This window comes from Heteronotia binoei, chromosome 7 (assembly GCF_032191835.1).
Source record: "Heteronotia binoei isolate CCM8104 ecotype False Entrance Well chromosome 7, APGP_CSIRO_Hbin_v1, whole genome shotgun sequence".
Classification (NCBI taxonomy): domain Eukaryota; kingdom Metazoa; phylum Chordata; class Lepidosauria; order Squamata; family Gekkonidae; genus Heteronotia; species Heteronotia binoei.
The window spans coordinates 102860916-103005094 of NC_083229.1; the positions used below are offsets into that span (position 1 = coordinate 102860916).

The 144179-nt window shown below is 43.2% G+C and overlaps 2 protein-coding genes across 3 annotated transcripts; both read right to left on the minus strand.

Moving 5' to 3' along the window:
• Window positions 1–1846: 1846 nt before the first annotated feature.
• Window positions 1847–15321, minus strand: BLOC1S4 (biogenesis of lysosomal organelles complex 1 subunit 4). Of its 2 annotated transcripts, XM_060244123.1 has the most exons (5): window positions 14927–15321; window positions 13515–13586; window positions 12791–12892; window positions 4078–4212; window positions 1847–2984 (listed from the first exon to the last, which is right to left on the minus strand). In XM_060244123.1, the coding sequence occupies exons 1-5, from the start codon at window positions 15173–15175 to the stop codon at window positions 2886–2888; spliced, it is 657 nt and encodes a 218-aa protein (XP_060100106.1). In that variant the 5' UTR covers window positions 15176–15321; the 3' UTR covers window positions 1847–2885. The 2 variants fall into 2 exon arrangements, with proteins under 2 accessions (XP_060100106.1, XP_060100107.1); XM_060244124.1 differs by lacking the exon at window positions 12791–12892 and having other exon boundaries at window positions 14927–15306.
• Window positions 15322–18614: 3293 nt separating this feature from the next.
• PARD6G (par-6 family cell polarity regulator gamma) lies at window positions 18615–120326 on the minus strand. Its single transcript, XM_060244122.1, has 3 exons — window positions 119916–120326; window positions 89759–89981; window positions 18615–20856 (listed from the first exon to the last, which is right to left on the minus strand). The coding sequence occupies exons 1-3, from the start codon at window positions 119985–119987 to the stop codon at window positions 19997–19999; spliced, it is 1155 nt and encodes a 384-aa protein (XP_060100105.1). The 5' UTR covers window positions 119988–120326; the 3' UTR covers window positions 18615–19996.
• Between the last annotated feature and the right edge of the window lie 23853 nt (window positions 120327–144179).

Below are 144179 nucleotides of genomic sequence, written 5' to 3' on the forward strand. Positions count from 1 at the left end.
CAGTTGGGTGAATCTTTGATTTCTCCAATTTTCTTGAATAGATCTCTTGTCCTTCCCATTCTATTATTTTCTTCTATTGCTTTGCATTGTCCCTTCAGGAAGGCCTCCTTATCTCTCCTTGCTGTTCTTTGGAAACCTGCATTCAGTTGGGTGAATCTTTCCTTTTCACTTTCCTTCTTTCCTCAGCTATTTGTAAAGCCTCATCAGACAGCCACTTTGCTTTCTTGCATTTCTTTTTCTTTGGGATGGTGCTGATTGCTGCCTTCTATACAATGTCACGAACCTCCATCCATAGTTCTTCAGGCACTCTATCAACTCTAGTTCCTTAAACCTATTCTTCACCTCCACTGTATATTCATAAGGGATGTGATCAAGGTCAAACCTGAATGGCCTAATGGCTTCCCCAATTTTCTTCAGTTTAAGCCTGAATTTTGCGATGAGTAGCTCATGATCTGAGCCGCAGTTAGCTCCAGGTCTTGTTTTTGCTGACTCTAAGGAGCTTCTCCAGCTTTAACTGCAGAGTATGTACTCAATCTGATTTCTGTGTTGCCCATCAAGTGATGTTCACGTGTAGAGTCACCTTTTAGGTTGCTGGAAGAGGGTGTTCGCTATGATCAGCTTGTTCTCTTGACAAAACTCTATTAGCCTTTGCCCGGCTTCATTTTGTTCTCCAAGGCCAAACTTGTCAGTTGTTCCGGTCACCTTTTGACTTCCTACTTTGGCATTCCAGTCCCCTATGATGAGGAGGACATCTTTTTTTGGTGTTAATTCTAGAAGGTGTTGTAAATCTTCATAGAACTGGTCCTCTTCAGCCTCTTCTGCATCAGTGTTTGGGGCATAGACTTGGATTACTGTGATATTGAATGGTTTGCCTTGGATATGGACCGAGATCATTCTGTCATTTTTGAGATTGTATCTCATTACTGCCTTCCTCACTCTCTTGTTAACTATAAAGGCCACACCATTTGTTCTACGGGACTCTTGGCCACAATAATAGATGTAGTGATCCTCTGAGTTAAATTCACCCATTCCTGTCCATTTTAGTTCACTGATTCCCAAGATGTCGATGTTCAGTCTTGCCATCTCTTGTTTGACCACATCTAGCTTACCTTGATTCATAGATCTTACATTCCATGTTCCAATGCAGTATTGTTCTTTGCAGCATCGGACTGTTCTTTCACCATCAGACACATCCACAGCCGAGTGTCCTTTTGGCTTTGGCTCAGCCGCTTCACACTTTCTGTGGTTACTTGAACGCTCTTCCCCAGTAGCATATTGGGCACCTTCTGACCTGAGGGGCTCATCTTCCAGTGCCATATCTTTTAGCCTTTTGTTTCTGTTCATGGGGTTTTCTTGGCAAGGATACTGGAGTGGTTTGCCATTTTCTTCTCCAGTGGATCACATTTAGTCTGGGTTCTTAGCTGTGGCCTGTCCATCTTGGGTGGTCCTGCAAGGCATAGCCCACAGCCTAATTGAACCACGCAAGCCCTCTGGCCACGACAAGGCAGCAATCCATGAGAGGGCTTGAGTCATCCTCTAATAGAGATAATGATGGCTGTCGCATAGAGTGAATTACAGGGGGCAGACCCATCTTGATTCAAGAGACCAGATGGCTTGGAGTCAGCAACACCCTCCAGCAAATAAAACCAAGAAAAATTTAAAAGAACAGGAACTCATAAAACCTGAGAGAAAAAGAAAATAGAACTCTTGTTACAAACTTTGAAAGAACAGTGAGGAAAAGGAGTGGAACATATAATGCACAGCAGATCAGGACCCAAGAAAAAGCATCGAGTCGTCAACAGTGCCAAATTCTGAAGAAAAATTATTTTACCCCCACTTCCCAATGTCAGCAGCTTTTGAGACATATTTTATAGTTTCAAGGTTGGAAATAAAGGTATACAAATACAAGGAATCTGACATATAAAGTCTTCATTCAATTTTACATTACAAGACCTTTGGTCATTTTTGCATTATATAAAGAAGTTTTAGGGTATTCATCAAAGGGGACCTGAGACCAGTCACAGCAGTTAGCATATAATGCTGTTTTCTTTTGCAGCAGTTGAAGGATACTTTCATTCTTCCCTGTTCAAATACAGTGTATTTCTCCTCAAGATGTTGAACAGATTCCAGACCTATTCATTAAGGACATGAATACATAGTTTTGGTCCTATTGCACTTAAATAACCACAAAACATTTTATTTTTAAGAAATCCTGTCATATGTGGATTCATAATAGCAGCAAAATCCAAAACAAAATCCAGAATTTACATTTGATCTTACCTTTGTTCTTTCTACTAAAATTATTTCAAACTGCAGATGGATCTGTACTTTTCATGACTCGTAATTCCCAAGTTAAAAAGTATATTGTTTGTTCGACAATTTGTTGCCTATAGGCCAATCCAACCCCTACCTTCAGATTGCAAGGGAGAACAGTATGTAAAAAAAGATTCTGTTGCTTACACGTCTCCTTGCTCTCCCTTCCTTGCAAGGATCCACTTTTCTCCCCCTTAAAATGATACAAGGGAGTAGGTGTCTGGCAGCAGTAGGATATTCAAGGAAAATGATAACTCAAACTTTTCCTTCCTTGCCTTAGTATTACATGCACAGGGGTTCAAAGGTTAGTTTTCCCAGCAGGACACAGGTGGGCTTAACTCCTTTGTCTTTCCTCAAAAGTGACTTACTGGTTAAGCTAGTTGCTCATCAGGAGTATATAGGTTAGATTTTGGGTAACAATGGAAAAACCATGTATTTCATACAAAACAAAGCGGAAATACTTCTGTGGCACACAGAATGCTAGCAGGCCATCACTGTCAAAGACACACACCCTAGTAGCATGTGGTTTGTCATTGATAACACTTATTTTTAGAGCATGACTGTCCGTTAAATCACATATACTGTGTTTCAGGCATGGAGGGAAAGTAGTCTTCAGTCTTGAAGAGATCAGGAGGTTCATAAAGGCTTTGCTTCGGCCTTAAAGATGATTTCTGCAATCAGAAATCCGTATATTAAAATACTTTCTCACAACCAAACAAGGTAGCAAGTATAGATTTTAACACCTATAATTGTTCACCAACTCTAAAAGGAAACAATGTTTTTTAAAACTTATATGCCTTCATCCTATCTACAGCTTGAGAACACCTATTTTGTTACACGAGAAAACCAGACAATTGGAAGACTGCATAAAATATTGGAGGCAGGAGCGTTTCAATGTTTATCAGTGCTTAATCAAGTATATAAAACCTCACCCTTGAAACACAAGTTATCTAGATGGGACATGACAATGAGTTGATAAGCATCGAACTGAAGCCCTGCATTTCTAAAGCAGCAATTTTCTCATTCTTTCTCTATAGATGCATGGCAAAGGTGCTATGACTTTCTGCTGCAGGAAGGGACAAAATGCCATGCAAGCAGGTACATAAGGCAGGACCTTCAAAGGAGGGATACTTCGGCAAAACACCTCTTGAACAGCATGCAATGCAGGAACTGCATGTTAAAAGCAGTCAATATGACTTCTGGTACTGGCCTACAGTTATAGGGATTTTGCAATGTACATTTCTACATGATACAAGATTACACAGGAAAGTTAAGTCCTAATCAGCTTATTAAGAATTCCCCTGGACTAGGTCTGTCCTTTCTGAGATTATTTTTTAGCAATTCACAAAGTTTTGTTCTCTCTAATAAAAATGGAAACAGTACTTAGTTATGTTCCACAGAGTGTTCATGGGAATTAAACAATAATTTCCAACATAAATTTTCCTTCCTATGAGTGCAAGGGAAAGGAGCTACCCCTGAGCAGTCAGAATCCAAGAAGGCCATATGCATTGAATGTTTCAGACTCATCTCTTTTTAATAAAAGTACAGGGTTGTGTACTACTGGGCCCATCCAGGCATATCAACACAAAATGAGAGATTTTACTTTCCACACTTGCTATTTTAAACAGTATTTGCATGGAATTGATGACCTTTAACTGGTTCCAAAAGACTGACCGCTAAGCTTACAAAAGCTCCAGGTTTAATTGTGTTTCTACGCACATTCTAATGAACCAAGTATTTTCATACCTGATAAAGAAGACTTACATTAAGAAAGGATGGCACATTGATTGTGTGTAAAAGTTTTTTGAAAGTATTTGGAAAAGTTCCAAGGTCTGCTTCTGCCTTTGTGATGTGTTCCTCTATTCCAGCCACATTGTTTCCAACCATTTTTACAAAAGCCTGGTTAAAAAAATGAAACCAAACAAGTTGACAATACCAGTGAACATGTCTAAGCACAAAAGAGCCCTGAAAACTTTTTCTAGCCGGAATTGCTATGTGCTGTTTATATAGCAAGTGCATATTAATTGTTTTTGGAAAGACTTAAGTGTGCATTTGCATTAAATACAAGGGACACAATCCAGTTTAGGCTCAATTCAGATATCCCAAATAAGTCTGTTTGATAGTGATAGGGCAGAATCTAGATTCTTGCATACCGAAATCAACCAACTCCAATTAGTTATGACATCTAAATATGGACACTTTTATCAACTGTTAAGTTTCTTTGCTAGAATTTTTTTTTTTTTTTTTTGTGAATACTTATTTTTATTAATCCCTCCTTACCATACAGATCTATTACAAGTAATATAAACAAGTACATAAACAAGTAACAGATAAATTTATACACACAAATTCTGGACTAGACAAACTACCCACGAGGTATCTTACCTCTACCATCTAAAAAGTTCGAAAGGGGTGAAGCAGTGGTACAACCAATGTCAGCTATTGTTTTCCAAATCGAGACAATACATAAACTATAACATGAAATTTACCAATGTTATTGTTGCCTTTTAATTATTTTCTAACCATACATAAACCTTTTTCCATCTTCCCATTGCTTTTTCTTTTGTATTTCCCTTAATTATATTTGCTAATATATCCATTTCGATTATATTTAGGATTTTTTGGGTTATTTCTTCTCTATCTGGTATATGTTTCAATTTCCAGTACTGGGCAAATAAAATTCTAGCAGCCGTAATTATATATATTGTAATTAATTCATCCTCTCTTGGTACCACATCTTTGACTAGTGAGAGTAACAAATTCTGGTTTGAGCGGAAAATTGACCATCAATATCTCGGTTAAAATTTTATGAATTTCTTTCCAGTATTTTTTCGATATCTTGCAGGACCACCATAAATGAAAATATGTTCCTGCTGTTTGTTCACATTTCCAGCAAATAGGAGAAATTGCTTTGTTAATTTTATTAAGTAAGATCGGGGTGATATGCCATCTATAAAAAAGCTTTATAAAATTTTCCCGTAGATTGACTGGTTTTATAATCTTAAAATTGTTTTTCCATAACATTTCCCATTGTTCAAGCGAGATGCTGTGCTCAAAATTTTTAGCCCATTGTATCATGACGTGCTTAACCGTCTCATCCTCAAGTTTTATGCGTAGGAAATAGTTATATACTTTCTTGATCATTTTGCCAGTTCTGACTGTTATTATTGTGTCAAAATCGAAATTTGATTTTGTGAATCCCTTGTGTTTATCCAAATTAAACTTGGCCGCGATTTGAATCATCGTCCACCAGTCTATTGTATACCCACTAACCTCCATATCCTGCTTTTTTTTCATACTATCTTTTTCGTCTAAGATTTCAGTATATCTTAGTGTTTTCTCCGGAGACCATAATTGTGGATGCATTATGGCCTCCACCGGGGATAGCCACCTTGGAGTCTTGTCATAAATTTTCTTTCTTATCTTATACCATACTTTTAATAATCCTTTTCGCACTAAATGTCTTTGAAAATACGTTTGTGGCTTTTGGACATACCATAAATTATTATGCCAGCCCGCTTGTAAATCGACACCCTCGATTGTTAGCAAACGAGTGTCTTCTAGCATAATCCATTCCTGCAACCATACTGTTGCACAAGCCATGTAGTAAATTTCAAAATCCGGAAGGCCAAGACCTCCGTTTTCTTTAACGTCTGTTAAATTTTTCCAACTAATTCGGGGTTTTTTCCCCTGCCATATAAACATTTTAGATAGATGATTCAGCCTAGCAAAAAAATTATCTTTTACGGCGAAATTGGCCGTTTGAAACAAAAATAAAACCTTGGGGAGAATTATCATTTTTAATAAGGCCACACGTCCCATAAATGATATTTTCAGGCTTACCCATTTTTGAAAAAGAGTAGCTATTTCTTTCAATAGTGGTTCAAAATTGTCTTCATAAATTGTACTGCATTTTGCCGAAACTGTTAAGCCCAGATATCTTATCTTTCTCACTCTCTGAAAACCTGACCTCTTTTCCAACTCTGTGATATCTTGCTCAGACATATTTTTGGCTAAAAATTTTGATTTATTTATATTAATCTTTAAGCCTGCGACGCGGCCGTATTCTACTAGATGATTTAAAACCTGCTCCATCGACTCCTCCGGGTTTTGCAAGACAAATAACATGTCGTCGGCATAACTTAATACTTTATAATTTTCCTTTCTGATTTTTATGCCTTCGACACGATTATCTTGCCTGACAGTTTGAATTAATATTTCCAAAGTAAAAATAAACAGCAAGGGGGACAAGGGACAGCCTTGCCTAGTTCCTTTAGTTAAGGAAATTTTATCCGTCAGGTCTCCATTAATTATAATCTTTGCATATTGGTTGTCATAAATAGTGCGGATATTTTTCACGAATTTATCTCCAAAATTAGATTGCTCTAATAACTGCAACATAAAACTCCAATCCGCGTTATCGAATGCTTTTTCCGCGTCGAGAAACAAAAAGACTAACTTTTTATCACTATTCATCTCGGCGTATTCCAAAAAATTAAAAAGCATTCTGGTGTTTGTCCGTAAGTGTCTTCCTGGTAAAAACCCTGTTTGGTCAGGATGTATAACATCTTTTATGGTTAGTTTCATTCTATTTGCGAGAATTGTGGCATATATTTTATAATCTATGTTTAATAAAGATATCGGGCGGTAGTTTGAAATTTCCTCGGTCTCTTTACCTGGCTTTGGAATGAGAACCACATTACTATAACGCCATGAATCAGGAATAACGGCGTTATTCCAAATCTCTTCTAATAAGTCCTTGAATGAATTCATTAAAATTTCCTTAAAAATTATGTAATATTCTGGCAGTATACCGTCAGGACCAGCTGCCTTATTACTTTTAATTTTACTCCAGGCTTCTACAACCTCAGCCATAGTTATTGGATCCGACAATGACGCACTCTGTTCGGCTGTTAACTTTATCCTATTTTTATTATATATATAGTCTCTTTGTTCTTCCTCGTTTCTCACCTCCTTACTATATAGTTTTTTAAAAAACTCTTGAGCTATATCTTTCATTTCCTGTAATTTAGAAGTATTCCGACCATTTTTATCTCGTAGTGTTTTAATCACTCTCTTCTCTCTTTCCTTCCTTACCCTATAGGCTAACCACTTGCCCGGTTTATTAGCATTATCGAAAAAATATGCTTTAGAAAACGCTATCTTTGCCTCCATCTGTTCTAAGTATAATAATTGTACCTTATGCTGTAAGTTTCTTATCTCCGATCTAAGTTCCTTCAAAGAAGGATTTGCCTTTAATGTTGTTTCTTTAGTCTTAATTAAGTCTGTCCATTTTGATACGTTGCACTTCTCCTGACGCCGTTGTTTTGCAGTATAACTAATCACCAACCCTCTGAAATACGCTTTACTAGCTTCCCAAGTGTTTAACATCGAGATGTCTTTCTGTGTGTTTAATTTAAAAAAAAACTTCAATTCTTCCCCTATATACCGAATAAAATTCTTATCCTTCAACAGATTTGGACTCATTCTCCAACCAATACGCCTTCTTTCCACATTCAACGCTAACATAATGGGGGAATGATCGGCTATTGTTGAGGGGAGAATCTCAGTATCTAATACCAATTTCATTAATCCAATAGAAATCCAAATTGAATCAATCCTGGACCACGATCCGTGTCTACTTGAGAAGAACGTGTAATCTCTTTTCTTGGGGTTAATAGTGCGCCAGACATCAACCAAGGCATACTCATCCGCTAATCTTAAAAAATTATTTGGTAGAATATTACTTTTACTTTTCTTAAATTGGTTATTATCATTCTTAGGGCTTCGGTCTAATTCTGGATTCTCGACAGCGTTAAAGTCGCCTATGATGCAGATGTTCTCATATTGAGCCTTATTTACTTTACTATATAGTTCTTTGAAAAACGGTTTTTGATTTTCATTAGGTGCATACAAATTTACCAATAAAAATTTATTAGAATCCTTTATTATTTCAATAGCTTGCATTCTGGCTTCCTTGCCCTCAAAAATTAATTCCGCTTGAAGAGTACCTTTAATATAAGTCACCAACCCTCTCTTTCTCTTATCTTCTTCCGAGGTGATTATAGCTTTACCGAGTTTTTTATTATGTAAAAGCAATTCGTCTTTTTTCCGAATATGTGTTTCTTGCACACAAACAATATCTGCTTTAAGTTTTATTAATTGTAAAAATGTGCGTTTCCTTTTTCTGGGCGAATTCAAACCATTTACATTAATCGAGACAATCTTTAGGCTTTGTGCCATACTATATTCTTAGTTGGTCTCTACGGATTTTTTTTCTTTCTCGACGACCTAGTCTCCCTTTTTAAATCTTCTGCCTGCGAAACCTCGCCCTCTTCACCTTCCTCTAAATCAAAAAATTGATGTTCTTTTTGAGAATCTATGGTGACTGACTGGTCCTCTACCTGATCTCCCCTCAACTTCTCTTTTTGCCAGTTTAAACTGTACTTTTTAAGAAACTCATCCAGTTTGGCTGGGGAGTCTATCCTAATTCTGTTATTGAGATACGTGAATATCATACCCTCTGGAATCAACCACCTGTACTGAATTCCTTTTCTCTGCAGACTCAATGCCAGATGCTTATATTCTCTTCTCTTCGCTCTAATCTGCCAAGGAATGTCCTTCATAACCCTAATCTTAATTCCTTTGATGGTTAACTGCTGGTCTCTAGCTTCTCGCCAAACTTTTTCTTTTACCATCCTACGAACAAATCTCACATGGACCTCTCTATTGAGACCATTCCTTCTCGCATGTGTGGTATTTATTCGGTAAACCCAGTCTATTTCTCTCTCGGCTTCAGTCTGTTCTATTGACAAAAGATCCGCCAAAGCCTCCGCCAATACAACTACCAAATTTTCATTTTTTTCCTCAGGGATGTTTAAAAACCTTAACACATATTCAGCTTGACCCATTTCCAATTGCGTAGTTTTTGTCTCTAGTTTGTCTTGGTTTCCTTCAAGTTCCTCTATTTTACCTTCTAGTAATTTAAATTTATCATCAATAGATTTTGTTACTCTGATTACTTCGGTTATGTCTTTCCTGGTTTCCCCGAATTTATCGTCAAGACTCTCCATTTTAGTCATCATTCCCTCCATCTGTTTTGTCAGAGAATCCTTCAATTGATTTAGGGCTTCTGAAAAATTAACTTGAATGTCTTTTAATGCATCCTGCGATAGAGCTGCTCCCACCGCCTTAGGTTGGCCTGGTGAAAATTTTACCTTCCCTGCCTGAGACATTCTCTTCAATTTAATAAACAATTTTTCTTATACACCTATTGCTTACTTCTATGTTCTCCAAGCAATATTAAAGAGCTCTCTATAATTGTAATAACTCTTATTATCTCATCCTATCTTGCCTTCCCAACAGGTCTCAAATCTGGAGACACAATAACCTCAAATCTCCTAACAGTTGGCAGTTCCCTACAGACCATATAGAGTTCCTTTCCCTTCTCCCCTCGTCCCGATTAGCTACTATTCACTGTTTTGGATGACAGTTCAAACCTATTAAATCAGTACATACTAGTTCACCTTGAAATCAAAACAAAACAACAACTCCAGTTAAAGCTGCCGGCAATCCCCAGCGTCCACTTTTACCAGAGTCCTCTAGGGGCTACTGTAGTCCTTCCGACCCTTCGCATAGACCTTCAGCTGGTCAGAGACTTCTTACTCATTCAGCGTCTATGAGAAGACAGATCTTTTCCAACAACCCAGCAGTTAAAAGTTAGTAATTTGTTGTCTTCGCCTCCGTTTTTCCGGGTGCAAACTTTTTAATCGCCCCGACGTCCTGACGCGGCACGCACAGCGTGTAGCGTGCGACGTGCAACGCCGCCGTCCAGCCCGCTTCAGTTAACTCCTTGACGTCCGCTGTTCTCGCCTCTTCTGGGGGACCCGGAATTAACAGTATCTCTCCCCTCAAGCTCCCAGCAAAAAACTTTGGCTCCTCGTCCCTCGGCTCTCCGAAAGTCGTCTCCGAAATCAGCTGTTTTACTGTTCCAGCAAGGCTACACTCCAGTAGCTCGCACAGCCAGTTTCGCCACCTCCTCCTCCCTACTCTCCCGAACGTCCCCGCCGTCACCAGTCCTGCTTTATAGCACTTAAGCCACAGCCACCGACTTCAGCAGGTCTTACACCCGCTACTTACTGCCCGGTACCACTGAAAGTAGAAAGAGAAGCGTCCATTCGGATTATTCATCCGGCTGTTTTTCTTGTGGTCGACAAATTCTTCAAATGACGCCAACCGCCGCTCACCTCCTCACTCCGGTGGCTAGAGCTAGTTCGCCATTACGCGCTTCAACCTTGGGGTCTTGAAGATAAGGTAGAACACTTGGAGGCTATGGGTTCAAGCCCCCACTATTCCCCACGCTCTTCCTACACACCCCTCCCTCAACTGGAGGTGGTGCAGACCCTAGGGCCCCCCTGTAAGGTTGAAAATTCGGCTCGTCTTGAGGAGCTCACTCAAGACGCTGCCGCACCGCCCTGCCGGAACCGGAAACCTTTGCTAGAATTCTTAACCACAGTTTAATGAATTAAGAATTCCAGATACTTGGGCAGAAACTAACATCAGTGAAGAATATAAAGACTAATGGGCATTCATTAAAAAGTTATCATCTTCAGTCTCCAAATGTCACATGAAAGACAGAAGAGGCATGCAAGTTTGTGATTCAATCCAGCTGTGGATTTAAACCGATAAAACTAATGTATTTTAAGTGCAAGTCTGCACTATACTGTGGCAATGCACTTTGTTTAATTCAAACACTGAATACCAAGTGGGCCCCGTGGTTCACAAGTTTTCCACTTTATGTCTCAAGCAGGGCTGGCTCCCCTGCTAGGCCAACTAGGCAGTTGCCTAGGGCACTGGCAGGGCAGGGGCAGCAAAATCGGCCTCTCCCTCGCAACCGCCTAGTTTGCCCCCTCAAGCTGCCGCCGCCTCCTTCTCCCTCCCTTCCCCACAGCATGTTAATTTCAAAGCTGGAACGGCTCTAGTGCTGCATTCCAGCTATCTAAAGTCCCCTCCCACCTCCGTCTCCTCCCTCCCTTCCCCACTGCATGCTAATTTCAAAGCCCCCCCCCCAGCAATTGGAAAAACTGTGCAGTGGGGTCACGCTCCCAGTCTGTCAGGAGCAGCATCCTGAAAGGGTGGTCCCGCAGCTGCTGATTCCTCCCCTCCCCACTTCCTGGATCGAGAAGAGTCAGTTCAGCAGCTGCAGGATCGCCCTTTCAGGACGCTGCTCCTGACAGACTGGGAGCGCGGCCCCGTGGCGCAGTTTTTCCGATTGCTGGGGGAGGGCTTTGAAATTAACATGCTGTGGGGAAGGGAGGGAGGAGAAGGAGGCACGGGGAGGAGGGGGGCCACAGAGTGGGGGGGTATTGGGCCACCCCTGGTCTCAAGATTTATTTATTTAAGGCGTCTTAAAACTATTTTTCTTTTCTCAAACTCAAGGTGGGTTCTCTACCTTCTATTACACATTTGAAAAAAGTGATAGTACAGTAGGTGAGAAAGCAGAAGGGAGACAAGGAGCCCTTAGATTTATTACATTTAGAACCTCTGAACTCATCTGAAATATTTCAGGAAGGAGTCATGATTCTGAAGATAAACTGACTTAGCAAGCCATTCCTGTGCACTTACTCACTGCCAAGATCTAGACAAAGGCACATTTTTCTTTCTCACACAAAATCACAATAATCAACATTAAGAAAATGAATGGCAGCCTTAGAAGAATAAGAGTGAAAAAGAGGGGCGAGACCTCTGTAGGAAACCACAAAAGATACTGAGTACCAGAGGCCATACAAAAGGAAAAAAGACAAATATACTTAACTGTGTACAAACTAAATTATGCAGTGTAAATAATACAGTGCAATTAGGGAAAGCAGTCACTATATACAGTGCATGATACAGTAATGTATAAAAATTAGTAAAATATAACGATAGTCTGCCGGGTAATCATGACACCATTCCAATATCTTCTTCAGAACTGCTGGAGAATGGTCTTATACAGTTGTTATAGACAGCCTATAAAAGTGTAAAAAAATCTTCATGTATGATTCAGACTTATTTATAGCAGAAGAAAATGACACAGTTTGTTAATCAAACATACTTTATTATATCATGCACTGTGTATAGGGACTGTTTTCACTAATTGTACTGTACTGTTTGTACTATACTGTAATGTCTGCACTGCATACATTAACATTTGATTTGTACACAGCCTTAGAATAAGGACAGCAAGGTGCCATTTGTCTAATTCAGAAAGCCAAGTGCATATCTATTTGCAGCAGGAGACAGGCCAAGGCAGGGGCAGAACAAGCATGTACCCAAACATGGACTGCTCTTACAGGAAGGTAGCTCTGCACATTTTGGAGCTCAAGGGTCTATAAATAAATCAGGGTTCTTATAACAGATAATGTTATAGGCACCCCTGCCCCAACTACATGAAAATATTGCTACTGGCAATTAATGTAAAAAGAAATCATATACATACCTCCAGTTTGTCTATTTTTCTATACAGCTGCCTCATTTCCATAGCCTTTGCATGAATATGTGGCACACTTTCATTGACTATTTGAGAGGAGTCATTTCGAATCTGGTGGGAGGTATAAAAATGAAAACTTGCAATATCCATCACAATGGCCAAGTTGGCTCAAATTTGGTGAAGTCTAGAAAATTAATTTAGGATTGTCTACAATCTCAAACTGAGTAAGCACATACAAGTATGTTAGTTTTAGAGCTGACTTACAGCATGTTTGTACATGCCGGCAAGCAGATGGGATTCCCCCAACAATAGAATTGTATTTATAATAAGTTAAACACAGCCACCAGATTTGAATAAGGCAGGCTAAAGTCCAGAGGTGAAAGCCAATTCTTTGTGTTGTTTTAACAGGCAGCTACATATCCTTTTTATAATGATTGCCTTATGGATTTTGACTGTCAAGGGAAACTGAGAAATGATTGAAGGACCTGTAAATTACTAGAGCAATGATCAAAATTCTGATTTACTTCACTTTGAGGGGGGAAACCCCAATTTAAATACTTTATAAGGAGGTTGGAGGAGTATTTATTGGGCAACCTAGCACCTACTTTTTAAACTGTTCATTTCACCTTTGTTTTAAGGCATAAACAAAGGCCTTTTGATTTTAATAGAAGACCCTCAACAGGAGGAAAATGCTTTATTACAGCTCTGCCTCTCCACACAGTGGAATACTTACCATATCTAGCATCCCCACAAACTCATCTACCCTGGTCAGCAGGTCTTCCAGACTCTTGTCTAAGGTTCTGATCTGAACAGAAAATGGTAGCTATGTTGAAATAATAGTACCAAGCACAAGCAGGAGTACATTAATGAAGAATGACAACCTTGTTTCTAAACAGTTTCAGGTAGCTTAATTGAAGGGGAAACAGACAAACAGGATAAAATGCATTTATTTATATCCTGCGTTTCTCCCAACAGGGATTAAAAGCAGATTACATTATTCTCTCATCCATTTTATTTTTCACCACAACCACCACCCTGTGAAGCTGGTTAGACTGAGGCCAAGCTACGTATTGTGTTTTCTAATAAGTTGGGTCTGGATTACCTGATAGGATTCTGTGCATGTGTATCTGCTAACTGAGGCCTCTCTGGGGCTGTTCTGACTTGGGAAAATAGACTGGGAGGGAAAACACAAAGCCCTCCTCCACCCATGTGATGGTCAAGCCTGCCTGTGGACCATTAAAAGGATGTTCAGCTACTGTGTGACTGCAGGGGAACATAAGTAGAGTCTGGTTGGAAAGGTGATGTGTAGTTTGGCCCTAAAAGAGCCAACCATCTGCAAACTACCTTCACCTAACCAGTGTGTATGATCTGAAGTGATACACAAAGCAATGAATTTGGATACAAGTCTTTCTTTTAAAAGTTCACAATTGGTGTTGCTTTCTGAAGCGGCCTTTTGAACCGGTGAAATTCTATCTGGATTTCCCATCTTGTAGGCCCCAGTATAAAAATCCTCAGCCAGTTTGACTGTGAAAAGCTCTCCCCATGTCTTCTCACAGAATCACATTTTGAAGTATTAAAGTCTCCTGGCAAATATTAATATTTGCTTGCAGATATCATTTGTCTTTCCCCCAGGGAGTGTTGAGTTTTATTGCAACCGCTACAGACCAGATAAAAAGCACAAATCTATCCGAAAGAGTGAAGACTATTTTGTTTGGCATACCCATAATAACTGTTATTGGCCCTCCCAGGTTTTGGTGTTACATATATTTGTCTTGAATTTTTTTCATATAATGTTTTAAACGCTGTTGTATGAACGCTGTTGTTTTACTGCTGGTCACTTTGGGAACCCACTTTGGGTGGAAAGTCGGCAAAATAAAACAACGTTTTAAATACTAAAACTAGAAAGCCAGCACAGCAACAGAAGTGCCCCCTTCCGCTGGTTGCCTATTTGCATGGCGCTTTTGACAGGCGGGAGCATTCAAAGCAGGACCCCACCACTTGCCAGTCTCGGGAGGAAATCCTAATCAGGTCTACTAGAAAGGAAGCCCCGTTTCGGTCAATGGGGCTTACACCCGAGAAAGTGTTCTGGGAACTACGACGCCTACCGCCTCCCCGCTCTGACCCGGCCGCGACCCAGCCGCCCACCTGCCCAGCTGAGGAGGTCCCGTCCAGAGGCTGCAGCAAGTAGAAGGCGTAGTCGGCCGTGGCCGCCAGCAGCAGTTCTCCTTCTGCCGCCGCTTCCTCGTCGCCGAGGCCGGAGGTGCTGCTGTGACTTTGCGAGACGTTGCCGCTGTCTCCGCTCAGCTGGGACAGAGGCGGAGGAAGCTCTTCCGCGGCAACAGCTGCTGCTGCTACTGTCGTCGCCGCTGCCGCCTCGTCCTCCTCCTCGTCCATCTTCCTCCCTGTCCTACTTGCGGTCGGCAGGCATGAGGCAGGCAGCCAACCGCCTGTCACCTGATAAACGCTGTCTTTAAGTCGAGCGGCTACCCGCAAAAAACCCTTCCGCACTACGGATCCCCAGCAGGGACAACGTCAAAGGTAAGGGTTGGTTTGGTTGCGTGTCCAGTCATCGGGGCGGGGCAAAGACCGCCCTGCACGTGACCGTGTCTCGTGGGAGGGCCGCGAGCAGTTTAACGTCGTGAAACGATTTTTTTTTTGTGAGGTGGGGGGGGGGCTCCCGGGGCTCCCTTTTCATTAGCTTGTTCTTGTATAGTTATTCTAAATGTTGTTTTATAACGTTCTTTTTCAGTATTTCAAGTCGCCCTTACTAGAGACTTACTGAAATCTGGATCCACTTTTTTAAAACCATCCTTTTTTTTTTAATCTCGAAGAATCGACTCCAGCTTTCGTTCCGCAGCTTTACTTAAAGAGGACCCTTGCAATGACCCTTGCTGCTCCCCACAACTGTATAAGCCGCTTCATAAGGAGTATTTAGGGAGGGGTAATATAGGGAACCCAAACGCTCTGTTAGAAGGGATGGAACCCATCCCCGCTCTATATTTCATTTTTCAGAAAAGTATCTCAGCGTTTAATATTAATATTTAAGGAGAGTTCTCGAACTCTGTTAGTAGACTGTTAAGAGTTTGGTTTGGCCACTGCAAAGTGAAGAACAATCTCCTACAATCTACTGGGCGGGGGGAGCGACCACCACTGCATCCTATTTTAAATATCCAGTATACTGACTAAGTCGTTCAGAGATAGTGATGGATCATCTAGCCATCCGCTAGACGGACAATTTGTCCTTTGTTTTGTTTGCAATGACCAGTAATTCCCACTTTTATCCTGTTACGGGAAACAGCAGGTAAGAAAGAAAAACAGCTGTGTAACAGTAAGAAATGCAGGTTTGTAAATCCCCCAAGTGACTTCTGTGGATGTAGGGAACACAATATTTTTTATCCTTCGGTAAAACAAAGAGGCAGTTCCCACCTCCACTCCCCTCTTGAGATTATTTCCTCCTCCAGTTTAATTCAGTTTACAGAGATATTTGATATTATGTAGCAGTTGCATAAGAATGCAAAGGGGGAAAAGCATTTTTCTAAGAAAAATGACTGATGCTACTCATCTGCTACTAACTATGGTATTTCACTATCCTATTTTAGTCATTTTCAGTAAAGATAGATCGTAGCAGCAGAGAAACTCCTTACATGTTTCTCAAGGTGACATGTGCCTTTTGCCTGACCACAAGTTTTTATCACAATTTGATGCAATGCTGAATAAACATTAGATCATGTAGCAGTGAGGCTTAGGCTAATATTTCCTTCCTATTGCTCATTTATGAACTCAAATGTGTTTGCATGCATGCAAACATACACACACACCATTTAGAAACTCAGAATTACAGCAGTAATAGCGGTTTCCTTTTGCTTAAAATAACAGTGCAAGCCTGTTTTTAGACTGCAATTTAACAGGAACAAATGTTTCATTTTTCTTTCCAATTTCAGACATTGATTGTCCTATATATCAGTGGTACTATGGAAGCTACTGAACGTCTTAACACAGACACATGCCCCATAAAGGTTTTTAAAATAGACACACAAAGTTTAGGCATTTTTAATGAAAAGACAAGAAAATAATGAGCAAGATACTAGTTATACAACATTCTTGAAACACACGTTCCCCAGTCTGGAAGTAAACAATTTTGCTTTTGCCATTTCTATTCAGAAATCTGCTGTCCGACACCAAACCTACTTTCTCATAAATTCATTCAAATCTACAGGGTATTTTCACACATTCTGAATAATGCACTTTCAATCCTGTTTCAGTGCACTTTGCAACTGGATTTTACTGTGTGAAATAAAATCCACTTCAAATGGTCTCTAAAATGCATTGAAAGTGGACTGAAAGTGCATTATCAGCATGCGTGAATGTACCCAACTCACTCCGTGATCCCCATGTTACATTAGAACTGAAGTATATTATAAATTGCTGTTTGTTTTTATTTTTGCCCATTATCTGGACCCATGCTACTTTTATGTTCTACACAGTACTTTGCACCAGGTATTGCTAGCATGTTTTAATATACCTATAAATGTTTTTGATTAATATATATGGAAAATAATTGAAGATAATAATCCATGCAATAATATACCAGTTGTGAGTTGGTGCTATGACCTTTCTACCAAAATGCTGAAAGCTGCTTAAGGGATTGAGTCCTTTGCTGATGAGGTTAAAGCCTTTTAGAAAAGGAAGGAGGTTACATGTACTCAAATCTATAATCACTTGGCCTCTACTAAAAACATAATCATGATACAAATATCCAGTTACTTACTTCACCTTTTCCCTTCTTGCCAACAATTGTTTAGACCTAAAAGTGAACCTTGATGCCCTCCGATTTCTGGCCTCCTGCCAGTTTGCATCGTAAGTATGGAACTGAAGATGCACTTATAGTCTTAACGTTTTCACCAGAGATTGGTAAGATAAGTTATATTTCTTTGGCCCTTTCACAGATATTTTTGTGGGGATTTAAACAATTATTTTTGACCGTGAAGTGTTTGTGGCAGCCAAATCATTTCTCAAATAGGTTAGAGAAGGCGTATCCAACAGGTCACTTGTGCTGGCTGGCAGACTAGCTTGTGCATCCCCTAGAAAACAATCATGAGAAGATCTGTAAGCTTTTCCTTTGTGTTGCTTAGCTGACTGCTTCATTCCTGGTACTCTTCAAAGGACATGCTCTGTCTCTAGGACAGAACAAAACTCAGTAACATGCCGTGTGGGGAGGGCAACAGAGCTCTAGATATTTTTCATTAGGCAGAAATAGCTCTCATTAACAAAAAGGTTGGTGAACCTGGGTTACATTCTATCTAAGAAAGAGGTCACTCGCAGATCTTTTCTGTACACTGCTGTAAGGCTCGCTTCAGACCTGCCTCCTGCCTACACAGGATTGTAAGACCATACTGATATTTGAAGAGAGAAGTGGTCAGTCCACATTGGTCCTATTTGTTTTACATCAATGAGCTGTGTTTGACCTATCCAAGTCTTAATGGCTTTTGTCTAACGAAGACACTGCCTCCAACTTCATTTCAACAGAAGATCGACAAAAGTCCTTCTGATGGTATAATTCATGTTTTAAATGAACTTATCAGGAATTTCAGTAAGTATTTTAAGTCTCCATTGCTAGAGATGCACTAAAATCTGGACCCAGCTGCTTTATATTTGGTTTTGTGGATAGTGCTGGGTTTTTCCACTAAGCAATAATGCAAATTTATATATTTTATTCCAAAATGTAAGAAAAAAAGACTTATTAAATCCTTTCCTTGTTAAGAATGTTCAAGTCTTGTGTAATGCAAAATAAGCGCTGGAAAGGGCAGAATATCAAATTATCAAAGAAAGCTAATTCCTTTAGAAAGACTTTAATTATATACAATACTACACAATAAAAACAAAGAAAATGACAGCTAAAATAGAAAAATACACTGTAAAACAATTACATTTTGTTTCTAGACATTTCATGAATATATTCAACAAGATTTTTTTCTATTAACAACTTGTGGCATTTTATGTAAGAGAGAAACAGCTGAAACAAAACTTTAGTTTGGAATAGACTGTTATTGCCTCATTGTATAATTAATCATGATCATGACAACAACAGCCTAAGATACACGTTTCTTTAAACTTTCTATATGATGCTGAATTGTAGCTGCTCCTGGGGAGGGGGGGTGGGAAGTTCAATAAACTAGATTCGAAAATCAGTCAATATGCATCAAGGAGTGGCCAGCTATCATTATTAAAGACTATGGGTTGAAGCTAATTCTGAACAATAAGATCAATTCGGATGAACTTCTCGAAGTGCCTAAAGTCAACTGCATTGTTATGTTTTCTTACCAAAATAAGAAAACGATAACTAAAACTGGAATCATTTGTCTAATAAATATTTTAGCAATAAAAAGAGAATGCACATCTCACATAATGGTGGTGCGGTAACTAAATCTTCCATGCCATCTCCCCTACCTTTTCACATGTTTAGAATTGAATTGAAGTTTAGAATTCAGACAGCATTGCCACTGACCAGCATGTGGTGCTGATCTAAAAGGAAATGACAGCAACAATATCCATCTTCTGCTCCACCTCAGAATTTTTAAAAAATATAATACAAATCATTATTTGGTCAGAATTTTGTTTTAAAACATGTAAATGTAGCATCCCCACAACACGAACAGAGTACAAATCAGATTCTTTAGGCAGCCCTTTTCTGAATTAGGTGCAATATAAATTTTCTGTGTAAACAAGCTAAAGAACAGTATCTAATGGCAGGCAATTAAACCTTGAAATTTTAGAACATTCAAGGGTAATTTTTTCCACCAAGACTAATGAATGAATGAAAGTCCATTCCAAATTATTGTTGTTATCATCACCCAAATATAAAATATGTACTTGTATGTATGCAGGGTACCTCTACACATTTAGCAGATATGCAATTCAACAGATAGCATTTCTGTAATCTAGCCAAAGGGTTTTTAAAAAGATTTTTTTTAACAAACAGTTTAGCACTTTGCTCACTCCCTCATTTTGAACCTGGAAGTAAAAAAAAATCATATTTACACTTTTTCATGAGTTGCAATAGGTCACACTTTTATGTGTACTTGTGAAACCACACTTTTCTGGACAGTAACATGTTCCATGCAAAGGTTTATGAGAGTGAAGGTCCCCACACTTCAATGTATTGATAGGTTTGATCCAGTTGGCACGTCAGACAAAAGACATACATACAAACATCCACTAGAGTGTAATCACTGTTCCATCCTCCTCAATACCACCTTTGGGGAGAACCAAGCTATGACGAGGATCAGTTTTTAAGGAACTTAGAATTTTGTGAATATTGCCATTGCTTTCGCGCCCCAAGCTGTTATTGAATATCAGGTCCCTCTGTAGTCTGTGACTAAGACTGTTGCCATTAATTCGGGAAAGGCTGCCAGATGGAAGACTGTGTGATTTTGGAATGTGCTGTGGTTCCAGACAACCCTCAATAACAATGTCAGCCTCCTCATCACTCTCCATTTCATCAGGGTGGAAGTTCTGCAGGACATGAGAAGAAGGCAAACTGTGGTGGCTCGCAGTGCTGTCTGTAGATTGGCCTGAGCTCCCAGACATCCGACTGCTTCTGATAATATTGTTCCTTTGGTTTGCTGGCTTGACAGTGATGATAAGATTATGGCTGTTGGCAATCATCATGTCTGTTACCTGGTCAAGCGTTTTTCCTGCCACTTCTATGCCATTCACTTCCAAGACTTCATCATTGACAGCTAGCAAGCCTGTACTCTCTGCTAAGCCACCAGGAACCATTCGTGAGATAAAAATGCCTGGTACCTTTTCCAGCCCATGAGGAGTTACTCTGACGCTCGTCCCATCACGAATGTAAAATCCTAGTGGCTTTTCACATCCATGTCGATATAATCTGACCCTCCTATGAGTTTCAGGTAAAATGTCCACATCAATGATGGAAGACACTGGCCGAAAGTCATGTGGCATGCTGATGTTAACATGGGGGCGCCTGCGAAGATTGTCATTCCGGAGGGTCACAAGAGCTTTCTTTTTCCTGGTCAAGGTGTTTGAACCAAAATTACCATAATCTGCTTCATCTGTGAATAGAGATAAAAATGTTCAATTTAGTTTTATAGACTACAGATTTATAAGGAATTTCCAACAAGCAACAGAACCTTATATCTCACTTTTGGAAAAGGCAGGTATTTATCTATGCTAAAAACCTTGCTTACTTTTAACACTTCCTTCAGTTTGATCCAGATAAAGCTAAAATAGGCCTGTCAAAACTCTATTTTGACTGAGCCTCTTAAAAAGCATCTAGGGTAGTAGCTGACAACCACGTTGGCCTGCAGACCAGCTGGGAAGAGCACTAAACAAAAAAGCAACCAAGTTCCTTCTTTCCTTTACCCATTTGCTTCCAACAATCTTATCACTTATTAGGATGAATGATCTAGAATAATATGCTGTGATTACATTGAGGGTGAGAAGCCGAGTAGAAGAAAAGTAGATTATGCAGTCCACATATTTCTCCCTTTGAAAGCCAGCTGAAAAACTTGACTAAAAGTCATACCATATCTGCTAGAAGGGCAGATGAAAGTGATTGATAGGGAAAATTTTTACACTAGACTTGATCCATAAACTGTGAGTTCATGTATGAATTCCCAGACAGGACAATTACTGATACATTTACCCAAACCACTGCATTTATGGTAGAAACCACCAGTATATCCTTCATATAAGCATACAGTTGCTAAAGGGGATCTAAAGTGAAGCCCATATTTTATTTAATCTTTGCTTTTTGACTTTTAAATAGTGATGATCTTGACAGTCAACATTACACCCACTAGTAATTTTTTTGTGTAACCCTTAAGAAAAACACAAATTTTATAATAACTGAAAAGCCAACCACAGAAACGTTTTAAACACAGTATTCAAAAGGCATGCCTCTAAAGATTTAATGTGTGCATAAGCAAGAGTTTGTTCACAGCCATATGAACAATATGGAATATATACATTGGGACTGGAATTGGTCTTGGCTCTCTGCTGCCTGGTTTAATATGTGGAAATTGTGTAATTATTGCTGTATTATGTGTGATGCAATCCTTTACTCCACTGTCTGTGTCAGATAGGAGCGGGATGATCTTTACATTTTTGGCAAGTATTACAATCTGTTGCCCAACAATTATTCCCAAACTTGCAGCTCATTCTATGGCACAATGATGGGATCTTGAGTCATCTTGATGTGGCAGGGGAAATCTTTTTCCTTTAAGAAATATTTTCCCAAAAAAGATAGCAGCTCTATTAACACAAGGTAGGAGATACCTGGACCACTTGTCCCAACTGTACAAGCCATACTACAGAGCTGTCAAATGGCTTGGGTGACAGCCATCAGACACACAGCTCACACATTGCTGGAATAAGGTTATCAGAAGAACAAGAATGTTTATTCTAAAAGAGGAAAAAGTGAGCAGACAAAAAGAACGTGTCCCTCTTCCAAATACTAGAACTCAACGACAGCCAATGAAGATGATGGGCAGAAGATTCAGGAGGAACAAAAGGACAGATTCAGGATGAACAAAACACAGTGAGCAATTCAAATGTGGAACTGACAGCTAGAGGATGTGGTGATGGCCACAGGAATAAAGAGCTTAAAATAAGGATTATTTTATTCCATTTTAAACACCACAAATGGGCTCAGGGTAGCTCATAACATATATTAAAACAATGTGTCTGCAAGTTGGAGAGGGGTCCAGGGTCACTGGGTGGGGGATGGAGCTGCTCCCAGTGGAGTGGTGGAGAGATGGGAAGTCTTCTGCTTTGACTCCCTTTTTTTTTTTTTTGGTAGTGGTTACAAGGCACTCAGTGCCAAGGATTTCTTTGGAGCTGATATTGGGCCTGGTTCCAATACTGATGACACTGACTGTGAAGGGGTGTGTGGGGGGGTACAGGCCTGGTGATCCGGTTCCGACTCTTTAGAAGGGGTCTGATCTTTGCCTGGAGCTGCTAAAGCCTTCTTCTAAAGGTGGCTTTCAGCCTGGAAGCCTGGTCCATTTAAACTTTTTGGGTGAACTGCTTGCAAACTAGGGCTGCCAAGCCTGATCCAGGTGGGGGTTCCCCCGCCTGGGAGGTTCCCAACCCACTGGTCCAATTGGGCCGGCAAAGGGAACCTCCCCCTAAGTCACCAGCTCAATGACATCACCAGGAAGTGATGTCATGGCAACGTCGCAAGGCGACCACTCTAGGCGTTTCCGGGAAAACTATGATTTCCCCCCAGATGCTCTAGCCATTTGGGAGAAAAAACTCAATGGTACAATAGGTACCATAGAGTTTTCCCCTCCCAAATGGTTAGAGCATCCAGGAAAATCATAGAGTTTTCCCGGAAATGCCTAGAACGGCCGCATGCAGCATTGCTGGTGCAAGCAACCCTATTGCAAACAGAGCAGGCAGAGATGATGTGGGTCTCATTCAGGTATTGGTGGCAGTGGTCATGGTTATCCAACTGAGCCATTTTTAAACTGCATTTAATGCATTTTTTCAGCTGGTTCCACATATCTCTCCAACCTTGTGTGGGAGGTGGAAGACAGTTCCAAGAAATTAGTTAAAGGCTGAAAGCTTTTTTCCTTCTGCTTGGTCTCCCCCCCCCCCTTCGGAGGCATCTTTCAAAAGTACAAAAAATATAGTTTAAAGGGGTAAAAAAAGATATAACTTTGGAGACAGCTGGGAGAGCGTTAGGCAAAGGCTCCTGACTGGATATTGGTCAAAGCCACTCCCCCACTAATGCATTTTTAAAATAGAGCCATAGTTCAAAAATAAAAGTCCTCCTCCTTATCCCCCTTTTGTAGGAATGGAACAGGGTGAAGAGATGAAGAGAAGAAGAATGAAGAGAAGCAAAAAGAAAAATAACACTAGAGAAAAACTTGCAAGGATCAGAAGAGAGCGAATATGTCCAATTTGCACAGTGGCAAAGATAGGACTAAGGGAAAGAGTGCTCGCTTTGCTTCATCACATGTTGGCAGGAAGAAGCTGGCCCTTGAGGGGAAGGGGGCTGAACATTCCAAATGCTCTAGAGTATTTTGGAAAAAAGATCTCAGTGGAAGGCCTGAGCAAGTGTGATCCCCATGTGCGCCTGCACAGAAGCCACAAAGATGAACACTGGGGAACCATGAAGGCTAACAGTTTTGTTGTGGCAAATGCTTTTGTAGACTAAATAAGTGTATTACGCATGCACATGGGTATGGTTAGCAAGATTAAAAAAAAACACACACACCTGTAAACAGTGGAGTTAAAAGACCACAAGACAGAAACGCACAAAATAGAAAGGCCTAAAGAAAGTTATCAGTAGGCATCCCAATCCTCCCGCCCTGGCGGGAGTCTTCTGGATTTCCAGCTCCTTCCCCCGCCCCCCCCCCAATGGAAGCGGGAGGAGGGGGAAGGGGGGCGATCTGCAAGTCCGGTTGCTTTTGAGCCCATCTACACTGAAGTGGAGAAGAGGCTGCAGCGCAGCGGCGTCGCCCGCTCTGCCTCTGAAGTCAAATGAGATAAGGGGATGGTGGAGGCAAAGGGAAAAGTGAGCCACAGAACTGGACGTCCCACAACGCTCCTTGCTTCCCGCTGCTGTGATCCACCGACGCACCAGCCTCCCGGCCTAATCACCTCCCCGTTCAGAAACAGCGTGCAAGCACGCTCCCTGCAGCCCAAACACGCTGAGAGGACTGCCGAGACGGGGAGCGGAGGCTTCAATACAAGCGTTGAAGCCCCGCCCCCTCCAGACGCGGCCGAAAGCGAGCCGAAGAGTCTGCTCTCAACACATACATTGGATCCCTCCTTCTTCCATTGGATTTCTTTGCAGAATACGGCAGGTAGTCTTTGCTTTCCCTCTTGATCTGTCCCTCTCTTATTTTCCAAACCACATGTACACCTTTAGCCCAAAGAGTATCCCTTGTTCCACTTTGGAGCAGTTCTGCTATTTGTTGCTATATTTAATAAGATAACGAATGTGTCTGTGTTTTTGATTTAGTACTTCTAGTATTTGCTTAAGGTTATTTCCCCCTGCACACACACACACACACACACAAACACACACACACTACCGTACCAACTCTCTGAATAAATTTTGTATCCCTTTTAAAATCAGATCTCTGCCATCCTTTTCCAACTGAAAACTTGCTCCTCACTGTTGCCACTTGAGGTAAAAGATCTTGGTTTTCTTTGCTTTGTACAAACATGCAAAGCTAATTCTCCTTGTTGATCTGAACATAATATTCATGTGTTTGTTGTGTGGGCATGGTAACATTTGCATAGATATAAGTAATAACACCACCATATAATGTGAAGAATAAGGTGGTATGATCAGCCATGTCTCTGGGCAGTGAGCTACTTAACCAAGGGTAAACACCAGTGAGTATATTTTTTATAATATTAGTGCCATTATTTTCAGCAAATATTGGCTACTTACAAATATCAAAATCTAGTACAAAAATTAAAATCCATAAAACACAGTGTGTTAAGAATGCCTGTCTTTTTTAACATGCTGTTTTGGGAGGAGGCTTTGCATTATAAGAACATAAGAGAAGCCATGTTGGATCAGGCCAATGGCCCATCCAGTCCAACACTCTGTGTCACTCAGTGGCCAAAAAAAATTATATATACACACACACACACACTGTGGCTAATAGCCACTGATGGACCTCTGCTCCATATTTTTATCTAACCCCCTCTTGAAGCTGGCTATGCTTGTAGCCGCCACCACCTCCTGTGGCAGTGAATTCCACATGTTAATCACCCTTTGGGTGAAGAAGTACCTCCTTTTATCCGTTCTAACCCGACTGCTCAGCAATTTCATTGAATGCCCACGAGTTCTTGTATTGTGAGAAAGGGAGAAAAGGACTTCTTTCTCTACCTTCTCCATCCCATGCATAATCTTGTAAACCTCTATCATGTCACCCTACAGTCGACATTTCTCCAAGATAAAGAGCCCCAAGTGTTTTAACCTTTCTTCATAGGGAAAGTGTTCAAAACCTTTAATCATTCTAGTTGCCCTTTTCTGCACTTTTTCCAATGCTATAATATCCTTTTTGAGGTGCGGTGACCAGAATTGCACACAGTATTCCAAATGAGACTGCACCATTGATTTATACAGGGGCATTATGATACTGGCTGATTTGTTTTCAATTCCCTTCCTAATAATTCCCAGCATGGAATTTGGGCACAAGTAGATTTTTCTTGAAAAGAGGTGGAAATGAAGCTTTGGAGCTCAAATCTGATACTGCTGAGGGAATGATGCTTCATATTGCAGTAAGAGAGAAATGGCAAGTGAGTTTAAACAAATGCTAAGAGTAAAAGACTATTTGACTTTTGCAGTGGTATGATGAAGAGCTACTTCTAGAATATCCATATGACAAATCTTTATTTTGGTTAACAACAAAGCACCATTCTTTAAAACTCAGATTTCATGCTTTTTTTTCTTTTTTCTTTGCACTGGCAAAACACAACATTGTAGGTTCTTTTAGAGTGCAGGAACCTGAGCCACCATCAACACTTGACTGTAGAGTAGGGTTGCCAATCCCCAGGTGGAGGCGGGGGATCCCCCAGTTTGGAGGCCTTCTCCCCGCTTCAGGGCCGTCAGAAAGCAGGGGAAGGGGAGGGAAATTTCTTCTGAGAACTCTATTATTCCCTAGGGAGAGTTATTCCCATAGAAAATCATGGAGAATTGATCCGTGGGTATCTGGGGCTCTGGGGGGAGGCTGTTTTTTGGGATAGAGGCATCAAATTTTCAGTATAGCATCTAGTGCCTCTCCCCAAAATACACCCCAAGTTTCAAAAAGATTGGACCAGGGGGTCCAATTCTATGAGCCCCAAAAGAAGGTGCCCCTATCCTTCATCATTTCCTATGGAAGGAATTGAAAAGGTGTGCCGTCCCTTTAAATGTGATGGCCAGAACTCCCTTTGGAGTTCAATTATGCTTGTCACAGCCTTGATCTTGGCTCCACCCCAATGTCTCCTGGCTCCACCCCCAAAGTCCCCAGATATTTCTTGAATTGGACTTGGCAACCCTAGTTATCAGAGAGTTAAAAATGGTCTCCTTTGCTCTTTCACCACTGCCTAAACGGGTTTGAAAAAGTAAAAATCAGCTAAACGTCTAAGCAATGGGATGGCCACTTGTGCAATCAATAATAAGATAGTAGTACACATATTGTACATGCCTGTACAAAATATGTGATCATACCCTCTGCAAAAACTAGAACTGAGGAAGCTAGCTCCTCCTCCCTCTCAGGAGCTTGTGATCAGGAAGTCTCTCAAGAAGGAGATGACGCAGGGCAGGGACTTCCTGCAACTTTCTTTTCTGCCACAATGAGCTAGGAGCACCAGAACAAATTATGGCAACTGGATGGGATGGGTGGGGTTGCAACGAGGAACTGACAACAAGTTGCAAGGCTGCTTTGATTTATGACTCAGGTTACACAACCACGAGGTTAAGATGCATCTGTGTGTGGTCGTTATGGCCACTGGAAGATAGTTTTTCTCTTCCAACAAGCTGTGGAAACAATAACTTGCTCTGACCGCATTCTGCCCATTTTTTGTTGTCCTTCAATTTAATTTTTTAACCTTAACTTTTTAAATTTAACTGTCTCTTAATTTTAATTTTTTATTGGAAGAATACTGTCTTTTAAGACAGACAACTTTTTGAAGCAGCAGATAAGTCATTTTATTTATTTATATTTATTATGATTTGTCCCCCAGTTTCTCTAAACACAGATCAAACAAATGACATGTATTCCAAATTTTCCTGAAGACCACAAATTAATATAATACTTTGACTTTTTGGTTAATGCCTAAAATTAAAACTCTGGTTTGTCATGCAACAAAGCATTTGTGTACTTGTTCATACACATTGCTATTGGGGGGTGGCTATGTACAGATATGAATGAGCCTTAAATGTTCACTTTAATGGTAGCTCCTGAATGGCACCCTGATTTCTAGGACTCCAGTCATTTTCAACAAGAGAGAAATGGAACATAAACAAATGGAATTTTTTGTGGGGGTGGGGGAAGACAGTCAATAACTGTTAAAACCATTTTTATAATGTATTTAGTTGTGTCTACTGTTTTACTCTGGTAAATGTTTTTAATCTTATGTACCTCCTCCTGAGCCCTGTAGTAGCAGAGATTGGGCAATTCACAAAATGAATAAATAATAATAATAAATTACAAACCTTCAAAAACCTCCTCCCACCCACAACCCAATATCAGAAGCATCGACTCCACTGCTTGAACAGCTGCTTTTCATAGGAATTGCCTGCCAGATGAAATACCAAAGTTTAGCCAGATAAGATTATGTAAACAAGCAGAATTCCAGACTCCTAGACTCCTGTAGGAAGAATTCATTTTGGACTTTCCATTTTCAGTCTGCACACACTCCTAGCGTATTAATTCCTCTGGGAACTGTGGAACATTAGTTGACAGCTCTGGAAACTACATCAAAGACAGAATTACTTCCACTAAAGAGAGCAGCACTTCAGGCAGATTGGGGAATAAAGCCAATGACTCATTAAGAGCAATGGGATGCCTCTGAACCCCATAGGTCTCCATTACTGAATTCAAAAGTAAACAGGAAAAAACTTCAAAGTGGCAGGTTTTAAGCTTTCCAGGCCTCCCATGCATCACCTAAATACTATTCAGAGCATTTCAGGAAAATCACATGCTTTATCTGTATTGCTCCCCTTCCTCACAGGAATTGAAAGAAGCATTTTTGTAAAATGATAAAACTCTGGCAGGGGAACTGAACTGTTCCCTCATTTGTTATAAGGTGATAGAACATTTAGAGATACAGAAAGATGGAAAGGAAGCAGATTAAGAACGACCTTTGACTCTGGCCTCTTCCTTTGCCAAGCTCATATTTAAGTGAGAGCTCAGAATAAGCAAGATTGAAAAACACAAAGTTAATATGGATATCAAAATCAACTACTAGTTTTAAAGAGAAAATCTTAAATTTGTGGCTTGAAGGGCTGGTATGTTTTCATCTCATGGTCATACACACAATATTGCATGTTTTGAGTTCAAAGAAAAACAGCTTAGCGAATCAATTGTGAACAAAAGACAAACCTGAGTTTCCCACATGCACTATGCCAAAGAAGTTTAGCAAAGAATGATGAAACTAGAGCAGAAGGTTCTTGTGAAGATAATGCTGTGGCTGCCAAATGTCATATTCTTGCATCACCTGCCGACTTCAGTCTTTAAACTGTTGTTTCCACTGCTAGTGAACACATCGCAGATCTCGACTTATTTAGCCCACTTTCCCAAAGGAAATAGTCACTCCTTTAATTTCACCTCTTCCTCACCCCCTCCATGCTTAGTTCATGCTCTTGTGCAGATTTGTCTTTGGAGACAAATAAGAGAATGGGCAGATTTTTGTCTGTTATAAATTCATCCTCTACGCATTTGCCATCCTGCCTAAGAAACATCTCATCAATATGCTGATTCATGCTAATTCCATGAATCCCTCAGTGCCATTTGACACCTACTACAGTGTTCCTCACTGTCTACTTAAGACCCTGGCTTCTATGCAGGGCAATGTTTTGATGGCCAGAAGGATTTTTACCTGTGTAGTGTGACTTCTTTGCCTCCCTCTTCCACTATAGCACAAAATGCCCCCCCCCCCAAAAAAAATTCTGCTTGTGGGAGCATTTTGGGATAAAGTGGGACACAGGGAGGTAAGAAAGCTTTCTTCAAGCTTTTGTCGCCTCCTTCAGTTATTGGGACTGAAGTTATATATACTGATCCGTTTACTCCATTCACATCACTTTCCCCCAGGCTGTTAAATGATTTGAAAGTTCTACTCTCTATCTCTTTCATGCATTTATTTGACCTTGCCTTCATCAAAGTCCTGGACTATCTGCCATTTCTCTGATCATTATCTGCCATCTCCCCCCACATTTTAAACCTATCTCGCTCCACTGTCTGTTCTCTTTCACTGTTTTTTGTTGCATTCAAACATATCAGTGTCTAAATCACTCTTAAAAACCCCCACATTGACATCTTGTCATTTCTAAAGGTTATCCAATCTAACCTTTGCTTCCAAACACCTGGGTAGACATTTACTCCAGTGGCCTTTGCTTTCTCTCCTCTTTGACCTCTGCCCTCTGAACAACACTGAAAGTGCCCTCCCCAGAACTGCTGAAGACCTCCTCACCAAGGATGGGCACAAACTGCATTTTTGTGGTTCAGTTTGTGGTTTGTGACTGAACCACAAAGTAAACCAGAAACCCACAGGAAACGGGAGGATGGTTTGCAAACCAACCCAGTTTGTATCAGTGAGCCATTTAAAGTTTAACCCCCCGTTTCCTGCTCCCAGTGGCTTTTTGCTGGGAGCAGGCTCTGCTCTGAGAGAACTGTGACATGGTGCTCTTCACAAACCATCATGAACTGCACTAAAACTTGCAGATGTTCTTGGTGGTTCTTCAGTTTGTGAACCACACACTGGCCAAAATTCATAATGAATTTTAATTCGTCAGCCAGTTCATACCCATCCCTACTCATCATCATCAAATCCAAAATGCCTCTAACTTTATTGGTCTAAAAGGTGCCACTGGACTCAAATGTTGTTCTTTATCCTCCTTGTTCGCTCTGCCAGCTTTGATACAATTCATCATCTTTGGTGTAGTGGTTAAGTAGGAGAACCAGGTTTGGTTCCTTGCTCCTCCACATGCAGCCAAGCTAGGTGACCTTGGGTCAGTCACAGTTCTCTCAGAGCTGTTCTCTCAAGAGCTGTTCTTTTAGGGCTCTCTCAGTCCCACCTAAGTCACAGGGTGTGGGGAAAGGAAGGGATGAAGATTGTATGCTACTCTGAATGAAGGGTAGGGTATATTATTATTATTATTCCTCTACTCAGCTTTTTCATGCTTCAAATTTTTGTCATTCTGTGCCCAGCTGGTTCTCTTAAAATAGTGGTACTCACTCTGTGGATCAGGGAGAGCCACAATTTTAATTCCCATCTACAAGAAGAAGAGGTATATTACTACAATTTGCCCTGCCCACTACCCCAAACATGAATAATAATATATCCCTTTTAATTATCAGAATACCTCTCAGCAGCGAGAGTTATTTTACACCGAAAAGATGGGCTAGCGTTCAACAGTGGTATGCTCCCCTTCCTCACGAGCTGCGTATGTTGACCCAGCCCCCCAAACTTACATCTGCACAACCATCATGGGCAAGCTGTTTTAAAACCATTTTATCTTGAGCCCATAGTAATAATGAAATTATCCCAATTTCTAAAGAAATTGCCCAGTTTTCTGGAGCTCAGGGCATGTGCCATGGAGAATAGTGGTCAGAAAGGCCACTTGTGGCTCCTAAGCCACTGAGTATCACTGTCCTACAACCTCCATAACTGCTCTTCTTGAGGCTCCTCAGAGATCCTCATGTATTCTCTCTTATCCATTGAGAACACCACCTCCAAGAGGCATAAAAGCTTTGACATTGCCTCTGACTCTTCACATATTCTGTCACAAAATCAGATAGGGTGGGGTCCTGCAATACAGCAGCAAAAGGCACTGAAGGTTTTCTCAGCCCTCCCTTCCCACAACAGCCTACATGGAATCTGTAGTCAAGAGAAGGAAGAGGCTGAAATTGTTGCCTTCCACATGAGCAGATTTTTAAACATCAGCAGCAAATGCAAGTATTTCAGATTTGCTTTCAGTATTTGTCTGATGACCGCCAGAGGTCACTGTTCTGCTTGTATAAAGCTCCTTAGGGCAGAAGATAACACAGATTTCAGAACGGGCCTCTGTAGGGGTTTGTGGTTTTCTTAAAAAAAATTCTCATGCCTTCCCAAATCTAAGCAAATCCATGTTTGATTTGTCACGGAATGAGCCACTGAACGAGGTGCTAATATTGTGGGAGTTCGTTTAAGAGTTTCAAAAGCATGGTTTTAAATGGAAAGAAACATAGATGCCACTCTAAGCCTTGATTCAAATATTCAGAAAAGGTACACGGCAGAGTTTTCCTGGGACAGGCATGGCACAATGCGGAAAGGAAGCTGCAGGCCTGGATGCTAGCCTTTCCATGAACTCCTGGTATGTGAAAAGCCAAAGAGGCTTCCACTGAGACATGAGGCTCTCCCACTGCCAATGAGGGAGGGCTACTGGGCCAGGGAAAAGGGACACCACTAACTGTACAGATCTGAAGGCTCCAACCATGGTCGCCAACATGCATGTAGCACTGGAGATCTCCCACTATTACAATTGATCTCCAGACAACCCTGGAGAAAATGGCTGCTCTGGAGGGTGGGCCTTATGGCATTATTACTTGCTGAAGTCCCTCCCCTCCCCAAACTCCATCCTCTCCAGGCTCCACTTCCCAGATCTCTGGGTCTATCCCAGGCTTGGGAGCCAGATGTGGCTCTTTCACATATATTGTGTGGCTCTCAAAGCCCCCACCACCCAGTTGGCTGGCTTGGAGAATCATCTCTCTTAAAATCGCTTTCCAAGCCAGCTATTGACTTGGAGAATGCATTTAAAGTTGCTTTCTTTCCATCTCTTCTTCCTTCCTCACCCCCACCTACCTACATCCCTTCCCTCCCACATCTGACATTTATTCTATGTGGTTCTTACGTTAAGCATGATTGGCCACTACTGGTCTATACCAATCCAAACCTGCCATCCCTAGCTCCCTCTATAGGAAATCGTTAGGTCTTCATCTGTTTACTGCATTCATGTCCCCCCATGTTCTTCCTATCATGGAACTCAAAGCACTGCACACAGAGTTTCTAGGCAGTCTGTCATCAGGTACTGAATAGACCCAGACCTGCTAAGCTTTAGTAAGCACAAGTACATCATCATGTTTCTTTGGAGGAATTTGCTTCCACTGTGGACCTCTCATCTCCCCACCACCAACCTCTTTCTCCCTGTCCCAGTGTAGCTTTATGAAGAGAAAGAGAAACTAAGAGGGTCACACTGATGATACCATGGGATTCAAGGGAGGGGGTGACCCATTCCTCGCCTGGATTTCACACCATTCTTTCTTCTGCAACATGGCATCCACCTACTAGAAAAGAACAGGTGGTTTATCAGGAATGCATATAAGCAGTTTATCAGTTTGGCATGTAAGCAGAAATAGGAATGGATGCAGTTTTTTCAGGAATTAACCATTTCCTTTTCCTGCCAGTTAAACAAAAGGCTCAAAAAGCAGCCATCATTCTTCCCGCTTCTCTGGCAGCAGCTTTGACACATCTGTCACTATCTCCACAGTGAAAGTACAGCCAAAACAAGCAGGCTGCTGTGGGGGAATCCCACAGTCTTATCCAAGGTGGTGGTGGTGGGGGGGGGGGAGAAAGTAATATTTCCTAAATTTGGTGGACATCTGACTCCTTCCAAAACAATAATAGTTGCAAGTAGATTGCTACAGCTAATCAAAATCTGACTAATGAACTTCCAGATCCCCTTGACCTGTATCACCAATGTACTCCAGTAATTGCAAGGATGGTGAAGAAGAGTAATTATGGGGGAAAGAAAACTGCACTGTCCCTGCCACAGAAACCAAAGAGTGCTATTTCCAGGACTATATTTCATGCGTTCACCATGCAGAAGCAGAGTATGGGTCTTGAAGGTCCCAACTATAAACCCAAAAAGGTTTTGTTCACATTTGCAAAAACAAATAGTATGGATTCCCTTGTGCAGCACAAGACTAAGTCTGTGGGTCAGTTTCCACTGATTTTTTGACTTACAACATAAAACCAAACAACCTGCTAGCCAAAGGTGCTGTCAGTCACAGGAATCAAGAGAAGAGAAACCACTCCTTCACAGACAAAGAAAATGGTGCTGTCTGCAATCACTGTGAGCTACCTTGAGCAAGATGGATGGAGCAGAATTTGAAAATTAAACCATACATGTTGGGACTGAAGCCACCAAATCTAGAAAAGGCAATAAATGGATGCATGAAAAGGAGCCAGAATGAGGAGGACAGGAAGTCTGACCACCACACTAAGAAGGCTCAAAAAGCAGCCAATTTGGTGTAGTGATTAAGTGTGCGGACTCTTATCTGGGAGAACTGGGTTTGAGTCCCCACTCCTCCACTTGCACTTGCTGTGAGAGTCCTCTCAGCCGCACCCACCTCACAGGGTTATCTGGTGTGAGGGAGAAAGATAAAGGAGATTGTGAGCCACTCTGAGATTCGGAGTGGAGGGCAGGATATAAATCCAATATCATCATCTTCTACTGTCTGAATTTTGGGGGTTTTCCATAATACAATTTTGGAGGTGTTCTAGTTGGATCCAGGAGAGTAGTTTCTTAATGCAATGACATCTATACACATGTGGCAGAATTTGGGGTTGCATGAGACTGAGCCTTTCTGTTCTTCTATCAATCAATCAATCAAACAAACAATCAAGCAATCAATTTATTTGGCCAATGACCAGTACAAGTCAGAAGCAAGAACTATTTAGTAAAATATTTAAGAATAAAATTGGTCTAAATATAACAAAAATACCTCTAAGATTTAACATTTTAAATTTATACATAAAAACAAGATCCAAAATTTAACAGTTTTAAATGTACACCTTTGTGCTCTGCCAGAAAGAAGCATTCTTTTGAAGGCAACAGTTCTAAAACATAAGAGCTATACCTTAAGATAAAAACTACCAAAGGTAAAAAAGACCACCCTTATCTTCATAGAATGAGCTCCAGTTTGATGTAGTTATTTAAAAAATAATCAAATCCTAGGCTTCAGGATGACACTTATGCTAGTCACACAAAGAAAAGCTAACACCACAAGAAAGGGGCCTTTGGGTTCTGTGCCTTCTTTGGGAATCTCTTGTGGCAGCGACTTCTAGAGCTGAGGGGGAAAACAGCCAGTCTTTATAACACTGAAACTATTCCAGTTTTATTCCCAGCCCAAACCACAAAAGGATACTCTGTATCCCAGAAATGAATTGAACTGATATCACAACAGAGGGCTGTATCAGAAACTCCAGCAACTTTCTCAAATCATGACCTCTGGGCGACACCCAAGAATCACTGGATAAAGTTTAGTCACTCAACAGATAAACACTTTTCAGGGGTCAGAACACAGCTGCAGCTTCTCTTTAATCACCTTCCCAGAGTTGCCATCCAGGATATCTAAAACCTTTCAGAACTGGCAAGCTATCTTGTCCACCTGTACATCCAAAGGAAAAACAGCTCTGTTCTCCACACTGGTGGAATGGCTGGGACTTCATGCTATCATTTGTGTTGTGACAGAACAAGAATACAGTTCACACACTTCTGTGCACTGGATTCCATTCCCAGTTCTTTCACGGTGTTACTGCACAGGCTGGTGGGAGTACCAGGCAGAGCAGACCTACAGGTCACAAGAAGGAGTGGCACCGAGTTCCACAGGAAAGTCATAGACAGTCATCCCGTGTGAGGAAAACCACCAGTCAAACATAGACTCTTTAAGACAGGGTGTGTTGTAGGACACAGGAAATTAAGAAAACATTAAAAAAAAAAAAACCCAAGAGACTGCAAAGAGAAATTAGGTGAAACATCAATGCTGTCTATGACGCATGAACATTAAAGTGAAAGCAGTAAATTAACAAAAGAAAATTGGCCCTGCTGCATTGGGTTGGAGAAGAGTTAGTTTTAATTCATATTTGCCACTAATCTTTTCTCGCATTAAAACTGGAAAGCTGAGAGATCACTTGTCAGTTTCCTCTCAAGAGTAAACCTCACCTTTGCTTCAAAACCATGACTTGCAGTTAAAGCTAACTAGAATTCCCATTTGACCAAAAAAGGTTTTCACATTTCCAGCCATATGGGAGCTTAAGCTAGCCTTGTGCCAACATAATGTTTAACTGCAGTTCAGAAACGAAGGTGAATGAACCACGGGGAGGGAAGGGAATGTGCATTCCTACAGCTGGCTCCTGATCTTTCCCTTGTAGTCAAGAGCCGGGCTTTTCAGTTGTGTTCATCTGGTCTTTTAGATTTATCTGGGCTTTTCCGTTGTGTTCATCTGGTCTTTTAGATTTATCCAAGGATTTTAAAAAACGACACTAGAATATTTTCCAAAAAAGCATAAGGAAACAATTTTTGGGGTGAAAACTGTCACACAGGATAGTTTTCCCACAGAGCATTTGTGTGTGTACAATATCTCTTGCTCAAAGGGTTGCCAGGTCTGTGTTGGAAAATACCCAGAGACTTTGGGTGTCATGGGTACTGGGGACCCTGCAGAAGAAGCTGAGCCTGCAGAAGAAACTGTGCCCCTGCCACCTGCACCAATGCCCCTGCCTCCTGCTGGAGAAGATCCAAGCCCCCCTGCCGCGCCCTCTCGGGTGGCTCGTGTGCGTGACCGCCTTCGTCAGGACCTCAGGGATCGGAGGAGGGCAGCACGCTCATGAGCAAGACACTCCCTGAGCCCTGAGTTTTGAAAGGATTGTGGCCCTTCTAGGAGTGAGGATGCTTGAGTCTCAGCAGGATCCTGGCTGCCTCTCTGAGCCAGCAATTAGCCCAAATGGGCAACAGACAGCAGAGGGCTATATAGCTGTGGGCTTTGGGAGGAGGCTTTGTGGAAGCAACTAGTCACTTACCTGACGTTCTAGCATCCACTTTGGCTTTTGACTTTGACTTCTGGACCCGACTTCGGCTTCTGAACCTCTGACCTGCGATACCTGGACTGTGATTTGGTTTTGGCGCCTTGGACCCTCTTTGCTCACTGGCTACAGACTTTGGACTGCCCCTGGACTTTGCCTGACCCGGCCCCAGCCCGTGACATTGGGGGTGGATCCAAGAGAAGGAGAGGTTAGGGAGGGGAGGGGAGGGGAGGGGCCTCAGCAGGGTGCAATGCCACAGAGTCCACCCTTCAAAGGAGACATTTTCTTCAGGGGAGCTGATCTCTGCCAGCTGGAGATCAGTTGTAAAAGCAGGAGATCTCCAGGCCCCACATGGAGGCTGGCAAACTTAGCCAAAAGAATGCTTGTGAGCCTCCTGCACCAAGTCAAAATTTTAGGATTCAAATTGTCTTTTCCACACATGCAAAATGGTGCAAGGCAGTTCTCTGTTTGTGTCAACACTGCTTAGCCCAACACTGAGAGAGAGAAAGCGGCAAAGATGCAAAAAACAGCCGAGAGGCAGGTCGGCTGGGGCTCTTTTGGGTGATCTCTTTACACCAGACTGCCCAACAGAGCCTGCTAAGGAGCTGATACTGTGGGCTGGGGCTCTGCATGCCTGGTTTAAACAGGATTGCCTAGTTTAAATTGGACTGCACGCCTGGTTTAAACTGGACTGCCAACAGAGCCTGCCAAGGAACTGGTCCTGTGGGGAGAGTTCTCCCTACAGGCTGAGCTAAGTCTCTGCTGGGAAACCCAGTTTAAACAGAACCTGCCAAGGAGCCGATCCTGCAGGGAGAACTGTCCCCTTCAGACTCTGCAGGGCAGCCTGGTTTAACCCACCAACGAGCCAATCCTGTGGGAAGAACTCTTCTCACATGCTGAGCTGGGCTGTTCTGGGCAGCCCAGTTTAAAGTAACAGAGCCCACCAAAAAGCTAGTCCTGTGGGAAGAGCGAGTGCTCCCCACTTGACTGTTTTCTGGCTGTCTTCTGCAGTCCCTTTAAACACCCCCTGTTTAAAGGGACTGCAGAAGAGAGCCCCAAAACAGCAGAGCAGTGCTCCAGTTCCTCAGTTGTTTGGGTTTGCCAGTAATTCTCAAATATATCTGGGATCTGGGGCAGGGGTACTGTTTTCCTAGAAAACCCTGGATACATTTGGGATTCTGAAATATAGGGTGTTTTGGGGGTATATTTTTGATACGGGTAGACTCAAATGCACATCCCTAATAGGAATGGGCCAATAAACTGAAGTCCAGACACGACTCAAGAGACTGCGGATTAATGACAAAACCACTGAGGGCTGAGAAGGTAGCCTGTCCTGGAAGAGGCTGCTCTCCCTCTGAAGGGTTAGATTTGTAGCTTGGGGTCACTGCTGGTTCCTAGCCTGCAGTTGGAGGCCCAGATCCCCTATGTGGCATGTAGTGCCTTTTGACAGCTTTGGCTGATATGCCAGGTTCAGTCATTCCCTGAAAAGCATCATCTGGCTATAATGATCTGTGTTCTGATTATATCCAGGTTACATAAGTGTAATGCACTTACATGGGGCTATCTTTGAAAATGCACCAGAAACTTCAGCTCATCCAAAATGTAGCAACCAGGCTATTGTTGGATGTGTGCGTGGATACAGGATCATATCACCCCAGCGCTGAGAGATCTGTAATTGTTTCCAGAGAGAATTCAAAGTGCTGGTTCTTACCTGTAAAGCCCTACACAGCTTGAGGCCAGGGCACTTGAAGGACCACCTCCTTCCATATTGTCCAGCCCAATGGTTCAGACCTGCCCCACAATCCCCGCTGTCTGTGCCCGTGCCTTCTGAAGTGAAGCAAATGGCAACCAGAGACAGGACTTTTTCAGTAGTGGTACCTTACACCCTGGCCTTACTTACACCCTGACCTGAATAGCACAGGCCAGCCTGAACTTGTCATATCCAGGAAGCTAAGCAGGGTTGGTCCTGGCTAGTGTTTGGATGGGAGACCTCCAAGGAATACCAGGGTCATGGCACAGAGACAGACAATGGCGAACCACCTCTGAACGTCTCAGTCTCTTGCCTTGAGAACTATTTCAGGGGTGTCGAACTCATGAGGGCTGGATCTGACATAAATGAGACCTTGTTGGGCTGGGCCACGTCAGGTTGGGCCGTGTGTGTACCTATTTAAGATTAGGACACAGACATACATGACTAAAGGGTTTTTTAAAAAAAATTTAAAATAAAACATGCTTAAAACATTAGCACTTGTTCGTCTTAAAGGTGCTTTCTTTGTATTTCTCCTATGGATCCAGGGAACTGGGCAAAGGAAGCTCTGGCTCCTTCCCTCCCTCCTCAGGGGACCAGGAGAGGGAGGAGCCTCAACCAATGGAGAAAATTGAGGTTTCGCTCTGTAGCTCCTGTGTAATTTAGCAAGCCTTGCAAAGCAAGTTGAGATGCAGAAGGAAGCAAAAGAGAGGGAGAAGGAAGCAGACAAGAGCCAATTGCTCGGGGGCCTGATGGGAGCCTTCCGGGGGCTTGATTTGGCCCCTGGGCTGCATGTTTGAAACCCCTGCCTTATTTGGTTGTCATAAGTCAGCTCTGAATTGGCGGCACTTTCCACTACCACGACCTTGCTTATGGAATTTTCTTTCCCTTGAGGCTCACCTGACACCCAGGTTGCTTTCTTTTAAGTGCCTGGTCAACATGTTTCTGTTCATCCAGGCTTTTAAGTAAGAGGATGATCTTTTTAACACTACTTTGGTCTGGAAATTATTTGAAGGTGGCAATGGTCTGTTTTTATCATCTATATCTTTATGCTGGGTTGGGATTAATGCTAGATTTTAATTAATATCTTTTAATGTTTTACTTCTTTTTTGTGTGTATGTGTAAGCTGTTTCAGGCAGGTTCCTGGAGAGGCTGCATTAAAATTTTCAAAAGAATAATGCTATTAATTCTGAAAACCACTGCTGTAGATGGGGGGAAAGGTAAGTCTTGGTCTTGAATCTGCCAAAACATTTACAGAAGTGTTTCCAGGCAAAGAACAGAATATAGATCTTTGTAGATAATTTGATATTAGCAAAAATATAATTCCCCCCTCCACAGAAATATCCATCAAGAGGAACAATTAAACATTTTGTGATTCTGCTGCCCAAGCAGCCTAAGCACCATTTTGATACTTTTGTGTTTTGCATTAAATGGTGGTTCTTTTGATCATTCTGTATGGTGGTTTACATGCACTAGAATCAAGTGCACAAACATTCATAGGCAATCGCCTATTTACCTCAGGAAAATGCCATCAGATGTGATAAGAGTGAATGTTCCACTGACCAAGATCACTGATGCTATATGTTGGAACACATGCCTGCATCTTGCTAGATCTAAAAATAAATCATGATGACACAAAGGATAAAGGTGGACATTAATTTATATTGTACTTATCAATGTGTTTTACAGTTCCCATCATTCTCACAATCAACCAGACTCTAAGGCAGGTACTCTCTGTTTTTAAAGATAAGTTGACTGTTCAATGCCAAATACAACACTCACTCAGCCCACAGAAGAACTACCTGTTGAAAACTGTTCCTCATCCCCAATGCTTTATCCAAACTGGCCTCCCAAGTTCTTGAAGCAGGAAACAAAAATCTACTATAAAAGGCTGCATATATGGAAGAGCTAAATAAGTATCTATTACTTATAGCATCCAAATTTAGTGTTTAAGGTTGAAGAGTGATTGGATTAGAGCAAACACGCAGCCATCCTTATAAACTGCAAACATTTGGAACTTCTATTAGATGAAGCTGAGAGAGTGTAATCTACTACTTATAATCAAATTTACTAGAAAAAAACAAAATCTTTTCATTCTGGAAACTGTTGATTCTGGGAACTGTCACCTCAAGACTGAATTGCCCCCTCACAGATTTGACATCAAAGTACGAATCACAACAGAGGCAGAAACTCTTTAAGCCTTCAAAAAGCCACCTGATAAACTGATCAAGGTTGATAAGTTTAAACATTTGTAGGTGGGAAGAGGAGAGAGATTATTGGGGAAACAAACAAGTTTAAATACTTTGAAAACTGCCATAAAGAAGCTGCAGGCCATTGTTTTAGCAACCCTAGGACAACGAGAACCCAAGTTACAGAAGAAAGATTTGAGTTAAAAATTAAAGAGATAGCCTAATTGTGAGAAGAAATGGGTCAGGGAGAATTTTAGAATAAACCAATCCCTTGTTACTGCAAACAGATGTATACAATTATTATTACAGTGTTATCTAAGCTAACACCATTTGATCTTTCTTTGACTCCCATTCTCTCCTCTAGAAGTCTCTTACTTATGCCCTGTGTTTTAAATATAGCATTTCTCAAATGGAGACTGGAAACTCCTGGGGGATCATAAGGGTGTGTGTGTGTGTGAAGTGCTGTTAACTAGCAGCTGATTAATGGCGACCCATAGGGGTTTTCAAGGCAAGAGACATTCAGACATGGTTTGCCACTGCCTGCCTCTGCGTAGTGTCCCCTAGACTTTCTTGGTGGACTTCCATCCAAGTACTAACCAGGGCTGCCCTGCTTAGTTTCCAAGATCTGACAAGCTTGGCCAACCTGTGTATCCAGGTGAGAGAGCATGAGGGCACTACAGAGGGTGATTTTCTCACAACTGGCTAGCATAAAAATGGAGCCTTTTGGGAATTGGGTAGGGTAAGGACTCTAACGAAGGGGAACTTATTAACCAATACAAGTGTCTTGTAGACTCCAGTGTAAAATCGCTTCCAATCAGTGGAAGAGAGTGAATTAGAACTTGGGCCAGGGTCTTTTGAGACATGGCCCTAAACTCTCACCTATCATCTGAGACCTGGTATTGTAAGCCATGTACAGGCGATGAAAACATTCCTCTTAAACTTGCTATTAAAATTGTAGCTGACAGTCTCACTGTATTGTTTGAAGGGTGAAAAGCTCCATAAGACAAATGTGGCTTGCTTCATGGTCTTTGAAAAGGTGCTGTTTGGCTGTGATAAGTTCTAGCTAGAGAGGATAGGCTTTTTTGGTAGAGAAAGCCCAGCAGGAACTCATTTAGATATTCGGCCACACCCCCTGACATCACCATTGTTTCACCCAGGGCTTTTCTGTAGAAAAGGCCACGTCTCCTGATGCCAAGCCAGATGGAACTGCATTACTGTGTGTTCCTGCTCAAAAAAAGCGCTGCATATCTCCACTCTGCTCAAAAAAAGCACTGCATATCTCCACTCTGAATGGTGGGCTTTGAACTATCAAGGAGTTGCCACCTGGGGAAGGGAGTCTGTAAAGCATTGCATATACTTTCTATACACATAACAGCTATCCAGATAAAATATACAAATTTGATCCCATCTTCTAGGAGAACCACACTTAACACTACTACTAGCCTCGCTCCAGAGAGGCTCCTTCAAATGAATAAAAGAGGCCGACTCATTTGGGCACTTCCTTCTGACTGCTTTCTTCTCAAGCAATTCTATGAGCTCTGCTCATACTCCTCTTCTGCGTTCCTAGGAAATGCTTTTGTAAAGTTCTAGATGCAGGCCATGTGAGTTTATTACACAGCACAATTGTATATTATTTCCTGATAAAGTATATACTGTAGTGCCTTTTTCCCCCAAAGAAATTTTATGCATTTGGGACAATGTTTGTGTTTGCTTTTATGCTTCATCAGCTCATGTAATATAAACATGTAGGATGTCATATTTAATTCCTTTCCCCCAGTTCATGTGACATCCTGAATGTTTATATTACATGGGCTGAAGAAACGTAATGGCAAAGGCAAATATTTTCCCAAGTGCGCAACATCACCATGAAGCCATTTTACCTGAGAGCTGCTCTTTTGATTGTGGTGTTAATGAAAACATGTCCGTGCACTATGCAGTCCACAGGAAATGAGGAGATTCCTAGATTTGTAACAGTCTTAGTCATAGGTGAATAGCTCTGTCTTGGCACAGGCCACAGCTATAGACTAGACTCAAAATCACATTGTCAGTTTGACTAAACATGAAAAGAGGCAACAAGCCTGAGCAGGCAACAAGTCACTTTATGCAGAGTCATCATTTTGCCTTCATAACAGAAGCCACCTGGGCTTTTTTTGAACAGGAATGCAGTTCTGGCTGGCTTGGTGTTGGGAGTGTGGCCTAATATGCAAATGAGTTCCTGCACGGCTTTCCCCACAAAAAAGCCATGTGTGAAACAATGGTGATGTCAGGGGGCATGGCCTAATATATAAATGAGTTCCTGCTGGGCTTTTTCTATAAAAAGAATCCTGGAAGCCAACAACAGTTTTATTTCTAATATACACATTAACACAAGCAAGGCCAAGAAATCCCAACGAGACTCAGTTCAACAAACAAAAGCAAGCTATTTTTACAAAAAAAGTGTTTTGTTTTCTGGGGCAAGGAGGTGGGATGCTGCTGTTTAGTTAAAATCTGGGGGATCAGCTAAAATCGTGGCTCCGTGGTTGATGAATGAATTCTGTCCACATATTTTGGAGAATAATCAACTTGACCAGAAGTTGCTAGAGACCTACTTTGTACCAAATGCCAAATGAGCGGTTGGAAATTACAGGCAAAATACTTACAGATTTTCAAACCTACTGTGTTTATTATTTATCAAAATGGTGCAAGTACAAAAGTTTCAGAGCATTTCAAACACTGAAAATCACATTGGTTAATGATAAGAACAGAACTTGACTCAGATGGTGACACCTGCATGGAGGGTAAAAAATTTCCAAACAGAGACAGCCTCAGAAAAGGCTAGACAACCCACTATTTGAAATGCTCTGAAGCTTTTTGTACTTACACCATTTTGATAAATACACACAATAGGTCTGAAAATCTTTATTTAAGTATTTTGCCTGTAATTTCTGACCATTGTCCATTTGGCACTATTTCTAGTTGCGGTTTCCTCATGGAGAGTCCTAGTTTGGCCAGTTCCACCATTCCTCTGCCTATTATAGAGTTTCAAGAAGCAAGCCCCTAAAACCTGGATACCCCAGGCTACCCCGATCTCATCAGCTCTTGTAAACTAAGCAGGGTCAGCTCTGGTTAGTCCTTGGATGAGAGACCACCAAGGAATTCCGGGTTTGCTATGCAGAGACAATGGCAAACCACCTCTGGATGCCTCTTGCCTTGAAAACCCTATGAGGTCACCATAAGTCAGCTATGACTTCAAGGAAAAAAGCAAAAAACCAGGAAGGAGCTGAAGTTTCTCCGTGCTGAAAGGTTCTCCCCATCCTGTCTGTTAGTTATTTAGTTCCAAGATTGCTAACGCCCCATTGCGCTACCCAAATCATCTTTACATAACCTCAGTCTTTCTAAGGTAAACACATAAATGGGCACACAAAAGAATACTGAAGGAAAAGGAAGACCTCAGCCTTTGGCTATACTTCTTGAATACTATGGGGTTTAATACCTGCAAGCAGTTCCGCAGAAGTCAAATGACACTGAGGGCTGCCTCAGAAGACAGATTGCTTTTCTGCATTCTGTTCTCAGCAAAACTTGGAGCATATTCAATGTGATCAACAGGCACTTACTCTGATGCTGAATATCCCACTGTTAACTGCACTAGTGTAGCTATGTGACAAAAATTAACCTAGCCACATTCAGTACCACTGTGTTGCTGCGTGATTTAGGTTTGAATTAGACTGAGGTTATGTTTGTTTGGTGCTGTAAACCAAATGATGATACCAAACTAACATCTCTCCAGCTATCAAGAGCCCTTTATTTTCAAATACCGGAGTCACCACCATTCCTGCAAGTTCAGCTCGTGAATGGACCTATAGGTGGGAATGGCATTAATTCTAATCTGCTCCCCAATGCCCAGACATACATTATGCAACAAGCTTATTGTGCCTACAGAGGACAGCACAAGAAAACATTCCTGCATGTCAAGCTGGAAACTCATCTGGGTGGGGATTTCCCACTGGAGCTGGTGTGTGGTCATGAGAGGAGCAGACAAAGAATAATTACCTGGATAAATAGAGTCAAAAGACAAGCTGTCCCCAACAGCTTAGGTATAATTATGGAATACTGATATAGATGAATGAGAACACAGTGGCTGACATTAGAGGCTATTGCTCAAGGTAGCCAGATATTTTAGAGAGGAGGAAACAGAAGTCACCTGAAACCGGTTCTAGAAAAGGAATGCAGTTTGGGTTTCCAGGGATTTTTACAAAGGATGTTTGTTGCCCTCTTGGTAGCCAAGGTAGCCAGATATTTAAGAGAGGAGGAAACAGAAGTCACCTGAAACCAGTTCTAGAAAAGGAATGCAGTTTGGGTTTGCAGGGATTTTTACAAAGGATGCTGCCCTCTTGGTCTTACCAATGATATTACCCCAACACCATGGCATAATATTTAGAAGACCATGAACTGCTAACATTTTTAAAAAACTGCAGTTCTCAAACACTTTCTCTAGTGGGTGCCACTAGGTCAAATCAGGAGAACATGGTGGGCAACGACATAGAGAATGTCATGGTAAGGGAGTGGAAAGGGTGTCATAGGAGCCTCTGATGTTCCCATTATAGGGAACATTTATCTAGGTACTGGTTCAACTGAACATTTGTTGGCTCTTTCTTGGAAACATATGTATGTATACAGGCCCTGACCTGGCTAGCCCAGGCAAGCCCAATCTTGTTAGATTTCAGAAGCTAAGCAGGGTCAACTTTGGCAAGGACTTGGATGGGAGACCTCCTTGGAATACCAGCAGTTGGGAGGCAGAGGCAGGCTTTATTCAGCCACCTCTCTGAACATCCTCCAGCCCTCAGTTGGGTCAGTCATCAAAGGTCACCATGACCTCTAGGTGCACACACACATAACCCACTCAGTATATGGAAAAGTGAGGCAGTGGTATCCAGTAAGACCAAAGTCCCATTTCATGCCAGATGACCTCTCTGTCAGGAATGGAGGACCACCTTGTTGGAAAAACGCCGGTGTAATTTCTGCCACCTTTCAGTGTAATTACAACTACAGCTGAGGCTTCTCCTGGGGCAGCTGCAGCTGCTGTACCTCCCAGACTCGATCTAAACCCAGGCATAGGATGATTCAATGTACCTTAACTGTACTTCAGGAGGCACTATTGTTCTAAGACAGGAATTGCCAGCAGAAAAGTGTAACCTCATTTCCCTCCACCACTGAAATGACACCTGATTTTCCAGCTAAAGGGTTCCCCCCCCCTCCTCTTGAGGTGGAGCCACTCAAACCCGAGGCACTGTAGCCAGCCGTGCCCGGGCATGCCCTAGCCATCTATGACTGAGCCAAGCCTGGCAAAGAAGTATAAAAGTTGATTCAGCTCTATACTTTTCAAACAAATATGTGGGGGGTTCTTTGTACCAGCTGGAAGTCACCCATGCACCTCTGCTCTATGAAGAGAAGGCAACTCCTTCATATGTCCATATTACAGTGAACACACATACCTCTTTCCTGTATGTGCACATCTCTCTCATTTTTTGGGGGGTATTTTTATGTGCATGTGTGTGAGCGTGTGGGTGACTGTGTGTTTGCACTTGGAGGCCATGTGACTTCTGGTGACTGACCCCTACTGAGGGCCTGAGAATATTCAGAGAGGTGGCTGAATAAAGCCTGCCCCTGCCTCCCAACTGCTGGTATTCCAAGGAGGTCTTCCCCCATCCAAGTACTTGCCAGAGTTGACCCTGCTTAGCTTCTGAAATCTGACGAGATTGGGCTTGCCTGGGCTAGCCAGGTCAGGGCCTGTATATGTACACGTTTCTAAAAAAGAGCCAGCACATGTTCACTTGGACCAGTACTAGATAAATGTGTACATGCGTTTAATATAACGTGAGAATTACGCAGCACATGTATAAAGAAAAATCAAGCATACAGGGTACACAGATTTTATGTGCATTCACTTTAACTTGTGAACAGGGCTAGTGAGCCCTTCCACTCCAAGTCAAGCAGAAGACACAAGATTGCTCTGGCGGAAGAGGTCAGTGAGAGCCCTTCTCCTGCAACAGAGAAACCAGAAAGAAGTGCACCCACCGGCACAAAGGGAAGGCCATGACAGCTACACAGTTCATAGAAGAGAGACTGAAGCAGCCCCAAAGGGCCTGTGTTTTGCCGCCCTTTGTGAGCACTGGACAAAGAAAGAGTCTTGACCACCCCTGCCACCTAAGGCAGGACAAAGCCAGGCCCCTCTGGTGAGCCATGACAACCCATATCTGCAGATTCTGAAGCAAAGTTACGGGGAGGTGTCAGAAACAAAAAAAGCCCAAGAAGCAGCACTCAGTTCCAAAACAAAGAGCAGTACAAACTTCCAAGGGGAAGTTAGGAATTGTGTCAACATTATGAATAAATATGTCATCTATTAAAAATATTCAAAATGATACACAAGATTAAAAGCACTGCATTAAAAATGCCCTGGTTTCCCATACAAAAAGATAGTTCAGTTGCTTCGTATGTTAAAACTACCATATTTATAAGAATCTAAATTTGCATGCAGCAAAAATTCATTGCAAAATAAATTAAAAAGCTGTAATGTAAATTCTGCACCCAGCTACAATTCACCTCCTCAGCAATTTGTAACACACGGAGTTCATCTTGAGTAGAATGCCAGGGGTTTTGGGGTGTTGCAGCCGTAGTGAAAGAGATACCACTTGTGATAAAAATTTCATAAAATGGTCTCTCTCTCTGTCCCTCCCCCCCCCCCCCCGGGTTTAAACTATATTTAAAAATGGACTTTAAAATACACAGGGTAATGGTTTAAAAGATACTTCCCCCCCCCCACCTTTAAAAGCTTGGGAACAAGCTGCCCCTCGGCACATGATCCATTTTCGGTTGGTTAAGGGCAGGGGGAGATTTTCTGCTCCGTTCTGCGAGGAAAGCTCCCATTAACAAATGGCCCTTTTGTTTCAAAAATGTCTGCAGCCACCACGTCATGCCAAAACATTTTTATGTTTCCCACCAGCAACACTGACCTGTGCCAGCAGAGCTCTGGGAAAATATGGTATACGAAAGAAGAAAAGCTCATTGTTGCTACAGAACCAGCTGAGAGTGCATAAAACTTTCGTTGACCGCACAAAACCCTGTAACTATCTGTACCAGCCACAAGGAGCTGAAAGCTGGAATAACTTCCTTTACCAAAACTCAGCATCGTTCCAGAAAAAGGAAAAAAGCAAAGAGAATCCAATCATAACAAACCCTTTTGAGCAGGTCCAAATAAATAAGCCAGAGCTGAGCTTTCAGTCAACCAGACGTATGCCGCTAAAAGAGATAACTGCAGTGCAGCCCACGAATCTCTAGCGGGCCATAAAAATGTGCTGTTATGCAAAGCCCAGGCTGATTCTGTAGGAAATATCTGAGACCAGGAAACTAGAAGATTCCTGCTCCACAGTCATTCTGATTTCACCCCGCAACCCCCCCCCCCCCCCCGCACACACTGTTTCTTCCTATGGAGGAGAAATTTTGTCAGCAGCAGCAACATACCATGGTGGCATACTTTCCTACTGAACGTTTCATACACATGGGAGTCTGCATTCCAAATACACTCTCTTCTAGAATGTAGGCAGTTCCTAAATTAGATAAGGTGGTCTTGAAGCTTATGTAAATGACTGGAGCCCCAAAACTCACTGCATGGGAAATGGGAAAAAATGCTTCAGATCTACAGCCACTATGGCAACTGGAAATATGATTGTGACCCTTAACTGGGCAATTTGCCAGATCAGAGATCAGCAGCTGGAGATCCTGCCCCCCCCCAAAGCCCCTTGTAGGGGGCTGGCCTTCCAATTGCCTATCCAGATGCAAAAAGAGGCATAACGGAGGAAATTCTTTGTGCTTTGAAACTTTTTAAAAAGGTATTTATACCCTGCTTTCTAAGAGATGGAGATCTAAGAATCTTACATCCTCTATTTCAGGGGTGGCCAACGGTAGCTCTCCAGATGTTTTTTGCCTACAATTCCCATCAGCCCCAGCCAGCATGGCTGGGGCTGATGGGAGTTATAGGCAAAAAACATCTGGAGAGCTACCATTGGCCACCCCTGCTCTATTTTATTCACGCAACCACCTGAGTGCATGTGACTAGGACTGCCAAGCCAGCAAACCTCTGCCAGCACTTCTTACCCCATTCCTGCAGCAAAAATAGGGGGCAGCATCATGTGTTGCTGTGATGTCACTTCTGGCTGAAATTCTGAAGTGACATCAGTGTGCTGTGGTGACAATCTAGAAACCTTCCCTATCTCTATGGCTTTTACCATTGAAAAGTGGGGGGTCCTAGAGCACAGTTGTGCTGTGGTGGCATCTTTACTAAGTTCTTAGCTTGACAGGATGTAGTAGTGTTGGGCAATGCCATTTTTAAGTCTATGCCTCCAAATGTTATCATCACAACCTGGAAGCAGGCTGGGAACCCTGTATGTGATTGGCCCAAGGTCACCCAACAAACCTTCATGGTGGAGTCAGGATTCAAACTCAAGCCTTCCAGATCCACCTCCCCCCCCCCTTTTGGGGGGGGGGAATAGAAGAATTGCATCTGACCTACTGGCTTCACTAGAAAGTTTACTGGTATTGTAACTACTGCTTTTCTCTCTCTGAATTGGTTTTAACTTTGTTATCGTTTGCTTTTGCTTTTTGCTTCTGTATCAGCTTTTCTGTGAGCTGCCTTGAATGCAGAAAACATGGGGTACAAATCCATTAAATAGATAAAAGCTCATAGCAAAGCTATTTTCTCTCTCAAATAATCCCCTTGTTACAACCATATCTGTAAAAGAAGAAAAAAACAGGGAACATTTTCAGAAGAAAATGTTTAAGGAACAACTTAATCCCATTTGCTTTAAATCTGGGTTGAACAAATTTCAGCAACTTCATCACAGAAACATGGGCACCAACACACAGTCTGATTCGGTGTCCTGGTATAGCCTTCACTTATAAATAAGCTGAAAAGGACCTTGTTCAGGAGCTCACACCAGCGTGGAAAGGTCCCAATGCCCACAACAAAGGCAACACCCTAAAGCAGAGGTAGGTGAATTTTTAGCTTGAGGCACAAAAAACTCCCAACTTCTACGTATGCAGATGTTGGTGGGCCAGCCATGTGAAGAAGGGAGAGACAAAGGTTATACTTGGACAGAAAGACCCACAGAAGCAAGCTGAGCTCCAGCAGTATTGCCAATACCTGAAGGGTTCACCTTAGTTTCTTGGATGAAGAACTGTAAGATGCTCTGGAGTGCAGCTGCTTGGCACATGCCACAGGGGCTGTCTAATCTTGTTCTTAAGTTACAGGTAGAAAAACTGTCTAAAGGCACTGTCTTCTGTTATTTTCATATGCACTTGCTCTCAGCATCATACACTAAGACATTATAAATCAGGAACCCCATCTCAGGAGAGCAGAGGCACTCACTGAGCACTGGAGGCTTCCAAAAGTGGCATTTGGGACAAAAATTGATCCATAAATGAAGCCCCAAGCATCCTGCTAAGGCAACACAACTCATAAAAAGAAAAGTAGTAACATATGTTAGAACAATTAAAAAGCCATTTTCCCTCAACGGATAAGATTTCAGCTTCCCAATCTGACGTAAAGCAAATACCAAAGCATGCAAGACTGTCATTGTGGTTTGTAAAGCCAGAGTTCCAGGCTTAGAAGAGATGAAAGCTTCACGTTTTCAAGGAAATTGGAGCTTTCAGTGCCAAAACCTGGGGTGGAGAAAAGCCTTAGACATTTGGCCCGCATTCCTGGCTGGGCTGGTGGTTCTTCATCTGGCCCAGCCCAGTAGCTTTTCATGCCCTGATGGATTCTCCTTCTACAACAGCTTCATTAACATATCCCCACCAGCCAAATTCCCATTTCCATTTCATGCAAGCTCCTGTCCATGGAACTGCTGCTGCTACTATTTGCCTTGATGCAAGGCCATGGTTGTCATACACTTTCATAAGACAGACACTAGAACAGGGGTGTCAAGCATGCAGCCTGGGGGCCAGAACCAGCCCATCCATGTCTGTTATCTGGCCCGCAAGTAAGGAACAGTAGGAGTAGCAGCAAAAAGCAGAAGTTTTGCTCACAAGACTCCACAGCATAGAGGGAGTATTGGTTGTAGGCTAAGATAAAACAGGAGTCTTGAGCCATTTTAAAGACTTAATGGAATTTTGTTGCATCATTGTTGTTTTCTAGGCACCTGTACTTTGCTTTTCTCCCCAAATGGGGACCCAAAGCAATTCACAAGTATTGTCCTCCCCATCTGTGCTTTTGCTTTCACAACAACTGTGCGGGGTGAAATAGGATGGGAGAGTGACTGGCCCAAAGTCACTGAGTAATTTCCATGGCAGAGTGGGGCTTATGAACCTGGTTCTCCAAGCTATTAGTTTCCATGCTCAAACCTCGGCACCACAGGCTGTATGTGTGTCTTTGTGGAAGGCCAGGTCTCTAAGTCGGACTGAAGTGCAAGGACAGGAGCGGGCAGTGGGAGCAGACTTGAGCTTTGGAGGAGAGTGGATTGGTGTGGATGAATCTCATAGAGGTGGTGGGAGAAAAGGGCTGCTTGTGGAGTTCTGGTCATTGACTGGTGAATCTGTGGTGGGTTCATGATTTTTGTGGTGGATTGAGTAAATGTTAAGGGTGCTGGTTTCAGTTCCTTAGAGAATTTATATTAGATATGTACACTTTGGGGTGGACCTCTCTAAGTGGTGAAGAAACCCTGCTTCACACACAAAAACACTTCCAGGTCTGCAGAGGAAAAAGTGCTGGTCTAGTGTAGTGGGGAAGTGTATTTCCAAAGATAGAAAAGGACTCCTGGAATTACTTGTGGTGGGGAGGTGGGGGATGAATGAGAAAAAATTCTCTAAAGTGGGAGGTGTACTTGGCAGATTACACACAGTGAGTCAGTGCAGTCGACAAAATGGGACAGGCACCTACCAATAAAAGGATCCCACAAATCACAGGTAGGTTGGGGAGTATTGTGATGCTGTACTGAAGGAAAGCCTTTCTAAAGTTGCAGAAGCAAATTTTGCCAGTTTTTGGGTTCAAATTACCCCAACTTAAGGCTTTTGCTTCTAAAATTCTGTCTATGTTTGGGACAATATATGTCTGTGAACAGCTCTTTTTTGTAATAAATGTCAATAAATCAAAACTACATTCTCAGCTTAGATGCACCTGAACAGCATACTCATGACTGCTACAGCACAGATGTTGACACCAGATTTTGATGCAATATTTCAGAGTAAGAGGTGTCAGTTATCAAAGAATGTTAAATAAAAGAAATACAATAGAGTGCTAATATTTTAAGCATGTTTGGATTTTGACTTAAAAGTAGTACTATTAATTGGGTTTGCCTGTGTCCTTTATAAAGTTTGTATCTCTAATAGCTGACATTACATTTTATGACACACATGGCCTGGCCTGACAAAAAGCAGGTTGCTTACCTGTAACTGATGATCTTCGAGTGGTCATCTGTGTAGTCACACACATGGGTTTTCCACCTGGAACGAACCCAACCTCAGAGAAGTTAAAGCTAGCCTAGGTGTTTATTTTGGCACGCATTCCCTCTCGACCTGGGGAGCAGGCATCCACTGCGCATGCCTGGAATGAGGGGGAGGTGCTCCACCCACCCAGTTTCTTCTAGGTGCTGTATAGAGAAAATTATCAATAAAGCAGAGTATAAACCAGCAGTGGGGAAGGCTGGGTGGGCGTGTGTGACTGCACAGATGACCACTCGAAGATCAGCAGTTACAGGTAAGCAACCTGTTTATCTTCATCGTGGTCTCTGTGCAGTCCCACACATGGGTGACTGGTAAGCTCAAGTGCACGGAGGCGGGTGCTGGTTCTGAAAAGGAATTACATGAGTTAAGCATGTATATAGATACAAGGCATTGTACTTACAGTAGAAGAGACTGTAGGCTTCAATCAAAGATAGAAGTACAGCTTGTCCGAAGGACACGTCTCGCCAGGCACGGACGTCTAAGGCATAGTGCGTGGCGAATGTCGATGTAGAAGACCAAACCGCAGCGGTACAGATGTCTTCCATCAGTACACCCTTACAGAAAGCCGAGGACGTGGAAAGGGCTCGAGTGGAATGAGCTCGCAAATGTTCGGGTACAGGCTGTTTAGCTAGTTGGTAGCATAAAGCAATAGCAGCCACAACCCACTTCGAAAGTCTCTGGGTAGAGATTTTGTGTCCCTGTTTAGGAGTTCCATAGGCTACAAAAAGCCTAGAATCCTTACGAAAGGAGCGTGTCCTTTCAATATAGTAAGCAAGGGCCTGACATACGTCAAGATTGTGTAAAGTTCGTTGGCCTGCTTCACTAGGTTTCTGAAAAAAGGAGGGTAGCGTGGTTGACTTTCCCAGATGGTAAGGTGAAACGACTTTTGGTAAGAAAGTAGGGTCAGGACGTAAAACCACTCTGTCATGGTGGAAGACAGTGTAAGGTGGGTTTTTCTGAAAAGCACAAACATCGCTAACTTTTCTGCCAGATGTTAAGTGCCACTAGTAGTGCTGTCTTCCATGATAAGAGGTGCAGCGGAATGGATGCCATTGGTTCAAAGGGAGGTTTCATTAGTTGGCTCAGAACAAGAGATAAACTCCATGTAGGTTGTAGTTGACGAATTGGGGGTCGTAGATGTAGAATGCCCTTTAGGAAGGAACTTGCAGCAGGATGAGAAAAAACAGTGCGTCCTTCAATATGCAGGTGAAGGGCTAAAATAGTGGCCAGGTGAACTTTTAAAGAGGAGTAAGCCAGGCCTGAGTTAGAGAGGGACAAGGTGTATGACAAGATCTGAGCCACAGAGGACGATGTAGGCAGAAAATTGTGTTGAGCAGCATACTCTGCAAATTGCTTCCACTTTTGAGAATAAGACTTTCTGGTGGATGGTTTTCTGGCATTTAGCAGGACACATCAGACTTCTGCAGGAAATTCTAGAAACTGATTCTCCAGGCAGTCAGTCGCAGAAGTCCCGAATCATGATGTAGGACCTTGCCATCTTGTTGCGAAATGAGGTCCCGAGTTTGAGGGAAGTGATGAAATACACTGTTGGAGAGAAGGAGGAGTGCAGTGAACCATGGCTGGCGAGGCCACCAGGGTGTGACTAGAATGCAATTAGTCCGATCTGATCTGATTTTCTGAAGTGTTCTCATTATCAGTGGAATGGGTGGAAAGAGGTAGTGAAGTGGTCCCTTCCACTGATGGAGGAAGGCATCTCCCGCAGACTGAGTTGATGGAGGGCCCTGGGTATAGAAATGTGGGTATTGTCCAGGGAGGCAAACACATCTATGACCGGAACGCTGAACATTTTAAAAACTGGTTGGAGATAGCATCGTTTGAGAGTCCATTTGTGGTCGTTCACGAGTTGGCGACTCAGTGTATCTGCTTGGATATTTTGGATTCTGGGCAAATGAACAGCTGTTAGATATATGTTGTGAGCAATGCTCCAATGCCAGAGAGCTAAAGCTCGTTTGCATAGACGGACAGATGCAGTGCCCCCCTGCTGGTTGATATAAAACACGGTTGCCATGTTGTCTGAAGTGATCTGGATGTGTAGACCATGAAGAGATGGTAGGAATGACTTGAGTGCTCTGTGAACCGCCAACAGCTCCAGGCAATTGATATTGTCCACCATTCCATTGCTGGAAGAATGTGATGTGGGACGGTTAGTAGAGTTCATTGGCATTGACGATGCGGATGGAATGCCCTTACAAACCATAACTGCAGAGGTCTCATGTTGAGTCTTGCATAGCAGAGGACAGAAGTCGTGGCCACCATAAGACCCAGCATGCACTGAAAGATGAGAGCTGTCTGGGTGGGATGAGATATGATAGTAGTGGCCAGAGACTGAATATTGTGAACCCTGTCTGCAGGAAGGTAGGCTTTGTGGGATACCGTTGATAGGCGTGCGCCTATGAATTGGATGTCTTGTGTAGGGACAAGGTTGGACTTTTGGAGGTTGACTTGAAGGTCCAGTGAGGACAGAAGTGCTAGAGTAGTGGAAATGTCCTGTTGAAGTTGCTCTTGGGATTGAGCCACAATGAGCCCGTCGTCTATGTAGGGATATATGGAGATCTTTTGTTGATGAAGCGACGCCGCCACCACCACCATACAGTTCGTGAAGACTCTTGGTGCTGTCGATAAGCCGAAGGGGAGAGCGCAGAACTGATAATGTTGGTTCCCAACAGTGAATCTCAGGAATCTTCTGTGGCAATGGTTGATGGTAAGGTGGAAATAGGCGTCTTGAAGGTCTATGAGTGCCATCCAAGCATCTTTGGGGATTAATGGAAGAACAGACTACAGGGTGATCATGCGGAATTTTTTGTACTGGATATAATGGTTGAGTTTGCAGAGGTCCAATATTGGACATTGTCCTCCATCCTTCTTTGGTACCCGGAAGTATTGAGAATAGAACCCTGTGCGATGGAATTGCGGTGGGACTGGTTCTATGGCTGCCTTGGCTAGCAAGGCAGCGATCTCTTCCTGGAGAGGTAGAGAAGGAGGGGTACGTATAAAGCGATGATGCCTCGGGGGCAAATCAAACTCTATGGTGTAACCCCTGTGAATGATCGCCAGGACCCATGAATCCGATGTTATGAATTCCCACATGGGGTAAAAGGGGAGCAGTCTTGTTGTATGGAGATGGAGATGGTGTGGTAGAGATGGAGGTGGTACCAGCAAGTCAAAGAGACTATTTTGGGGCAGTAGTCGCCTTCTTAGTTGGTTGTGGTCAAGGTCATTGATGGAATGGTTGCTTAGCTGGTGGAGCTTTGCATTTCCAGTAGTCGGCTTGTCTGGGTGAACGGGGCCGCTTGTAAAAGGATGGTTTCCAGCCTCTTTGCCTGTTGGTTTGAGGCTGTTGCTGATTAACCCCTAATCTCTTGGCTTTCTTTCTGCTGTCATCCACTGTAGTTAGAATGTCATCAGTAGTCGCATTAAAAAGACCTTGACCATCAAAAGAGAGATCTTCTATTTTAAATTTAATGTCAGGCTGTAGTGATGAAGAGCGGAGCCAGGCATGCCGATGTAAGGCAATGGAGGTGGCCATGGTTCTAGAAGAACAAGCAACAGCGTGGCAGACCAAGTTAATCTGTTTGCTTACTTGGGAGAGCTCTTGTAATATCTGTGATGCTTGCTTCTGTGCAGGGTCAGGCAAAGACAGAACCAGTGTATTAAGTTGAGATGTTAAATTAAAAGTATATGCTGAAAAGTAAGCCTAATAATTATGGATCTTGGAAGCGGCAGTCGAGAGGGAGTAAAGTTTTCTTCCCAAGGTGTCCAACTTCTTTCCCTCTTTCTCAGGTGGGACAGGATGACGTGTTTGTTTTGATTTTGAGGATGAATGCACAATCATCGAATTGGGTGCAGGGTGATTAAATAAAATTTTTGAATCCGGTGCATGTATCTTGTATAAGGATTCAATCCTCTTAGACGAAGGCGGTACTGATGCAGGCTTGTCCCAAGCCTTCTTTAGCCCTTCCAAGTGGACGGTTAACATAGGTAAGAAGGATCCTGCAGGTAGGTCCGCATGGACCAGGTCATGGACCACATCTGATACTCTCGGTAAGTCTGTGGTAAGTTTTATGTTGAGAGTATTTGCCATGTTTGTGAGCAGGTCCAGGTATGCTTTGGATCCCTCAGATGGAGAGAGGTCAGCTGGCTTTGTAATGTCAGACGTAGGTGATGTTGGTGACGAGATTGATTGTGAGGACTCCTTGTGCTCACCTTTGGAATCCTCCGGAGCATCCATGGGATTCGTAGGTCGGTCACGTGTAGGCGTAGACAATGGTAAGGCCTTACTTATGAGGGTAGGTTGGTCAGGTTGTAGTGTTTGCTGCTTCGATTGAGCAGATGTTGAAGGAGCCGGTGATGTTTGCTTCAGTTCCTGACTGAAATGTTGGGGTCGATAGTAAACTTCGTCATGTTACCGATGACGGTGTGCATCTCGGTACCGAGGTTCAATGTGCCTGTATTGGTGAGTTTCCTCACGGTACAGAGGTTGATGGAATTCCTCATGGTACCGAGGTCGATGTTCCACAGATGGAGATCTAGAGGGTCTGTAATATCGATGGTGTCGATATGGAGATGGAGATCTGGATCTGGATGGACTATAATAATAATAATAGCAATCCCTATGCCGACTTGGAGACCATTCGAGGTATCGATGAGTTGGGGACTCCCGATGGAGTGGGAGACAGCAGAATCTTTGAATGTATGCGGTGCCGATACCTCACGGAATGAATGCATCCCAAGTAGGTTGGCTCGCTGAGCTCGGAGTAGAGGTGACAGTTCCAGAGGCTCCGTGGCCAAGATGTCTTCAGGCAAAGACTCGTGAATAGATGGTGACTGGGATCGAATATGGATGACTTTGTTGGTAATAACATCGGTAAGGATCGAGAGTTCGGGTGGAACAGTCGGTGCCGTGGATATCGATACCGAGGTGGAAGTCGTCGGATGCGAAGACATGGTATCCATGAGGAAGGTAACAAGGTTAGATGAAGCTGAGGAGATGCAATGAGGAGAGACTATTCTGAGTGGCGATTAGAAAGAAACTGGATGGGTGGAGCGCCTCCCCCTCGTTCCAGGCATGCGCAGTGGATGCCTGCTCCCCAGGACGAGAGGGAATGTGCGCCAAAATAAACACCTAGGCTAGCTTTAAATTCTCCGAGGTAGGGTTCGTTTCAGGTGGAAAACCCATGTGTGGGACTGCACAGAGACCACAATGAAGATGTGACATTTATGTCAGATCCAGCCCTCATAATAAATGAGTCTGACACCTTTGCACTACAACAAGAGTGCAAAGGTGTCAGACTCATTTATTATGAGGGCTGGATCTGACATAAATGTCACATAAATGTCCCCAATGTTTTTCTGGTGTCCATCAAGTGTTTTTAGAAAATGGGTGGGCTGCGTAAGAAGCCCAGCAAGGCTTCTGATTGGCTAATGGAGATTTTGATTGTTGTGCAGATTTTTTTTAAAAAATGTTTTGGCAGTAGCTGCCACCACAGCACAAGGATCTTCACTGTGTGACTGAAGACAAGCTGTAGTAATCATTTTGTGGCTCGCTCCGCCTCCTGTGGCAGCCATTTTGTGACAGCAATTTCTTTTACTGTGCCCATCACACTGGTTCAGAATTTTGAGCCCACAGGCTCCAAAAGGCTGGAAACTCACTCTGACCTGGATAGCCTAGGCAAGTACAAACTTGTCAGAAGCTAGGCAGGGCTGACCCTGGCAAGTACTTGGATAGGAGACCTTCTTTGAATACCAGGACTGGGAGGCAGAGGCAGACTGTATCAAGTCACTTATCTGAATGTCCTCAATGCCCCGGTAGGGGTTGCTGGAGGTATAAACCAGCATATTAGCAGAAAATAACCCCAAAAATCTCTACAGGGAAACCTGAGTCTGTAGCTCATGCATTTCAATTCCTATAGTAAAAAAAGAACATTAGTTTTCCCCCCCAGTGGGCTTGTGGCAGTGAACATGTATCATTCCACTTCCAAATTAAATGAATATTAAAAGAAAGCTTAAAGTGTCACAAGGGCTTTTTAAAAAGCTGTCCCTGTAGTCCCAGTTGTAAAGCTGAAAGCAAATTTGCATTGTAACTGGCTCCAAAAATAAGAACTACTGTACTTTAATAAAGACCTTTATCACAGCTCCATAAATGTGGTGTCAATGCTCCAGAGTAAAAACCCTTTCTTTAGCTTAGATATGCAAAGGGTTGTACAAGTGGAAACCTAATGTGGTATTCTGGTTAGACTAGGATCCATGAAATGCAGGTTCAGATTCCCACTCTGTTATGAATTTCCCTGGATGATCTTGGGCCAGTCACTCTCTCTTAAAGTACTTTATAGGATAACGGCAAGCACAAACGGGATGGGCACGAATGCTACCCTTTGGGCAGCAGAATAAAAGTGGATAGATAGAATGCTTGAGTAAACACAAGGCAATATTCTGCTGTGAATCAGACTCCGTGAGACACAAGGACACTGACAATCTGGCCCCCCCTGCACTTTGTTACAGTAAGGAGCAACCACAGGAAATCCCAGACTGGAATGGGGCTATAGTATGGGGTGCCGGAGAGAACCCTTCACACCATGCTGTTTTCCCCAAATGCAAATAATAACTCCCCCAGCCATGTCCCCCATGTTTTTCTTCATGGGGCCCCCAAGCACTTGTGGGGGGGGGATTTTGCACCAGAAATATAATACTGTCAAAAGAGTTAAATTTCTCTTCCCCAAGCGTTGTGGCCCAAAATTAGGACCCATCTCTTCCCCTTCCCCGTTTTTGAACCTCTCCTGGAAAGCCCCTGCAGAGAGGTCCTATATTCCTCATCTCAATCTAGTTTGACCCTTAGATAATAAATAAAGCTGGATAACCTTTGTAAACAATAAGAAGCTTTGCCCAAAATGAAGTTACCCCATGAGTTAGGACTGTTTTCATTGACACTACAATGCCAAAACCTATCATTTCGCTATGTTTACCAGGAAAACACAACACTGCAATCACCTCTGTAGCCCCTCTAGCTCTATTCAAAGCAAATTAGGACCTACAGCCAATTTTATTTGTTCAGAAAAAAGACAGACCTTTATAAACTATTAGCCCACACATTTGTCTACCAATCTGCCTGTCCACATGCACTTGCAAGGGCCATTTGACAAAAGTTATGGGTCTGTAATTAAGAACCAAACACATTCTTGCTGGCTGTTTGGAGGGAATAGTCCCGTCGTCCCCCCCATGAGGCAAGTGGCTATTTTACAAGCCTATCCGAACACATGAAAAAAAATTGGCTTTTTAAAAAAAAGGAAGCAACATTTTTGAGTTTTTTAAAAGAATCAATACAAAACTATCAAGGCAGTGTGGTGGTACTTACTCAGCTGCTCACAGACAGCCATATTCACAATTACCAATCAAAATAACCAGTTTCTTCCATCCCTGGCTTGGAGCCTGTACCTCAGTGGGGCTTGCAGCTTCCCTATTCCCATGGCAGCAGCTGCTTCAGGCTCGGAACCAGCTGCTAGGCAGAGTGCAGTCCTCACTAGGTCTTGCCCATTTTCCTGAATCATAAGGTGGGTGTGGTATCAGTGAATGGGGCTCAGGAGAGCCGCAGATGGCATGTTGAAGAGCCACAGAGTATCACAGTATTATGGCAAGGCTTAAAATGAGAAGGATCCAACCTCTGAATCTGAAATTAATTCCCAGGTTAACCTTCTATTAACAGACAAACAGTAACAATAACAAAGGTGCCCATGAGCATGTGTAGAAACCACCAAAGTAATGAAAGATACCTCTCCTAGGCACAGGATTATACAGCAAGGCTGCTAGGAAAACAATCCTATTTAGCTCAGTTCTTGTAAAAAGGTTGAATATTCTACTGAAAGACAGACACATACTTGTTGTTCACCATAATGGTGTCAGAACTGAACAACCTCGAGTACTAAAGAGCTCAACTCTTTACATTCTGTTGATACTAATGCTGTATTAAACTGTGTGGCGTGTTCTTTGATGCAAGACTATTAGCTTTTGTTGTAGACAACACGGACAGCCTTTTTTGAGGCAGAAAAGTAGTTAATATATTTAAAGTTAATTATTAAATTAGCTTCAAGGCTAAGGATTATTTGTCTTTTGTCCAATAGGTGTCCTTTTCAGTTTGCTCAATTAATTCTTCCACGGCCCTCTGCCCCCAATTACTAGACTGTATATGTGGCATTAATTTATGTGGCTGCTTCACCTATGTGACTGCACAGTGGAAATAATTACTCATACCAAAGAGGGAATAAAAGCATTTTCCCCTTACAATAGAGTGAAACACACCTGCAACTGGTGGAAAGCATAACATTGGGAGAGGAACAAAAGCAGCAGCCATATTTTATTGATAGCTGTTACCATGTTGCAGAAATGCTGTTAAACCCAAACCCAGACGCTTCCACAGAAAGAATCCTTTTAAACAAATATTTCTAGCCTTGTGATTATGTGTGTGAGTGGGGTGGGGGAGGGGGAATCTGGAATTCTGTGGCCAGACTGATTTCTTCTATGTGGCTTGTATGTTTAAGCAAGTTTGGCCACCCCTGGCCTACCGTGTCCAATCATTTCCCCTTAGTCCTAATTTTCCCAGTTGCTCTTATACTTCCCATCTCATACCAGTTTTAACAGTTAAGAATGCCTCTAACTGTATACTGAAGACAAACAAAGTTTCAAAAGCCAGTGTCACCCCCTCCCCTTTAACTACTCAAATCAGTGAGGCCATGTGGTTCTTAAGAAGAAGCATGGAACATTCCTTAGGGGAGATTTCAGCAAAAGAGAGCTTTCAAAGTCAGTTTATTCTCCGCATAAAGATAACCCAGAACAGCATCAATACCCTGCTCTGCAAACCTGGTTAGTTTCTCCCTACAGGCAGAAATCTGCACGAAAGCTCATTTTGTGCTGAGTTGCTGGGAGATCACAGGAAGGCTTTGAAAAAACATCTTCTAGCCTAAGCTTGTTTAAGAACAGTTGAAGACAACAGATCTGCCATTGCAAAAAAATCTAGTACAGCTAGACTTCCAAGGTGGAAAGCATGTCTGTTCAAGTCTCCGGCACTGAGACACAGCCTACTTAAAACACACACACCACTGTGTGTATTTCATTAGCAGTAAGATGAGTGCCAGCTATCTGATTTGCCCCAACCCACCAGCCTTGCAGTCAGAGGCTGAAGAGTCATTGCTTTCTGCAAATTATTAAGGCTTTCATGTTTTGGTTACACAAATTTAATGATTACTCAAGGATCATGTCAACCCTATTGGCAGCACCCGACACCCATCCATCTCCTTCTCCAGTACTGGACCAGTTATCCAAACCTCAAGAGCCACTGCCTAGATAGCATAACCCCTTCCAAGCATCTGATTATATGGATGGCTTGCTTTTTAATTTTTCCGCAAAGTCTTTTTGGACAAATCAGATTGGGTTTTGTTAGCAGTCCTGTCTGATTTTCTCACTTTTCCAAAATAGGACAAATAGTGCAGAACGGGACTTGGGAAAAACAACATGAAGAACAGAACACCAATCCACATTTTCAGAACTTGCACATACAAACACAGTTTCACTTTTGCTTTCCTAAAAAAAAAAATGGAAGCGCAGTAAAAAAAAATCTGGAGAACACCCATCCACCCTTTGCTCCTTGACTTAGTTCCTTCCTTTCTGTGATTCCTGCCTTGACAGAAATTATGATAAATATCTTTGTAGAGCTAATGAACAATTAGGGGTTCCACAGACCTCTCACAGTGCACAGATTACTGCTATTCTTCATTTTTTACAGGGACCAGTGGTAAAATCTCTGGGGCCTTGGAGAATTATAACAAATTGATGTGCCAGTAGCCAGACAACTGGGCCCATTTCCTCCTTGCAGAAAGTGAAAAGCTCTATTCAGACACTGGAATTATTACACTATAGCTCCTGGGCAGAAATTCCACTGCCATAAAGCAGTCTGTAAGGAAGCTCTCCCTGCTTTCTCCCTACTTTGATGAGAAGCCAAAAGAAGCAGCACAGAGGGTTTGTTAGCAAGTCAGTTCTATGCTTCTCTACCTGCCCCAACTCAAACAGCACACTGGTTGAAACAGTAACTGGTGCACATCTTTGCCAGAGAATGACAGAAGCATACCTGGCACAAGACCCCTGGTTAAACAAGACGAGGAGGCAAGTTTGGTTTGGGTGCAATGCTTACTCCACATGGCAGCTAAGCACAATACAAACTCTTCTACAACTATGGAACACAAACACACCTCTAAGGCAAAAACATGCTGCTACAATAGTTGCCCAGAAGTTTTCACTTAGACAGGAAACGACTAATTCCCCACTGAGAACTGCCCTTCTGCCCTGAACCACATCTGAACAGTAAGCCACTAAAGCAGATCAATCTTATCTGTTCAAGACACGTTCTGAAAACACTGATCAAATCATTTTCACAAACACCTGCTTGATAGATTCAAGTTGAGAGAGAATTTTGGGCCAGAGGGCCCCATGTGGTAGCATGGGGATTTGAACCCAAGTCTCTCTAGTCCTAGTCTAACACTCTAACCCAGGGGTGGCCAAACCGTGGCTCATGGCTCCTTTACACATATTGTGTGGCTCCTGAAGCCCCCATTGCCCCATCAGCCAGCTTGGAGAGGAATTTCTCTCTAATTTTTCTCAGCTGGTGACTTAGAGAATGCACTTAAAGTTACAGTTGATTTCTTTCCACCTCTCCCTCCCTCCTCTCACCCTCATGTCCTTCCTTCCTCCCTCCTTCCCTCAAACAACTGATATTCATGTCTTGTGGCTCTCGAACATCTGACATTTGTTCTATGTACTCTTCCGTTATACAAGTTTGGCTACCCCCCTGCTCTAACCATTATACCACACTGTCTCTCAAATTTTAACTCTTCAAAATCATACCACTCAAAAGCCTCTCATTATCAATTTGTCTGATCTGAAAGCAATTTTTAAGCAGCCAAACATAACAAAGATTTATGTGGCACATTAAAAACTGTGGCGTAAAATCCCATGAGGCAGCGTGCAGTTCATATGAAGAAGCATGCTCTGCCTTCATGAAAGCTTATACCACAGTAAATGTGCTGATCTTTAAAACCGCTGTTAAGGTTCTTTGGCTGCAACAGTCTTATGTGGCTACTTTTCAACGTTTAAATGTCTCTCAATTCCCCTTGCCAGGTCTCTCAACAGCTCATCATCCATTCCTGTTTTTCCAAACACGTCTGCATGGTTCAACAGCTTCTCCAGGCTACTGTGCAGCACTCTCCAACAGACCAAATGGAGAAGAGAAAATTAATTCAGTAATCCTTATAAGCAACCCTATAAATTTAGGTCAGCAAGTAATGTCAACTCAATCTCGTAAGTGGCGGCTGTGGGAAATGGCAGCCAAGGCCCAAGTAAGTTTTTGTCTGAGGTCATGGGATATTTCAACCCAAGGATTTCTTGGCTCACACTTTTTGCCACTAGTCCACACCAGCTATTTACAGGCTGGGATCTGAAGCTGAGAAGGAGGAGGGAGGAAACAGGGAAGATGCTGCGAGCTTGCCAGTAGCAGCTAAGTAAGATCTGGGCTGAGTTTATTTCTCTTTGAGAACATAACAGAATGTAAGAGAAGCCAAGCTGGATCAGGCCAATGGCCCATCCAGTCCAACACTAGGTTTTAAATGTCTGACTTTTTAACTGTTTATATATGTAAATGTTAATTTAAACTCTGTTTTATTGTCTGTTGTGAGCCGCCCTGAGCCATTTTTATGGGAAGGGCGGGATACAAGTCATAGAATAAATAAAATAAATAAATAAAACACTCTATCATACAGTGACCAAAGAAACCTGCTGCTAACAGGAGATCCACCAGTGGGGCCAGGACACTAGAGGCCCTCCCACTGTTGCCCCCCTAAGCACCAAGAATATAGGGCATCACTGCCCCAGATAGGGAACTCCATCTATACCCTGTGGCTAATAGCCACTGATGGACCTCTCACTTTCAGGTACTTGGCATGGGTGTGGCCATTGGCATAAGTAGGGCTGCCAACCTCCTGGTGGCAGCAAGAGATTCCCTGGGATTACAACTGAACTCAGGCAACAGGGATCAGTTCACCTGGAGAAAATGCCTGCTTTGAAAACTGGGCTCTGAGGTATTATGTACCCTTGAAATCCCTCTTCCCCATACTCTGCCCTCCCCAGAATACCTCCCCCCCCCAAAAAAAAACCTACAGAAATTTCCCAACCCAGAACTACTGGCAAGCCTAGGCACTAAGTTCAAGGTCTCTTGACCTGTGGCCTACTGTCTGGACGGGAGCCTGTTCAGCCAGCTCTATGAATCAGAACCTGCCCTATATGTATTAGTTTTCTTTGCTTGCTTTGTTGGGTTGCATTGTATTGATTGCTGAACTTTAAGATACTTATAAGGCCATTTGAGGAGAAATGCAGCATAAAAATGCCCAGACAAGTAATCTTGCCCAGGGCTGCACAATTCAGTAGATGCCATGTGTCTCAAAAGTTCCCCTTTCTAGAAACTGCCCCTCCACATCACCCATCCGACACAGAGCCGTGCCGTTGTTTGTGGTCCCCTATAGGAAGGCAATGTTTTGAACAAGTTGACTTACTTGGTATTTATTTTGGTTTATTAAAATCTAAACCTCATCCCACTTTTGCTTTCTTTTTAAAAGTACTTTCAGGGAGGGGTGTGTGTGCCACTGAGCTGTCCATATTCTGATTAGTTTGATCAGTAATATAATTATCACTGGCATAATATTTCTTTTCTTTCTTTTTGATCTTTCCATACATACTCAAACATCTAGCAGGGGGTTTACGAAAAGCTTGTTGAATCGAAGTCAAAGTCAGTTCCTCGGTACTGTTAATCCATTTAGCTAACTAAATTAGACATGCTGCATGGTACAGAAGGAGGAGTACCATTTTCAGAACAGAAAAGGGAGACTGCATGTTTGCATGCCCGACTGCAAATGGTGTGCACGTAATATATCAGATTTGTACATGCAAAGAGATGGAACACCTGTAGTCACAAACATTCCATCCCCAAATCTGCTCTCAGTATAAAGGATATAGGGAACTGCTTTTAAGCTCGTTTGTTTCCTCTTACACTAGCAAAAGGGCACCTCTAGGGACAGAGGAGGAGTACATTTTGCTGATTTCCCCCTCCCTATTACATATCCTCTCCCACCGTTTGCAACAGTGTCCTGATCCTCCTCCAATAATATAATTTTGGGGGTTCAGTGGAGTTAAGTGCAAGGGTCTTGAGCTTTGCTCGGCTTGAATACAACACAATATTTGTAAAAGCAACAGCGCAAAGCTCTCACACGCTCACATTTGTTCATATCATCGCAAGAGCACATCAGGATTTCCTGACTTCATACAATTGTCTTCAGAAATTCAAATGCAAACAAAACTACCCAAGAAGGCAGCCTTGTATGTATACTGGGAATGAAACAAGTAACTCCAGGTTGAAAAGCATTGCATTTGCCTCCTAGATTAGATCCATGTTATTTTGTCCTTTTAATGCAGAACCCTTTGATGGTTAAAAGGAAGGAGGGAGAATGGACTTCCGGGATCGGAAAATGGCGAGCTGAGCTGCTTTCCTTAACGGGGGCAGACTGGCACTTCTGTTCAGGGTAGTAAAAGGCAAATTAATGCCTTCTGCCTACTTTTCTCAGCTAGAGAATCATCCGAGATATGCACAGATACTTTGAGGAGACTTACCTTGGCTGAAAGGGAGTCCCGGAGGGGGCTCCTTTGAGGCTTTGAGGGATCTCTGAAGAGAAGTTGCATATTTATCATCTGCAGAAGTTTCCAGAGTCATTTGACTTAAGCTCGACAGGATCCCAATCTTCTTTTACAACTTTAAACATCTAATCTACAAAAGACTGGTGTCAATTTGGATAACTACAAAAAAAAAAACTACCAAAAAAAGGTATCGATTGCTATCTCTTCACTCCAGGACTAACTAAAGCTAAATAAAATGAAATTAAAAGGTGGGAATTGGATATAATGGAAGCTTGAGAGGAGGAGAAGAAAAGGGGCTAAATTTGAACTTTGTAAATCTGAGACACAGTGCTAAAAGGAGAAAAAAAATTATTGTTTAGTCTATCTGCGGTTGAGGAAGTAGCCCCATTGTCATAGATCTGCAGCACTCACAGTCAACACAGGAAGTACGTCAGACATTGTGAGATTTCTCTACCAGTGAAACAAGACTTGGTAACAAGAAAAGCAGGAAGTACCAGAGGAAGAAGAAGGAAGTAGGAGAAGTAAACAGCCTACTCTAGGATTATAATATCAGAGAGAAACATCGGCGGCCATTGCTGGGAGGATAAAGTTTTAACAACGTTTTTAAAGTGACTGGGACAATAAAAATTGGTGGAGTTAATTGAGTTGGCAATTTTAAAATAAGGACTATTGGACAGTGGTGAAGAAGATCTGAATTGGATAAAGGGAAAAGAAGAAATTTTTTAAAAAGTGAAGCTAAAGTCACGACCACCATTTTGGGGGAAATAAAAACTTTAAACATTACTATCTGAGCCTGTAAGACTCAGAGGATGGCGAAATTGGGTTTATTGGAAAGGGCAAGCTTCACTCTAGTAAACCTGATTGTCCAAATTTAATTTGGTGAGATAAAAATTTTCAATCTTTTTTACATGTCAGATCCTAAGCAAATCCGTACTAGGTCTGCTTCAATGGAGAAAATGCAAGCCCAGTTAGATGCAATGGAAGCAAGGATAATGAAAGGGGTGAAAGAAATGATAACTGCCTCTAAAAAATAAATAAGGAAGGATATTGAGTACTCAAAAAAAAGAATTAAAAAAATAAATAGAGAATCTCAGAAATGAGACTGTAGTTATAACAAAACAAGAACAAGAGGTGGAAAAGAGAGTGAAAACACATGATTCCACCTTGTTAAAATTACAAGAAAAAGTGATAATACATGACTGCAAGACACAGATTCATTTGAGAGGTGTACCAGAGGTTGAAGAATCTGATTTGAAGCATTATATAATAAAAATAATTGCAGAATTTTTGGAGGAAGATCCTGAAGGGAATAGAAATATATATATGTATAGGGTGAATTCACTATATGCAAAAAAGAACAATCCGCCAAGAGATAAGATGTGGTGATAAGATGTGGTGATAAGATTTATGACAAAAGAAATGGTGGGAAAAATCATAAACAAAAATTTTGAAAAGACACTGATAGTGGGAGGTAGCAGAATAAGAATTATGAAAGAGTTGCCGAGACAAGTGTTAACTGACAGGAATGCATATAAAAAACTGACAGAAAAATTATGTGATAATGGAATGAGATATAGATGGATAATACCTGAAGGTTTGAGCTTTGAACTTCAAGGGAAAAGGATTACAATTACAAATACACAGGAACTGTGTAGATTTTATGGAGAAAACAAAGAATTTGCACCATGATGGATTACAAATTGATATCTTGGAATGTAAATGGACTAAACTCACCACAAAAAAGAAGAGCAACATTTCATTGGATAAAAAAACAAAATTGTAACATAGTTTGTTTACAAAAAGTGCACATTAGACAAAAGGATTATAAATTTTTATGGAATAAGCAATTGGGACTAGAATTTTATACATTGGCTGAACAGAAGAAGAAAGGAGTAATTTTTTATATTAAAAAAGAATTAGATCCGAAATTGGTTTTTAAAGATAAAGATGGAAGATATATAGCGGTGGAAATTACACTGAATGCTAAAAAAACTTTATTGTTGGGACTTTATGCTCCAAATGGTGCAAAGGACATTTTCTTTAAAAATATTATGCAACATTTGGATGAAGTGACTTATGAGCAAATTTTGCTGATGGGGGACTTTAATGGAACAATTCAGAACACAACAGATAGATCTGGGAAGAAAAAAACTGATAAAGAAGGGAAATTGCCAAAATCTTTTTTTGAGCTGGTTAAGCAAGAGAATTTGAAGGATATATGGAGAAAATTCAACCCTGAAGTACGGAACTATACCCTTTTTTCAGCCAGACATAATTCATTTTCTAGAATTGACATGTTGTGGGGTACCAAGGATTTGGGACTTATAACAAAGAAGATAAGAGATTTTACCCAAAATAGGAGCTGACCATAACCCAATAATGTGGATTACAAAATTGTCTAAAAAGTCGAGAAGATGGAGATTAAATGAAGATTTACTAAAAAATAAAGAAATAGTGACATCTCTAGAAAAGGAAACTAAAGCTAACTTCCAAGTTAACGATAGAGAAGATATAGAATTTCAGACGGTATGGGATGCCTACAAGGCAATAATGAGAGGAATATTAATAACATTGAATAACAAAGATGAGAGCAAAAGATAAACAGATGTTGGACAAGGAAGGAGGGAGAATGAATGCCCAGTTGCCAGTCTTACAGATGCTTTCACACAGCTGGCTGAAGCATGCATCTGTTTTAAACTAGCTCTGCAGCTGGTTGGGTTCACAGAAATGTGGGCTTCATATTCTCCAGGCTGAAGGCTCTTTGCTCCAAGATGGTCCAGGCTAGCCTGATCTCATCAGATCCCCAAAATTAAGCAGCGTTGCTGCTGGTTAATATTTGGATGGGAGACCACCGAGAACACCCAGGTCGCTATGTAGAGGAAGGCAATGACAAACCACCTCTGTTCATCTCTTGCCTTGAAAACCCTATAGGGTCGCCATCATACGTGTGTGACTTGACAGAACTTTCCACCACCAAGTGCTCATCATTCCCTCTATTACTGTCCCTGAAGATGAGGGAGAAACATAGCTCCTGAAAAAAATCACACATTTAAAATCAAGGAGCTGTACAAAATAAGATTTGGCTTCTTGTACCAGAAAGCAGCCAGAAGGGGCTGCACAGAACGCCAGACAGAGAACTTGCAAGTATTCAACTCCAAAACAGTTTTCTTTTTTCAGGCGGTTTCTGAGACTGGCTATTTTTGTAAAAGAGCTCCCAAACTTACCAAGAACAGACTAAACAGGCCAGGCAATTAGGTACATTCCTCAAGCCTTAGGCCTGTTGACAACAGTATGGTGCACTGCAGCAATTCCAATACACAGTGCACACGCTATCCAGAAGTTCATGAAAATACAAGTAAGAAAGAAAGTGGAGGTCAAAAGAATGACTAATTGCAAACAAAACAATCTCCCAAAAGAACCTCAAAGTATGTTCTAGATTAGAAATTAGCCTCCTCTTTTTCATGTCAAAACACTGCATCAAAAGTTAATCCAAGGAGCTCCCTCAGTATATTGGCAGGGCTGTTATAAAAAATAATACTTCTCATTTGCTCTTATGACCTGTGGAGTCTCAAGGGAGAAACAGAAGGGCTTGCCAAAGGGAAGGGCTTTTTTTGAGCAAGAACGCACAGGAATACAGTTCTGGCTGGCTTGGCACCAGGGGGTGTGGCCTAATATACAAATGAGTTCATGCTAGGCTTTTTCTACAAAAAGCCCTGTGCAAACCAATGTTGACATCCGGAGGTGTAGCCTAATATGTAAATGAGTTCCTGCTGGGCTTTTTCTACCAAAAAAGCCCTGCCAAAGGGTATCCAATTAGCCTCTTAGGCAAGCAATCATTTGAACTCATCTCCAAGGTCTGTTTTATTCAGGACCATTTTTGATTAAATTACTAGCAATCCTAAACTGGGGTTTTAATACTTGGGTTTTATGTATTGTTTTTTATCTTTTATCTGTAATGTAAAGCCACCTTGAGCTCCATAAGGAAGAAAGGTGGCTAACACATGTTTTAAATAAATAAGACTCAACATCCTTCCCCCCCCCCAAAAAAAAACCCACAGCCTCCTCCTGCATTGTGAAACGAAACAATTACAGGTCAGATTTCTATTATTTGGATTATGTTTGCCCTGCCAATTAGATTGCTCATAAGAAAAGCCAAGAGCACTTCATCAGCATCCTACTGGAAGGCTATGTAGGTGGTCTGAGCCTAAGCAAAAGGACAAACCATTTTATTATAAGGACAGCGTCCAACAGAAAAACAAACCATTCATTTCTCCCTCAGCCTTAAGCTACAAAATACTTAAATAATAAAAGATTAGCAAATTAATACTGCAAGAATTTTGGAAGCAAATTCTCATACAACATCCACAAGATCCTAAGTGGCCAGCAAAACACTAGGAAAGGAATAATTTGAAGAAAGCAAACTAGGATAGAAATTTGTAGCCTGTGTGCATGCATACAAGGACACTCTTGTGCACACAAAACACATGCTCTGTGTCACCTGATCCACTGCCTGGTTACCAGTTGCCAAAGAGCCACATATGAAGAAGAAGATGATGATGATATTGGATTTATATTCCACCCTCCACTCCGAATCTCAGAGTGGCTCACAATCTATCTTCCTCCCCCACAACAGACACCCTGTGAGTTGGATAACAAGAAGTTGTTGAGAATATTTTCTGTTTTAAATGGCCAGCATAGACATGGGCAGAGGGAGATGGAATTTTCAATTTACTGAGAGAGTGCTGATGACAGACGGTTTCCTTATCCTCCTACTCCTTAGACAGCAATTCAAAGTTTGGTATGATGAAGTTGAACACTGTCAACAAGCTGATTGCAATACAGGCAGAAGGCAATAAATCCCCCTCCACAGCTTTCTGTTTACATTTTTTGGAGTTGCCCTTTGGATGGACAACAGTTTGAAAGGACAGCTCACAAGTGGGAAGTCATTGCAACACAAGTATCATAGGATTGATAGGAAAGAAGCAGGAATAGAGTTTGGGCCCCAGGATTCTTAAACTCTTTCTTAGTATACAAATCTGCCATTGGCAGAATGGTATCTAAATAATGGGGAAACTGGATTTAAGACGCCTTTTTTCAAAACACGCCTAGTGGAGCAGAAGGGATTCTAATTCATGGGATATGAACATGCAGTTCATAACTGAGACCTGGTACTAAGTCCCCAAAGCAACATGTTCAAAGCAATACTGCCTCAGGACTGGGACGGTTCATTTAACTGTCAGAGTTAATTAATCTTATGGTGCTGGAAAGTTCCATCCAGTCACAGCTGACTTATGGTGACCTCATGGGGTTTTCAAGGCAAGAGGTGTTCAGAGGTGGTTTGCCATTGACTACCTCCACGTCACAACCCTGGTGTTCCTTGGCAGTCTCCCACCCACATGATAGCCAGATCTGACCCTGCTTAGCTTTCAAGATCTGACGAGGAGGACAATAGCCTTTATAAAGCTATCTAAATGGTTGTCACCATACCATGGGGCAGCACATAATTCCTTTTTGCATGCAAACAAGTACTACTTGTTTTATCTGCTCTGTATCTACTGCGAATTCTAAATTCTAGTGGTATAAAGCATTCCATTGGTCCATCAATAATCTCACATACCTCAGCTATCTCTTTTCCTACATTATCAATGCAATTCCAAGAACACTTACTAAGGAGTGAGCCCACTGAATATACTCCAGTAGGATTCTCAGTAGACCTGCTTAAGAGTACACTCTAGCAATTCAGTCAAATGCACACTCACTCCAGTCTAAGCTTACTGAACTCATCCCATCATTTTAACACTTAGATCATGTCTGCATGTTCAACAGACTCCTGATTTTCTTGGCAGTCGATTCACAAGCACTGAAGTCAATTTGGGCATGGTTCATCCACATGTCTGCCTTCCCTGTGTCTCTTTACAGTTGTGGAATTAATTTTCTTCTGCATATGCCTTCAATAACAATTCAAGGGAGTGTGCTTTTGTCATTGATAATGTTGTTTCTAAAAACAACACTACAATATCAATATATCACTAGAACATTTTAACAATGAGCTAACAGGTTCTCTGAATTCCCAGCTTTTGGGTGTTTTTTTAAAAAAAATCCTTTTGCCCCTTCCCTCACAGAGATACGCTTTTTCTCTCTGTGAGGAGACGGGATAGAGACTTACTTTTGTTTCTAATTCAGAGAACTTGCTAACTTACTCCTATTATTATAATGCTCTAGCAATATAGCAATATTTTAGTGCCATTAAAGATAAAATAAAACCATTTGTCTTCAGGTTTGGGGGAGCAGAGGGAACAGTTTGACTATGGGTGGAACAAAAGAAAACCATTACACACAAAGAAAAGCCAAGTCTAAATCAGCTTCCAGAAAAACATCAGCGGGAAATTGGTCTCAAAAGAACAAGGAAAATCATGGGGAAACAAACAAAAAACTGAAGTGAAAACTGAAGGCACACAAATGAATGCAGAAACCAGGGGATAAACCAAAGCAGTATGTGGCCAGAACTTATTTAAAAGAAAAAAAAAGTGGAAAAGCCCTTCCTTATATTGATTCACATATGCAGTTTTGCTGCCAACTTACAGAGTCCTAAAGAGTTTTAAAAAGATGTCTCCTATCTGCCTGGGTTCATCATCCTTGTGAATCACATGAGGTAATCTATAAACTTGGATATTTCACTGCTCAGCCCTGACTCCACTATCATTTATTAATGTTGAAACAGCCACCAGTCCCAAAAGAGATCTTTGAGGGATTCCATTGCTTTACTGCAGTCCATTAGACAAACATTCCATTTATTCCTATCCTCTGCTTTTTGTTACTTAACTAGGAATCCATAAGATGACGTATTATATTATTCTGAGACTGCTAAATCCTCAGGTAATGGACTTTATCAGAACCCTTTGGAAATCCAAGTATCTAATATCTGCCAGATTACTGTTATCTACATGTTTGTGGATGAAAAATTCCAACAGGTTACTGAGGCACAATTTTTCTGTACAAGAGTCTCATTGCTTATAGGTCTACAACACAAACATTTCAAGAAACTGAAGCAGCCCATAAAACAAAATGCAGCGTGCATGTGCGGGAGAGAGAGAGAGATTACACTCTCAAAGCAATCTTGCAACATTCTGAGTTAGAAAATACTTCCCAATCAAAATATTTATTACATCATCACCTTCCCCTTCTTCCCAGAAGCTCAGGGTGGCATATAAAGCTCCCCCACACCAGTTTATAGCACCCTGAAATAGGTCAGGCTGGGGAAAAACTAGCCTCTGGTCACCCACCCAGTGAGCTGCATGGCAGAATGGAGAATTAAATACAGCCTCTTCAATCTACCTGTTAAACTGGCTCTCAGCATTTCATTTTTCTTCCTTATAAGAAATGGTGAAGGAGTGGAGAGAGAAAATAAAATGAAAATTAATAGGAAATGTTATATTGTGTGCCAGCACAGCATGTGATGTTATTATAACAACTTCTACTAGCCCCTTTAACTAGTTAGTTCATTGCCTGAAAATAAGAGATGCGTTTAGATTGTGAGTATTAAAGTCTAAAGGAAACACTGAGGCACTGAAGAATCTTTCAGTATTAGGAAAAAGACTTCAGACTAAAAATGTGGATTATTGTGAAGTAAAATTGCTAAAACATGAAGCTTGCTTAAAACGGAGTCAGTCCATCCAACTCAGTATTTGCTATTCCAACTGTCAGCAGCTCTTCAGGAATTCAGGCAGAGACTTTCCCAACACCCACTTCTCTCAGCCTAATCTCTGGCACAGCGTTATTGTAAGGATAATGTGGAGGGGAGAAAGCCACTGTGGATCCCCGATGGGGAGAAAGGAAGAGTATAAATGAAGTAAGTAAGTAGAACAGGAGGAGGAGATTGGATTTATACCCTGCCCTTCACTACCCGAAGGAGTTTCAGAGCAGTTTACAATCTTCTTTCCCTTCCCCTCGCCACAACAGACACCCCATGAGGTAGATGGGGCTGAGAGAGCTCTCCCAGAACTGCTCTTGAGCAGAACACCTTTGAAAGAACTTGTGGTTGACCCAAGGTCACCCAGCTGCTGCATGTGAAGGAGTGGGGAATCAAACCTGTTTCTCCCAGATTAGAGTCCACACACCTAACCACTACATCAAAATAGATAAATGTAGATAAAATATATTAAAAAAAATACTGAGCCCCTGGGCTTTTTTTGTAGAAAAAGCCAGGAGGAGCTTATTTGCATATTAGGCCACACCCTCTGATGCCAAGTCAGCTGGAACTGCATTCCTGTGTGTTCCTGCTCAAAAAAATGCCCTGCTGAGCCCAAGCGGTCCGGTGTATGCCAAGCATATGCTCTACCATTGAACCCGAGGCTATCAGCATATGTAGAGATGGAATTAGAGAATTCAAGTTGTTTTCTCAAGAAAAACAACTGAGACTTCACAAGGTACTCCCTGGAAACATCTCCAGAAGAGACTGAATCAGTAGCATGTACAAATGCTCTGAAGCTGTGGGGACAAAGAGATGAAAAACGTGTTTAAAAAATCAAGTTAATAAGCATACAACTGATATCTGACTAAGCCCACACACAGTGGGTAGCCCCACATTTAGGCTGAGGACCGTATACCCTAAATTTATGGCAACAGTTTTTTTGGCCAGCAGCTGTCTTGGGGAGTGATTTACAGAAGATTAGCCTTTGAGTGTTTCTGAGTGCTGAGAAAGATAAAACAATGTACTAAGCAGAACAAAGAAAATAAAAAAATTTGGTGCCACCTTATCATATATCTACTATACTCTTAGAAGCCACCAACAGCTAGAATTGAGGGGGGAGTAAGAATGGAAAATCCAGATGTTTCTCACATTAGACAGCCTTGCCCTCCTCAATTCTCTGCCAGGGATGAGCAGATGCTGCAATATTTAGTGAACCTTCATTGTGTAAAAATACTACAACTTTGTCATTATAATATTATTATTAGGAACTGTATGTCTCAGACCACACGGCTGAAAACCATGGAGTAACTTTAACAAATTCATGAAATAAAATGTGTACACTATGAAATTATAAAAACACACACACTTCTTAATTTTAAAACACACTTCTTTGGGACTGCTTCTCTTGGTATACCCCCAGAAGAGCATTGTGCTCGGCAGATAAGAACTTACTGGTGGTCCCCAGCCTGAGAGATATCCAGCTGTCTCAACTAGAGTCAGAGCATTTTCCACTCTGGTTTAGGTTTGTCAGTCCCCAGGCCCTAGCAGGGGATCCCCTGGTTTTGCAGGCTCCTCCCTGGCCAGTGGGGAAAAGCCCTACCCCAACAGCCACCATGTGCCTTCAAATCTGTGCAGGCTTAAAAGAAGCCCACAAACTGCCTGTGCTTTTGACTGTGTGTGTGCCTTTAAATCCTGTGGTTAGGAGATCAAGAGGAAAGTTGAATGGACAGGGCAACTAGACAGAGCCATGTGGGTCTTCCGGTGCGTGTATAAAAGGAAGAGAAGCAAGCAGAGTACCTCCGTTTGGTTTGAGGAAAACTCCACCCCCTGTGCTGCTCTGCTTTTGATTCCCTGTTACTCTGAAGAAGTTGGTTGAAGTACAGCAGGTGGTTACATTCAGCAGCTCCAGTGATTAAACTGCTCCAGTGAGATCACAAAAATGTGCACACACTAATGGGTTTATTTTGGCTGCTTTGTGAGTGTGTGCATGTGGACATTCACTTTCATTTTAGTGGAAGTGCAGTTGCTGTGGAACCATTTGAATGCAAAAAAAGAGGAGAAAATGAAGACTATAATCAGAGGAACTGCACTGCTGTATTTTTATTTATTTATTTTAGGGATGGGGAAAGTCTCCTGGCTCCACCCCCAAAGTTCCCAAGTATTTTCTGAGCTAGACCTGAGTTAGACCTATCCTGGCTCCAACCTGGTGGAACTCTCTGCTAAACAACATCCATGCCCTAGGGACCTTCTGTAATTCTGCAGGGTCTGTAAGGCAGAGATGTCCTGCCAGGCATTGGGTTGAGGACAGCAATAGCTCCATCCATCTGTCTGGCACTCCCTGCCATTCCCCACTCTGTGAGGCAGTGGCACAACTGGAAGTTCTAAGCGTCATCTATTTAGGCTGATGGTTGTGTCTTTTACTGCACTGTATTTATTATATTCTACTGTTGTAAACCACCCTGAGCCCTGTCTTGACGGGGGGGGGGCAGTTTAAAAATCCAATTTAATAGATAAAATAATAAATTAACATCAAAAAGAAAGTGAAATGATCCTGTGCTTCAACATGAACACTTTAACATACAGGGGCCACTGTGGAAAAGGCAACGAGGGGAGAGAATAAGCCGGCCAACACTGCAACACTATTCAACAACTGCACCTTGTTCCCATGAAAGAGCGATTGTGATTGGACACGAATCTAAGCACGGCTGCAGTATAAAGTACCCTAAGTGACACATAAACATATTTTTATTTCACAAACAACTGTAATCAGAGCATTCCTTTTATCTCCTGAGGAGGGATAAACACATAACAGCATTTTCAGGGGGGGAAAGAAAATCCCTTACAAATTGGATTATGGAGCGTTAGTCACTCCTGGCTGCCTCTCAAACAGTAGTCAGACACTGTTGACTTTGCCATTCACAAAACCTGAGTATCATCTCTGAGCCTCGCTGGTGGAGAAAGGCCAGGATAAGAGAGGACAGGGGCAGGCTGCTTCTCATAGTATGCTGAAAAACAGGCTTGAAAGCTCTTCTCCTTTCCACCTCCACGGCACCTGCACTTGTTGCAACATCAGTTGTCCTCCCATAGGACACAGAAGACGAGACTTTTAGGAGTGCAAAGCAGGCCAAGTTCCCTGTCAAACCCATTCCTGTCCCCCCACCACACAACAGCTTAAAAACTCCACCATTCACCTGCTTCTTAAAGGAGCATCTTTCCAAGCGGAACTTCCTGTTGCCGCTTTCAAGTCAAAATATCCCTGACCAAGGATGTTTATATGATGAGGGGGAAAGTCCAGATTCTGGGAGGGAGGGAGGGAGGAGCACGCTGCTGCAAACGTGTCCTTCTTTCCAGACTTGGGCTTATTCTCTTAGCGGCTTTGCTATTGCAACTCAGTAGACGTTTACATGACACCAGCGAGGTTGCCAGAGGAATAGGAAGACTGTAATTGAAGCCACCAAAAATAACTCACTGGCAAAAGGCACTAGCTATTTAGCACAGCTCCCCCACCTCCGCTTCAACAATTCTCATGGCCATAATTCAAGAGATGTTTTGCCAACATACCAAAAATTAGGTTTCTTTTCTCTGGAAGAAGGGGGGGGGGAATAACTTCAGGGCATTACAGAAAAGCTAAAAGGGGGGGGGGGAGACAACAGAGGGCTTAGCCGATTTAACACATTCCAGTGGCAACAAAAAGAATGAGAATAAATTCCTTGAGACTCCACTGAACTCCTTCCAAACATCCCTTTCCTCAGTAGATCATTTAGCTGGTCTGACTCAGCAAACTAATAGGAATAATATCTTACTAGTTATGAAATACTGGCATATGCTAAGAAGTGATTATTTGTCAGGGGGTGCACAAGACACATCAAATAATAAGCAACTCCTGATAAAGTATTTTCAAAAGTGTTGCCAAAATCTAACTAGAGGGGAAAGAACAGCCACACATTTTTCTGAATTCTAATATGCAAAAGTAGCATGAAAAAAGAAACCCTTCTTTCTCTCAATTAAGGTCAAACAAGAGGTTGCTTTAACACAGAGGGCTATGAAGAAGAGGAGTTGATTTTTATACCCTGCTTTTCTCTGTCTTGCAAGAGCCCCGTGGCGCAGAGTGTTAAAGCTGCAGTACTGCAGTCCTAAGCTCTGCTCACGATCTGAATTCGATCCCCGGTGGAAGCTGGGTTTTCAGATTGCTGGCTTGAGGTTGACTCAGCCTTCCATCCTTCTGAGGTTGGTAAAATGAGTACCCAGCTTGCTGGGGGGAAAGTGTAGACGACTGGAAAAGGCAATGGCAAACCACTCCAGGCTAACAAGGGACTAGCTACTTATAAGCCAAGCCTAACCTAGCAGTCACCATTTTGGATAAACACTTTTGAATCAGTTACATCACTTGTAAGAATTCCAAAGCAGTACATCATCCTATGCAAGTATGCACAATATTTCCCTACTTCAGTACAGTTCATGTCCTCTACCTAGACACTGAAAAATCTAGGTTTCCACTTTGACAGTTCATTAGACACAGACAGAAGGGCCTCTGTTCAACGTGTCTTAACGTCTCTCATTTAACCTTTCCCTTCCTCTTCATGTATAGTTTACATTTTCATTGTACTGAAATCCAATTAACAATTGACCTGATGAGGATTGCTGCAGTAGATTAAGACAAAGTGACCTTTAAAGCCCTTCACAACCTAGGACCTACGCAACCAAAGGACCATCTCTTCCCATAGGTCCCCATGCACCAATTACGGTGTTCCGGTTGTTCCCTTCCTTAAGGTTGCCCAATTGGTATCTACTAGAGCAGGGGTGGCCAAACTTGCTTACCAAAAGAGCCACATAGAATAAATGTCAGATGTTTGAGAGCCACAAGACATGAACTTCAGATAGTTGAACACTGCAAGGAAGGAAGATGGGGGAGGGAGGGAGATGTGGAAAGCAAGCAGCTTTAACCTTAAATGTATTCTCCAAGCCACTAATTCGCTAGGCTTGGAGAAGTGATTTAAAGAGAGAAATACCTTCTCCAAGGTGGTGGGAGCTTCAAGAGCCACACAATGCGTGTGAAAGAGCCACATGTGGCTCCTGAGCTGCAATTTGACCACCCCTGTACTTGAGACTGGTACTTTTCAAGTGTGACCCCCATTTATGAAAGCTTTTAAAGGGTCTAAGTGAAAGCACTTTCTTGGGGAGAAGGGTTAATTTTTAAAAAATTCAAATTGTATATGGTTTTAATTTGAGACTCTAAACCACCTTGAGTGACAAGGGGAAGACAGGGCATAAATATTTGAATAAATATATAAAAACTTTAGCTAAACAGGTTCCCATTTAGATCCACTTGCTCAACATTCCTGCTGGCAAGTCATGTGCAGATTAAAGTATTTATCTTAAAGATTAACCCATTTATAATTTCCGTACAACTCTAATCACATTGATATGAAATAGTCCAGACGCCTAAAAATTGATGCTGTGATATCTTTGCAGCCCTGAGAATTGTTTTCAGTACACCCCTCCAGGTGTTGCATTTGATAGAAGATGCTCTTCTGTCTTAAGCAAAGGAATGTCTTTACTAGGTTTCAAGTACACATACTTTCTATTCACAGTCGAGATCTTCATTATATAGGCTAATTAACAGCCTTCTTTCAGAGTTCAGTGGCAGAGCGATGCACATGCTTAAATCTCTTGCATGGAGTCTTAGCAGCGCTTCTCGCTAGCTGGCCCACGCATCGCACATTTGGATGCAGTCCACAGCAGCAAAATATTCTCTTCTGCAGCACTTTTGAACAATCTCAAGAGCGCTTGCCACAGGCACACTGGAGTAGCAGAGGGAAAAAAAGGCACATCCTGAAACAGCACAAACATAATCTTTTCCAGTTGATGTAATTACAGGGTAGGCAAGATAAAAGTTGGGTTGTTTGATTTTAAAAGGTGTAGGAGTGATAAAACTTCAGCCTTCAGCATTAAATCATTAAGCTGCTACACAAGAAGGACGACAATTTTGCACAGAGCACAGCCCATCTGACGCTCCTGTTCAATCAACTTCTGAAGCATCTGAAGGAGAGCTATGCAACTAGTAGAGGTTTAGGAGAGCATCTCTTGGTAGTTTTAAAAGAATGTCATTGGCTAGCAATGGCAAAGTGCTCTAGTTATCTTTAAAGCCCTAAATGGCCTGGAACCTGGGGAGTTAGCCATCTCCACCCATAAGAATCCGGCCAGCTATTCAAATCTGTGTCAGAGGCCTTGCTCTGGATATCCACGTGACAGGTCTTTTCTGCCAACTAATAGGATCCACACATCCTCTTATGATTTTAGGGAAACTTCTAAACAAACCTTCCCCTCAGTTACAAGATATTCTTAGGATAGCAAGCGCAAAGGCTTTGGGTTCACTGTTGTGAGGTAAGTTTTGTGGTGAGCAAGAAGAACACAGATGACTGAGTCAAAAACAATTAAATTAAAAAGATTTACATATTTACAGATCAGCAGCACAGGTCTCTGGACAGTAAAAGGAGAAGCGTGGTTGAGGCACACACATTTAAGCTAGTTATGGTTTCAGAATATGGCTTGAACTTTCTTTAATGCTTGTGGGTACAAACACTTAAGAGCCACTAGGCTGGACCCCCTTCACACAGAGAGGATTCCACCCACACCAGCCTGGACTTCCCCAAGCGTCAGATTAAATGGTACAAGGTCCACTCATAGCCAGAGACAGGTCTAACAACCAGATAGAGGTAGAGTTAAACCACTCTGTCAGGCTACCAGGCAGAGCTATCCTTCAGACTAAATTACCAGTGCACTCTGCCTGAGGCAGACCTGAACTCACTCCTCCTGTGCTTCCCTCCAGCATTCCATCTCCCCTCCAAAAGGTGACTGGATGCTAGAGCAGCGCTCCCCCAGACTCAGGGACGAAACAGCTGAGTGGTTGTTTTCCACATGAAGGACAGGACAGCCTCTTGTCTACCACAATCCCCTTTCTTCAGAAGCAAGAAGGAAGTCTATGAGACAGAACTTCTTTTGCTGTGTGGTGGTGTCTCATCTATGGAACTCCCTCCTGGCATCCATTTGACAGCCACCTACTTTTTTGCATTTGGGAATAATCAGTATTTTAGTTGGCTCCGTTATCACTAGGTAGCCTGACCTATACAGCCCAGGCCAACCCAATCCTGTCACCTCTCAGAAGCTAAACAGAGATGGCCCTGGTTAGTATTTGCAGAGACCACCAAGGAAGTCCAAGGTTGCAACAGAGAGGGAAGCAATAGCATACTACCTCTGATTGTTTCTTGTCTTGAAAATCCCACTTTGATCACCATTGATGGGAGAGGAAATCTCACTATCTATTTACTTCATTTACAGTCTTGCCTTTCTTCCAGATATCCAAGGTGACTCACAAAAATTAAACTCCAATGACGCAATCAAAATGCATAAAATAAAAAAAATTCCACCAGTGATCAAAATTTATTAAAAACCTTATTAAAAGATACTCCATCTAAAAATGCCTCTGCAAACAGTTCGGTTTTGCTCATTCTACAGAATGATAGCAGAGAGTCTTTCTGACCCCTTCAGAAAGGTATTTGCGGCAAATGGGGGTGGGGAAGTGCAACAATGCTCTGATATGGAGGACAGCTGTTGACTTTACCTAGCTGCACAGCAGCATCTTCAAAGCACCTGTTTCAAATGAGGGACACTGAACGTATTGAGAGATGTTGATTTGCACTTTGTGATTATACTTGTAATGTAGTTATATCTTTAGTTTGGTGTAGTGGTTAAGTGTGCGGACTCTTATCTGGGAGAACCGGGTTTGATTCCCCACTCCTCCACTTGCACCTGCTGGAATGGCCTTGAGTCAGCCATAGCTCTGGCAGAGGTTGCCCTTGAAAGGGCAGCTGCTGTGAGAGCCCTCTCCAGCCCCACCCACCTCACAAGGTGACTGTTGTGGGGGAGGAAGGTAAAGGAGATTGTGAGCCGCTCTGAGACTCTTCGGAGTGGAGGGAGGATATAAATCCAATATCATCATCATCATCATCATCATCATCTTCTAGTTACTTACGACTGTTATTTGGTAGATTTGGTAGAGATTTTACAGACGCTGTCAGTCTCAGGGTTTTATTGATTAAAGTGTATTACAATGCTTCTTTTCCGAACTATTTCAACACCCTCAATTATGACACAGACTACAAACATCCTAAATAAATGAACCAAACACTAGTCCTGTAGCTCTTGCTGTAGCATGACATATTTTTTAGAACAAGGATTGTACTCAATTCCTATAAGGGAGTAGGTGGGAGAGATATAAAGCACAGCAGAGATAAGGAATATCTAAACACTTACGTCTCTCCTCCGAACTGCCTTGCTTTCAGGGCTTTTCTTCCAGAAAGGGTTACTTCTATTCTCAGAACTCGGCTAGGAGAGCAGCAACTGAGATGGGGAAAAGTGGATTTTATTTTGAAGGGGCAACATTGGCAGGGGAACGCCTCTCTTCCATCCACTTGTGCTGTGCTCTAAAATGCTCCGTACTCCTTTATAAGAATTTAGTGACAACACAATTCTCACATTCTGCCAGTTTTACAGACTAACACCACACTACCATTATTGTTTCACTCCACTGAGTTATAAAAAAAATTGGTCAGTTCAGTGAAAAGCTCAAGAGGGCTCGCACAAAACAAGTTGACAAAAACAAAACATAAAAAGGGGAATACAGACACCCACACAGAGCTAAGGCTTTTAGGATTAGCCAGCATGTGTTGTACGTTTCTCTAGTCAATGGTGGCCTGTATTTTGAAGACGGAAAGCGAAATTCCTGAATAATAATAATCTTGGCCAGGGCAAGAAAATTGTCCATGGCTATAATTTGAAAATGCAGATGAAGTCCAATAAGACTGCTGCATTCCATTGAGATGTACATTTGCAAATCAGCTTTGAGAACAGCTATAATAAGACACTATAAAACTGAGAGCACCATACCAAAACTTGCAAACCTCCCCAGTTGTATAGGAAACTGGACTCTAGATAGGCTTTAGGAGAAATGATTTTCACAAAGTGACATACAATTATCACAGCAAACACATTCAAACACTTTTGTAAATGGGACAAGTAAAATTCCCCAGGGTGGAAAAAGGACTCAACACATTACTACAAAGGGACAGAATGGCTCCCGCTGCATGAAAAACTGCAGTCGAATCTCTGGCAGCAGAACGCTCTTTTACAACCCAGATCCCAAACTGTTTACACTAAAGGAGTTCCATTCAGGCAAGATCAATGATTTAATATCAACTTACATAAGGGCTTGGGGATCAAGCTGAACTGGTGTAGCCTCAAGTTATTAGAAATATGGGAATGAGCTTGGTCTAAAGATATGAATAAACCAACAACTAAGTTTAATTTCCCTTAGGGAAGCTGCATCCAATATTGGTGGATGTATTTGACCCTTCCCAGTCATTCTCCCCCTTTCTCCTGGCCTTGGCAAGCCAAGACCGGGACAAGGGCAGAAGTCCCTTCCAGGGTGGTCCCTGCCCTCTTTCTCCTGGCAACAGCTTGTCATGGCTGTGGAAAAGGTAGAACTGAACTCATCAGACGAGCTCAATTTGGGTGGAACACTTCTGGGTAGGTTCGGTTTGGGGTTTGGTTTGGGAGCTTCCACGAACCCTGAACCAAACTACTTTTGTTGTTGTTGTTCGTGCCCATCCCTATTTCTCATAAACCGTTTAGAAAAAGACAGTTACATTATGACGACTCAATTTTACCTTCTTGTTCATTCATTCTGCTTGGGCACCATTAAATTAATCTCATTTCTTATTTGTGTACACAAGCAAGTCATACTAGAATAACTGCAAGGATGCATTCGCTAAACAAGCATGTGGAATAAGAAGGTATTCTTCCTCCTTGAAAGAAGGACACTTCCCTCATCAAAGGCTCCTAGATCAGATGCAAAAGTCTCACCCCCTGCCAGATTTGCCACCCTTCTGCCAATGAAAACACTAACTCAGCCAGCTCAGGTATTTAAACCATTGCCTTTAGTCAGATGAGAGCCCGAAGAGTAACTTAAGAACAAAACCCATTAAGACACGCCATGTTCCTAGAGCTTAAAAATTAACTGAAAAACCCACTCCGAAATTACAAGCTTTATTTTCGTTTAATGCCACTAACCCCTTAAAACATTCTGCTTGATCATTTTTAGCTCTTGTAAATCTCATCTTGATGAAAGACAACAAAGACTACTTTGGATCAAGCACATCAGAGTGATCAGTAAAGTCTACGTTATGGAAACTGCAGATTTCATAAGCTAGGAAGGAAGCTGCCTTATGAAGAATCAAATCTAGCTTGGTATCATCTACCATGACTAGCACTGGCTCTCCAGTGATTAAGGCAGAGAAAAGTCCTTTTCTAAGACCTCTTACCTGAGATCCTTGAACTAGAATGCCAGGGATCAAACCTGAAACCCTTCTTGTACTTCAACCTAGAACAGGAAGCAAAACAGGTCTTTCCCCCAACTTCTACAGGAGGTCACCTCTATCTTAAGTTCCCCATATAACTTTCCCAGAGTTGAAGCCATACTTTTGCATGCAGGTGACTCCTACTAGTATGGAAAGAGTGGCAGGTTAAGTAGTTAGAATCACATCTAGTATCAGCTTAGAGACCAACAGGATTTCCAGAGTATACAGGGGTGTCAAATTTATGGCCCTTGGGAAGCAATTGGCCCACCCAGGGCTTTAATCAGGCCAGCAGCTCTTTTCTCCCCTCTCCTCACCATTTGAAGCTCCAAGGCTGCTAAAGTTCCCAGCTCCTTTTCCTTGTCTTTGCTGGCTTCAGCAGGAAGCTTTTCTGGGCTTGCAAAGTGGTGAAGGAAAAACAGAATGCATTTTCCATTAAGGTCTCTGTGCCCAATAGGCTACTCCCAGAATAGTCAAACTAGGCCCAGAGGCCTTAATGGAAAATCCATTCTGTGTTTTCATTGCAGCTCTGTCTGTGCTGCAATGTATTTCAATTGTGTGGAGTTCAAGTAGTTTCACTTGCCAACATTTGTATGGCCAGTTGAAGCTCTTGCTTGCTAGTGTGGTGTCCTTGCTTTGATTGATGCTTTGAGCCAGCTTTTCTCTGCTGAATGGATCTGAGAACTGGTGCCTAGAGACCAGTTCTAACCTAGAAACCCACAGCCAAAGGGGGATGTTACACTGGAGAGCCATTGTCAATCTGAGTAGACCTGGGAGAGGGGAGAAGCTTGCAATGCCCAGCCATTTCAAGTTTTCCTAGGCTCTGAGCATTTTATATTTTTAGTTAATATTTTCCATTTCTCCTGTAATCCTTGTTTTTTTCCTTGGCATTTTATTTTAAAACTTGTAGCATCAAATCCCACTATTCCTCACCTTTCCATTTTAAACAAAATATCACAAGAGTTTTTAGTATATTTGTATTTTAAGTAAAGAAAAAAATCTTTCATTGTGTTTGTATCCTTTATAAAGTTTATATCTCTGCTACCTAGCATTACATTTTATGACACACATGGCCCAGCCTGACAAAGTCCCATTTATGTCAGATCCAGCCCTTATAACAAGTGAGGCTTTACAACGTACAAAACAGCAAATGTTCATAGTGGTTCTGAAGGGATCTGATGTGGTCCCACCTCAGCAGCCCTAGCTTGATCACGGCCTGGACTGTGGCTTGCAGCCATTCTGAGGTTGGCAAGGGTAAGCTATGAAGGACGTAATGAAACAGGAAAAGAAAAGGATATGACAAATAACCTGCAGCTATTAATGCTCTATAACTCTGCTTTAACTTCTTTCTATGTAGGTCCTAATATTTGCACAGACTTGGGTTTTGAATTGTTCACTGCTATGCAAGATCGTCATTTCCACTTGAGGTAAACGTATCTGTCCCAAGTAGAACAATTCTGTACACTGGCTAAGAACAGAAGTTACCCAGTGTTTTGATGGATCCAGTACTACATGCTATTTCTCTCACCCCCAATATAATAAAACAATAATATCTTCATTGAAAAGCTATCTAATTTAATTTTCATTATGCATTTATACATCCGTAATATTAAGTGGCAACATGCTGTATTTTGTGGCCATTCTGTACATTATGTGGAGACAAACTCACATTTGCCATTGAGCCTCTTAGAGCCTCTTCTGTCAGTTCACCCTCCTCCTTCGTCCTGTCCTCCCACCTTAAGACAGTCACAACCCAGTTTTGCACCCTGACCTATTATTTGAGAACCATTGGCTTAGAAAGAAGTCAGCAGCTTGAAAACTTAATTTATGCCTGCCTGCCCCAAAGTTAACAGATTCCTTCATTTCCCCTGACAAATAGAGAAAAATAATCCAGTTTATAAATCTCTAACTAATACATCAGGGCTTTCTTTGTAGCAGGAACTCCTTTGTGTATTAGGCCACACACGCCTGATGTAGCCAATCCTCCTGGAGCTTACAGTAGGCCCTGTAATAAGAGCCTTGTAAGCTCTTGGAGGATTGGCTACATCAGAGGGGTGTGGCCTAATATGCAAAGGAGTTCTGGCTACAAAAAAAGCCCTGATTTTTATCATGCCCTTCCTCAAAAGGGCTCAGGGTGATAAGCAGTTTTCCAGTACTCCACTTTAGTCTCACAACTACCTTCTGAAATCAGTTAAGTTAAGAGAGGGAGGGAGAGAGGGAGGGGCTGGTTCAAAGTCACCCAGACAAACATCATGGCAGAACTGGGATAATGAAGAACATTACAATGCCTGAATGATCTTTAAGAAACAGCAGCAAGAAAGCCCAAAGTGCACCCCTTCAGAGATATAGTGTGTCTATCTGCAGCAGAAGCAAATACAGGAGGTCTCACATTACCTCTCCTTGTGTTTTTTTTTTATTCAGCTATGCCTCCAGGACTAATCCCCATTGCAGATAACACTTCCCTCTTGATCACAGCAGCAATGGAAGGCATCATCCCACTCAGTAGGTAAGGGACAAGAGCCAAGCAAACAGAGAAAGCCCCCAAAGTCAGAGGAGATTTAAACTCAGAGCCTTCCACAGTATTGACTTCTCCACCTGTGGGGGAAAGTCTGTTCCTGTAGCCAAGTGCAGGGTTGATGGCTCAGCATGCTTAGCAGAAAGAGCCCTGGTGAACACCACCTGTGCTTTTGCCTTGATGTTGGAATGAGAGAGGAACACTGGGCCAAGATGGTAATCTAGTCCAACCTGCTCAGCCAGAATGCCAAGTGACAATGGGAGGTATGTTTCAGAGCATCTCCCATTTAGTACTTCAAAATTCTTAAGGACTTTGGTCCACAACCAAAAACAAACCAAAACAAAAACCACTGACATTGCAAGCCAATGACTTAAATACGGCTGTCTGCAAACTGGATGCATAGCTATCATTTCCCCTCTTAAATCTATAGCTTTTATGTTTGAGGAAACATAGTTGAACGCTACAGCTGTACAGTTATAATGGCTGATAAAGGAATACACAATGGAAGAAGGTGACGCTTATATTTTCTCCAACAACCAGATTTAATGTTGGCCATCCCTTTCAGTGCAACATTCCATCTTGTCCAGACTAGAAATAAGCTGAACATATCCATGTGTTTACTTCACATTAAGTTTCTTTCCACTCCCCTTTCTACATTTTTGAGCAACAAAAACCCTGCAATGAGAGATCAAAGTTCATTTGGGCTCTGACTTTTTAGCAACAAATCCAAACTCAATTAAGGAATGTATGGGGGGGGGGGGGGTTGTTCCTCACGAAGGACTGACCAGGAGAAAGACAAGTGAAATGAAACTGGGACTGGTGTCACAAAATTAGATGCTGATCTTTATGATCCAAGGCAATAAGTTACTAGCCAACTGGCCAACATATACCACTATTAGTCATATGCGAACAGGAAACAGAATCCAGAATGGGTCTACATCAGGGGTGGCCAACGGTAGCTCTCCAGATGTTCTTTGCCTACAACTCCCATCAGCCCCAGCCAGCATGGCCAATGGCTGGGGCTGATGGGAGTTGTAGGCAAAAAAACATCTGGAGAGCTACTGTTGGCCACCCCTGGTCTACATAATTGATACTTAAATACAGCTGTCTGCAAACTGGATGCATAGCTATCATTTCCCCTCTTAAATCTATAGCTTTTATGTTTGAGGAAACATAGTTGAATGCTACAGCTGTACAGTTATAATGGCTGATAAAGGAATACACAATGGAAGAAGATGACACTTATATTTTCTCCAACAGCTTGTATTTTCTCCAACAGCCAGAACTACACAAACCAGTCTATGAAATAGCAACACTTTTGCACTGAAGCATGTATTACAACTTCAGTTGTAATACAAGCTGTGGTGGGGTGGCTCAGGCTGAGCGGACTGAAATTAAATCCGACAAAGATGGAAGTCCTGTACCTAAGTCGCCGCAGTCTGGGACCGGAGGTCTGTTTACCGACCTTCGATGGGGCGCAGCTTATGCCGGCGTCCAAGGTTAAAAGCTTAGGAGTGCTCTTGGATGCCTCCTTAACGATGGAGGCCCAAGTAGCTGCCACTGCCAGATCAGCTTCTTACCATCTGCGGGTGGTAAGGCAGTTGGTTCCCTTTCTTGATCGTGACGACTTAGCTACTGTGATCCATGCTACGGTTACCTCAAGATTAGATTACTGCAATGCCCTCTACATAGGGCTGCCCTTGTACCAAATTCGGCAACTCCAGCTAGTGCAGAATGCTGCAGCCAGGTTGTTAATGGGAGTTCCTTTATGGGAGCACATTCAGCCTGTGCTGAAAGCACTGCACTGGCTACCGATAGTGTACCAGATTCGCTTCAAGGTGATGGTTATCACCTTTAAAGCCCTATATGGCCAGGGTCCTGCATACCTTAGGGAAAGCCTTTCCCCATATATGCCCCAGTGAGCACTTCGGTCCGGAACCCAAAACCGGTTGATGGTCCCCACCATCAAAGAAGCTAGGCTTGTGTCAACAAGAGCCAGGGCCTTTTCCATCGCTGCTCCTAGCTGGTGGAATGACTTGCCGGAGGAGGTGAGGGCCCTGCGAGAGTTCACACAGTTCCACAGGGCCTGCAAAACGGCACTCTTCCACCACACTTTTTCATAATGATATCTACAGCGATGGATTGGGCCCAGAAACACCACCAGCGGCTTGACTGGGACTTCCAGAAGTTGTAAAATCGACCAGTCTGATTACCACCACTAATATCTTGTTGTTCGGATACATCGAATTAGCACCAGATGTTTTAAATGTTTTAATATTTAATATTGTTTCTATTTACTGTTAAATGATTGGGCATGCTATTGCTGACCCTCATATTGTTAGTTGCCCTGAGCCTGCCTTGACATAAATTAAATAAATATTATACGGTATCAATAAACCAGTCCATCAAACAGCAACACTTTTGCACTGAAGCATGTATTTGCACACTTCAGCTGTGAAAAAGCAGAGGGTGGTAAATATATTGTATGGTATCAATAAACCAGTCCATGAAACAGCAACACTTTTGCACTGAAGCATGTATTTACACACTTCAGTTGTGAAAAATCAGAGGGTGATAAATATACTATGTGGTATAAATTAATCCACTTTAAAAAGAGGAATGAACACACAGACTGGCACATGGTACAATACTAATCTCTTCCACACAGCAAAGAAGGTCCACAGTGGCTTGTTTGTTATGCCTAGCTATTTCTGCTCAATGCTGTCTGAGAGAGCTACCGTAATTCTTCTTTGTATTGCTTCACATCTTCTATTCTAGATTAGTTAACTTGGACCGACCGTTCCCCTTTTGTTCTGTTTGCAGAGTTGTTGCTCCTCAAACATGCTTTGGAATACAACAGCTCAAACATGCTCTAGCTAACCTGCTCTGGACTGCTAAAATGTTTTAAAATCATTGAGAGAACAAATAATTAGGCAAGTAAACCATGGCTGCAGCCCTAAGTACACTTACTAAGGAGTAGGTTCCACTGAACTCAACGAGATTTACTTACATACTTAGGATTCCTTGAGCAGAGGGAACTGCATAATGAAAAAATAGACAAGATAAAGGGCCACAGATTTTGTTCTTTTCCAGCTCCCTTGTCCGAAGCCAACAGGTACTTGATAGAATCCACAGAACCCAAGCATCCATTGTTTTCACAAAGTTTCTAGATTTCATACCTGCAGAGAGATTTTTTTAAAGTACTAGAGGGGGTTGAGCTCTCTGATCCAACCCTCATGGAATAGTGGTGGTGATGTACTGGGAAAATGAGGAAAACATAAACCTCATTGGTTCTGCACCTAAGCATTCTACAGACTATAACTATTAAGTCATGTATGAAGATTTCCTAAGGATTAGCTTGTTTTCCACATACTGAGAGGAATTTCAGAATCAGAATATTGAATGATTGCAACATCTTGAATAATAGTAGACCTGTTATGTTAATGAAAGGAAAATTCAAATAGTTCTACCCACATGCTATTAAAATATGATTCACTACAGACTTTTGTCTCAGGATACATTTATTGCTTCCCTCAATAGTAATAGCTTACTCATTCAAAACCAGCATGCTGACTAGAGACCCAACACAATAGGACTCTACAGTCCAGTGACACTTTTCAGAACTGGAAGCTGGACAGACTAGGCCTTGAAAGGTTCAGGAGAATGTTTCATCTTACCTTGTTTTTGTATAAAAATCCTAAGCAACGGGTTTGCACTTGAGACAGCCTTGAAGAAGTTGTCATCATTATTTATAGGAAGAAGATCCCCGTGGATATCTGCATATCCAATCATAACTTCCATGTTGGATATGTGGTGGATGTGAAGAATAAGTTTGTAGAAGTCTTCAAATTTCCCTGGTTTGTAACGATCCAGAGAAAATCTTCGAAATTCTGCACCAAACTGCAATCAAGGAAGAAACTAGATGTCAAAGTTTGATTTTTTTAAACTAAATCCTCAGGTTTGGTGCTTACCCTTTGGAAGAACACATGTTCCACATAATAATGCAGACCACAACCTCACTCTTCTGCACAATTTTAAGCTAACTTTAATTTTCAGCTGTTAGCTTAACATCCTTTGGACAACACCAAGTACACACATACACACACAAATTAATTTCATTATTACTATTGGCTTCATAATCAATCACTGTGTACAACTTAAAACAAAAACTTAAACTCCTAAACCAAAAGCAGAACTGGCATTGTTATAGTTGGTTTGTGTACAGGGCTTTTTTTGTGCAGGAACACACAGGAATTCAGTTTCGGCTGGCTTGGCATCAGGAGTTGTGGCCTAATATGCAAATGAGTTCCTCCTGGGCTTTTTCTACAAAAAAAGCCCATCAAATGCTAAAAATCAAAAACTAAACTTAGTTGAAGTTTTCTCACTATTTCCTGCTTACTGGGCCCAAGAAGTTAGCAACTGTAGCCACACTTTCTTGCAAGGTCTCTCATAATCTATATATCCAATTCCCAACTGTGCCCCTACATGAGAATCCTTTTTGCAGACAGGGGACACATGGAAGGTAAAGAGATTTTTCTGCACACTTTTCTTCCAAGGTTGCAGAAAAATGCAAAAGGTTTTAAAAATACACTGGGAGAGTTTAAGTTTCCCCAAATTAAAAAAAAGTGAGTTGTCTGTACACGCACATAAAGCAATAAACTTTCCATCAGCCATTAATGTAGAATGGGTGATGGTGCAGGCAGCAATTGCTTTAAAATTAGTTCAGGTATTTATAATGAATTTAGAAACTGAATGTAGCCATCAGTATTCTGAAGGGGTTTTTTTGTAATACTTCTAGCAGTCGTTGAAAGCATCTCTCTTCGTAAGATCAACTATGTTACAGAACTATCAAAAGAAGTAATTTTTATTGCATCAAAGTGATACAAAATATTTTCAGATATTAAGCAACAAAATCTTTACTGGTCTGGAATTCTAATATCCCAAGAAGAGTTCTGTATAGTCTGGAAACTTGCATACTATCACAACAATAGAAGTAAGTTTTAAATAATTGCTTAATTTTGAAAGTAACTCTCTGGGCAAACTCAGTTGCAACTCCTCCCAAGGTATTACAAGATCAAATCATCTGGCACTGCAGTTTTTTCCTGGGGGGTGGGGAGGAAGGTGCATACAGAAATATACTTGCAAGATCAGACAGGTCTCCTGCAAAGCCTGCCATCAACAGTGCACAGAACAAAAACATATAAGGAATTGTACAGCTTGAAGCATTTTCACATAAACTGCAAGCATTTATTTAGGCCATGCCACAGCCACAAAAAACGGTTCAGTAGGCCGTCAGTTGGCCACCCCTGCCTTTAAGCCACATACTTTTGAACTAACCATTACCAATTGTTTCTCCATTTGACAAGAAGGCTATTTCCATCCTCCTAATTAAAGGCCGATGGGCAGCACCGTTGCATTTCCCACACCACATGGGGAAGACACAGAATAACTCACAGTGAATATTCATCTATTTCCAGATTTTCTCTTTGGCTGCTTTGAATCTTCCCACACCATATAAAAGAGCTAAAAGGCTTCAGAGGACTGTATGTTTGATTAGTTGCCTATCAGGCAGACTACAGTAAGACACCCGCCAGAACAATCCTTCATTATGGGAATCTAATCTACTTATTAGGGCACTGGTTGAACAGTGAAGTACAGTAATCTACTTTGACCTACTTACCTAATGCAAACATCCCAAAGGACACTGCAAAGCCAGAGCAAAAACAGAGAGGTCAAAAAGGGGTTGAAGGCAATTTAGGCTGACAGTGCTAGGAAAACGGACTAGCAAAACACAAGCATGCATGTTTGCTTTTTCAGACAATGGCCCCACTCCTCAGAATCTTCTGAACATTAGTCACTGTCTGGTTGATTTGCAAATCCAGGCAACAAAAGTTGGCCAAGAAACCAAACAACTCCAATACAACAGGAATTCTTGCCTATTCCCATACTAAATCGAAGTCCCAGGACAATAAAACCTGTCAACCAGAATGTTCAAGAGACAAAAGCTCTGGATAAGTTCAAGAGATGTAAACAACTTTTAACTGGATGAAGACTGGGTTTCATCAAAAGCTATGAACTCTTCCTCATAAAAGCGAATATTTGTAAAATTCGGGAGTAGACCTATAAAAATGTCAATGTGTGCTGCAGCAGTGAAAAAGGCAAACGGGGGGATTATTAGGAAAGGGACTGAAAATAAATCAGACAGCATTATAATGCCCCTATGATGTGGCATCGTTTAGAATACTGTGTGTAGTTCGGGTTGCTATATTTCAGAAAGGACATTGCAGACCTAGAAAAGATACAGAAGAAGACAACCAAGATGATTAAGAGGTTGAAGCACCTTTCCATAGGAGGAAAAGCTGAAGTTTGGGATTTTTCAGTTTATTAAAGAGACAACTAAGTGGTGACAGTGATTTATAAAGTTATGCATTGGGTAGAGTGGTCAGAGAGAACCTTTTCTCCCTTTCTCAAAATACAACTACTTGAGGGCATCCAATTAAGTTCATGGGCAGTAGATTCAGGATTGGCAAAAGGAAATACCTCTTTATTCAATGAGTGATAAAAATGTGGAGTTCAGTGCCAGAGGGTATAAGCCACAGCCACAGATAGATTTAAAAGAAGATTAGATAGATTCATGGAGGATAGGTCCAATGTTCCCTCTAGTTAGCGTGAGCTAGCTCACAGATTTTTAGCCTGCAGCTCACAGATTTTTGTCTTAGCTCAGGAAGGATGACCCCAGAGCACAGTAATTTATGCAGTAGCTCACAACTTTAGAATAATTGCAGATTTATACACTGCCCTTCTCTCTGAATCAGAGACTCAGAGTGGCTTACAATCTCCTTTATCTTCTCCCCCCACAACAGACACCCTGTGAGGTGGGTGGGGCTGAGAGGGCTCTCACAGCAGCTGCCCTTCCCAAGACAACTCCTGCGAGAGCTATGGCTAACCCAAGGCCATTCCAGCAGGTGCGAGCGAAGGAGTGGGGAATCAAACCCGGTTCTCCCAAGATAAAAGTCCACACACTTAACCACTACACCAAACTGGCTCTCACTTTAATGCCAGTAGCTCACAAAGTAGAATTTTTGCTCACAAGACCCTGCAGCTTAGAGGGAGCATTGGATAGGTCTATCAGTGGCTATTAGCATAGTGACTGAAAGGAGCCTTCATACTCTGAGGCACTAAGCTTTTGAGTACAGCAGATAACATCAGGGGTAGGACTTGGCCTCTGTGCCCTGTTGTTGACTTTCCAAGGCAACTGGTTAGCCCTTGTGGGAAACAGGATGCTGGACTAGATGGACGACTGGTCTGATCCAACAGGGCTTTTATGTTCTTAATTACTTCTACCTGTTTACATTTCAAAGGATAATTAAGAAATTAAACCTCGGTCTTAGAACTGGCTGCCCCCTGGGCCCATCATGAACTCAGCAATATCAAGCCACCCAAAGGCAAGGTCTCTATATATTCAGGAGAATCCACAGGCATGCAGAAAAATCTGCATTTGCAAATTCAGCAGAAGGGAAAAGACACACAAAATGGCCAGGGGAGACATGAATATGCTCCAATAGGCATGGGATGTCACGTCAGTTAAAGGGGAAGGGGGGGGGGTATGTGAATTCGCCTTCTCTAGATTTTAAGAATTCTGGAGGAGGTAGGGTAGAGTTTGGATTTTCACTTTCTTGCTCCTCCATGATTCCTCACAAGCCCCACCATTTTGTTTACTAAATGTCAGCATAATTCTGTGGTGGAGTGATCTCAGCATGGAGAAAGAAGCCAGCTGATCCAGTCCTCTGAAAGAGGCAGCACTTCCACAAAACCAAAAATCCTGCAGAAAGCACTTTGGTGCCATGACCAAGAACACCTGGGTTGCCACCTGCCTAATCTCAGAAGTTGGGGGCACTGAAAGCAGGACCTCCAAAGATGACTGTAATGGTCCAGAAGGTCCTTCAGGTCTGATGATCCCAAACCCCAACACTTTCAATTGTGCCTGGAAACAAAGTGAGAGGCAGTGTAACTCAACCAAGACTACAGTGATATGGTCTCTATGACACACTCCGGTTAACACTTTGTCTTGTTCAGTTGCTGAACCACCTGATTTGCATTAATAAGGTCCCAGGTTTAATCCAGGTTTAAATGTGAAAGACATCTGAGAGCTGCTGCCAGTCAGAGAAGATCTCAATAGACCAAGCGTCATGTTCTCAGGGGGCAGGCAGACAGGAGTCCGAAACCAGTCCAAGGTCAAAGTCCAGGAAGTCAAGCAGGAGCCAAGTCATCAATGCAGAATCACAAACCGGAATCAGAAGTCAATGTCCAAAAGCCAAAAGGTCAGAGTGCCAAGGAAATCAAGCAGGTCAGGATCAGGAAGGAGCGTGGATGCAAGCCAGAGAATAGACTTGTTGCTTCCACAAGGTTACCAGGTCCTGGGTGGGAGCTATATGAGAGTCTCAATCAGCCTGCTCCCTGAGTGGCAGTGACTCTGCTAGAACTCAGGGCTGAGAGATCTGAAGCATCGGCGTGCCTCATGTCTTCGCTCTGAAAGTTCTTTCTGAAGCCTGCTTCGAACTCTTGAGATGGGAGGAGAAGAGCTTGGAGGAGATTGATCGTGACACTGGTGCCTGGAGAGTGATTGATGGGCCAGCTGCTGTTTGTTCAGCTGAGGAACTGGCTGGCAACTCTTCCAGGTCTGTTAACCCTTTCAGCTCCTCCTCATCAGGGCTCATGACACCAAGGCTTTGACTCAGTATTCAGCTGCTTCATGTATTCATGTGTTCAGTCGCCAACACCACAACTTAATCTGGGCTTCCTCTTTTACCAACACATTGGACAAGCATCTAAGGGGAATATCCCCTTTATTTTGACAACATTTAAATCTGTTTAAATTATACAACATTGGATTTATTCTCAATAATGGTATGAAAAAGGTTTCTATTTAGCCAAGCAATTAAACCCTGAGTTCCTTCCACCCCACCCCAATCTATTCTGCATTTTAACAGCATGCTTAATTATCAAATTGTTCTCTGGCCTTAATCCTTTTATACTACATATGTGCTTTTGAGCCGTAACTTTGTTTTAAAACAACCCAAGACAAATTTCATTAGTTGCTTGGAAACGGATGTCAATATGGTCACAACTAAGACAGAAAAAAGGTACCATATCAAGCAATTGTAGAAAATGAGAGTTTAACTCTTAAGAGCAAGGCTGATTCTTTCTTTCAGGATGACAGTTTTGGCAAATTTTTTTTGCGCAGAAAGTAATTCACATGAAATGTTTACCATTGCTGACAGACAGAAGAGTTAACAGAGCAGTCCTGGGGCAGAAGGAAATCAGAATAGGGAGCCGACTGACTCCTATACTGGCATAACTTGGAGATACAATGGTGTAAGGGGCATTTATGCCGTCAGAGAGCACAAACGGTGCTGCGTGGCACACTCACACCAGCACAGCTGCACCATAGCTGCATGCTGGCAGAGTAACAGTGTGAACCCCCACACCGATGGAAATATGGGCATGCCAGGAGGCATGACACCAGCCAGTTGGCCCCCTAAGCACTTTCAGCATGGGAACTCACTATGGAACAGGCACAAAATTGCACTGGCAGAAATGGCAGCACAGTCCATTGACATCAATTGTATATCCCTCCTCACTCCTCCCTACTCAACTGTGGCCATGCCCTCCGGAACCCAAGCAGCTCAGGATACTGACCATGCGCACACACAATCAACATACCCTCACAACTCTCCCTGGCACCCAATGAGGGCCCACCCTACCCTACACAGGGTTCCGGGAGGTCACCCCACAACTTCAGAGGTAGGGCACATGACATGGAATGTTGTCTGACAGCCCCCTGTCATGGGTGCTTAGAGCAAGTGCACACATACCTTGGTGGCGGGCATAACAGACAGGGCATCTGGCACCACTGGGTGAGCACTTGGGAGGAAGAGACCACCAGGAGAACAAAGTCCACACCCCGTGGCTGTTCTAACCCTGATTTTAGGCCCCACAGGTACCACAGCTCATCAGCCAGGATCCCAAGGGGTGGTGACGCATGAACAGGTAAGCAAGGAACCCTTCCCCCCACTGCTAACATCAGTGACATCGTACAGCACTGGACATAGAGGTCTGTCACTCCCAAACCTGGCAGCCAGAGGGCCAGGAGTGCTCCCTCATACAGACATGGCCCCAGCACACCAGGCAGGTTGATGCATTGGGGGCTGTCAGAGGCAGCTGCCAGGGGAGGGGACCAAAGGTGGTGCCACTGCAGCAGGTATGTGCTCTGCCCACTGGCAGTGCCCCTCATGCACTAATCACATTGGCAGGTGGGAATCCCCTCCAACCTGAGTGCTGAGAGCTCTCACCTTGATGGCCAAACCCTTCCCTTGCAGGTGCAGAATGCCCTGCTGCTGCTGACAGTGTGCGTCTCCAGCTATACAGAGGTTCTGACATGATGCTGGATCAGGTGTTGATGATCTGGATTCTGCCACCTGTCGGGTCCCCTAGTGGCACTGGAACGCCAGGCAGTGCATCCACAACTGCCAACTGGCCCACAAGCTGCCAATGAGAAACATCAGCAGCTGCTCAACCGTGTGTTCCCCCGCCACAGGTGCCAATCCAACAGGGAGAGCAGTCACCCCACCAGTCCTTCAGGCAGGCACACAGATGTAGTTTCTAGAAGTCAGAGTGTGTAGAGCAATTTCAGGTCCAGGCATTTGGGCACAAATCTGAAGGGCAATCCAAAAACAAGAAGATGAAGGTGCAGGCCAGGGGTCAGAGACAATCCAGAGTAGAGGCAGCAAGGTCAGAAGCTAACAGTTGAGGTGCTTCCACACAGCCATTTCCTTCTGTTGCTTTTAAGCACCATGTTACTCAGCAGCCTGTACTGCATCATGCACATGCAAGCTACCTCAGTCCTACACCTGCAAGCACTCATTCTCACTATTGGTGCTGGGCTGGTCCTGGGCTGCCAGGTAAGCACCATGCCTTCTGTCTTGAAGGCCTCCTTGTCTTCCTCTTACAGCATTCCCCAGGCTCTAGTTCTGTGTGTGTGTGTGTGTGTGAAATGACCGGGGAGCTGAGAGGCCAGAGCCAAGGTTTGTGCACCTTCCCAGCATGTTATGACTGCAATCTGTTGCCAGCCACACATCCCTGTGCCTTACAAAACATTCTGCAGACATCCTTAAGGATGTAGGCAAGTTGGTCAATTTTCCTTTACTGCAGTGTTCAGGTTGGGTTAGGCGGTGTGTGTGTGTGTGTGTGTGTGTGTGTGTGTGAGCCCAGAAGGAATCTTTGTCAGGGAACTCTTGGTTGCTCTCAACAGAACTGACTGTGAAGGAGCATCCATCCATTTCTAGCTTCCTTGGTGGGGTGCTAACTCCAGAAAGCACTGGAATCACATGTTGCATATTCCTGCAATATACAGAAGTTCCAGTGAACACACATACCAGCTGTGCATGGTATGCACTTGATCTTTCTTTATACATGTACTCAGTATTTCTTGTGTTACAGTCAGCACACATATATATATATGAAATGGTTTGATTATCAGACATGTTGTAAGCTGCTCTGAGCCCGCTTACGGGGTAGGGCAAGGTATAAATCTCAGAAATAAAATAAAATAAAAATACACTTGAATGAGTGATTTAAATTCCACATTGGCCCTTGATTTCATTCATCAAGTGAATGCTTGCTGAATCTTTCCTAATGAACCGATGTACGCATGTACACTCAGGACGTACCTGTGTTCACTGTAATATGTGAACTGGGCTAATGTTACAAGCAGAACTCATGGCAGCAAGTAGACCTCATACCCCACTTTTCAAATTGTGAAATAGGCTTGGTGGAGGTTCTGTAACAGAGGAATTTAGCCTAGCGATCTTCTCAACTTTTATATGTCAACTTCCAGTTGATTGTCTTCCAACCAAACAGAGGGACATATTGACAGACTTAATTTCTTTAGGGTTTTTTTTTTTTTGAGCTGTCAGATTTGTTGCTTGTTATAAAAATCAGTTGACTGGGTGTCCTTCCAAAAAGCTTGCTGTGCATCAGTTGCTGGAAGATGATAAAATAACTCCATTGTGACTTTGCTCATGTGTCAAACCCACATCTTTAAACAGAAGTCCAAAGTTCAGGAGAACTTACCCTAACTCATTTTGTCAAGATGAAAACCACTGCAATTTCTTTATTAGACTTTTCCCTAGTTAGCCATGACAGTTCTTTATTCAGTTAGAGAGCTGAGAAGTTCAAATGCTTTTAGCGTTTGCTTAATATCATGATGCTGCTGATCTGCTCACTAGTTGTACACGCCTTGCACAAAGGTCCTTCTTCTGCATGTGATGTGATGCTCTCCTCCTCCACCACCTGTGCTAGTCACAATGAACAGGATGAGAGGCGATATCTCATTAAAGTTAAGCTTCCTTAACCATGGTTTGCCATGATGGATCAAGAAGAAGCAATGCAAGACATCTGTTGTTGAGTTCTGCAGCAGGCAGAAGGTGGATAGCACAAGGTCTTTGTTCTCTTGTCTGTGCCATGTGCAGATTAAGTCAAGCCAAGAGTTGTGAACAAATTACAGAGCTATCCTGAGCACCGCCTACTCCACGATAGCTGCTGTGCAGCGGCAGCATTATCAGTCACCCCCCTAAGATAGTTATGTGGTGGCTGAACGGGTGCCCCAACAGTGTTGCTAGCCGCTACCAAGGCAGCATCCATAGTAATTCCACCTCAGTGTCCTGGTCTGGCCTTGTTGCAAGGCAGGAGCAGCAAGATAGACAGGGCAGGCATGACCAATGGGAGCCATGCATCAGGGAGGCAGAGCCTAGTATCCGTCACTGCTAGGTGGTCGAGAAGAGAGGCCTGCTCCATTCCAAGCCCCTGCCACCTGTCATTTGGGAGGGGGCTGCATCTGTCAGCCCCATTGGCACCCCACAATGGTGCTCCACAGACAGAGCACACAGGACAACAGAGGCTGATGTTGGACAAGGACATGCATGTCTGGGTGCCCCTGTTCACTACCGTCCATGGTGGCCAGATGCCCATCCATGCTACTGAGGGCATTCCCATGCCACCTCCACTGGAGTCACAGCAGGAGAAGGGGCATCAGATAGACTTGGAAAGGACCCCCAGGAGCCTCTCTAAGTGCTTCAGTCCTTCACCAGTGTCCCTTGCAATAGGAAGAAGCCCCTCCAGGTACCGAGCAGCCATGGTTACGAAGGCTGAAAGGTCTTTCATCCACTGCTGGCCCCTGGAAAAGACTTCCCACCACTTGTAGTGGCTCTCTTGATGCTCCTGCTCGATTGCCACCCACATGGAGGAAATGGTGGCTGGGATGGGATACGCCAGGTGTGGGCCCTGAGTCTGGGGACCTGACAAGAGGTCTGAATACCCTCCTTCCTCTGGGTAACCAGAGCTGTCACTCGTGGGGCAGGGGCACCAGCACCGTCCCTACCTCCCAGTTTGCCACGGCAGATCCACTGGCATTCAAAGATGTTGAGTCTGCCCTCTGTATCAGCTCCTCCTCAGGGCCCCCACAATGCCAAGCAACTGCAGTACCATGAAGGCTGCTGTTGCCATCTGCCTCCTCAGGGTCAGGGCACGCAGTCTGTCAAAGACGTCAGCACTGAATGTGAGGGAACAGGCAACTTGGCACATGGGAAAAACATTGCAGTCAGTCCACTCAGGCAGCTGCGGAGCCCTTGCACCCTGTCCCTCTGGTGTCACCTCAATTCTTTTAACTCCAGGCCTGGGAGCTTCCTTAACTCTGGCCTTGTTTTTTCTCCCTCCTCCCTGCTACTCAGCTTCATCTCCTCATCACTAGACACTTGGGGGCAGGGTCCTTCCAAGGGGTCTTGGGAGTGTAGTGGGAGCACCCAAGCTGTGGTGATGGGGGCATGACAATGGTGGAGTTGCCCTTCTCTGTGGGACACTCAAGGCCCTCCTTGCCACCCATGGATGACAAGTCTGCAGCAGCACACTCATCCTGCAAGTTTCCTGTGGGGTGGAGGGAGATTAGTTAGGACAATAGGGGTCCAATGGGAGGCAGGACGTGGTCTCCACAGCAGGGGGAACAAGCCTTGTGCGTTCCATTTGGGATCTGAGAGACATCTGATGAAGAAGATATTGGATTTATACCCCACTTTCCACTCTGAATCTCAGAGTCTCAGAGCAGCTCAATATCTCCTTTTCCTTCCTCCCCCACAACAGACACCCTGTGAGGTGGGTGGGGCTGAGAGAGCTCTCATAGAAGCTGCCCTTTCAAGGACAACTCTGTGAGAGCTATGACTGACCCAAGGCCATTCCAACAGCTGCAAGTGGAGGCATGGGGAATCAAACCTGGTTCTCCCAGGTAAGAATCCACGCACTTAACCACTACAGCAAACTGGCTCTCCAATTGATCAGCTGGTATATTTTCAACTGGATTTCTTCCATTTTTGGGTCTTCTACCCAGAATGCCAGTGACACAATCTAATACTGGTTAGCCCCATCTGGTGCCCATTAAAGTCGACTAAGCATCCTACACAAAGCTCAATTGACACTGTCTTCAGCTCACCCTTCAAGCCATGGTGTTTTCCCCGTGCCCTCCCATTTTGTTTTTAACATTCAGTCTGATGAAGAATTCTAGAGAACTCAAAAGCTTGTACGTGTGCTGTATTTATTTTGGCTGGCCTGAACATAAGGAATAATATGACATTTGGTTATGGATTTCTACGAACCAATGCAGCTGCTTCCCCTCCCCCCCAAGAGTTCTGCTGCAATGGCAAAAGGTAGAAATTTACCCTGCATGCATTATTAGCTATGACAGATATTTATTTACCTGGGTTAACATACTTGCTATTAAATCAAGTTAAATGTGCAACATAATTGAACAGCTAGATTTACAGCAGCTACACAGAAACTGAGGATGAAGTATATCAATTAAAATACTGTAAGCTGTTTCAGAGATACCACAGAGGTAATACTGCTGAATTACCTGTAAAGATTTTATCTGCATAATGCAGAACTACTCTCTTGAAACTACGATTACAACTATTTTAATAATTACTAGCCATAGGTTTTATAATTGCCACATCGGCTAAACAATTAAAAACATGACTTAATGTGAGTCTACCTTAAAAGTATTTGCATAAGACTAAATATCATGGTTCACTCCCTTACCTCAGAATCACAAAAAATGCTGCGACACAGGGCAGAAACTTTCAAAAGACCCAAAGTCAGACTGGATGAAGTGCCATCCTATCAACTGTACCACACAAAAATGGCTGCTGAAACCAGCAGCTGAGGTACTACTGTAAGAGAAGATTAAATGGACAAAAGTATATATGCATGGCTTACTCTATGGTGCTGCCAAAATTCAAGAATCCCGTCTTCAGGGAGGCCCCCGGGATACAAATCCAGGGTGTCCAGACATTTTAACACTATCTTAGTCCATTATATTTATTTTGTTCCAATGCTATTGGGAGAGGAAGAATGTGATTACAGTGTGTGGGGGGGTGCTGGAGGTGGCTGAGGATTCCTCAAGAGCAAGGAACCACTTGGGTAAATCGTGGCAGGTTTTTGCCTCATTGGGCAGCACTGAGGACTGGGTCTGGCTTCAGATGCTAGCAAAAAAAACTCAGGTAGTCCAGAGCTTCTTTTGAGCAGGAACATACAGAAACTCAGTTCTGGCTGGCTCGGCACCAGGGGGTGTGGCCTAATATGCAAATGAGTTCCTGCAGGGCTTTTTCTACCCAAAAAAGCTGAGGTAGTCACAAGCTGGGCGACACCAAGCAGCTGAACCAGCAAGGCTTCCAGCTATGACTAAGGTTTAAGTAGTCCTGGAAGGAAGCAGACCCATCTATTCCAAGCACTGTTTCTGTGGCCTCATCTTGCAAGGAGCAAAATACACAGCAGCAGCAGGTTGGCTCGGTGGCAGAAGTGATATAGCACACACTCTAGCATTAGCAGAAAATCCACAGTGAAACCATAGAGTTTTGGTAAATGTCACAGTGTCTACAGATGCCGCCTCCAGTCTTTACTGGAAATCATTGTGCCAGCACAACACCAGCACACCTGGTCACCCCCCCCCCAAAAAAAAAATTCTCCTGGGGTTTCCTGGCTGCAGCTTAGCTACCCTATTCACAGGGGCTGCTTCTTTATAGACCTGCCACCTTAGATGTCATGTTAGGTGCAGGACAGCTTTGTGGAGGGGCTGCTGGTGGTACAAGGCCTGGTCTAATGTGATTGAGGGACAGCTGCCCCTGGAGCTAGAATGTCAACAACATCTCCTATGGGGGCTCAGGATCTGAGAGAGCTCTGGTAGCACTGAAGGGTCTCCTGAGCCCTCAGGTTCTGTCATCTTAAGGGGGGCTGATGAAAAGTCTGTTCCCTGGCTCAGTCCTGGAAGGGTTCCAACAATAAGGGCTGATACACATCTCATTGCTACTCTGAGAATCCAAAACTGTTCTCTGGTAGCTGGATGGAATGATTTTAATCACAATTTTTTAATGTTCTAAACTGCCTTGAATGCCATTTGTTTGTTTGGCAAGCTAGATATTTAAAATGCAAAATATCTGCAATCTTCTGGCAGTTCCTCATTTAACATTCTATTTTTCTGACCAAGACTATAGATTTTGGAGCAGTACATAAAAGCTGCATCTACATTATACCAGACATACACCTGGAGAAGGGTGACATTTACATGTTTGGATTTTTTTCAATGTCATTGTCATCCCACCAATCATTTACAAAACTGGCAACATTTTCTGGAACTACCACTAATCATTATGTTTTTCAAGTGTTAAGAAGGGCTTCACACCCATGTTTGCACAGACACAGAAGAATAATTCTCCTGATTCATCAGTAACTTGTTCTGCAGAACTGAAAACATACAATAGGCCTGGAAATTCGTTCCATTTTAAGCCTGTTTCACATGTTAGTCACATTAAATCTTTCTTAAAGTTTCTATGCGGCTTCTCCCCCAATACCACACAGGATGCAGTTTGCAAAATAAACATAGCTTCTTAAATATTAAAACACCAATGTAACCAATGTCCACCAGTAAGAAAAATATTGATACTTCCCAAGTAATTTTTTTCTACAACTAGCTTTCTCTAGCCATCTACATGGGCACAAATTGTCATCCCTCTGCCCAGGGATTACAACAAACACTTCCACAACACCGTTAGGATATACAGAAGAAGGCAAATGACCTTCATTCTAATCAGTTTCTTCAATATGTAATCTGATCACAGGAATCTTAATTGATCAAGCTATTATAACTCCTATCATTATTCTATTGTGGCCATGTACATTTGCATAACAGCAACAGTTTTGAAAGAAAAATCACTTTTTTAGATAATGTTAGAGGGCTTTTTTCGTAGCAGGAACTCCTTTGCATATTAGGCCAGGAGCTTACAATAGGTCCTGTAAGCTTCCAATTGGCTACATTGGGGAGGGGGGGTGTAGCCTAATATGCAAAGGAGTTCCTGCTACAAAAAAAGCCCTGATGATGCATATACATTTGTGTGGGGGGGCACTCCAGAAGGCACTATCTTTAGAAAAGGCATTCTTCTTCATGGAGAGGACGCTTCATCTACTACAGTATCTGATGTTTTATAAGGTCTTCTATTAAGAATTTTATTAATGGTTGGCCTAATTAATCAGGGAGGGGCACACTTCAATTCGTAAATATAACCTAGTTAGTAAACTTCCTAGCTCCAGGGACAGGCCTGAGCTGCTAAGTCAAGGCGAGATGTACAAGCAGTGCTAAACAAGCCCAAATCCTGTGCTCAAAATGAATCTTAAATGTTTTAGGGCAGGGGTGGCCAATGGTAGCTCTCCAGATATTTTTTGCTTACAACTCCCATCAGCCATGCTGGCTGGGGCTGATGGGAGTTGTAGACAAAAACATCTGGAGAGCTACCATTGGCCACCCCTGTTTTAGGCTATTTCTTTGTACCAAAATCAAAATATTTTGACTAGGAGGGAGGAATAAAGCAAGGAAGACAAAGGAGACTACAGAATGTCAGTATTAGTAAAATAACTGGGCCAAGGAATCATTTGGGAGGAGAGAAGAACCTTTGTAAGGTTCAGAAGTCACATGGCTGATCAATCCAGAAGTGGCTTATGTCCTAGCTTTGATTTCTTTGGACACCCTCAGTGTTTTTTCCACAATTAAATAGACAAGCACTTGATATCTGCATTTAAAGAAATGTACATTTCTGACTTACATTAATAGCAAAATTCCAAGGTGTATACTAACATAAAACACCCCAGCCAAATTATGGCACAGCTCAATAGAGCTCTGTCCTCAGAGTAACTCTATGAGAGAGAGTAGACTGAGAGACAGAAACAGACCCACAATCACCCAGTTAAGCTTCAAAGTTTTAGTCAAAGTCTAAAGTCTAAAACTCTATTAAGCGGTCCCCAACCTTTTTGGCACCAGGGACAGCTTTTGTGGAAGACAATTTTTCCACCAGGGTGGGGGTGAGATGGTTTCGGGATGACACAATTGTGCACTTTATTTCTATTAGTTTGGTGTGGTGGTTAAGTGTGCAGACTCTTATCTGGGAGAACCAGGTTTGATTCCGCACTCCTTCACTTACAGTTGCTTGGGTCAGTCATAGCTCTCACAGACCTGTCCTTGAAAGGGCAGCTTCTGGGGAGAGTGCTTTCAGCACCACCCACCTCACAGGGTGTCTGTTGTGGGGGAGGAAGGTAAAGGAGATTGTGAGCTGCTCTGAGACTCTGAAATTCGGAGTGGAGGACAGGATATAAATCCAATGTTGTTGTCTTCTTCTTATGACTACATTGTAATTTATAATGAAATAACTATACAACTAACGGCCCAGCTGTTAACAGGCCACGGACCGGTACTGGTCCATGGCCCAGGAGTTCGGGACCCTTCTCTATGTCATACTGGCTTTCCAGAGGAATACACACTAATTACATTTTAGTCAGTTGATCAGTCTAGGGCTCCTTCCACATGGGGTTAAACACAACCTTGCCATGTCAGCAGCAGAAACTAGAGTGGGAATGGCATTGCCCTATGCCAGGGGTGGCCAATGGTATCTCTCCAGACGGTTTTTTGCCTACAACTCCCATCAGCCCCCGCCATCAGCCATGCTGGCTGGGGATGATGGGAGTTGTAGGCAAAAAACATCTGGAGAGCTACCGTTGGCCACCCCTGCCCTATGCTATTGAGCCCACAGCAATTTCCATCTGCGTGCCTTCCCCTTTCCATGTGTCTGCACAAAAGCACAGTTAGAACAGCTATTTTGAGGCCCTCCAGGGCCTGGAACCCCCTTTCCCCTTCACCAGCCAAGCTGTGCTGTAATGCTACAGCATGGGTCAGCTGGGAAAGGAAAAAAGGGCTTAAAGGGTTGAAAAGGGCAAGAAGGAAATGTGGCACTTGATTTTTGCCATTTTGAAGGTGCAGCAAGTCCACACCACAGCCCCTCCACTGAGCCAAATTAAAACAGATTTATTTTTAATCCAGCTCAAAGGAGGAAAAACATGGTAGCCAGGACGAGTTGTGCCTACACTGGGCACATTGCCCCACATACTACAGGAGGTTTTTTGCTGCCCTCGTGGGGAACAGTGCATGTGCAGAAGCATGCTCATTCTTCCTCTGTCTCCCACGCCTAGAGATCCTTCTGTCTGAAGTGGCACCTTGTATTGCTTCAAGCACAACCCAGGAAATATGTCTCCATGTGCCGGTAAACTTTATTTATCCTTTCTACACTGAGTTCAGCACAAGGAGTTTTAACCAGCATGTACCACACACACCCTATTTAGAGCTGATTCATATTCATTGATTACCTAAATGGATATTGCCTTCCTGTAGGGAAACTGGGTGTACACAAGTGCAGTCAGCTTAAGTCACAGAGCTATAGCTGACGGTCACATGTACATGCAACTAGGCAGACACGTGTGGCTGTTACACAAAACTGATTTTCTTGCATGAAGTCCAGAGGAAACAGACACATATGAAGCACCTTTGATGCATGGTAGGAAATAACATGTTTACATGTCACGGTAGACCTGGGACAGGAACCATTTCAAGCATTGCATGGTCTCAGGATGCACTGCTTAATACAAGGGCAGATGGTGATTCATAAAATATTCCTACGTTCATCTATTGAAACAATGGAGTGTTGGATGACCCAGTACAGGGAAGAAAAGACAGCTTGTGTGATACAAAGTTTTAACTAACTGGAAGCGTAAATTGTTTCCTCATGGATGCTACAAAGAAGACGAATAGGTTTTTATATCCCGCTTTTCTCTGCCTTAAGGAGTCACAAAACAGCTTACAATTCTCTCCCCACAACAGGTACCTTGTGAGGCAGGTGGGTCTGAGAGTTCTGAGAGAACTGTGACTGGCTGAGGGTCACCCAGCTGGCTTTCTGTGAGCAAGTGGGGAATCAAACCCTGTTCTGCAGATTAGAGTCCGCCACTCTTAACCACTACACCACACTGGCTCTCAAGAAACCCTGGGAATTTTCATTCTCAGGGGATGTGGCTACTTTTATTTATTTAATTTAGCAATCTGGTTTCTCAGAGAAATACAATCAGTTCCTTAGGGAAGCCAAGAGTTTAAGAGATGTTGGCAGTATAAGTATACCTTAATTGTTGGAGATACTTGCTGCTACTCAATCAGACTTTGTGTATATGCTGCATGTAAATAAAAATCCTTACAAACTACTAAAGCAGAAAGATTTTCATGATAATACACTGTAATTATTGTACTGGAGAGAAAAGAACAATGATAAAAAAGACATTAAATTCCTTTACATCATCAACTCATTATTCCTTCTGTAGCAAGAGCGGCCAGTTTTAGTGCCTGGTATGCTGCAAGTTAGGGTAGCCTACAACACATATAAAGGTAGTCAGACCCCCTGTGCAAGCACCGAGTAGTTACTGGCCCATGGGGTGACATCACATCATGACATTTTCTTGGCAGACTTTTTATGGGGTGGTTTGCCATTGCCTTCCCCAGTCATCTACACTTTACTCCCAGCAAGCTGGGTACTCATTTTACCAACCTCGGAAGGATGGAAGGCTGAGTCAGCTTTGAGCCGGCTACCTGAACCCAGTTTCTGCCAGGATCCAACTCAGGTCGTGAGCAGAGGGCTCCGACTGCAGTACTGCAGCTTACCACTCTGCACCACATATACTTGTATCTTAATGTAAATTACCAAGCAGGGGTGAAGGAACAGTGCAGCACTGAATACACAAACAGTGCATAAGCAGGATGACCCATGCCAGAAATGTTAAGGCTTACTTATATTCCAAAGGCCTAGAGTAGTATATGGAAAGAGCACGCAAGTGAAGAATCACCTGTTGGAGATGGAAAGAGATGACAAGCACCACACAGAAGTTGGCCAGCAGGTCTGGTAGGTTGTTTCTTTGCCTATATGCTTTATTTCGTGCCAAGCCTCTCAGAGTTGAGTAACGGGTGAAGCACTCCCCCTGCCCTAGCACTACAGTGTTCCCGGGTAAGCATGCTGGTGATTTCTTCCGGAACACCGAGAACTACTTCCTACGTCCTGAAGCAAAGAGAGACTGATCAGTCAAAAGTCAGAAAACCTGTACAAGTACGGTGTAATCGCTTCAGCCAAAGATTGCATCAGTCTTGTTGCAGGTGTGGTTACTAAATACTGAATTAGGCATTTCATAGCAGCCAAATTGAGGGAAATTATGGATTGGTCAGTTTTAGTATATGATTAGCACTGCTCCCAGGAGAAATTGTAACCCTTCAAAGCTGCACACAGCTGTTTCTGCAGCCATTTACAACCAAGACAACCAATCCACAACAACTCAAGTTATAAACTGAAATCAGGGGGCCTTTTTTGTAGGAAAAGTCCAGCAGGAACTCATTTGTATATTAGGCCACACCCCCTGATGCCAAGCCAGCTGGAACAGTGTTCCTGTGCGTTCCTGCTCAAAACAAGCCCTGACTGAAATTATTCAAGACAAGCAGCAAAAGTATAAAAATAAAAGAACAAACTACTCCTTTATATATTTAACCTGAATGCTATCACAGATGGTTTTGATGCTAACCACAAGCAACTTTTTTTTAGTGTTGAAGAGATTTGATTTTCATAATTTATACAGAAAAATAACATTGAACTGAGTATGACAAAGACTTATTTTAAGTCCTTCTGCTAGCCAATGGTTTCATATTTCTGATAGCATCCACTATGAAATATTTACACAAAATAGAAGGTACCTCTTTATTTGTGGAGGGAAAACATTTAGAGTAGCATGCCAATACTGTTAACCTTGTTGTCATTCAATTTACCTCCAACTGTACACCAAGTTTAAAAGTGAGTGTAAGGGTCCACCTGGTTTAGGACTTAAATGGAATTCTAAAGGTAACAGGGTGGGCATTTGTAATACCTGGCCTCTTTTCGAAAAGGTAAAGGTTCAGGAATGACTACTGGAAATGTGTCTGCAAAGAAGTTATAGGAGCTGGAAAAGAACTGATACTTCAAACGGCACTTCGACCAAGTTTTCAAAATGAAATTTAAAAATAGCAACTTCTTTCAGCAGATTCACAATATACTAGCAAGCAAGACAACCCAAAAGCTGTTTCAGCGTTGCCCCATCTAGTAGCTGTTGTTCATAAAGCAGAACTGCATAAGAGACTGGTTGCCTTTCACACGGGATAAGAGAAATTCAAGCTATGGCATTTCCCCTCGTGTCCCCCCCCCTCCCCCCGTGCCTTCTACAACAACATCAGATACCAAAAATCACAGCAATCTAGAGAATGCTGAAAACAGCTCTCTCTCACTATTGTTCTATTCCACATGAAGTCATCTGTAGAATTAGCCAGGGACAGAATCCCATAAGATTACATGGTAAACATGTAGTCCCTTTAAAAGAGAGGTCATGTCTTGGGTCTTTCAGGTGGGCCATCACCACATAGATTGCCAGGCCCTGCAGAACCACCCTTCTTTACAATTCTGCTTTAGGAAGGGGGCTGTAAAAAGTTTGAGCTTTCTCTCTTCACATTTCAGATCCTCAGGAATATCCCAATATACCAAAGAACTTACTAAATCAAACACCAGCAAAACCAGCAGGGATGTGGCAATATTCTGTTGCACCTAAATATGCTTAAAGGATATCTGTCACAAGATCTTTACTTAAAAGGGCAGATTTTATCAAGTATACCTAATAATTATTTCTTTTGAAAAGGCTCCAGATTTTTGAAGGGGAAGAATCAAAACAGAGACCTGCTTTGGCAAAAGCCAGCAGTGTTTGTATGAACATTTCTTTAAAACAACAACAACTTTCCAACAAGCCACCAGGCAAATTTAAGGTGAATCCACTTGGCACACTTCAAGCCCATCTATCAAAGGGCACTTGCCCCCCCCCATCTGCCATCACATCAGCATCTTCACAGGTAGATGCTGCATTTTTTGGCAGTTGATCCTACCCCTGGAGTACAGTTAGAGTGTATGCTTAAAATGCATTATCTGCTCATAAAGCAAGGGTGTCAGTCATACAGCCAGGGAGCAGAACAGACCCATCCAGGTCTCTCATCTGGCTCGCGAGAACAGAAGAGAAGCATGGGCCACTCTCAGTTGGGCCAAACTATTCATGTGCAGCCACTGCCCCCTCTCCTCCTCCTGTCAGAGGTGCCTCCCCACCACCTCCCCATCAGTCTACATGTGTGTTGTGAAGGGCCAGCCCTAGACTAGGCAAGGATAACTTCTGGTGCCCCCCGCACTGATAACATCACTGAGTTACAAGGGGAGCACCCAATTCGGTGCCTCCAGAAGGCCGGCACACTAGGCAATTGCCTAGTTTGTCTAGTGGCAGATTCGGCCCTGATGCTGGGCCTCTCCCTTCATTTCAGCAGCAGAAGCTGCCTCCTTCGGTACAGTCACCACCACCTCCTCCTTCTCCTCTACCCGCCTCTCTTGCTTTTTTTGCTGCACTGCTGGGGAAGTGGCTCTTTGGGAGGAGGGAAGGAAGAGAGGAGGGAGAAAGTCACTATGTGTGAAGGTGGTGGTGGTGGAGAGCTGCTGATGGAAATGGGTGTTAGGGGAAGTGTAGAAATGGGGATGATGGAATGTATCAGGGGGTGGGGTATAACGGACTGACAGCCCCAGAGCAAACTAATTCATGCAGTAGCTCACAACTTTAATGCCAGTAGCTCACAAAATAGAATTCTTGCTCACAAGACTTCACGGTTTAAAGGGAGTATTGGTCTTGAGCCAACTTAAAAAACTTAATAAGATTCTGTTGCATCATTGTTGTTTTCTAGGCATCTTTACCTTGCTTTTCTTCCCAAATGGGGACCCAAAGCAATTTATAAGTATCATTCTTTCCATCTATGTTTCTGTTCTCACAACAACTATACGGGGCATATTATGCTGAGAGAGTGACTGGCCCTAAGTCACCCAGTAACACCCATGGCAGAGTGGAGCTTATGGACCTGGGTCTCCCAGCTATTAACCTCCATGCTCAAACCTCAGCACCATGGGGTATCATGCCTGACTTGATGCATGTAAAGAGGTCAGGTCTCTAAGTGGGACTGAAGTGCAAGGACAGGAGCAGCCAGTGGGAGCAGACTTGAGCTTTGGAGGAGAGTGGATTGGTGTGAATGAATCTCATAGAGGTGGTTAGAGAAAAGGGCTGCTTGTGAAGTTTTGGTCATTGACAGGTGGCTGGTGAATCTATAGAAGGTTCCTGATTTTTGTGGTGGATTGAGCAAGTGTTAAGGGTGGTGGTTCCAGTTCCTTGGAGAGTTTATATTAGATGTGTACATTTTGGGGTGGACCTCTCTAAGTGGCGAAGAAACCCTGTTTCACACATAAAAATCCTTCCAGGGTTGCAGAGAAGAAAATTTCTGATCTAGTGCTGACCTGGGAAAGAGTCAATTTGGTGTAGGGGTTATGGACAGCAGACTCTCATCTGGAAAACCAGGTTTGATTCCTCACTCCTCCATATGCAGCTGCTGGTGACCTTGGGTTAGTCACAGATCTCTCAGAGCTGTTCTCTCAAGAGCAATTCTCTGGGAGCTCCCTCAGCCTCAACTACTTCACAGGGTGTCTGTTGTGGGGAGAAGAAGGGAAAGGAGAATGTAAGCCACTCTGAGACTCTGAGTGAAGGGCGAGGTACAAATCCAATCTCATCTTCTATTTTCAGAAAGGAAAGAGGACCCCTGGAATTACTTCTGCCAGGAAGGGCAGATGGGACGGACAGGAAAAGTTTCTCTAAGGTCGGAGGCATACTCAAGGCAGATTACACATAGTGAGTCACACGGCTCCCCACCTACCAATGAAAGGATGCCACAAATCACAGGTAGGAGGGGGAGCAGTATGATGCTGTACTGAAGGAAAAGATTTCTGAAGTTGGCATTAGCAAATTTAACTGGTTTTGGGGTCCAAATTACCTCTAGCTTTTGCTTTTAAATTCTGTCTGGGACATCTATGAACAGCCCTTTTCCATAATAATTGTCAAGAAATCCAAACTAGGTTTTCAGTTTACAGATACACAGCTAAACAGCATACTCAAGACTGCTGCAGCACAGACACCAACTCCAGATTTTGATGCAATAATTCAGAACAAGTGGTGTCAGTTATCAAAGCCTGTTAAATAAACGAAATAACGCAAGAGTGTTAATATTTTAAACATGTTTGTATTTTGAGTAAAAATAATATAATTAATTGAGTTTGTCTGTGTCCTTTATAAAATTTATATCTCCATTACCAAGCATTACATTTTATGGCACAAATGCCCCAGCCCAACAAAGTCCCGTTTATGTCAGATCCAGCCCTCACAACAAATAAGTTTGATACCTTTGCCATTAGCGTTACCTGTTTATCTGAAGACTTTACAAGCTTGAAGGGGGGGCAGACACTTTTCTTAAAATAAATATAAAAGACAAAGGAAGAGCTACACTCAATCTATTTAAGATTTATCTTTAGCAAGCAGCACAGAAATTCCTTGACTGAAATGCTGTGCCATTCTGTATTACAACAGATTATTTATTAGGTGCACTAATAAGCAAAATACTTGGAAGGATTTCAGTGCATTATACATGTTTAAGTGAAAATATACTGCAGGTATCAATTAAAAATTATTCCCCTGGGCCTAACATTATATTACATTTTCTTTGTGTCCTCCCTGGGCCCAAACAACAGAGCATCTGAAGCGCCATGCTTGGAACACACAATTCACAGCTGTGCACGAGACCAATTATGATCAAGACTGTAGCATGCATGGAAGAGGGGGCTTAAGTCTCCTCGCTGTGCTGTTTTCCCAATCCAAAACATCCCTAGGGAACTGCTATTAGTGTGACCATCTGTGCATTTAAAAATGAAGCACTCTTTCCCCCACAGCTAGTCACTATGTGGTGTCTCATGTTTCTTCTTAAGTAGTAAAGTTGGATGTATTCTGTGAGAGTTCAAGCTTTTTGCTGATGTGCCTTAAACTAACCAGGTTTCCCCTCCAAAACACTCATGGATCTCTGAGATTTTCCAGAGCTGAAGAATCCTTAGGATGTTTTTCACTTATTTCAAGTAAACAGAGCTATTCCTATATTCCTGTTTATTTTTGCACTTTAAAACTTCTAAATTCTGCTGCGTGGTCATAGAGAGAAAGAGCATGCAATGGCCATCCCTCTTTCTTTTGATGCATATTAGTCAAACAAGATTGGAGCTCAGGACACTGAAAAGCAACAGGCAAACAGCCAACGAGGATCAGTAGCTCCGGACCCTGGGAACGGATTGGAATTCACGCAGCGTGAACACAACTGACTCCATCAATTCTGAACAAACATGCTTTCCCAGGGCTGGGGAGAAGGCACTTGCATCTTCTGAATAAGGATGGTCAAAGTAAGGCTTTCCAGTACATTCAGGTTTTCAATTTAGCTGTTACATATCAAAAGCATTTCTCACTATCAGGTTTCTTGATGCAAAGCAAATGCAGGAGTGCACATTAGGACACCACCAAAGGGTGTGCTCCATTCCACAGGCATTCTAGCTCTACTGAATAAAAGCTTGCTCAGATGACTTTTCAACTAAGAACCCAAGAGATCTATAGCACTGAATGTGAGAACGCTTAACCCAGACACAGTTCTAGCAAGCACCTCAACAAACTGATCCAAACTTCCTTCAAACTGCAGATTATGGGGTTCCAAACATAAAACAGTATTTATTTCCATATCTAGAGTTTCCAGATATCCTCTCTTTGGAGGACAAGTCCTCTTTTTATTTTTTTGCATCCTCCATTGCTTGAGCCTTTAAGAAGATGGCTCTTTAAAAAAAAAGAAGCTGAAAAATGCCTTCTTTTGGGGTTGGAAGGTTAGGAACTAGGTTAGGAATATTCCTAGTCAGCACTTTTTTTATGCCAAGTCAACTGAAACAGCGTTCCTGTGTGTTCCCGCTAAAAAAAAGCCTCATTCTTAGTTAATAACAATTACCACAGCTTAAATAGTAAGTAAAATGATTTTTGTCATAGTGAAGTCGTCAGTCGAGAAATACGTCCTCTTTTTTGCTTTTCAAAATATGGTAACCCTAATCATGTTGAAACACACACACACAAAAAGCTTAAAACTACTATTTATTTATGCATTTTGAATGTCTTCTTCCCTCCCCTCTCAAACACCTTTGGTTGACATGCACAGTCTCAACCATGGAATTCTATCATCTCACCCTTCCGAGGCCTGTCATTTCCTTTCAAAAGCCAACAGGAACACTGAGATCCCAACGCCCATTGCCCCTCAAGGCCCAAGAGGGCAGGCTACACCCACTCCTACCTCTTCTTACAGGTTCAAGCACTGGAGGATAAGCAAAGAAAAACATCAGTTCTTGATCTCAACTTTCTAGTTCTCAAACAGGCTTTGACAAGTTGGCGCTTACAACAGAGAAATGAGTCAATCTTTTTTTTTTCTTTTAAGACAACAGATGACTGGAAGAACATTTGCCAGGAGAATCACCGTCCAGATGGTATTTGAACCTGCCTCCTTCTGCTCTAGAATAGTCCAGCCTGGCCAAGACCATGTTGTCAACAGCTACTTGTCTATGGCAAGCAAACATGGCTACCAAGCAAGGAAAACACATGCAAACTGCAACTCCAAGATGCCTCCCCCCCAGGCCATCTGTAAAGGATTTATAATCAAGAGGATTTATAGTTGCAAGAAGAGGCTGAGACCCTTGCTTATAAATAGGGAATTTTTGAGACATACAGAGCAAAACAACAGAGCCCTACTTAATTTGCCAGAACAACCCGTAGATTAAAAATAACAAACTAGAGAGTTACACTGAGGGATCTTCCATAGAGCATGGTTGCCTTTGCCAGGCTGATCAGTGCTAGTTTGAATGACAGGCTGAGAGGGGCCAGGGAAGAAAAGGATATAGATCATACACAGTAATGACTGTGGCACACAATAGTGACTGTTAACACAACTCCCTTCCCCAGAAAACAGAAAACAATTATTCCCCTCCCCAAATAAACATACTTTGGCTAACAAATATTTATTTATGACTTATCAGCTTTTAGGAAAGAGGTGTGTCAGGACCATAGGCCCTTATAATCTCTCACCCTCCAACCCTCTGTTAGTGGTACATGCAGTCAAGTTACTTTGACTAGAAGGAATATGGGATGCAAACACTGTATTTTGTCACCCAATTTTTGTCCCTCTTAGCTGGTATGAATGAGTCTTTAAGGGTGCCTGACCCATACTTTGAAAGCTATCTCTATAATCTAACAAACACAACACATTGTAAGTACTATCATTAGAAGTACAATATCCAGACATTTCATAGATAGAACTCCAAGTATGTTAGAGCAATTATTATTGAGCTATATTTTCAAACAGATATACGTGCTCTAAATCTACAGTTCCACCTCCTGACTAACTCAAGTTGCAATACTCTCATACAACTTAATGGGTATCATCTTATCAGAATTTAGGTATTTTACAGGCTGTTTTAGGTAAATTACAGCCCACAAAACTTCAGAGGATAAGAATTCTGGAAACCTTAAACCCAAGTCAAACGATTTACACTGAAAAGTGTGAAGTTTTTGACTACTACTAAAGGCCTTGAAATATTGCAATAAGTATAAATAAAACAAATTAAAAGAGCCTGTATTTAATGACAGTGTATTTTCCCAACTGAGTAAGTGATTCCAGTGGCTACTCTTTTTCTCCAAACACTTGCTTTAGAGAGCAATCCTAAGAAGGTCTACTTTGAATTCTACTACAGTTTATTCAATGGGTCTTACTCCCAAAAAAGTGACATTAGGATTGCACTGCTAATCACTTATAGTTTAGAGAAAGACACAGGTCTGATTCACACATGCATTTTCACTTGATGTCTGGAACAACAGAAGGCTTGAATATGGAATGCTGAAAAACCAATACAACATAATAATAACAACTTTCATGTTGTGTAGTTTTGAATGCTATCCTTTCAGGAGAACCATTTCACAACAGTTTGCTGCTAACAACCACTGGATACATCTGTGAATCAGATCATAGTAAAAAACACTCTTCATCTGGGTTAATACTCATGTTGCATGATCAGGCAGGAACTGCTGATAAGGTTTTCCACTAAAGAGGAAGAAAGTGCTTATCACGATCAGCTATATATAAAAGCAGTGACTTGTGTGTAACACTTATACTAGTGTGAACTACTGAAGCCGTGCTGCCACCATCCAATAGTAGGCAGGTATACCCAGCAGAAGAGGCTTTACTTTGAAAGGTGCTAAGGAGCCCCATGGTGCAGAGTGGCAAGCTGCAGAACTGCAGCCCAAGCTCTGTTCATGACCTGAGTTCGATCCCGGAGGAAGCTGGGTTCAGGTAGCCAGCTCAAGGTTGACTCAACCTTCTATCCTTCCAAGGTTGGTAAAATGAGTACTCAGCTTGCTGGGGGTAAAGCGCAGATGACTGGAGAAGGCAATGGCAAACCACCCCATAACAAAAAGTCTGCCAAGAAAATGTCCTGATGTGATGTCACCCCATCCGTCGGAAATGACCTGATGCTTGCACATTCTAGCCTTTTTTAAGTCCAACGCAGTGAAGTTAGCACCTTGGATTCACACACAGATAGTTTTGGGTACAAAGGCAGGGATGCCTCCAGACCTCTCATAATCTTCCAAACCACCACCGTTCATGGTAGCTCCCTACATCCAAGTGGGCCAGTGGGGAAGATACACTAAGAATTTCCAACACATTCTTTGCCACAGCCTCGTTCCTACAGGCAGCCCCCTTAATTCAAATGTATTTCCCAAGACACCAGTATGGAACATTGCCTCAGTCTGGAGAAAGACAGTCAACAGGACATACTAATCATCATAATCTGGGGTCCATTTACTAGGAATGTAGTTGAGTGGAGTTAATTGCCCAGAAGTATGTTGCTCTTGATCAGAACAACTTTTTCCTGTAACTGCTGCTGCCCAGCCTTCCAGGTAAATAACACAGATTCAGTGTCACAATCTCATATCATCGGTGAGAAAGAAATAGCATCAGCAGCACTCTTTCCTCATCAACTGAGTAGACACCATCATTAGGACGGCACCGTTTTTGGTAGGCCCCAATATTACCATTACAGCCCTTGACGGATAAACGGTACTTAAAAATTCCTATGCTGCCTCTCCAGAGACCCTGTCCATACTTACTACTACGTGCAGTATGCTACTACAGTACTTACTAATTATAATCAGAGGTAGCAATCACAAAGCCCTAACCTGGATGGCCAAGGCTAGCCCAATCTCGTCAGATCTCAGAAGCTGGGCAGGCGGGGCCACAGCCAGTGGGGAGGGGGGCCAACAGGGGCAGTGCCCCCTATATAATCTGCAGCACCCCCACCCAATCTTCCCTTTCACAACTGTGCATCATAGTAGCTCCAATGACTGCTAACCACCACATCTGGTGCTTGATCAAACAAATACTTTTGAAGAGTGTACACTTATGGAATGCTACCAAGGTCACCATTACTGTGAAATCAGTTCTACAAGGATCTAGAAGCTGAATGCTGGCGACTTGGTTTAATCACTCCCAACCCTAAGTTTCTCATCAGAGACAGAGTGCTGCAACCAAGCCAAACCACTAACCATCATGCTCATACATATAAGACTGTCTGTATGAATCCCAGTGAGCCAGTCAGGCAATATGGTGTTCAGGATGAACTAGCTGTGTATTTATGTACACAGTTCAATTCCTTTCTCTAGACAATTATTTTACGGGTGCTTAATACAGCACACACTTCTGATGCATGGCCTTTATACTCCCTTTTGTACTCAGAACTTGCATTGTGTCTTAGAGGTCAGTTTTCTAAATGTACAGAAAGGCTGCAAAGAGAAAAAACATACTGTATTATTAAACACAAGAGTAGTCTGAATACCAAGGAAAAATACCAAGTCAGCTATTTCCCATCATTTTGCTTAAACCAGCATTTTCCAAACAGGAGAACCACCTAACCTCTAATAGAGAACATATAATATAGCTGCCTCTAGAGACCTCCGAAACCAAATCTGTTTACATGAACAGCGTACCAAACACATAAATAAGTACAAATCTCTATTTCTATTACAGCCATGGATATATATTTACTGTCCATGTTTTCAAACAGCCAACCAAGAAAGATATTAAGAATGTTACCCAAATTAACAGAGACCCACAGAGGACTGCCACCATTATATCACATTGACTTACACTGGACTTCATTTATAACTCATCTTTCTCCTCAATGGGAACCCAAATCAATTTACAGTGCTTTGCATTCTAAACTACTGCCCACCAGCTACATGTAGCTCTGCTCACTGTACCCCATTCTATTGTCTGATGAAGTATGCATGCCAGGGGTGGAATTCTAGCAGGAGCTCCTTTGCATATTAGGCCGCACACCCCTGATGTAGCCAATCCTCCAAGAGCTTACAAGGCTCTTTTTGTAAGCTTTTGGAGGATTGGCTACATCAGGGGTGTGTGGCCTAACATGCAAAGGAGCTCCTGTTAGAATTCCACCCCTGCTTATACGAAAGCTTACATTCTTAAAGGTGCTACTGGACTCCTACTCCTCTGCTACAATTTGTCCTCCCAATAACCCTGCGGGGTAGGCTAAACTACTAGTATGTGACTGGCCCAAGGTCACCCAGCAAGCTTCCATGGGAGAGTGAGGATTTGGACCTGGGTCTTCCTAATCCCAGCCATTACACCACCAATGCGCCTCAGAAGAACAGACAGAGGGAACAAGGGAGCCCTCCTGCCTTGAGGAGGATGATTCCCAGAAGGCATTTGGCTGGCGTTGCTAGAAACAGGCTCATGAGTTAAGATGGAACCTTAGTGAGCTCCATCAGGACTGGTGTTCCATTGCTCCCCACCCCCTTTGATTTGTCTGGAAACCGGAAGCACTTAGAAACAGGCGGCTGAGTTCCAAGGCTATACTTAAGCTGCATGTAATTGATGTCTCCCTCCTAGGACACAGGCTGTCACTGGCCAGGCCGGGTCCCAGGGAAAGACAGGCAGCTTCGCCCAAGGCCCGCGTTCCCTAGAGGGCCCTTCCAAAGCCGGAGGGGGGCGGGGGCGAGTAGACACATGCCTCAAGAGGCCGGGATGCTCTCCTCAGAGTCTTCTCTGAAGGCGCAGAAAGTTGGGGGGGCCGCTTTTCACGAGGCCTCCCTCCAAGCAGAGCTCCCCCTTCCAACAAAGACGCCGCAGGAGAGTCGCACTGGGGAGCTAATCAGGCGCTCCGGAGGAGGGAGAAACACAAAACCCGACAAGTTGCAACAAGATTAGAGAGCAAGAGCCGTCCGTGCCAGGCAGCGTGAAAAGCGCCAGGCGACGATTGCCTGAGACTTTCAAAGGGCCCAGATGGGACTGACTCCTCGCAGCAGCAGGGCTCAGCTACAAGGAGCCGCTCGCGCACTGAATCCAATTTCTCCCCCTGGAAGAAAGAGAGGAGGAGGAGGACGGAGGGAGGGAGGAAAAACACCGAACGAATATTCTTAGTTCTTTCTTGGTATCCTAGTTGCCTTCCCGAGTTTACACACACACACACACACAGATCCTTTCCCACAAAAACTTCTGCACTCCTCCGCTAGGAAAACAATGGGAGACGGTAGGAGCACAGCCAGCCTGCCGAAGATTTTGCTTATTCTGCAGGCACTCCTACGCAAGGGGCGATCAAGTTTAAGCCGAAACGCGGAGTGGGCGGCTTGGGCTCCCCGGGGGGGAGGGGGGGGCTGCCACATCCCTCCTTGCTTCCCTCATCGGCTGCCCCTCGAGATTAAGCCCGATCCGAGGCAGCCTAAGGAGACCCTCCACCTTCCCCCCTCCCCAGGGCCGCTCGAAAACCAGCAGCCTTTTGTTGGGAAGAACCCCACAAAGCGAGAAACGCGCCGCGATCGCCGTCCGGAATCGGATCCAGAGAGTGAATAGTCCAACAAATACCACAGAAAACAAAGAAGAGGGATTTTTTTTTTGAGGGGGGGGGAGATGCCCAGTTCGAAAAACAACCTCCAAACACCCCCGCACCCCCCGCACCCTCCTAGACACAGCAAACGACCTAAGGGGTCTCGGTGCATGTTGCTATGGGATTCCCATGGCAGCCGAAGGAAAAGAAAACAGACTCTGGGCCGGGGAAGCCCGCACTTTAAATGAAAACAGACAAGGGTGTTTTATTTTAAAGTCGGGGGTAGAATGTTTGCTACCTTGGATACAAAACTTTAAAAAAAAATCTGTTTCTTAAAAAAGACTAGTAACCATCAGGAGGGGGAAAGAGCAGGGAAGGAGCGAGGGTCTTCCCATTCATTTGAGAAAGGCATTAAGGGGAGGTGGGGGAAAGATGAAGGGGGGGGGAGAGGAGGGCGAAGAAGGACTGCATCATCCCGATTGTAAACCGGTTGCCTTACCTTACTTTTGACTTCCACCGCGCTATAACCAAAATACCGCAGACTCTGAGATTTATTAAAACTCCGATTCATTTTCTCGGCCCCCAGTTTAACGCGCCCCCCCGGGTCCTGCGCCTCTGCTTCTTCTTCGCCCTCGGTCCACAAGGGCTGGGAAGATCCGCCGCCTCCGTGAGAAAACGCCCCCCGGGCAAGCGACTCGTTGCTGCTGCTCCGGCCCTGGAATGTAACTTTCTTTGGAACGTTCAGCCTCCCAGGATTCTTTCACTTTGTCCCAGCGCGCTAATCAGAACGCCCGCCTCGCTTCGCTCTCCGGGCTCCTGTTTGTTACAAACGCTTCCAGGCGGCTCGCAACGCGCCTCTGACTCAACAGGGAAGGCGGTCTCAGCACGCAACCCGGCCCCGCCTCCATACGAACCTCCGCTTGAAGCCTGGCCTGTTTAAAACCCAGGAGCCGTGAGCTTCTCCGCCGCACCTCCCCCCCGGCCGCCAGAGGGCGCACGTCCTAGATTGAAATTTATTGGTGATGACAGGATTTGCCGGCTGGCTAGCGGGTGGATCATAATGGCCCGGGTGTCACGCCAAGCTCCAAAACCGTAATAAAGCAAGAATCAAGTGATTCGCCAGCCTCTCCGCTTCAGAATTTGGAATCCATATCGGGAAACCGTAGACAAATTTTTTATACATAAATTTCTATTTCTAAAAAAACTGATGTCTGAATTATTTATAATATGTGGTTTTTATAACGTGGGATCAAGACCATGCCTCTCGTGGAAGATAGTTTCGTTCATGAATGTGTACTCAGAAGTAAATCCTGTTGTCCAGTATAATAAATAAATATTATATATGAATTATTTATAATAAATACGTGGTTTTTGAATTTCCATAGTTCTTTTAAACGTTACCCTAAACAGACATAGCTGTAAATTATATTTTTGTCACCAGTTTTCTAAAAATCAAAACATTACCTATACTCTTTCTCTGTGTGGCAGATGGTGCAGCTCCATTAACATCAGGGTCTATGTAACCAGATACAGAATTGAAGCAATTCCCAAGGCAAAACACTGAGCCAAAGAGCTGGAACCAGGGCAAAGGCACATAAAGCAGTGGGGTGCAGAAATGTTTATATAGTGACTAAAAAACTTGTGATTATACTCTTGTTGTATATGTATTTACCTTTAACCACAATAATTACTATGAAAGAATAGAAGGCGCAATGTTATATTCTTGCCTCAAGCACAAAATTAGCTAGTTATGATCTGCATTGTCACTTCCTGTACAAACTGACACACACATCTCTTCAATATACTGGGCATTGATGTAGGATCAAGACCATGCCTTTTGTGGAAAAAGAGTTTCAGTCATGAATGTATACTCAGAAGTAAATCCTGTTGTCAGTAGCACTTACCCCTGTGTAAATGTGCATAGGACTGCAACTTAATAACTGACTACATGTAGAGATCATGTTTACATAAACTGTGTCCCTTGCACAGGACCAGATCTACATGTTTTTTGAGGGGGGGATTAAAAAATGGTACCCCCTTATTGGCCCATTCTACCTTATGGGCCCATAGAATAGAATGGACTCCATACCCAATTTGGTGACCCGCCCCGGTGGCACCCGGGGCAAGCACCCCCTCTGCCCCCCTCCCAGATCTGGCCCCGCCCTTGTGCTTGAGGAATGTCATTTTGAGATTCAACTAGGACAGTCCTAATTTTCTGGCTGTCATCTCAGCTGAATTCTCTCTTCTTGGCAAGACTTTTTTTTTTTTTGCTGAAACTCACCCAGCTGGGGATGGAGGGGGGGACACTGCAGAATACTAGCAAATATACAAAGTAATCCATTTAGACCTTTTGCATAACATTAGGTGTTGCTTGTAAATTGATAGTATATTTTAAATGCCTGATAGTAATCAAGCACAAAAGAACAATTTATGATGTGTGCTTAAGCTTCATTGCATCTGCCACCTATCCATCAATTATATAATGCAGCCCCCCCCCCCTCACCGCCCAGTGTGCCACATGCAGAGATCAGGTACACTGAAAAGATTTCAGCAAGGACCCGAATGAGTCAAGCAAGTGAGTCAAGCTACACAATAAAAAGGAAAGGGACCTCCTTTCACCATGGACAATTAGCCAACAGGAATTTGCGTGGGGGATTCCATTCTGATCCAATATCTATTTGTTTCTCCCTAAAGTATAAGCAGAATTCGCATGCTAAAGGACATTTTTTGGGATTCAGCTTCAAAACATTCAAAATATTATCTTTTTTGTAGTGTCTGAGACTCCAGAGCAAAAGAAAACAATCCCCAGATCAGACCGATTTGGCATCTCAAAATGTCTCTTTTCAGCATTACTATCTCTAGTGACAATATCTGATGTCACGTTTTGTGATGATGAAGAAGAAGATATTGGATTTATATCCCGCCCTCCACTCCAAAGAGTCTCAGAGCGGCTCACAATCTCCTTTACCTTCCTCCCCCACAACAGACACCCTGTGAGGTGGGTGGGGCTGGAGAGTGATGCTGTTCTCATGCAGCTGTTGTTGGCACAGTCCATTATGAATGGGCATATCAGCAACCAGCTATAAACTTGTTAATTGAACTATTCCTAATATTAGATTGCCAAAGTTTATTCCTGTGAGAAACAATGGCACGAGTAGAGAGAAATCCCTGTTTTCTGCCTCTTGGATGCATTTTTTTTAGCACTCCTTCCTGATCAAGTTGCGGCATAGATCCCTCCCACATCTATGTTCTCAGGAGTCAGAAGTCTCCAGTGCCAATTTTTCAAATCACCAGATGTCTCAGTTGCCCTGCAGGATCAAATTCATATGCGGTGATGTTACAACAATCCCAAGGTTCATCTGTGTTAGAAAGAGAGAGAGAGAGAGAGAGAGATCACACCAAAGCTTTTACATGATTGGGTTGTGGATATGTGTATGAGCAGCTACAGACAAGCAAAAGAAGAAAAACATATACAATGTCAGTGTTTTTTTCTTTTCTGGGAAAAGAGGTGCTGGAACTCTCAAGAGGGAAATGAAGGAGAAACACATGGGTGCCCCTCATGAACTTTTAATCATTTTTTGAGAATCTTGTTTCCACAAAGAGGTTCCGGAACTCTGTTCAGCATCATCCCCCCCAACCTTAAAAAAAAAAGCCCTATACAGTGTGATGTTAACCCTACAGCTTCCATACAACTGAATCTACAACACAGTTAATGTACATCCCAACGATTAAGGGTATGTTTGCACCTCCCTAGATTTTTCCAGTAAAAGGAGGGCAAGATCTCTCTCTATTGCCCTTCCTGTAGCTGGAACATAGGACTACTGAGAGCAATCACAGGCTCCCGGGCAAAGATTCCCTCTGGGTTGCCCTTGCCCCACCCAAATATAATACAGGAAGTAAATCACATGACTTGTCCAATTCAGTGGACTCCAGGGTGACCAGGGCCCCTACAACTTTATCCCCTTTGTCCCTCTCTCTGGGCACCTCTGCTGGAACAAACTTCTTTTCCTCTTAGCGTGTATACAGTTTCTACCTGGAAAGAGTAACAGAAGAATTAATTGGGTTTTGGGGGGTGAGTATGTGTGTGTGTGTGTGTGTGTGTGTGTGCCTATGCACGTGCCTAGAAGTCATGGTTGACTTCCAGTAACCCCAGTGGGGCTTGGACATTTCAGAGAGGTGGCTTGCTATTGCCTGCCTCTGCATCCCAGTCCTAGTTTTCCTTGGAGATCTCCCATCCAAGTACTTTTCAAGGTCAGCCCTGCTTAGCTTTCCAAGATTTGGTAGAAAAAGCCCAGTGGAAGTTCATTTGCATATTAGGCCACACTCCCTGACACCAAGCCAGCCGGGACTGCTTTCCTGCTCAAGAAAAGCCCTGAACTTATTTGAAGTGAGCCAGATCTGCATTGACACAAAAGTTCAGGTGAGTCAACATGGCTCCTGAAATAGGATGGAACATAAATTAATGAGTTGAATGCCCTTCTTGACTGAGTAAAAACGAAGGAAAGATGAACCAGACATCAGTTAATGTAATAACAACTTCCTTGGGCTGGGCAGACACCTCTGGGATATGCCAGGATATTCCACTATTCAAAAGTCTTTTGTTATTGAGAATGAAGTCTCATTGTTATTGAGAACCCTGATCTGGGAAGATGGCATTTAATCAGTTGGTCATGCCAGCACACCCTACCGCTTTCCTGGGCCTTCATGGCTGTACCTAGGTACCTTTATGAGACTCCCTAAGTTCCAGATACTTTGGCACTTAAGCTCTAAAACAAAGCCTATTAAAACAACTAAGTTCAAAATAAGAGGGGGATCTCACTAACCAAGGAGGTCTCAGGTGGAGGAGGGGGTGGAGTCTTTACAATTGGGAGACCACCAAGGAAGTCCAGGGTCACCATGCAGAGGCAGGCAACAGTGCCGGATTAAACCCCATGGAGGCTCCTAGGCAGTCAAAATCTCCGGGGTCCCCTCACAAATTATATCATTCAGAACGCTCGCCCCACTGCCTGTGACCCCTGCTGCAGCCTGCAGGTCCCTTCTCAAAAGCCCCTTTCACAAAGCTGCAGGGGAGAGGCAAAGAGAGGCAAACTTGGCAATGACGCCAGCAGCAACTGCACCAGGCAAGCCGGGCAAAGAGCGGCTCAGTTGCTAGCTACTTGTGCAGGCTGGGAGGGCTGCAAACAGGGGGAAAACCAGGTGGGGGGAAGCTGGCCCGGGGCCCTAAAGGCGTGGGGGCCCATAGGAAAGTGCCTACTTGGCCTAATTGTTAATCCGGCTCTGGCAGGCAATGGCAAACTGCCCCTTTCTCTTGCCTTAGCATCACCATAAGTCTGCTGTGACTTGTTGACACTCAGAACACCAGCACCTATGCCTTAGATATCTGTAAATTCACGGGTCAGGAATGGAGCAGAGGGTTGCAACCCACTGCTTCAAAGGGCAGGTTGGAACCCATCCCAAATGGCTTGTCTGATCTCAACAAAGCAGCGAATATTCCATGCGTTTCTTAAAATGTAGGGGACAGGGTAATGAGTTCCTCTTTAACATGGGAATCACTTTCTTCCAAGAAACACCAGAAGTGGGGAGGACGGATCACTGACTCCACCTAGAGCAGGGGTGGCCAAACGTGCTCAATGTAAAAGCCACCTAGACTAAATGCCAGATGTTTGAGAGCCGCAAGACATAAATGCCAGATGTTTGAGGGCCTCAAGGAAGGAAGGAAAATAGATGGAGAGGGAAGAGGGAGAGAGAGGTAGAAAGAAAGCAACTTTAACTTTAAATGCATTCTCCAAGCTGTTGGCTGGCTTGGTGAAGTTATTTAGAGATGAGTGCTTTCTCCAAGCTGGCTGATGAGGCAGTGGGGGCTTCAGGAGCCACACATACATGTGAAAGAGCCACATGTGGCTCCGGAGCCACAGTTTGTCCACCCCTGACCTAGAGTGTGGTATAAATTGCAGTAGTGTTTCTCTAAGACATATCCAGGGGGAGCTGAGGGCAGAAACATACCCTAACCTAAGGCTTTCTGTGCCAGTCCAGAAAATGTTATGATGGAACCTATGAGCAGCTATATGAAAACATAAGAAGACATGAAGGCACAACAGTTAATACATCCCAATTAGGCAGAGTAATATGTAATTGCAAATATTTAGGACATTGGAGGGATGCTAGTTACACTATGGAAACTAACACACAATCCTAAACAGAGCTATCTTCTTCTAAATTCATTGACGTCAATGGGCTTATAAAGGTGTAACATTGCTCAGGATTGCACTGTAAGCAACTTTTACTCATCCACAGAATTTATGCTGCTCAATCCTATAAACGTTTATTTGCAATCTCCACTTTATTAAACAGAAATGTGCCATATGTTCCCTAAACATTTTAAAGGTTAGCTAAGCAGTTGCCATCTCTTCTCTTATCAAGCTGCATTATGCAACTCTCTCTACTATATCAAGGCATTTATAATCAGAGGAAGGATTCCAGACTTTATAGCTGTTACATAAACTGAAGATAAACCAAGGTAGCCTGATAGCTTGGACCTAAATTCCATTAGCCATGAGAATTATCGCCAGCCCGGATGGTTCATTTCTTCTCTACATGCTTGTCTTTAATGCCTTAAGTTTATTTATTCAGCACTTTCCCTGTGTCACATTTTTAAATCAGCTATCAGAACCTTCACATTGTTTCAACCGTCTTTACCTGCCTGGGTTGAGGTATGCTATTGCCTCTGTTGCCTTGGTCTTGGGTGAGGAGGAGGAGGAAAGGGGTGTGTGTTAATAAGGGATTTTGTTTGTAGCATGAACTCCTTTGCATATTAGGCCACTCATCCCTGAGGTAGCCAGTCCTCCTAGAGTTTACAGTAGGCCCTACAAAAAGAGCCCTGTAAGCTCTTGGAGGATTGGCTACATCAGGGGTGTGTGGCCTAATATGAAAAGGAGTTCCTGCTACAAAAAAAAAAAGCCCTGAATAAACGTATGCAGACTCCGATGGTTCACAGAACTCTAACCATTGGTCTTCCTTCCTCTTCCTCTTGACTGTAAACCATCATTGCCATTACCACATACCAGGGGGATGTTTTTCTTTCATGAATGTTTGGTGGATCATAAAATGAAACAGAGGTCTAGATGAGAGGGGGATGACATTCCAACCATTTGGCACAACAATAGAGAATCGTTCAGTGCATTTGCTAGGAGTGTAGCAGAACAAAACCAGTATACATTTAGAGCTATAACATCATTCCTTTAATGTGTTTCCATATAACATATCCAAACCTTATAAATTATTTGGTGAGACAATAAATCGCATGCCATTAGCTGGTCCAGCCTATGCACAAGTTGATTTAATACTTTCATTTTCTGTGAGCTGCCTGAGAAGTTTTTTTAAAAGCTGAGTGCAAAGGATATAAAAATTTTAATAAATAACTTTTGGCATATTGGAAAAGTCTCCAGCTTTCTCTTCCTTGCTACAAAGGGGAGGGGGGCTGTGGTTCAGTGGTAGAGCATCTGCTTAGCATGCAAAAGGTCCCAGGTTCAAGCCCTGATATCTCCAGTTAACAGGACCAGGTAATGTGAAAGACCTCTGCTTGAGCTGAGACCCTGGGGAGTTTCTGCCAGGACTAGTAGCCTGATTCAGAATAAGGTAACTTCTATGTGCACCTGGACATTCTACACATTGGCTACAAGATGAGCTTCATTCCATCTTGACGGCAGGGGCAGGTCAGTCATTTAAGTTAAAGGGAAATTTCCTGGTGGGCTGCTGTCCTTAGAAGGTCACTCATGGCCAGGAGCAAGCAAAGAAGAAGAAGATTATATTGGATTTATATCCCACCCTATACTCTGAATCTCAGAGTCTCAGAGCAGTCTCCTTTTACCTTCTCCCCGCGCCCCCCCCCCCCCCGCACACAGACACCCTGTGAGGTGGCTGGGGCTGAGAGGGCTCTCACGGCAGCTGCCCTTTCAAGGACAGCTCCTGCAATAGCTATGGCTGACCCAAGGCCATCCCAGCAGCTGCATGTGGAGGAGCAGGGAATCAAACCCAGTTCTCCCAGATAAGAGTCCACGCACTTAACCACTACACCAAACTAGCTCTCAAGCCAAGCCCCATCAACTCTGCTAGCACCTCAGAAGCCGCTTGGCTTAGATCCTGTAGCACCAGTCATGATCAGTGTCTGCTCAGTAACTGCCTCTTCCTGCGCCTCCCTGGCCCAGAAAGCTCTGCTGTGCCCTGACCTGCTTTAGGGCTGCAGTTGCACAGTGCGGGCACTGATGCAATGCAGGGATGCAGCTTTTGCTCCCATTCATCAGTGGCACGGGAAGTGACTGGCATAATGTTCAGGGGTAGGGTTGCCAACCTCAAGGTGTAGCTGGAGATCCCTTGGGATTACAACCGGTGTTCCCTCTAAGCTGAGTTAGTATGAGCTAGCTCACAGTTTTTTAGCCTCCAGCTCACACATTTTTGTCTTAGCTCAGGAAGGATGGTTCCAGAGCAAACCAAGTTAGGCAGTAACTCGCAATTTAATGCCAATGTAGAATTTTTGCTCACAAGACTCCACAGCTTAGAGCAGGCAGGTCAAACTCATTTGTTATGAGGGCTGGAGAGACGTTGTTGGGCCAGGCCATGTCGGGCCGGGCCATATGTGTACCTATTTAACATTAGGTAGCAGAGATATACATTTTATAAAGAACACAGACAAACACAAATATATATTTAAAAAAAACTTAAAACATGCTTAAAATGTTAACACTCATTCATCTTAAATATGCTTTCTTTGTATTTCTCCCGTGGGACCCAGGGAACTGTGCAAAGGAAGCTCTGGCTCTTTCCTTCCTTCCTTCCTTCCCCAGGGGAGGGGGAGGAGCTTCAGCCAATGGAAGGAAGAGAGGCTTGGCTCAGTAGCTCCACTGTGCAATTGAGAGAGCCTGGCAAAGCAGGCTATTCTTCCCCAAGGGAGAAGCCTCAGCCAATGGAGAAAACAGAGGCTTTGCTCTGTAGCTCCTATGCAATTGAGGAAGCTTTGCAAAGCAAGCTGTTATGCAGATGGAAGCGAGAGAGGAAGAAGGAAGCAGATGACAGCCAGTTGCTCAGGGGCCTGATAGGAGTCCTCCAGGGGTCTGATTCGGCCCTCGAACTTCATGTTTGACACCCCTGGCTTAGAGGGAGTATTGGTTACAACTGATTTTATAGGCAGACATTGGTTCACCTGGAGAAAATGGCTGCTTTAGAAAGTGGATTCCAGGGCATTATATACTGTTGGAGTCTCTCCCTCCCATGACAGGCTCCATCTCCAAAAATCCCAGGGATTTCCCAACCTAGAGCTAGCAACCATATCCAGGAGGAGGAGGAGATTTTGGTTTCCCTCCAGCCCTGCTTTCACCAGTGGAATGTGCCTGTGTGTGCACGTGCACACTATGGGTGATTCCGCATTAGCCTTTGCTCCGGCCTCAGTGCTTTGTTTCCCCCGAGGCAGATGTTGGTTTCCACATCTCTTGACCCGGAGCGGCAGTTTGACCCGCCTCTAAAGCGGTGTCACCCCGCATCTAGGAGATGGTCATTTTGCGAGAAGTTTATTTTTGATGCGGTTTCGAGGCTCGAAATTTATGTGCGAAACTCACGCCAATACGCTGTCAAACTTCTCACATCAGTAGAACACACCCACATAACTCCACGCCCATGATTCCGCCCAGTTATTTCTTCATACTTCCTTAATTTTATTCCCTTTGAAAATTATCCAATATTTTCCTGAAATAAAGAAATTTTTTTTAAAAACAAATCATATTTTGCGTTACAACGCAAAAAATATATAACGATGTAATGCGTTTTTCTTTTACTGAATACATCCCTTGCTTCCACCCGCCCCCATTCTTTATGGTATTCCATGTGATTTTGATAATGTGTCATTGCATTGTGATTACTTTCTTCCCCCCTCCGATTAAAATCACTCCTATTATAATTTTTCTTCAAATAAGATCGTTACAACGCAACTAAATAAATAGCAATGTTACATGAACTACTTTAAAGATGCGCGATTGCCACCTTTATCGACCCCCCCCCCCCGTATGGATTCTAACGGGAATGGGAATTTGATTATGTTTATAGGTTTATATTTTTGATAGGTTGGGGAAACTTTCTCCCTTAACCCTCTGCATAAATCTCCCCCCCACACACACACCTTCATGCATCTGTTTGTAATTTGTTATAGCTTTTAATGGAAAACTGTGTGCTTAACATTCAGCGTGTGTGGATAAAAATGGTGAATCGCCAACTCAGATTTCCTGGGGCTTAGATAACCTGCCAATGGCAGGGCGAAAGGAAAACACGTGACTTTGCTAGTATTATGCCTCTGGCATTACGTTGTAATGCAAATAAAGATGATCACGTAGTAACGTGAACACGCATGCGCGTTAAGAAAAAAAGGGAAACATATGAGGGAGGGGGAAATTGCTACGATTGTTGGGGAAACTCCGGGAGGAGCAGTGATGCGGAACCAGAACACACAGAACAGATTGGGAATTGAATCCGGGAGAAATTCTCTAGTGCGGAATCAGGAAATCACACCCGCATGGAACAACCCTGGAACGAAAGGGAGGCAAACGCCAAATGTGGAATCAGCCTCTGTGTAAGATTTTTGCCCTTTTTCTCTGGTGTGGAGCCAGAAAGCCCCTCCTCAGAACAAGAAGATGAAACTGAAATAATGACCTTTGAAACAGTTATAACTGCATTTACCTTTTATGCTTTTGCATTTCTTCTAAATCGTTAGGAATGTATTGTGACATTTGAAAAATAATATTTTTTTTCCTAACTGGATTAGAAAGACCCCCCCCCCCTTTTTTTAAGTGAGAGGTATTATTACAGTTCTTACAAGTACATAAACATATCTTCAGAGGAAAACTTTAGATATATCAGAAATGTAAATCTGGACAGCTAAACATCCTTCCGAGGTCAATAAAATGAGTACCCAGCTTGCTGGGGGGAAAGTGTAGATGACTGGGGAAGGCAATGGCAAACCACCCTGTAAAAAAGTCTGCCGTGAAAATATTGTGATACAATGTCACCCCAGAGTCGGAAATGACTTGTGCTTGCACCTTTACCTTTTTAAATATAAAAAGGGTATCGGACCGCATCCAATTCTACAGGGCTACAGAGTTTTGAATTAACTGTTGCACTTTATAACCAAAGAGGGGAGAAGATATTAATTCTACTTTTATGTGATAACAATTCAAACACTGTAATTTGGATAACACTTCTCTGTTAATAAGTTCCTTTCTTTATGGCTGTGCCATAAGTTTATGTATGGCTTCTACTGTCTTGCTTGTGTCGAGAATTATTTCCATGAGCAAGATCAGGCCTATAGTTCTAGTCAGCAGTACAAGTAAAGACAAAATACTTTACCAGAACAGACTTATTTTATAGAATCCTGCAGTCATGTGCAAGTTGGGGTTACCATCTGCTCAACAGCAATTAATACAAAGACAGTTCTGTTTACATTTTGTTTGGTTATCCAGCTGAGCACCAGGCCTACATTTTGTATCCTGAAGCAATGTCAGGTAGGAAAAGAACCAGCCTGGTCCCAGTTAAAGGGATATTAGCTTTAAAAAGGGATCCAGAAAGGAACAACAAAAGGACCTTGGCCTATGTATACTAGGGTGGATCTTGGTAGTGGTACTATAAAATTAGGAAGAGAGTGATTTGAGACACAAACAAAGAGCTTTACTGCATACAAAATAAAGTAAAAGTAGTAAAAATGTAAAGAATCTACACTGGGCACATGAGAACTAAGTAACCACACACACACACACACAAAAGGACATACTTAATTTTGGGTGGTGGGTTTTTTTTTTTTGAGGGGGGATATTTTTATGTATGCATTTGCAGCTGGTAGTCATGGTGACTTCTGGTGACTGATCTTTTCTGGGTGCCTGGAGGATATTCAGAGAGGTGGGTGAATAAAGCCTGCCCTTGCCTCTAGGTCTGGTATTCCAAGGAGGTCTCCCGTCCAAGTACTTGACAGAGTCTACCATGCTTAGCTTCCAAGATCAGAGAAGATCAGGCTTGCCTGGGCTTTCCAGGTCAGGGCAAAAGGACATATTTATAAAAGGTAGGAGGGAGGAGACTGGAAAGGTTTTAGGGAATGGACATATGACCTGAAATCCAGGGCCTGAGGTCTGGAGAGGTCTAAGAAGCAGAGCAAGTGGTAGAATTGCCAAGTCCCCAGCATTCTGCAGCGGGGGACTTTCGCATGCATGCAAAGCACACGCGCGACGCAATGATATCACCCAGAAGTGACATCATCGTGCCGGCAATGTTGCTTGTGGCTGCTCTAGGCGTTTCCGGGAAACCTCTATGGTTTTCCCGGACACTCTAGCCATTTGGGAGGGGAAAATTCTACAGTACCTATTGTACCATAGAGTTTTCCCTCCCAAATGGCTAGAGCATCCAGGGGAAACCATAGAGGTTTTCCAGAAATGCTTAGAGCAGCCATGAGCGATGGTGCCAGCGCAATAATGTCACTTCATTGCGCCGACGATGTCGGGGGGAGGTTCCCCCTGCCGGACCAATGTGGGCTGGCGGATTGGGAACCTCCCAGGCAGGGGATCCCTGCCCGGACTGGGGGCTTAGCAGCACTAGCAAGCAAAAACATCAAAAACAATAAGAGGAAACTGCAAATAATTGCAAATATGAAAACCAGAAAAGGTCGCAGTTATAAATTACTGGCAACGTATTCAAACTATTAAGGCGTATACCATATTTTTCGCACTATAAGACGCACCCCCCCCCCCCCAAAAAAAAAGTGGGGGGAAAAGTGTGTCGTCTTATGCAGCGAAGGTACCGGTACCTACCTTCCGGGGGGGGCGATGCGCTGCCTCCAATTCCGGCGCTTCCTCCGTGCCTGCCTGCCTGGCTTCAGCTCTGACGCTTACAGCAAGCGCCAGGATCGCTCCCTCTGCCCTCCAATCCCGGCGCTTGCTGTAAGCATCAGAGTTGAAGCCAGGCAGAAAGGCACGGAGGAAGCACCCTCCCCCTCCGCAAACCCAGCGCTTTGCGAGCGCCGGCTGTGGAGGGGGCAGCGTGCTTCCTTCGTGCCTTTCTGCCTGGCTTCAGCTTTGATGCTTACAGCAAGTGCCGGGATCGGAGGGCAGAGGGAGCGATCCTGGCGCTTGCTGTAAGCGTCAGAGCTGAAGCCAGGCAGGCAGGCAGGGAGGAAGCACGCTGCCCTCTCCACAGCCGGCGCTCGCAAAGCGCTGGGTTTGCGGAGGGGGCGGGTGCTTCCTCCATGCCTGCCTGCCTGCCTGGCTTCAGCTCTGATGCTTACAGCAAGCGCCGGGATTGGAGGGCAGAGGGAGCGATCCTGGTGCTTGCTGTAAGTGTCAGAGCTGGAGCCAGGCAGGCAGGCACGGAGGAAGCACCGGGATCGGAGGCAGCGGATTGCCCCCCAGGAGGAAGGTGCATCCTATCGTCCAGAGCGCCTTATGTTGCAAAAAATATGGTAATTCAAAAAGTCTTAAAAATACATTTAGCACAAAACTGTTAACATCAATTTACACAAGTGAATTCCTAGGACATCAAATTGACTCGGCAAAAACCCAGCAAACCGGGAAAACTCGAATCATCAGTCCAAGATATATCAAATTCCATCACAATCATTTCCACACTTTATGAGGCAATCGTAATGCCATTTTTCAGAGATTGTCAGTGGTGCAAGAGCTAAACCCCAATTCAGGTAATGGGAAACTTGGCACACTGGAATGGTCTTTTTATGGGGAAGAGTCCCATAAAACCCACTTTCCCAGGAATGTGATTGGTCCAAGATAAAAAGTTTGAATCTCACTGGATGGTTTAAAGGTAACTGTTGTCAAACTTTGATGAGAAAAAGTGGGGAAAATAGCTTGATTAAATTTGCATGGGCACAAAGAGCCTAGGTGAGGCAACAACATACTTTACTGAGGCTGAAGTGAGCCAGATCTGCATTGACACAAATGGTTGGGTGAGTCAAGATAGCTCATGAAACAGGATGGAGCAAAAATTAATGACTTGAGAGCCTTTCTTGTGCTGGTTCCAGACTGGCATTTGAAGCCGACATAGGGACAGCTCGCAGACAGATTAAAAAATCAAGTCCAAACATGCACATCTGCCTCCCATACTCACCCCGTCCTCTGGCATCTCTAAGGTGGCTCAAAAAGCTACCACTTCAAAAGTGGTAGCAAATCCTTCTGCCGCACACCGTCTGTCTTTCCAGGACATCTGAATGTGGGAGCGCATAAGCGAGGTGGATTGGTGGTGTGAACCCACCAATCCGCTCTAGGCATTCACCAGCCTAGAGCACGAAGGGGATGCTGCACAACAGCTGTCTGACCATGCCAAAGAGCCTCCCACACGAGAAACAGGCAACTTGAGCAGGAGCATCTGATCAGGATTCAGCTGCTCCATTTTGAAATGGCCTGATTTGAGATGCCTCCTGTGAGCCCGAAGCTGCCAGTCTGGACCCAGCCTTGATTGAGCAAAAAAAGGAAAAAGAGGAACTGGGCCTTGGTTAATAATAATAATAATAATTTTTATTTGTATCCCACCCTCCCCACCGAAGCAGGCTCAGGGCAGCTCCTGTTAATGTAATAGCAACTTCCTTGAGCTGGGTAGACAGCTCAGGAACATGCCAGGATATTCCAGTGTTGAAAAGTGTTTTGTTATTGAGAATGAAATGAAATCTTATTGTTACTGAGAAGCCAGAGCTGGAGGAGATGGCACTTAATCAGTTTGTAATGCCAGCAACCCTTACCTCTTTCTTGGGCCTTCATGGCTGTACCCAGGTGCCTTCATGAGACTCTCCAGGTTTCCGGTCTCCTGGCACATAGGCTCTAAAAAGGGGAGCGTATTAAAACAGCAAAGTCCAAAATAAGATGGGGACCCCACTGACCAGGGGGGAGGTCTCAGCTGGAAGAGGAGACTGTGTCCTTACAGGGGTAGTGAAAGTAACTTAGCTCATGTTGCTTCAGCTGCTGATCTGGATGACACAAATCACTTCCGCTTCCTGCTTCAATATGACGGTGTTGATATGGGATTCAGTGTTTCAGGACAGAGGTCTTAGTTTTATGCTTTTCTAGGATTCTGAGGATGATGTTCCATGCATATAGGGAAACTGGGAATTTATTTTCACAAACTTTACGGAGTAACACAACAGTAAAAAAAAGAAGAGAATTCTGCGTCAACAATAGGAAGTGATTTCAATTAAATGCTAGAAATACAATAAAATAGTAAAAAGGGGGACTAGTGAAGATTTCCAGACATGTTTTTGCAGGACTTTTTTAGCCGTCCATCCTTCCAAGGTCGGTAAAATGAGTATCCAGCTTGCTGGGGGGAAAGTGTAAAAGACTGGGGAAGGCAATGGCAAACCGCCCCGTAAAAAGTCTGTCGTGAAAATGTTGTGAAAGCCACGTCACCCCAGTCGGAAGCAACTGGTGCTTGCACAGGGGACCTTTCCTTTCCTTTGGTAGAAAAAGCCCAGCAGGAACACACCCCCTGACATCACCATTGTTACACACAGGGCTTTTTTGTAGAAAAAGCCAAGCAGGGACTCATTTGCATATTAGGCCACACACCTCAATGCCAAGCCAGCTGGGACTGCGTTCCTGTGTGTTCCTGCTCAAAAAAAGCCCTGTGTTTTTGTAATACATTTGTAAAGGTCTGCTCTGTTCTTCATAGCTATCTTCCTCCCATGCACAGGCAGCTTCAAAATGGGGTAACAGCTCCCCCAGGGCACTTCTCAACTTGTGAAAACAGCATGTGGAGGAAGGGAAGCCCCCCCTGTGGTCCGGAGCCAAATTAGGTCCCTGCAGACTTTCAACATGCCATTCCCTGCAGCTGTTGTGTAGGTGCTGAGAAAGAAAGTTTGGTCTGGGAAACTAGACCAAGCTTATTAGTAGTTTGGTGCAAATGCCCGTACACAGTCATTCACATTTACATCTCCATTCACCTTATCTGATAGAAGGCACACTATCAGTGCAATCCTAGGCAGAGTTCCACCCCTCCGAGTCCACTGAAGTCAATTGTGTAATTTATATTCAGTCTAATTCACGTGCTGTACAGCGCAGCAGCATGGTCACACGGGTGCGGCAGCTCTTCTTTCTAGTATCTGTGCGACTTCATCACTATTCAGGCTGCTGTTTTCCTGTGATGTTTGGATATAGTTTTCTTATTGTTTTTTAGCGTTATGTATGCTAGCATGCGTGCTTTGTAAACTTCCTGGGGACCATAAAATATAGTCAGGCAGTCTATCAATATTGTAATATTCAATAATAAACCAGTAATGAGGCCTCTGGACTGCTCTGTATCACACGACTGCTGATTTCAATGTTACTCTTTTACCTCCCTCTTTCATTTTATTGCCTGACTGAACAGAACATCCGTGCAGATGGCTTTGTGAGGGCTAGCACTGCTGACCTAAGCAGAGCTACATCTTTCTAACCCCATTAATGTCTAAGTGAAGTTAGGAGTTAACATTACTTAAATAGAGTTGCCAGCTCCATGGTGGGAAACCCCTGGAGATTTGGGGGTGGAGCCTGGGGAGGACAGGGATCTCAGCAGGGCGCAAAGCCACAGAGTCCACCCTCCAAAGCATCCATTTTCTCCAGAGGAACTGATCACTGCAGTCTGGAGGTGAGCTTTAATTCCAGGCCTCACCTGAAGGCTGGCCTCCCTATCTCCAGTGAGGAGATCTGGAGCTCAGTTGTAATCCCAGGAGATCTCCAGACACCACATGTAGGCTGGCAACCAACCTTAGTACGGTTCTGCAAACCACCTTTAGGAGTGTGTGTAGGATGGTGCACCATTCTCCAGTCCCACATTAATGCTGTGCTGTGCAACAGAGTTAACTGATGCTATGATGCTACACACAGCAATATCAGATGATGCCAGTGTAGATATGCGGACCTGATTTACTGCACTGGCACAGTGACTTGAATCAGCTCAGAACACGTTCAGTGATATCACATTGTGCAACAGTGATTGCACCAATACTAAATGCTTGTTTATCAGTGTGCCAGCTCATATGAGGGAGCTATAAAACAGCTTCATTCCTAGTACTGTAGTTTAGGTGGATCATGGACTGGGCTGTAAAACTCTTGGAGATTGGAATACCGTTCTGAAAAACACAGATGACATTCTTGTAATCTCCCTATTTCTTGACCATCTCATTTTTGTCCCACCCTCTCCCCAAGTGGGCAGAATTCCTAACAACAATCTTTACTTCTTTTGGCTGAAGTACCACTTTTCATTCTTAACCAGTGTCCACCAGCTATACGTAGCTCTGCTCACTGTACCCCATTCCATGGTGTGATGAAGTATGCGTGCATACAAAAGCTTACATTCTGAATAAAACATTGTTGGTCGTAAAGGTGCTTCTGGGCTCCTACTTTGTTCTATTGCTTCAGACCAACACAACTGCCCACCTGGATCTATCTTGTTGTGAGTTTGGTTAGGGCGAGAGAGAACAACCAGTCAGAGGATACCCAATGACCTTCCTCATGGCAAAATGCAAATAAAACAAGAATTCCTCATATGTACCAGCTACAGCCTTCTTAGCCAAATCTATATTATTTAATAAGCTCATTTAGGTGCCTTTGCTGTGTAAATAATTCACCAGTGAATAACAGTTACTGTAACCTCAAAACACAGTGACTTCTGCCTAATTTAAAATTCTCTTTAAATTTGTTTCCCTCACTTGCCTAGGATCTCTGCATGGTTATTCTCCAAACAGAGCTGAGACAGAACAGGCACACACATGTCAGGAATGACCAGGCTGACAAAATGGGGAAGAGCAACAGATTTCAACAGATGTACATGTCTGCAGAGAAATAGGTCTTAAAGAGCAAAATGTCTCAAGGAAGTTGAGGTATGAAGGCAACAAGTCTCCATTTTTAGTTATTTAGGACATTTTTGTAGTGCTGTGCCAGCGTCCTGCTCAAGGTGGTTTAATAATAATAATAATAATTTTTATTTCTATCCCGCCCTCCCCACCCCAGCAGGCTCAGGGCGGCTAACAACATTTTATAAAAACATACAGTGGTTAAAAGCCTTTAAATTTAACAATATAAAACAGTAAACACTAACTTAACAACATTAAAACAATCTAGTAAGTACAATTATTCAGCGGTATAGGTCTTCAAACCGCGTTGGCGGATCCTTAATTGCCGATCTTCTTAGCAGTCCAGGTGTGCAAGCTTAAAAAGGGCGGTCTTGCAGGCCCTGCAGAACTGATCAAGGTTCCGCAGGGCCCGCACCTCCTCGGGGAGTCGGTTCCATAGGGTAGGGGCCGCGATTGAGAATGCCCGTACCCTAGTATTCTGATATTTAGTCTCCTTCGGCCCAGGGATGGTCATTAGATTTTTCCCAATTGACCTCAGTGCTCTCTGGGGTTCATACGGGGAAAGACGGTCCCTCAGGTAGGCAGGTCCTCGGCCATATAAGGCTTTAAAGGTAATGACCAACACTTTGTACTGGACCCGGTATATGATCGGCAGCCAGTGCAGTTCACGTAGCCTCGGCTGTATATGTTCCCGTTTTGGGAGTCCCAACAACAGTCTGGCCGCCGCATTCTGCACTAGCTGCAGTCTCCGAGTCCGGCACAAAGGTAGCCCCAAGTAGAGGGCATTACAGTAGTCCAATCTTGAGGTGACCGTTGCGTGGATCACTGTTGCGAGGTCCCGGCGCTCAAGGAAAGGGGCCAACTGCCTTGCACGCTTCAGATGGAAGAATGCTGACTTGGCAGTGGCTGCTATCTGGGCCTCCATCGATAATGAAGGCTCCAGTAAAACACCCAGGCTCTTTACCTGGTGCGCTGCTTTAAATGGCGCACCATCGAAGACCGGGAGAGCTATTTCCCTTCCCAGAGCGCCGCGACCCACGCAAAGGACCTCTGTCTTCGCTGGGTTCAGCTTCAGCCCACTCAGCCTGAGCCATGTCGCAGCAGCCTGTAAGGCCCGGTCGAGATTCCCTGTTTTTTACAAGTAAAAAACACAATCAACAATATTTAAAAAGCAAACCATTAAAACAAGCCAGGGACATAAAAGCAGCACAAAGATATAAATAAAATAGACCTCATCCCAGAAACAAATCATAAAGCAGCTAAACAGATAAGCCTGTTACCTGAATAAAAGGAAATGTTTTGGCCTGGAGCCTAAAAGACAGGATGGTAGATACCAGCTGAACCTCAGGGAGGAGGGAATTCCAATAGTGCCACAACTGAAAAAGCCCTGTCTGTAGTCACTTCTGAAGGTGAGGCAAGAGGAAGCAGGGATTGGGGGGCAGATGGATAGTGTAGGAGGACACAGTCCTGCTGATTTTCCCCAGCACTGGGTATGCCATTTTTAAACATGGAGGTTCACTGAGCTATCATTGCTAGAGCCACTGATAGATCTATACATTTGTACAAACCCTTTTAAAAAACAAATCTACAATGAGCAGCAGTAGCTTAGCTGCAGGAACCATCTCTCTAAGGCCCACCAGTCAGAGCCAATAGCATTGCAGATCATACCTGACTTCTTCGATGCTGAGAAGAGAAGAAAGATCAGCAAATATGGCTGTAGGAAGGTATATGCCTCAGGTCGGATTGTTTTGAGATTCTGGTTTTCTCTCTTTCTCTTGCATCATGGGTGTGTTTAAGTGGTACACATTTCTCAGCTGGAAATATACAAGTTACACACACAGGTGTTATAGGATCAGGAACAAATAATTCAGTTCATAGCTGTGTTGCAGGAAACTGCAAATGAACTATTCCTTAAGAATACACAGTTCATTCTTTCAGCTTTTTCAGGATCAGAAGGAAAATATATCAAGCATGTCAATTGGTTCCTGTATAATCTCCCAAAGACTTCCTGTTGAAATGCCTCCTTTTCCAGAATTACTAGCCATTGAAAGTAATGTGCATTGTGTGTGAACTCCTTCACCTCTGACTGCAGCACAATACAGAAGTCGTAGAAATCAATGTCTTCCTGTCTTTCAAACGTTCAACTATACTGTTTGTTATGTATGAGAGTAAATGCTGTATACATAGTTTATTAACCTCTAATACACAGCATACAAAGGTATTTTTGGGATCCAGAGGTACTACAACTCCTTTGATCAACGATGTTGTTTGTACTGTTGTTAATCATTGGTTGTACCATTTGTGTTCTCTTGTAAACCAACTTGAGCAAATTGGTTTAGAGAGACAGTAAACAGTATTCCAAATAAATAAACCCAATTTAACTGCTAAGTAAAACAGGCTACCTTTGCTAGAGGAATAACGAATTACATAGTTGCAGTATTGGCTGTCAATGTTCCCTCTAAGCTACGGAGTCTTGTGAGCAAAAATTCTACTTTGTGAGCTACTGGCATTAAAGTTGGGAGCTACTGCATAAATTAGTGTGCTCTGGGGTCATCCTTCCTGAGCTAAGACAAAAATGTGTGAGCTGGAGGCTAAAAATCTGTGAGCTAGCTCATGCTAATGCAGCTTAGAGGGAACACTGGTGACTGTGTAGGTCAGTATTCTCTGTTAAACCACAGACGTTCTGCTCATTATCAGTGTTTCTCCCAGGGTATGGAGCAAGAGGATTGGAGCAGAAAGGCCAAAGCAAAGTGTGGGTGTGTGGAATGTACCTTATAAGAGAGACTGTACAGTCTCGTGGTAAGAACCTCGTGGTGCAGAGTGGTAAGCTGCAGTACTGCTGTCCAAGCTCTGCTCATGACCTGAGTTTGATCCTGGCAGAAGCTGGGTTCAGGTAGCCGACTCAAGGCTGACTTAGCCTTCCATCCTTCCGAGGTCAGTAAAACGAGTATCCAGCTTGCTGGGGTTAAAGTGTAGATGACTGGGGAAGGTAATGGCAAACCATCCCATAAAAAGTCTGCCGTGAAAACGTCGTGATACAATGTCACCCCAGAGTCAGAAATGACTGGTGCTTGCAGAGGGGACTACCTTTACATTTACCTTTTTTCAGTTTATCATTTCTATACTTATTGAAGCATGAGAAAATCTGAATGATTCTTAACTTTTCTATTAAATTGGCCAATTCTAAAATTTTATTGCAAGCCAGCAACATGACAGTCTTTATCATGCCAATGGTGGTTGAATTGGAAAGATACTGCAGAAGCTTAGCATAGAGGTGGGATGGCAGTGAAACGAAGTTATGGTGGTGGGGCAGGGTTAAAAAAATAATGGTCCATATATTGCTGAGATTTGCAGAGAGCTGCTCCTTCACAGAAGCAACACGGAGCATGGGGCACCCCACATCAGTGATGCGGCACCACCAAAATAGTTACCACATGCAAAAATGGCACTGATGAATCAAGATAACTAAACTACAGTAAGTGCCGTGCACTCTGATACAGAAAAAAACGCACACTAAATGCACAAATTTCAACAAGAGAGCTGTGAGCATGTGCTAAGGCCTTCCCATTGAAACAGGAGAGATTTTAAAAAACTTTACTTGAAATACTGCCCCTGAGCTTAAGATGGAATTGCTGCAAGTGCTTTCATTATGTATCCCATACATTATACACACACTACTAGGAAGAGCTAGCCAGACTACTCTGCGTTTTAAGTCTAACACCAAATTATGCAGTGGTCCCTCAATAGCCATTTTACATATAAAATACACATCAATTGCAATAATGATGATGATGCATATAATTTCGTATTATATAAAATTATATTACTATATACTTCTTGTGTATAACTCTGCCATACAATAAATAAACAATAAAGGGCAAGAATAGACACTGGTTTACACACCAAAGAACACTGCACTGAAGTGCTGAAAAATCTTGAAAACTAAGCAGAGCGACATGGTTCTTACTTCCCTAATAGGGTTGCCAGTTCCCAGTTGGGGGGGTCAGGGGATCCCCTGGTTTGGAGGCCCTCCCCCACTTCAGGGTTATCAGAAAGCAGGGGGATGGTTTGAATGTCCACTGGGCACTCCGTTATACCCTATGGAGATTTGTGTCCTTAGGGTATAATGGAGAATTGATCCATGGATGGGTATCTGAGGCTCAATATGGATGGGCCCAGTGCAGCAACATTGAGGCTGGGTGCAGGCAGGGGGAGGGGTACAGAGAGCCAACCAGGCCAAGGCTGGGGACAGGCAGGGATATGGGTGCACAAAGAGCCACCCTGTGAATGCTGGGAGTGGGCAGGGAGATGGCCATGTGGGGCTCTTACCTGTTGCCTGTGAGGAGCTGTTGACAGTGCTGGTGAGGGTGTGGCCTCAGAGCTTCCCCAGAGAAAGGATGGTGGCCTAGGTAAACCTTTCAGCAGCCATTGAAGGAGGCCACATGGAAGGTGAGTCTGAGAGAGGTAAGGGTCTTTAAGCCACTTCAGCCAGCCCCTGGCTCAGCCATTGTGTGTGGGGGAGGTTATTTGGAGGAAAGGACTGAAGACAGTTGGGTTGCCAACAGGCAGGATCCATGTGATAGGAGAAAGAAAAAGAGTGGTGAGAGAGGGGAAGTAAGCAAAGGTAAGAAGTGGGATGACTTCTGCTGCAAGTTCCTTGAGGGTCTCTGCTTGTAATATCAAAGTCACAACGTTACCAAATCTGTGAATACTTAAATCCAAAGACTGGAGCCATCCACAGACAAGACAGGCCTTTCTACATACCTGAAAAAAGCCCCAGGACTTACTGGCGCCAAAGTCCAGCAGCGGTCACTGGGTGACTTGTGTTTTTATATTCGTTACATTCCACTACTATTTTCAATATTAAACATTTTATGAACTATAGGATGTCAGATTTGTTCAGTCCAACTCTTAGAGGACCAAGCCAAACTGAACACCACTTTTGTATGGTTTTATACAGGGTCAGAGACACAGGGGAGAGTTTGTGGGGAGAGCTGCCTATCTCAGGGATATTTCTGTCTCCTTCCTTAACATTTCAGCTTTATTCTTTAAAAAAAAATAATACACCATTTTCTTATTTTAATTACTCTGTAAGGGGAAATTGCTTCTGCCTTGCAAAGTTCTGGATCTTGAGAAAAGTTTTTCTTAGCACTTGACTAGCACTTGGCTGTATTAAAAATATTTATAATAACATTTTATTTGATGAATTAAATCATTAAATGGATTAATTGTATTAAATGCTTCTAAGCCTGTTGACTTCAGTCGACTAAGAAGAGTGTAAGTCTGTTTAGGACTGTTATGCTATCAATGCAGCAGCGTGTAAGAACAGTTTTCTGGGAATAAATTGACTAAATAGGACTTAGTTCTGAGTGGACTCATCTAAGAGTAGGCTTCCCAATCTCCAGGTCCCAGTGGGGGATCCCCCATTTTTACAGACTTCTCCCCGCCCCCAGCCAGCTGGCCAGTGGAGGAAGCCCCACCCACAGTCACCATGTAGTTTTAGAGCTCCTGCAGGTCCATTTTTAAAATATGTGCCTTTAAGGCTGAGCAGGAAGCAGGAAACAGGAAGGGCTTCAGAGAACGGCCCCTCCTGTTGTTTTGCTTTCGTTTTCAGCTCAAGTAAAGTTCTGCAGGAAGAAGACCCTGTAAGTATTTGTGTGTGAGAGAGAGGGAGGGGACAGGGGATTCTCTGGTTTGGAGGCCCTCCCCCCTTTAGAAAGCGTGTGGGGGGGAGGGAAATGTCTACTGGGCACTCTATTATTCCCTATGGAGAATGAGTCCCATAGGGAATAATGGGGAATTGATTCGTGGGTATTGGGGGCTCGGGGGGGGGGGCTATGTTTTGAGGTAGAGGCACCAAATTTTTAGTATAGCATCTAGTGCCTCTCCCCAAAATACCCCCAAGTTTCAAAACGATTGGACCAGGGGGTCCAATTCTATGAGCCCCAAAAGATGGTGCCCCTATCCTTCATTATTTCCTATGGAAGAAAGGCATTTAAAAAGGTGTGCTGTCCCTTTAAATGTGATGGCCAGAACTCCCTTGGAGTTCAATTATGCTTGTCACACCCTTGTTCCTGGCTCCACCCCAATGTCTCCTGGCTCTGCCCCCAAAGTCCCCAGATATTTCTTGAATTGTACATGGCAACCCTATCTAAGAGTGCTCCCTGTGTTGTTGTTTTCTTGTATTTCCCATCGTCATTATGATTCTGTCCTGGTCATCTTAAGCTCTGCTTTGCAAAATGTTAAGCCAGGGGCCTGGTTTTATGAAAAGAAGGGTAATCATACAATATTATATCTCTTTTTTATGCAACTGAGGTTTACTTAAGACCATTGTTTACTTAAGAGTTAAGACCATTGTTAAGGCCATTGTACATGTCTGAAATGGCATTTATACTCCATTTGACCTCATACATCAGGGGACTGAATTTGTTTTGGGCTCCACTGAAAGGCTACAGGAGAAATCAAAGAGAGTTAATGGTTAGTAACCAATGCCTTATCTCCTAAAAACAAAGGTAAAGAGAGGAGAGTGAGTTAAAGCAGACTATGGGGTTTATTGCAATGCCTGGGCAAAATAAATTCTTCCATTTGCTAGAACCACCCAATGTTGCTTCGTTCTAAACATCATGCAACATATTTTCCGTTGCACTTCTTGACATTAACAATTTTACCAGTATATATTTACATGACTATCATTTTTGTGTTGAAAAACATGCGAAAGAGTTAATTATTGTGAATTTTATAATATATATTATGCATATAATTCCTATTTCAAAACAGTCTGGATGAATTAATAATTAATTTACCAGGCACTGAAAAGAAAATGCTGTTTTGCAAATAATATGCTACAGCTTCCCTCCAAAATTAAGTCAAATAATTTGACTTTTGTAGTTATATGTACATGTGTTGTGATAG

Excerpts from the sequence above, each read along its gene's own strand:
- BLOC1S4 (XM_060244123.1), bottom strand. The coding sequence starts at position 15,175 with ATGGACGAGGAGGAGGACGAGGCGGCAGCGGCGACGACAGTAGCAGCA. Across the intron at positions 12,893-13,514 it reads TTGTGGGGATGCTAGATATG|ATTCGAAATGACTCCTCTCA; the intron begins GTAAGTATTCCA and ends ACCTCCCACCAG. Across the intron at positions 2,985-4,077 it reads ATGTGCCATCCTTTCTTAAT|AAATCATCTTTAAGGCCGAA; the intron begins GTAAGTCTTCTT and ends TTCTGATTGCAG.
- PARD6G (XM_060244122.1), bottom strand. The coding sequence starts at position 119,987 with ATGAATCGGAGTTTTAATAAATCTCAGAGTCTGCGGTATTTTGGTTAT. Across the intron at positions 89,982-119,915 it reads CGGTGGAAGTCAAAAGTAAG|TTTGGTGCAGAATTTCGAAG; the intron begins GTAAGGCAACCG and ends CCTTGATTGCAG. Across the intron at positions 20,857-89,758 it reads GATTTTTATACAAAAACAAG|ATGAAGCAGATTATGGTAAT; the intron begins GTAAGATGAAAC and ends CTCTATTCACAG.